The 137,925-nt window shown below is 47.2% G+C and overlaps 1 protein-coding gene across 2 annotated transcripts; it reads right to left on the reverse strand.

The window, feature by feature from the left end:
• Positions 1-24,173: 24,173 nt before the first annotated feature.
• Positions 24,174-102,064, reverse strand: LOC146835334 (uncharacterized). 2 transcript variants are annotated; one of them, XM_085602916.1, is made up of 3 exons: positions 101,907-102,053; positions 56,121-56,193; positions 24,174-41,433 (listed from the first exon to the last, which is right to left on the reverse strand). In XM_085602916.1, the coding sequence occupies exon 3, from the start codon at positions 40,766-40,768 to the stop codon at positions 39,287-39,289; it is 1,482 nt and encodes a 493-aa protein (XP_085459042.1). In that variant the 5' UTR covers positions 40,769-41,433; positions 56,121-56,193; positions 101,907-102,053; the 3' UTR covers positions 24,174-39,286. The 2 variants fall into 2 exon arrangements, with proteins under 2 accessions (XP_085459042.1, XP_085459043.1); XM_085602917.1 differs by lacking the exon at positions 56,121-56,193 and having other exon boundaries at positions 101,907-102,064.
• Positions 102,065-137,925: the final 35,861 nt, after the last annotated feature.

Consider the following 137,925-nt stretch of genomic DNA (forward strand, 5'->3'; position numbering starts at 1 on the left):
AAAAGCGGATCTAGTTTCTTAGGAGCAGGGCTCCTACATTGATACAGCAAATCTTTTGTTCTCCCAGGCCAGGGGGGCCCTTGCCTAGTTCAGTCCGGTTTCTGAGCACTTTGTTTGCGCGATGCAGGCTTCTTCTTTCAGAGTGCAGGGCAGAGTCCTCAGACGCTCCACAGGGGGCGGAGCCGGCATTGAGGTGGCAGAGCACTGTCCTATTCAGAGCCTAGGAGTACTCCTCCCACCCATCTACCTGTCGATCGTCCTATTCACCACCAGGCTACCTAGCCCTGCCCATCTGGGTTCCCCCAGCCCTGTCACTCATACCAGCCAGACATCAGATACACATCACGCAGAGGCGGGCTGAAATGTTTAGGCAAGCAAAGGCCAGCTTTCTAAAAGCGGCATTTGCAAACCCGGAATATTAAAATAAACCTTACAAAAAGATGTACCTTATTATTCCGAGTTCAGGCATACTAAACTCGATCTTCTACCATGTTCCCTGGGTCGGTTAGGATCATAGGGTGTAATAATCCAGGCCGCCCATACTGGCCTATGAGAACAGGGTAGCCTTGCAGTAGTGAACAACAAGATGGCGGTAATTCACTACTAGGACATGCCACGCATCTAGGCTTGTCCTACCTTATGCTCACAACGCACCCTGCCCGTGGGCCTACCAGAGGGGTGACTAACATGTAGCTAAGGGAAGGTTTCAGGGACCGGCAAGTGTGGGCACTTGCCAGTCAGCATGTCAGTACCAGACTGCACGCAGGTTCTGCGATGGCAGACCTTAGACGTATTTTACCAGCCGCTTCTGTGGGTGGCACAACCCGTGCTGCAAGCCCACCAGCGGTCTTTGCATTTACATGCCCTGGCGCTCCTGGCGCACTTTACTGGGGTCTGATAGTAAACCAAACAATCCAATCATGGAATCCAACCAACATATACAATTTACAAAGGGAGCACTCGCACCGCGACACTGGTTGGCAGTGGCACAGCGCGCTGAGCGGCCAACACCATAAAATCACATGAGGCACAGCGACAAAAAGAGGAAGGGAGACTCACGCCAAGGTGCCAGGTCTAACACGTGTACCCTCCAGCTGAAAAGTGGGGGGAACTACCCTACCCCAGGGAGTTCCTCATCACTAAGGCGGAAAAATCTGGACAGACCGTCAGCATTGGCGTGATCTGTACCAGGGCGATGTTCCACCGTGAAATCCATACCCTGTAGGGCAATGGACCACCTCAACAGCTTTGGATTCTCACCCCTCATATGCATCAACCATCTGAGGGGCCTGTGGTCCGTCTGAACCCGGAAGTGAGACCCAAACAAGTAGGGTCTTAGCTTCTTCAGCGCCCAGACCACAGCAAATGCCTCACGCTCAATAGCACTCCACCTTTGTTCCCGTGGAAGTAACCTCCTGCTAAGAAAGGCTACAGGTTGATCTAGGCCCTCCTCATTAATCTGTGAAAGAACAGCCCCCACACTATGCTCTGAAGCGTCTGTCTGAACGATAAACTCTTTGGAGAAGTTGGGAGCCAAGAGCACGGGCGCCGTGCACATAGCAGTTTTCAAGGCCTCAAAAGCTTTCTGACAGGTGTCAGTCCAAATCACTTTCCTGGGCTGCTTCTTCGAAGTCAGCGCTGTCAAGGGGGCAACCATGTTGCCATACCCCTTGACAAACCTCCTGTAGTACCCGGTGAGACCTAGGAAGGCTCTCACCTCCGTCTGGGTTTTGGGCGCCTCCCAATTCAGGATGGTTTCTATCTTGGGCTGAAGGGGTGCCACCTGGCCACTCCCAACTTGGTGCCCCAAGTACACCACGGAACCCTGCCCGATCTGGCACTTACTTACCTTGATCGTGAGGCCTGCCTTGCGCAGCGCCATCAACACTTCCCAGAGGTGTCGCAGGTGTTCCTCCCAAGTGGAGCTGAACACCGCGATGTCATCCAGGTAGGCTGCACTGAACGAATCCAGCCCAGCCAACACCTGGTTGACCAATCTCTGGAAGGTGGCAGGGGCATTCTTCATCCCAAATGGCATAACTGGTAGTGCCCATCTGGGGTGGAAAATGCTGACCTCTCTTTGGCCCCCTCGGTCAAGGCGATCTGCCAATACCCAGACGTTAAATCAAACGTGCTGAGGTAGTTGGCAGCCCCTAGCCGATCGATGAGCTCATCAGCTCTGGGGATGGGGAGTGCGTCAGTCCTAGTGACTGAATTGAGTCCTCTGTAGTCCACACAGAACCGGAGTTCGGGTGTGGCTCCCGGCGCTGCAGCGTTTGGGACCAAGACCACGGGGCTGGCCCAAGGACTGCTAGAAGACTCAATTACCCCGAGTGCAAACATCTTGGAGACCTCCTCCTTGATGCATGTCCTCACCCTGTCAGTCACCCTGTAGGCCTTGTGCCGCACAGGTGGACTATCCCCAGTGTCCACATCATGGACGCACCACTCAGTGACACCAGGGACCAGGGAAAACAGGTCAGAAAATTGTCCCAGCAACTGGCGACAATCATTCTGTTGCTCAGGGGTCAGGGTGGAAGAGAGGATGACACCATCTACTGACCCATCTTGCTCCTTGGCTGACAGGAGGTCAGGAAGAGGTTCTGTCTCCTCTTCCATTCCAGCATCTGTTGCCAAGAGCATGCCCACTTGGGACCTCTCCAAGTGGGGCTTGAGGCGGTTGACATGTAGGACCCTTAAGGGGTTCCTAGGAGACTTCAGGTCCACCACGTAGGTAACAGGACTCTTGCGCTCCACCACCTCAAAGGGACCGGTCCACTTATCCTGGAGCGCGCACGGCTCCACGGGGGCCAAGACCCATACTTTCTGTCCAGGCTGAAGCTCTACCAGAGTGGCATTCTGGTCATACCACCGCTTCATCTCCTCCTGGCTGGCTTCCAGATTTGCCTCAGCAAGTTGCCTGAATCGCCTAGTTGATTCCTGAAGGCCAGCATGTAACTATATACATTCTGGGGAGGTTTCCTGGGAGATTGCTCCCAGCCTTCCTTGACCAGACTTAGAGGTCCTCTGACTGGGTGACCATACAGAAGCTCAAAGGGACTGAACCCCAGAGACTTCTGTGGCACCTCACGGTAAGCGAAGAGAAGGCATGGTAAGAGGACGTCCCACTTACGCCTCATGGGTCCTTCTAGGCCCATTATCATGCCTTTGAGGGTTCGGTTGAATCTCTCAACCAACCCGTTTCCTTGGGGATGGTAAGGGGTGGTGAACTTGTAGGTTACACCACACTCTTGCCAAAGAGATTTCATGTACTTGGACATGAAATTGGTACCTCGGTCAGACACCACCTCTAGAGGGAATCCCACTCGGGAGAAAATTCCCATCAGTGCACGTCCCACCACGGGGGCCGTCACTGTCCTCAGAGGAATGGCTTCCGGGTACCGGGTGGCATGGTCCACCAGGACCAGGATGAACCTATTGCCCATCGCTGTCCTGGGGTCCAGTGGCCCTACAATGTCAATCCCCACTCGCTGGAATGGAGTACCGACCACAGGGAATGGCTGGAGTGGAGCCTTCTGCTTCCTTCCACTCTTTCCACTTGCCTGGCAAGTCTGTCATGTCCTGCAGTGAGTATCTGAACTCCTGCGCATTTGAGGCCAATAAAAGTGGGTGACAAGCCTTTCAAAGGTCTTGTCCTGCCCCAAATGCACTGCCAATGGCACATCGTGAGCCAGCCCCAGTAGGAAGGCTCTGAAGTCCTGGGGTACCACCAGCGCACGGGCTGACCCAGGCTCAGCAACCTTAGGCTCTGTATATAGGAGGTCGTTCTCCCAGTAAACGAAATGGGATCCTGACTGATCACCTGCGGCCTGGTCTGCAGCCTGCTGCCGCATACCCACGAGAGAAGGGCACTCCTTCTGTGCCTTGCAAAAGTCCTCCCTGGCGGGACCCCCTTCCTGCTGCCAATGGGTCAGCTCCGGCAGGTCTCCCAGTTCAGCTATCTGCTCCCCTGTAGGCTCCAGGGCATCCCCCTCAAGGTCTGCTTCCTCCTGGACCGTGGGAACTTCAGGGGCCGGCTTCCCGCGCCCCTTGCTCCTTCTCTCTGAGGCCGGTTCCTGGGCCTCCCTCTCAGGCTCCAGGACCTCTTGAGTACCTCTACTGGCTGCCATGGACCGTGTGGTGACACACGCCCAATCCGGCATACCCAACATCTCCAGGTGAGCACTCCGCTCCACCTTAGCCCAAGGTGAGCTCTCCAAATCGTTCCCTAACAAACAGTCTACAGGCATGGCGGGCCTCACAGCTACCTGAAGAGTACCAGAGACCCCCCCACTCAAAGGGAACCTGAGCCACCTTGCAGTGCCTCTCTGTGTTGTCAGCGGCAACAACGGGGTAGAATGCATTGGGGACCACCTGCTCTTGAGACACCAGGTGACACCTGACAGCTGTCACACTGGCTCCTGTATCTCTAAGAGCTTCCACTCTATGGCCATTGATGGTCACCCACTGCCTGTACTTCTTAGTGTTCTCAGGCAGCTGGGTTGGAGGGACCACTTCACGGTCTCCTAGCGAGACCAGGGACATCTCTGCGGGACCCCACCCACCTTGGACATCCCTCTCCTCCCCCAAGGCTACACTAGTCACCTGCCGGGGTGGAGCACCAGTGGGTGCTGGTTTACCAAACAATGGACACTTTACATCAGAGGCAAAATGCCCCAAATTGTAACATCTGACGGGCCCCTTCTGAACAGGAGGACCTGTCGGGGCCCCGGTCGGTTTCTGGGGTGGGGGAGGCTGAGAACCCTTCCCTTGGTTCCCTTGGGGACTATTTTGGGGCCCTTTTTGGAACTGCTTCTGTTTACCCCTGTCCCCCCCACTCTTCTGCTGGGGACCCTGCCCACCTTTGGCGGAATCTCCCACGGTACCCTTGTGGACCCTGGTACTGACCCAGCGGTCCGCCTCCTCAGCAAGCTTCCTCGGGTTAGTCAGCCTACTATCTATCAGGTGCTGGCGTAGCTCAGGAAAACAATTACTGGACAAGTGCTCCCATGCCATTAAATCAAGAAGCCCTTGATAATCATTTACCTTACTACCCTTTACCCAACCATCCAGCGCTCTGCAAAAGAAAGTCACATACTCCACATACGTACTATTGGGAATCTTAGTGCAACCCCTGAACCTCTGTCTATATAACTCAGGGGTCAACCCATACCTAGCCATCAATGCTTCCTTCATATGGGCATAAGAATTATGAACATCAGCAGGTAAATCTAACAGTGTGTCCCGCCCTTCACTCAGGAACCGTCCCCACAACCCCGCTCCCCAATCTTTCTCAGGGACCCGGTGGGAAGACATGGCTACCTCGTAGGCTCTGAACCACTGCCCGATGTCATCATTCTTGAAGAACTCCTTCACTACATCCTTGGGAATGTAAACTCTTGGTTCCGCCGGTACTGGCGGTGTGCTGCCACCAGAGGGATTAAGCTCCCAACTTTTTGCTTTCAGCTCCAGCTCCCTCAGCTTCATGTCATGCTCTAATTGTAGTTTCTTTTCTTCCATGGCTAATCTTTGTTTTTCCATATCCATCTGCCCATGAAGTTTTGCCATCTCCACCTCGTGTGCCCGGGTTGCTGCCCTGTCTGCCAACTCTTCTGGCGACAGGACTCTGCCAAACTCATGGACACTTTCTGGTGGAACCATTTCCACCTGATTCTCTGGTGCCTTTGACGCATACCAGGCCCTCAGCGCCTTCACGAGTTGGGCCTTGTTTTTTAATCCAGTTTGGGCAATCCTGAACTTGGAGCAAAAACCTTTCAATTCTTCATTGGTATGATTCTGAAGTGCGTCTTCTTCCCAATCTATGTCTTCAAATCCAGAGATTATAGAAACTGCCCTTCCGGCGGGAAGTGAACCAGGCATGGCTTTAACAACGGAGATTCTTGGCAAAACAAAAACAAATGCTAGTCTTGTGGCTGTGTTACTGGTCTGCTCTCACTACGTGGTGATCAGTGATTCACTATACGCAAACCAAAAATGCAAATCCGTAAATCCTCACCGCTGCCACCAATGTTAGAAATGAGGGGGCTCTGGTTGACGCAGGTGTGAACCCACAACAAGCAGGGACCCTTTACTTCTTGTCAGGGCGAAGGATGACTCCCCAGAATAACCCCTGCTCACCCTCTAGGTGCGTGGCGCGAGCAGTCTAGGCTAAGTCTCAGGCGTACACGGTTAAGCAAATGCAATTACACATACAGTAAACCCCTTGCATGCACCACAAACGGACACCAATCAGGAAGTATATAAAAATAAGCTTTTATGTAGATTCAGCAGATTCAATACAAGGCCCAGTAACGTTGAACTGATGGGGCCACAATTCTTAGGACTACGGTAAAGTTCTCTTTGTTACGGAAAGTTCTTTTGGCGGGCACAAGGTAACTGTAGGCCTCAGCGCACTTCGTGCTGAGGCGGCTCCCGGGAAGCACGCGGCAGATGACAGGGAAATCAGAACGTTGCGGACTCTGGATCCGATGCGAGCTCGCGGTCGAGTTCGTAAGCACAGTACCTTGTTTCTTGACGCAAAGGCGGGTGCGGGATTTCAGAGGCTCTTCGACAGAAGGGCGAGGCGGCGTCCGAGGCTCCCACACTTCACGATGGATGTCTGATCTTCAGGCTCACGACAAGAGCGGGGTGTTGCAGGTGGCGGGTGAACAAAGCGGGGCAGCCGGGCACGCAGATTACGTCCGGGCCGTACGAGGCTTGGAGATGCTCACAAACGCCGATTCCGGCGGGAGGGTGAAGGTGCACAGCGAGCCTCCAACGAGCGAGGTGACAGGGGCAGCCCAGCACAGCGTAGGGGGAGCGGCTCCGATCGAGCGAGGCTCTTCCCAAGACGGGGGCGGCTAAGCAGTCCTGGTCACGGCTCAGGGAGGGACTGGGGCACGAGGGTCACCGCTCCGGCGAGGGAAAGGACACCACAGTCCAGCGGTAGGCGAGTGAAGATCAGGTAGAGCCCAATGGTCCTGGGGCTCAGTTCAGGGGGCAAGCTCAGTTCCAAGCCCTTGGAGATCGTTTTGGAAAAGCACAAGTCTTGAAAGTAAAAGTAAAGTAAAGTCTTCAGCAACAGTTTCTCTTCTACCCTTTGGCAGCAAGGTCACCACTGCAGGCCAATCCCCCAGGATAGGGACAGTCTTCCTCCTACAGCTTTCCCGGTGCCTCCTCCTCAGGCAGAGATTCTTCTTGGTCAAAAGCGGATCTAGTTTCTTAGGAGCAGGGCTCCTACATTTATACAGCAAATCTTTTGTTCTCCCAGGCCAGGGGGGCCCTTGCCTAGTTCAGTCCGGTTTCTGAGCACTTTGTTTACGCGATGCAGGCTTCTTCTTTCAGAGTGCAGGGCAGAGTCCTCAGACGCTCCACAAGGGGCGGAGCCGGCATTGAGGTGGCAGAGCACTGTCCTATTCAGAGCCTAGGAGTACTCCTCCCACCCATCTACCTGTCGATCGTCCTATTCAACACCAGGCTACCTAGCCCTGCCCATCTGGGTTCCCCCAGCCCTGCCACTCATACCAGCCAGACATCAGATACACATCACGCAGAGGCGGGCTGAAATGTTTAGGCAAGCAAAGGCCAGCTTTCTAAAAGCGGCATTTGCAAACCCGGAATATTAAAATAAACCTTACAAAAAGATGTACCTTATTATTCCGAGTTCAGGCATACTAAACTCGACCTTCTACCATGTTCCCTGGGTCGGTTAGGATCACAGGGTGTAATAATCCAGGCCGCCCATACTGGCCTATGAGAACAGGGTAGCCTTGCAGTAGTGAACAACAAGATGGCGGTAATTCACTACTAGGACATGCCACGCATCTAGGCTTGTCCTACCTTATGCTCACAACGCACCCTGCCCGTGGGCCTACCAGAGGGGTGACTAACATGTAGCTAAGGGAAGGTTTCAGGGACCGGCAAGTGTGGGCACTTGCCAGTCAGCATGTCAGTACCAGACTGCACACAGGTTCTGCGATGGCAGACCTTAGACGTATTTTACCGGCCGCTTCTGTGGGTGGCGCAACCCGTGCTGCAAGCCCACCAGCGGTGTTTGCATTTACATGCCCTGGCGCTCCTGGCGCACTTTACTGGGGTCTGATAGTAAACCAAACAATCCAATCATGGAATCCAACCAACATATACAATTTACAAAGGGAGCACTCGCACCGCGACACTGGTTGGCAGTGCGGCCAACACCATAAAATCACATGAGGCACAGCGACAAAAAGAGGAAGGGAGACTCAAGCCAAGGTGCCAGGTCTAACAGTGACGTACAGTGGAGTGGGATAAAGCTGAATGGGCTAGAGTCAGGAGGTGTAGAATGTAGTTTTGTAAAGTAGCAAAGAAGGGAGTGGCATAGATTGGAGTTACATAGAGTGGAGTGAGGTGAACTGGGGAAAAGTAAAGTGGCGTACAGAGGAATATCATAGACTGTAGTGGTGTAGAGGAGTGTAGAGTAGCATACAATGAAATTGCGTACAGTATAGAGTATTCACTAAAATAGCATACAGTGGAGAGGCCTAGAGTGAAGGGGCTTACAGTGGAGTGGTGTAAACTGGGGTGCTGTAGAGATGAGTGATGTACATTTGAATAGCATAGAGTGGAGTGGCGTAGAGTTAAGTGGGGTATAGTGGAGTAGCGTACAGTGGAGTGGCTTACAGTGGTGTGTGGTAGAGTGGTGTGGCATAGGGTTGAATAGTGTAGACTTCAGTCATGTAGACTTAGCTGCGTACAGGGGAATAGCTTGTAGTGGAATAGGGGACAGTGGAGTGGTGTACAGTGAAGTGTCATACAGTGCAGTGGTGTAGAGTGGAATAGCATAGAGTGGAGTGTTGTAGAGTGGATTGGCATTGATTTGTGTGGCATGCAGTAGAATAGCATATAGTAGAGTGGCAAACAGTGAAGCAGCAGTGTAGTGTGGTAGAGTGGAATAGTGTACAGTGGAGTAGCATAGAGTGCAATGGCGTAGAGTAGAGCAGTGTACATCGAAGTGAGGTAAACTGTAATGGCATACAGTACAATAGTACAGAGTGGAGTATTGTACAGTGGAGTGGCATAGAGTTGGATAGCACATAGTGGAGTTGCATACAGTGGAATAAAAATAATAATAATAATATTAATCCACATTTGTAAAGCGTGGACAATCACCCGTAAGAGTCTCTAGGCGCTTGGGGCCGTCGGGAAGATTAAGCAAGCTATTGCCCAGAGTCACATGGTGCTGGGCTAATCTGCCACCGGCGCCGGGGATCGAACCGTGATACCCAGATCCCGGTGTCAGTCGCCCTGGCCGCGGCGCCACACCTCTTCCTGGAGTGACATAGAGTGGAGTAGCATAGAGTCACGTAGAGTGTCGGATAGTGTAGTGACATAGAGTGGAGTATGGTACAGTGGCGTTGGTTGGGATAAAGTGTATTAGAGTGGAGTATAGTGGACAAGAGTACACTGGAGTGGGATAGCGGAGAGTGGAGTGAAGTGTCACAGTGGAGTGACGTGTTGTAGATTATAGTGGTGTGGAGTGAAGTTGTGTAGCATACAATTGAGTAAAGCCTCAAAATTTGCAGTACCATGTGGTACAGTAGAGTGTAGTGACGTCCCATACAGTATTGGAAACTGTTGTAGAAAACAGTAGAGTAAAGTGACATACAGTCTAATAGAATTTTGTGGAGTGGCGTACAGTACAGTGTTGTCTTGTAGAGTGCGGGTAGAGTGGATTGGCAGTGTTGTAGAGTACAATGGCATAGAATGGCAAAGAGTAGAGTGGCATACAGTGGAGAGTTGAAGTAGAGTGGAGTACTGTGTCTTAGAGTGGAGTAAAGTGGGTGAGGTGGCACACGAAGAGATGCGTACAGTGTCACATTGTGGACTAGAGTATCATAGAGCAGCATAAAGTGGAGTAGAGTGTTGTACAGTGACATACAGTATAGTACAGTAGAGTGTAGGGTTACAGACTAGAGTAAAGTGTCGGAGATTGGCAAACAGTGTAGTGAGCATGTTGTTGATTGGAGTTGCATAGAGTACAGTAGTGTGTCAAACCGTGAAGCTGCAAAGAGTGGATTGCTGTACAGTAGCGTAGCGTGAGGTAAAGTCTTATTCAGTAGAGTCAAGTGTAGTGGCGTAACATAGTGTGGAGTAAAGAGTGTATTGGTGTTTTGTAGAGCAGAGTGATGTGGAGTGGAATATCGTAGGTAGTAAACTTTTATAAATTGGAGTGGGGCCTCGTACAGTAGAGTGGAGTGGAGTGCTGTGTCATGGAGTATAGAAAAGGGTTGTATAGTGGAATAGAGTGTTGTACAATGGAGTATAAAGGCATAGAGTGGAGCATAGTTAGACAGGGAAGTGTATGGGGATATAGTGGAGTACAGTGTCATAAAATGTATTAGTCTTTTTAGGTCTTGTTGAGTCAGCGCGCATGCGCTGCTCGGAGAGACTTTAGTAAGGGCTTTAAAAAATGCTACTGCCGGCTACAGTTTGCAGTGCACGTGCACGGGCGCGCGCTTCAGCAGAGGCGCCATATGGCATGATTACTGCTGAGCGCGCACCACTCGCGCACATGCACTGCAAGTTGTGGCCGGCGGTAGCATTTTTAGCTTGCTTGTCGCGGCGCCGGTGCTTTACTTTTAACATTAAAAGTAGAGCGCTGGTGCCGCGATTATAGCAAAAGTAAAGAAATAGAATCAAACATCTATTTCTTTACTTTTGCTATAATCGCTGCACCCGCGCTTTACTTTTAATGTTAAAAGTAAAGCGCCGGTGCCGCGATTATAGCAAAAGTAAAGAAATAGAAACAAACATCTATTTCTTTACTTTTGCTATAATCGCGGCACCCGCGCTTTACTTTTAATGTTAAAAGTAAAGCACCGGTGCCGCGATCAGAAAGAAAACAAGCATAGTCATATCCAATAGGTCTTGCCTTTGGGACTTTATAAGTGTTTAGCCATGCAACAGTTGCATAACTAAATACTTATAAGGTCCCAAAAGCGAGACCTATTGGCTATGCCAATGCTTGTTTTATAGTGGAGCTATATAGAGTGGAGGAGTGTCGTGCAGTGGCGCAGCGTACAGTAGAGGGGCAAAGAGTGGATTAACGTGCAGTGGAGTAGCATACACTGAAACTGCATTAAGTATAGTAGCATTGGGGGGAGGAGCCAAGATGGCGACCGGGATGGCAGCGTAGGCTCCCGGCTCCGTGAACCTCCGCACCCCGCACAGCTATCCTGCACGAGATCCTTAGCCTGCGCTATCTGCCCGTGTTTGTGAACGCGAGCGGCAATCGATCGTGTGACCCTGAAGTTTCTGGCAGCGGTACCGCCGGAGAAATGTCCGTCTGAAGTTTGCGGCCTGTGCAGCCCTGGAGCCGGGACCTCGGGTGGACGCCGTGGCCGGGCGGCAGTGCAACAACAGCGGCCTTCGGTGACTGGGTGGAGTCGGACTGCCGGAGTGGTGCGAATGTCGGCCTGCGTTTTGCCGTGGTCGTTCCTGCCACTAAGCGTGGCGGAGCGGGTGCGTGCCCGGGGTGGCGGCTCCGGGACTCTCCGGTGATTGCATCAGCCTTCGCCGGTGAGCTGCCCGGACGCCGCCCGTAACACGCCCCGAATCTCGCGGGCTGCTCCCGGATTTTCGTGGGCGCTGGTCCGTGGTGGGGACGACTGTGGCCCGTGACCACACACCGGACATATAATTTGCCCGCCCCCGGAACCCTGTTTCCAGCGACATGGAACCCGAGGCGCTTGTGCCTGAGTCCCGGTCCCGATCTGGGTTGGATCTACCCAGCGGCCATTTTGGTAGGACAGTGTCCACCATCCGGTACACTGGGTTGCAGCAGGATTGGGAGTGTGCGCCTCTGAGGAGCGTAGCGGAGCGAGCGCCGGGAGCTGTACTGGGGTACGGTGACCTTCTCGAGGCTCTCGGTGCCCTTCATTCCACCTTGGTTCACGGCGCCTGGGTGTTGGGGAGCAAGCTCGATGGAGTGACATCAGCGTTGGAACAGTTGCCGCCTGCCTATCCCCAGGTACACTGGGACTTCTTACACCGCGCACGGGGGGACAGTGTCGTGGCCGCCCCTGTGAATAGTGCACGCCTGGACTCTCCGGACAGTATATTAACGTGCGATCAGCTGGCTGTGGATCTGGTCTGTTCCGGAGGTTTCGGACCTGAGTGGGGGGTGGTGGCCTTGTCCCGTGCGCGGCCTCCGACGACTCAGGCAACATCCAAGCAACGGTCGCCTGCTCTGCCTGATTCCGCCTTCCTGGGCCTGGTGTGCAGTGTAAATCCTGGCTCAGCACTGGGAAAGACGACCCTCCATAGAGCTGATTGTGTCGATCTTCAGAGCCCTCTACCCTGCCTGTGTGTGTCGCTTCCTGATCTTTATTGGACGCTTCTCTTCCTGGTAACATTGGACATGGCACTGGGACGAGGGGTTTGCATGGGTGGGTTTGCAAAGAGTGGCCAAGGATGAGGCTGACCCTTCAGAGGTGGTCATCTACTAGGCGGGCGGGCTCGGGCGTTGTGTGCTCTCACGGCATAATTGTTAGTGTACCAAGTGCGTAATGCTCCTTACTTCACCTTGACAGGGTCGATTTTGTGTTCTGTATTGTATGCTTTGCGGGAAAACGTATGGTGCGGGAGGGAGAAGCCGGGGGCGTGTTTCACAGGCCCTCCTCCAGTTTATTAATACTCTCTCTACCCCCCCCCGTCTGGTGGGGGCTCTTTCCCTACTCTTTTTCTCTGTTTCTTCTATATTTCGGGTCTGGTTCAGGGGCGACAGGCACACTGCTGGGGGGGGGGCCGTACTCATCTGCAGAGGTGCAGGGTGGGGGGTTAGGGGGGGGGAATTCTTTAGTCTTTAACCCTTTTTTTCTATGGCCTCCTTTTCTTCTCTTATTCTTCTCTGTTTTTTCTGGGATCAGCACGGTAGAACTCCTTTGTTGTTACTCACTGCTGTTTCCGGAGTGCCATAATTTCCGTGGAGTTTCCTGGGTCTTGGGGCAGGGGGGTTGCAGGCGCAAACGGCCGTGTCATTCCTTCACATCCTGAACTTCCTGTTTCAGCGCCATTGCCTCGATAGACTGCTGTTTATTGTTTACGTTCATTATTCTGCCTGCCATTTTTCGCTGCTGGGAAACTGTTTGGCGCCTGATCCTTCCATCTTCTTCTATTATAAAATGTAAACCTTTATTATCCTGGTCTCCTATTTGGGCTGTTCAGAGACTGAGAGTATGCCAACGTCGAGATTTTGCACCCCGAGGTGCGGACTGTGATGGACTTGCTTTCTGATATTCTGACTGTTTAGCGGCCGGCCCCGGGGGTTGTAGGCCCATACGTGTAATTGATTGAAGTTTCAATAAAGGTTTTCAAAAAAAAAAAAAAAGTATAGTAGCATTCACTGAAATAGTGTAGTGGTGTAGCCTAGAGAGGAGGGGCATACACTGGAGTGCTCTAGAGTTCAGTGGCGTAAATTGGACTAGCGTAGAGTGGAGTAGCGTATACTGGAGTAGCATAGGGTTCATTAGCACAGAGTTCAGTGGTGTAGAGTGTAGTTGCATACAGGGGAATAGCGTATAGTGGAATAGCGCAGAGTGGAATTTAGTACAGTGGTATGGTGTACAGTGGAGTAACATACAGTGGAGTGGTGTAGATTGGTATAGCATAGAGTGGGGTGCTGTAGAGTGGATTGGCGTACAGTAGAATAGCATACAGTAGAATGGCGAAGAGTGGAGTGCCGTAGAGTGTAGTGTGGTAGAGTGGAATAGCGTACAGTGAAGTTGCGTAGGGTGCAGTGGCGTAGTGTGTAGCAATGGACAGTGGAGTGAGGTACATTATAGCGGCATACAGTACAATAGTGTACATTGCAGTGGCGTAAAGTGGAATAGCATAGAGTGGACTGGTGTACAGTGGAGTGAAGTAGAGTGCAGTGGCAAGGAGTGGGTACAGTGGAGTAACACACTTTGGAATACCGTACAGTGGAGTGTAGGAGGGTGGAGTGGCATAGAGTAGAGTGGAGTAAGGTATAGTGAATTCGCGTAAATTGACATGGCATATCACAGAGTCGAGAAAATTGGAGTGGCGTCTCATACACTAGAGTGGAGTGCTGTGTTGTACAGTGTTGGAAACTGTAGTAGAGTTTTGTACAATAGAGTGTATAGGCATAGAGTTGAGTACTAATTTGGGCAGTGGAGTGTACAAGAATAGAGTATTGTAGAATGGCATAGAGTGTAGTAGAGTTTTGTAGAGCAGAGTTACATAGAGTGGAGGAGAGTACACTGGAGTGGTGTAGAGTGGAGTGGCATTCAGTGGAATAGCATACACTAGAATGTTGTAGAGAGGAATAATATATAGTAGAGTAGGGTCTAGTGGAGTAGCGTAGAAGAGAGGGGCATATAGTGGAGTAGTATAGACTGGAGTGGCGTAAAGTAGAGTAGAGTGTAATAGTGCAGAGGGTTGTAGAGTACAGTGGAGTAGTGGAGACTGAATTTGCATACAGCTGAGTGGGATAGCGGGTATTGCACACAGTTTAGTGGCATACAATGGAAAGGCGTCTAATGGAATAGTGTAGAACAGAGTGGTGTAGAGTGGAGTGGGGTAGAGTGGAATTTCATACAGTGCAGTGGCATCCAATGGACTAGCGTAGAATGCAGTGGCATAGAGAGGAGTGGTGCGAGGTTGAGTAGCATATAGTGGAATGCCATATGGTGGAATAACGTAGAGTGAAGTGGCATAGAGTGGCACAGTGCATACTGTGATCATCAGAGATTCCATGAAGCGCTCCAACAGTAGTTCTTTGTTCTGCTCCAATTTCTTTCAACTCAGAGAATCATGGCCCATACCTTTGGCACATACCTGTGTCTGGTCATCCGACCGTGCCTGACCCTTGCTCCTGTGTGCTGTAAGGCTCCCTGCCTGTTCTCCTGCTGCTTCTCTCCACTGTCGCTCTCTCACCTCTCTCTTGCTCCACACACTCCATTTTCTGATGCATGTTTCTAGCTGCTGTTTAATTGTTAGTATCTTGCTTCTGATTTTTCTTTGACTCTTTTCTGTCTGCCTGTTTTTGCGCTTTTACCTTGCGATTTGTTATTCTCGCTGCTTTGTCTTTATCTTTTGTGCTTGGTTTACAGCCCACCTGTGCACTTTTTGCTCTTTCTCTCGTTTTACTGTGCCTTGCGCTCTTTTTCAGAATCTTATCTTCACATCTCGCTCATTTTGAACTTCTTATTTTCTCCATTTACGCTCTTTTCACTCTTTCTCCTCTCTTTCTCTTGCCCTTTAGATATCTTTCCCCCTCTTTCAGCCTCCAACGTGATCTTTACCTTTTTCCCACCTTCAAGCTGGTGCGCTATCCTGCCTGCACACTCTCGCAGCTCCACCTCCTGCTGTCCTCCCCCCTCCTGGACCTACTCAATGGCTCCCGCTGTGCCTGGACTCATGGTCCTCCACTCTCCCCCACTTGCCCATTGCAACCCAACATGTGCTCAACACTCAGTGCTGCTCGCTGCACTGCAGCTGTGCAGCAGATCAAAGAGGCATTCTCCTGTTTCACCTGCTAGTTCTCCTGTACTCTCCCCACCCACCTCACCACCTCCGCAATGAAAGCACCCAGCCCGACTCACTCACAAGCACACACATCAGTCACCTAGCACACAGCACTCCACTCCATCATGCATATTCCTCCACACCCGCTCTCTCACCAAACGCACAACTAAAATCTGTGACCTGCTTCACGACCACTCATCAGACCTGCTCTTCCTCATGGAAACCTGCATACCCCAGACATTGCTTGGACTATTCTCCCTGGCTACATGATTGCCAGACAGAAGAAACAACACATGCCCAGAGGCAAACTGCTATCATCTTCAATGATTCCATCCCCTGCACCACGACCTCAGATGCGACCTTTAGCAACATGGAACAACTGACCTTCTAGCTCCACATCACAGACAACTGAGCGACACCCTCATCTACTCTCCACCAGAACAATGCACCAACTTTGCCAGCACAAAAGCAGACTTCATCACACCCTTCATCCTAAGTTACTGGGTACTCTCATCAAACAAGAGTCTGCAATGCATCCATGCTTTAAAACCATGGTAACACAGTGAAAAACTTTAAAACCTTACTTCCCGTGAGCTAAGAAATTCCATCTGCTTTCCAAGTGACCATGGTCGTCCAAGGATGTTTTCTTGCAGATAAACCAGTGGCCTCATCAGTTGCAAAACTCACAGCCATTAGCCATTGCAAAACGCCCTGTAATCCTCTCACACATTAATAATTAACAAAACAAAAAAAAAATGACATTTGAAAGATGACTCATGCCTTCCCTTTTAAAATGAGTGCAAAGCGCTGTCTCGCAGAGCGCTAAATCAGTGAATCGAACTTTGGAGTACTTGTCCTGTACTGAATTGTTACACCACTGGGTTTCAGAGTTTTAGGCTACATTTTCATATATTGCCTTTTTTTATTTTTTTACTAAAATTATTTATATTGTTCATCTAAATGACAAAACATGTACATGACAATGTAAGCAAGGACAACTGGAGACAAGAGGCGGTCCTGACAGGACATAAGAGCGGCGATGTAAGCATCCACAATCAGAGTTCTACAATAACATAGGTATGGCTAATACTTATGAATCTAATTGCCCGACAACCTCTCATGGTGTGGGACACAGATTCAAAGAAAAACAGTTGTTTGGTAACGTAGGGAATACAAACAAACATAACAAGTACAGGTCTTAATCTGTTGAACAGCGGGTCTGGGTAGGGGTGGTAACATCTCTTAGCAGGAAAGAGTGTAGGGGTCCCGTTGACCTAACAGGTTTCCCTACATTAATGGAGGGCATTGAAGGCAGCTTCATTCAAAGAACTGAAGTGTCTGGAGTTTCGTGGGGCTAAAACAGGTGAACTCTATACGCATGAGGTAGTGGATCGGGGCTTCCAGAATTTGGTCTCTATGCTAGATTATGGGCTATCCATTCCATTGCCAGAAGATGCCACACGTGGGTGAACCATTGGGCGATGGAGGGTGATGCTACTTATTTTCAAATGATTGTTTTGTGTCGTCGCACTGCTAAAAGTAAGTAGCTGATGTGTGTCCAGTCCGCAGGGTCATTGCGGCCAGAGTGGGGGGCTGAATGCCTAGGACAATCGTAGGATAGGAGAAGGGAGGTGGATAACCTACAATGTCTTTTATATGGCCCAGCATCTCCTTCCAGTAGGTGGTAATCACTATACAGGGCCACCAGATATGGCAAAACTCCCCCTCAACCTCCCCACAATGCCAGCAAAGAGGGGAAACATCAGAATAAATGGTGGGTGGAAAGATGGGCCGGTGTATAGTACCATTGGAACATTAATCTATATGCGGTCTCTCGACGGGAGAGACTGTGGTAGGTTCTGGGTATATCCCGCCACTGTGTCTCCCATTGTTTAGGTGTTATTTCTTCCTGGATGGTGTTATGCCATGTGGAGTGATATGCATGAGTACACGCTGGTATATAGGGTTGCAGCACATGATATGTGTTGGATATGAATCCATGTGAATTGTCATAGGCCCGCACTAGCTTTTCAAATAGGGTATGGGGACAGCTAATCACCGGTTACACCGAGGGATGCAGTGCCCAATGTCGTAGCTGATAGTGATGGAGTCGTGTGTTGTCTGGGAGTTGCAATTCCACCCTACATTTGTCAAAAGTCTTCATGGCAGCCCCCGTAAAGATATCTTGAGGCATCTGAGAGTCTCCCTCGCTCCTAAAGTAGAGGGCAAGGGGCGCAAGCCCCGGGAGAAAGTCCGGGTTGCGATAGGTGTGTGGGGAGAGGGACAGTAGTTAGTCCTCTCTTAATGGCCACCTTGTCTGAGTTCTCTAACACCGTCCTTGTAGGGGTGGCAAAATATGCACTGCACAGTCAAGCATGCTTGGGCAGCCAGGCAAGGTCCCACAGAGGCCTACACACCACAGCACGATCCATATGGAACCAGTGCTTCTTGCTTTCCCAAACCACCCACTCAGAAACATACTGCAGCTGAGCCGTCCAATAGTACTCCAAGAGATTAAGACATGCTAAGTCGCCCCTATCTTGCAGCAACATCAGCAAGGAATGGGCTGCTAGGGGTTGTCACACATTTCATATAAAGGTTCAAATGTTACGTTGCAGATGCAGCATATCCTCCTGCAGGATCAACGTAGGCAGCACCTGAAACAGGTAGAGGACCCTCAGGAGTACATTGAGTTTTATGATGTTTACAAGCCCCACTAGGAGATATGGAGGGGCTCCCACCTCTGAAAATCAGCCAAGATGAAGTGACAGAGAGGAGGCCAGTGGACCTGCAACCAGGAAGTAAGCTTGTGGGTGATATTGAGGCCCAAGTATTTGATGGCATACGTGGACTATTGAAAAGGAACTAGGCGCTGCAAGGGTGGTATGTCATGGGCAGGGCAGCTTAGCTTAGATTAAGCACAGTTGACTTAGCCATATTGACCTTAAAGCCAGAGACAGCCCTGTAGGCCTGCAAGCATGCCACAACGCTTGGCATAGACACTTCAGGTTGAGAGAGTGTGAGGAGGAGATCATCCTCTAATTGGCTTATCTTGGGTTTCTGGCCACCAAAGGGTATGCCTGTCACCGTATCTGTACCGCAGATTGTGAAAGTGAGGCGTTCAACAGCCAGGGCAAAAGGTAATGGCGATAGCGGGCAACCCTGACATGTGCCCCGACGGATAGATACAGTCCTCGTGCTTTGTCCATTCACACAGACATTAGCCACGGGTGCCACATACAGGGCCCGTCCCCAGCCCTATTTTAATTAGCACTGCATGGAGGTAAGACCAATTCACCCTATCAAAGGCCTTCTCTGCATCGAGCGAGAGGCAGCACGCCGGAATGTCAAAACTATGTGACTCTTCCACCAAGTGTGCTATGCTGCAGACATTGTCCGCACCCTGCCTATGGCGGACGAAGTCCACCTGATCCGGGCTGATGAGGCCCGGGAGTTATGGTTCCAGTCAAGTGGCTAATATTTTTTTGAAAAACTAAGCATCCATATTGAGTAGGGCTATGGGGCGATTGGAGGAGCACAAGCGTGGTCTTTACCCGCTTTGAGTATGAGAGAGATCTCGGCAGCCGCCATCGTGGGCGTAAGGGCCATTTCCTGCGTGAAGGAATTAGAAAGTCACAATAAGTGGTCCTGAAAAAGGGGTAAAAAGAGCCAATAGAAGAGAACCAGGAGTTCATCTGGCCCGGGCACCTTGACCAGAGAAAGGGCGGATACTATGGTACTCAGTTCTTCAGCGGTGATCGGCTCATCCAGAAGAGCAGCGTGGCGCGGGTGCAGTGGTTCCCATTCACAATCAGCTAAGTAGAAGTGAAGCAGCATGGAGGGTGGATCATCTTGGGAATACAACATTTGGTAGTGAGCATGATAAGCCTCAAGTTTGTCCCTTTCCACTGTCACTCATCCCGCGTTGCCCGACTGTATCTTAACAATGTGTGTCTTGGCATGTGCATGATGCAACCTGTGAGCCAGGAGCCTGCCCACCTTGTCTCCCCCCTCGTAGTATCGCTGTTGCGGAGCCAGGAGCCCCCGTTCTGCCTTACCCGTCTGGTGGGTTTGCAGCTGGCAACGTAGCACGCCCAGCTGCCACTTGGTTGGGAGAGAGGAGGCGTTTTTTTCCAAGTTCTTTAACTGCTTAATTTCCGCCGACAAGTTGGATTCCACCAATCTCGCCTCCCGTCCCCGCACAATGGCTCTGGACGTAATCGTGCCCCTAATGGTGGCCTTAAACCCATCCCAGAGAGTGTAGAGGGGGGTTTCAGGGAGTTTCAGGGAGTGCGTTGAATATAAAGTAGTCTGTAATCTCTCCACGTATTTTAGCAACATCTACTGGGTCGCGAAGGAGGTGTGTGGGCAGGCCGGCCACCCATGACAACTCCAGATGTGCGTGGTCTGAAATAGAAATGTCAGAGAGCTCCACAGTGTCTAAGTAACGGAGGAGGGAAGGGGTGATGAAAGCATAGTATGTGGGAGTAGGAGGTATGTACTTGTGAGTAAAAAAAATAGTCCAGTGTTTCCGAATGTCTATACCGCCAAACGACATTGAGGCCCAGTCCTCTATATCCTGCTTTAAACGTGAGGACATGGCCCTCGTATTCTGGAAAGTAGCCCGCTTCGGTCTAGAGTGGGGTCCCATACCAGAATAAAATCCCCGCACACTATAATGTCGCCGTCTACCCCCTCTAATTGTTCCCGCAGGATACGTCTGATATAAACGTCTTCTGAAGTATTCCGAGCATAGAGGTTGAGTATCGTGAGTTTGCACTGCCCCCGAAGAAAGTGTAACACCAAAAACCGACCCTCTTTGTTTTGGACCTCGCTAGTAACGGATGTGCAGAAACTCACCTTGCAAAGGATACCCACCTCAAGCGCTTTGAGATTCGTGTATGCCCAGTGATGCCACGAGTATTTCGGATGTGCCATATGGTAGCGACCAGACCCCATCAGGTGGGTCTCCTGTAGCAGGATGATATCCGGGTCGTGTTGTAGTACATAACGCCACGTTTACGTTTGTTTGGGGAGTGCAGACCCCACACATTCAGAAAAATCAACTTAAAGTCTCCCAGAACAGATATGGGGCCAGGGAGTGTGCGTACAGTGTCCTATAGATGAGGAGGCAGAGTTACATGAGGGCGCATAGTGCAAACTAGGGAGGGATTTATCTCCACATAGACTCTCCCCTGATGAGGCAACAATAGGAAAAAGCTAATGTGAGCCCCTTACGCTGATAGCCCAGTAGTGGGGCTGTGAAGGGAATGTGAAGGGAATGGCTATCAGGCAGACTCCAGCACCCCACGGGCCACGGGCCACCCCCTAGGACCAGGGTCAGCAGCTGTAACAACCATCCAATCCGTTGTCAAAGGAATGCGACCTGTAAGAGAAAACATGTCATAACAATTGGTAATAACAGACCAACAGGGTCCAACAGTGACTTAATCATCTTGCGAAGGTTGGCACCAAAATGCTCCAAACCTGCTAGAAGAGTCACCCTCCAGAAGAGAAAGCATACAGGGGGGGCCATCAGATGAGGCAACAAGGCGTAGACGTTCAGGAGACAGTGGGGCACTCCTAGGCCCAGAGGCCCAGCACCACTGGCAGTAGGAAGAGGAAAGGGCCAAGCAAAGTCAACTCACACATGATGATGCAGGATAGTGCAGGGCGGCACCGGCTCCTCTCAAAGGGAGCCTGTGGTCGAGTGAGCAGTGGAGACACACCCGCCTATGCTGCAGAGATGACGGATAATATCACGCTTAGCCTCACAGAGGTCCATTTGGGCTTGAGCTTCCACCCAGGGGGATCCCAGGTTGGGGAGACATCATCTTTCTGAGAGTCATCCGTGAGTCCCAGCAAATTCTTTGCCTCCGTTAGGGATCTTAGTGAATAAAGTTCGCCTTCACATTGGAACAGAAGGGCAAAGGGGTGGCCCCATTGATCGGGGATCCCCAGGGCACATTGCTTGTCAGTGACGAGCTTGAAATCATGACGCTTTCTCAAGGTTATGGCGGAGAGATCCTGGTAAAGTTGTACAACATATCCTTGAAACGTGAGTTCAGTTTTTTCTCTAGTTGCTCGCAATATTGCTTCTTTCTCTGTGAAGAAATGTACTCTGGTCAGGATATCAGGAACTACATCTGTGTGTCCATTGGCAGCGGTCACCCAGTGGGACCGATCAAGAGCTGGCGGAGAAGCGTCATCACCCCCACGGATCGCCTGCAGAAGTTCTGCCGTGAGGCCCCTGATACCACGGCACCACTAGGCACCCACCAGATGCGGATATTGTTGCTGCAGCTTCTATTTTCTAAATCTTCCTGCTTGGTTTGTAGGTCGATATTCTGCCACTCCAGGGCTGTTACTAGCTGCCACACCATCTACAGATCCTCAGATCTAGCTCAAGCTCATCCACTTGCTCACGAATTTCAGAGACATCTCTCCGAATGTCACGGAGGCAGGATTTGAACTTGTCTTTGAGTGAGCTGATGTCGGTGTGGATTTCTTGCAAGAAGCAGTCCATATAGAGTAATGGGTGCTGAGGATGCAGCTTATGTCACTGGTGCCAGTGGGGGAGGGGAGTGAGGCAGCGCTTCAGAGTCCGCCAGTGAAGTCTTACTCCTTTGTAGTTTTAGATCATGGCATAATGGGGGGGAGGAGCATCGGGTCCAGTCGAGTCTAGTGGGGCTATGAAGTTCACCTCGCTCCACTTCAGACTCTGGCTGTTTGAACCGTAACTGTCAGTGTCCCTGAGATGGGAAGTGCTGTGCGATACACAGGGCTCCACAGGCAGATATGAGAGGACCAGACCACTATCGGCCCCCAATGCGGTTCTCACCGCCACTAAGCCATTGGGTTACAAGGAAAAGAGCCCCCATCCCACATGCTGCTCAGAGAGGCCAGGATTCTGCGCAGACCTCACCCACGTGACTCCTGTGGGTGAGGCCAGTTGAGTCCTCCAAGGGCTCGGGTTTGCTCCAGCCCAAGACGTCTCTCTGGCTTTCAAACAGGCTCCCACTGAGGCAGTAAAGGTGGAGTCAGGAGAGCCTGCACCCCACACAGTGTAACAAAATTCCCATGCAATGTTCAAGGTTTGCGTAAGATATAGCCATGGGTAGAATCAGTTGGGCCCCCTCACAAGGCCCAGGCCCCATAAAACTGCCCCATATCTAGGGAGCCCACCCCTATCGTGTGGCCCTGACAGGGCACAAATTTGTTGTGTAAAATTTACTTTGTCATACGTATGGTTACCAGATGGTCCTCATCACAGAGACACCACTTTCCCATTCCTGCACTTTGCTTTTACTTATCATTGTTATCAGGTATGTTGGTTCATTTGGTAAGACTACAGATCACAGCTTAAGTTTGGGTGACTTCCTAGGGTCAGCTCGAACTGCAGCAGTTTAGGGTATGTTATCCTTCCCCCTTCAAGAGTTTGACACCAGCCACTGTACTAGTGATGTGTACTATCAATAAATTATTTTAAAAGCATTACCCTCAGTCATAAGCACTCAACGCCCATGCTCCTCTAGAACAAGGGCTGCCTGTCCTCTGTGAACACTCAGCATATCTGCTGGAGATGGTGTAGAATAGGTTGGCTTTGTGAGAGAGTGTTCGGTGTTCACCACCAGCCGCCTAGAGGTGCTGCTGGAGAGAGTTTAAAATAGGTTGGGTTTGTGATGGGTCTACTGTTTACCACCAGTCACCTACAGGTGCTGCTGGAGAGTCTAGAATTGGTTGGGTTTGTGAGAAAGTGTTCAGTGTTCATTTCCCAGCTATCTACAGGTTCTGCTGGAGAAGAAGTACAATAGGTTTGGTTTGTGATGGGTCTATTGTTCACCACCACTTTCCAAGTGTAAAATAGGTTGGGTTTATTATGGGTCTACTGTTCACCATCAGCCTTCTACAGGTACTCCAGGAGAGGGTGTAGAATAGGTTGGGTTTGTGAGAGAGTGTTTAGTGTTCACTCACCAGCTGTCTACAGGTGCTGCTGGATAGAGGGTAAAACAGGTTGGGTCTGTGAGAGTGTTCAGTATTCACTCATTAGCCGTCTATAGGTCCTGCTGGAGATGGTGTAGAATAGGATGGGTTTGTAAAACAGTGTTTAGTGTTCACTTGCCAGCTGTCTACAGGTGCTGCTAGAGAGAGTGTAAAATAGGTTGGGTTTAACAGGGAGAGAATCAAGCCATGGCTGACCTTTTTCACAAAAGGGCGTTGTCTGCAGATAAATGTACACACTATTGCTAGCAGTACTAACAGTGTCACAGAGGGCTTGGCATCGTCCCCACCATTCCTTTGTAATGCTTACATGTTTCCATTACTTTCATGTTTTACATCACAATACCTTGATTTACAAACCTGTGTTGAACATACCCAGCTAGCAGACATCTGGACATTGTAGGAGGGGGCCTGATCCAGTCACGTATTGCGATCAGTGACAATGATTAAGTGTTGATAAACAAGTTCGACACTGAAATCCTCTGGCTTTGAGTCTTTGTGCCCTGCCCTTTAAGCTTTGACTAACCGATAGTGTTGCATCGGGCCCCTCGCACATCCCTGATGAAGAAGACCCTAGACATACATTTCAAGCATTCTCTCTTCATAAATAAAAAAGAATCACAGAAGAGCTGACAAAAAGTGAGTGAAAGTATCAATCATGATTTATTTAGGAATTAATGAAAATTTCACAAAATGTATACAGTATTAGTACAGTAGAATAAGTCAATGACAAAAATGCATTTTAACATTAACTAATCAATTCATGAACACTGCTAGGAAACAAGGAACTGGTACATAAAAAGTATTCAATGAAAAAAAACGTTATTTCAATCACTGTAGATCAAAAAGTACTACACAGAACAAATTACTTACAAACACAAATGATACAACATAAAACTTTTGAATACTCTTTTGTTGGTCCAGCAGCAGAGAAAGCAATTTTTCATTTTAAAAGACCACAGAGATTCAACATAAATACTTTTGTTTTAAAAACAAGGTGTAAAATACAAAAACATATCCTCTATATATGTAAAAAAACATAAGTCAGCTAGAGTTTGTCCAAATGGCACAATACAGTATGAAGGGGCCCTTGCGAGTGTGGCAACTTAGGGACTACCAAGAGAACACTTGGCATGTCTGATCCACATTGCCATTAGGAACTTGGCCATGCAGAATACAATAATACGAGATGTGTCTGACTGCAGTATTCTGAACACCTCCTGGGGCTTCCTGACTCCCAGGTTTCTGCAAAGTGGAACTATCCAGTCAGGTTGAGACGGACTATATAGAGAGCAAAAGATAAAACATGCTTAAGTGTCTCAGGTCCTCCTTGGCAACAAATACAGTTCTCAACCATCATGTCCATTTCTTTGTGCCACTTTCTTTTAAAAGTTAGACATCCATACCTGAACTGTAAATATAGCTTCCTTGCTAGTGGAGGAAAAGTTTCACCAATAGCGCTCCTCAACATTGGGGTCGGTTTACAATCAATAAGCCAACAGAGAGTGATCCTTTACAATTTTGTATATTGTCCATTACAACACTACCCCAATAAACTGCTTTAAGACTGGACTTTTGGATTTGGCACAAAGACTTCGGAAAGTCCCAATATGTGTCAAGGCTTAATCTCTATAAAAGAGCCTTAACAGTGCGGACCCATGAGATCTTGCTTGCATATTTTGATGACATTAGGTCACGAAGGCCCACCCTATAAGACTCTTGTGCTGTAGTAGACCATAGTCGATGTCAGAACATAAGCACTCTGAGCTCAATTTTATAGGTAATTTCTTTTGGGCTAAATCTAAATAAAGTGGAGTTAATGTGGAGTTAATGGGGCCCCATATCACCGCACCATATAAAACCGCTCCTAGAGCTTTAACATTGTAGATCTCTAGCCCGGAAGCCACTCTTCTGGATATGGGTTTCCTATGCATTTTTGCAATGTTTACCATTTGTTGTACCAAGGACAACTGTGCCCTTTACACCTGTGGAGTCCAGCATAAGTTTCTTCTAAGTTTCATACCAAGATAGTCAAACTCAGCAACTACTTATAGAGGGGTATATTCTACATCTAAAAATGATTATACGTTTCATCAACATTCAAAGATGCACAGACTGACTAGTTCTTAGGTTAATGAAGTCACTTTTTGACAAAAACTCTCTAGTTTCAGTTTGTTTCATACTTTTGGCTAATTACTACAGAACATACGGATCATGTGAGGTTAGGAGGAAAGTTAGATTCTCAGACTAGCTTTCTTATAAAAAAAAAGTATTTTCATTTTAAGGGCCTTAGTACAATGAAAATGTAGCTCAGCACATAACTGTTGGCAAATTGCCGCCCGGTTATCATTTTATCTGTTGCCTTGGTGTCAGCAACTAGACGTCACAGAAATTGATGACCTCCCTATTATGTACATTGCAGTGAAAGATAGGACTGTTGCCTTGTTGCTCAACCAAACTACCTTTAAATTAGTTGGAACATCCCCAGTGCCCTCAGCTTAGGTTGAGAAGTCAGTTGTTGGTGAATATCCACCATGTCATATAGGGCAGGTAGCTAAGTCGATAGGAAGCTGTCTTTCTTTACTTGAATGTCTTTGGTTCACAAAACCTCCACAGCAAACGTACCAAGGTGAACCGAACTCTGGCTCCACAGATGTGCTACGTTCTTTCTAGCATTTAACAGCAACTAAAGGTGTAATTGCCAAGTTCTGAAAGCGATCTCGTCCAAGCCTACCAAACGTAGACCTATTGTACTAGCCTTTATCTCACACCTGCTTTATCAACATTTTGACTAGCGTCTGTTTTAAAGAGATCCAGGGGCATAAAAAGGTTTAACCATTCAAAAACCAAATACAATCATTATTATAGCTCATTCCTTTGTGTCAAATGTGTTGGTTCTCTAAAATTACCAAATGAGTCAGCCTCACGCTAGTAATTGTATCCCACTGTATTAATTAGGTCTTGGCTCTAGACAGCGAGCATGCACTGCCTCAAAGAGAGACATGCTGTATCTACTTTACGGAATGCTGGACAATGCAAACATTCACCCCCAGTCACAAGGATCTGGGTTAAATCCATCATTCTTTTGCTCAGCACACCACCCCAGTTTGGACCCAGCCATATGCAAATCAGTCTTGACCCTGTTACTTGTGGGAACAGTACAGACCGAACTTCCAAGCCAGGTCCTCCCAGGACCGGAAACAAGCATCCGGGGACCAGTTTCAGGGCATCACCCTTAATCAGCCAGGCTAGCTTGAATCCAGTGGTGTAGTGAGCACGGGACCCACGCCTGTGCATACCCTTCCTACTTAGGGCGACATATGCAAAAGAAACAATTGATTGACAGAATGCTGGACAATGCAAACATTTACCCCCAGTCATAAGGATCTGGCTTAAATCCATCAGTCTTTTGCTCACCACACCACCCCAGTTTGGGCCCAGCCATATGCAAATCAGTCTTGACCCCGTTCCTTGTGGGTACAGTCCAGCCCGAACTGCCAAGCCAGGTCCTACCAGGATTGGAAACAAGCATCCAGTGACCGGTTTCAGGACATCACCCTTCATCAGCCAGGCTAGCTTTAATCCAGTGGTGTTATGAGTTTGGGACCCACGTCTGGGCATACGCTTCTCACTTAGGGCGACATATGCCCAAAAAACAATTGATGGAAAGAATGCTGGACAAAGCAAACATTCACCCCCAGTCACAAGGATCCGGGTTAAATCCATCATTCTTTTGCTCACCACACCACCCCAATTTGGACCCAACCACATGCAAATCAGTCTGGACCCTGTTCCTTGCGGGAACCGGACCCTTGTTTCCCTGAACCGGAAACAAGCATCCTGGGACCAGTATGCCCAAACGACAGTCCCGTGCTCTCCATGCCACTGGAGTCACGCTATCCTGGCTGACGAGGGGTGAGACCCCAAAACCGGTCCTAGGATGCTTGTTTCAGTCCAGGGAGGACCTGGCCTGGCAGTTCGGGCTGGACTGTTACCACTGGACGCAGGGTCAAGACTGATTTATATATGGCTGGGTTCAAACTGGAATGGAATAGGGAGCAAATAAACAATGGATTTAGGCCCAGATCGCTGCTCTGGGTTGAATGTATGACATTGTTCTGCATTCTGTCCATCAATTGTTCTTTTTGCATGTATCTAATTTGTGGGCTTACAGCTCGCCCATAAGCTTCCCATTTCCTGGCTCTATCGTCGCTCCATTATTTGTTCTCCCCAGTTGTCCATGACGTGCATGAGTCATGCCTCTTCCAGTATTAAGCCTTCCCCGAAAGCAGCGACCAACTGCTTCTAAACATATGTAGCTGCTATCTTAATCCATTGTTTTGGGACTTCTTTCTTATTTTTTAAAATGGGTGACCGGTCCTTCCACATGGTAAACCATTAGAGTGCACGTCAGGAGAAGATGAACTGCTGGGAGCCTGGCAGGAGGTGCCGCTTCCCCTGCCAGTTTGAGATGTTTGTGGCCACTTGCTCCGGGGCACACAGAGGATGCCGTGGCTGCCTTGGCCAGCCCTTGCATGTCCGGCACAGCCCTGCACCCTACACAGCGCTTCTTGAAACAGAAGAGAAGTTCACCCTGCTGTCCCAGCAAAACTTGACCAAAGGCTGGGCGATCCTACCACGAATGGGTAACCCTCGCTCATTTGGCATAGGACAGATGTTTTCTGTTTACAAGCCAAAAGCCACCGTTTGTTTAGTTTTTTTGTATAGAACTTCCCATGTAGGTTTTTCAGCAGGCACACTGTATTGCAATTGAAACATAATGCATGTTTCCATGAGTAATATGTGAGGTTTTTTGTTGCGTGTTACACTAAGCAGTGTATATTTTTCTCCTGCTTAGCCATGCAGTCACTTATGTTACAGCTGCCGCAAGCAGCCGGGTCTTCAGCAAGACACAGTAGGCGGAACCCAGTAATTAAAGTATGCTAAAGCACCGCATGGAAAAGGGGTGTGTTCCAAAGCAACTAAACACCAATGGCAACAACATAGAAAGAGCAGTGATGGCAGGCAGAATGAAGCCAGACATTGCCCCGGGTCCATGGAGGCCACAGGTGGAATAGAGAGTGCCAACCCTGTAAACTGCGTGGTCTGTTTCCGTTGCCAGTTCCTATGACTTGTGATAAAATTGTTTGAGCTCTCAGATACATGCTTTCGTTACCTCGAGCACATCAGATCTTAATGGCTGTGGTCTCAGCCTGGATGTCGGTTATGTGGAGCCAGGGAAGCAGCTGTTACCTATGGTTTTATCTTTAGTACCACTGACACTGCCCTTGCAACCCCTAGTTTCAGGTATTCAGAAGGCAACACAGCCCTAGAATCCGTTTAATTTTGTACTTTCCACTACATTTCATCCCCTTCGCACTTCTGCTGCAAATAGGTAAAGGTGTGACCATGGTTCACATGCTACACGGACTGGAGTATGTGACGTCACCTCAGCTGCTTCTGAATTTTGTTGATTTAATATCGGTTTGGAGTGGATTCTAGCTGACTGGTCTGTGACAACATTCACTTTGGTTTAGTCTAACATCAACGAATTGCTAAGTTATTTGACAAAACATTGACTTCCAGATTAACTTCCTCAAATCTCACTCCTGTGGATTTTTCGACCGTGGTTTCTGGGTTTAATGCTACAGTCTGTGGTTTCTGAGTTTTGCTGCTCCTTTTATTGCTGTTACTGCTTCTAAGAGGTCTGATGCCTCCCTTCAATTAGATCTTTTTTCGCCCCCCTTCTGCACGGTTGCCTTTCTCTCTCTCCCCGTCTGTTTCATACACCAGCCCCTTCCCCATGTCACCTTTCTTTCTGTCCCCTCTTCGTCCTTCTGCTCAGTCTTGCCATCTCCCTCGGCCTACCTCTGTCTCCTCCTGATCCCTTTCAAACCTTATATTTTCTATCTTTCCGATTCCTAGTCTTCCACATAGCCCTGATGTTTCCCCTCTTGAATCAGCTCTCTTTCCACAGCCTCCTTCCTACATCAACCCCATCCCTGTCCCCACCACTTTTATTTTTCAGTTTCTTGTTTCCTTCATTCCCCTTCTGTCTACTCCTGCTCTTCCCTCTTTTGCTTTCCTATATGCTTATCTTTTCCTTCTTTCAGTCACTTTACCTCCCACCTCGACGGCTGCGATACATGCTCCCAGTTCCATCTGTCCCTGCTACGTCACCACTTTCCTCGATGGAGCAGGTGATGCCACCCCTCCCCCTTATGCTCACAGACGGCTAAACAACATTAACATTGACAAAGCGCATCGCTCTCGTACATTGCCAGCAAGGACCGTGCGATGGGGGCATGGGTATGTCCAACCTCTATCTTTACTATCTCTATGCACATCAGCTCGTCATCCATGACTTGTTCACAAGGGTGTGGTCAGACCCTGTGTACAGAGTGGAGCTCACACAGCTGGACTTCTCCCAGATTCAGAGCATGCTCTATGGAGCTCCGAACCCCCTCTCATTGCCTACAGTGACCCGGGTGGTATTTCTTGCATGGAGATCGGCCATGCGACACGAGCGATGGGGGAATACGCTTACGCAGCAAACTCCACTGTGGCTTGGCACCTGGTTAAGGGAAACAGCGTCCTTTAGTGGCTTTCGCCCCTGGGACTGTATTGGTATCACAAGGTTGGGGGATGTCTAGTCAGGGACTCACATAAAGTCCTTTCACGAACTGCAGCAGACATAAAACCTCTCAAACTCTCAGTTTTACAAATATCGCCAGCCCAGACACACCCTTATCGCCAACTCTCTTCCACCGACCCCCTGTCACAGTTCAGTCCACTGGAAGCCAAATGGCTGATGGGACACATGGGTAGAAGGGGATCTCACACATCTACCGCACACTCATTATTAATTCACCCCGGAACCTGGACCACCTCAGGAACCGGTGGGAGGAACGGGTGGGACCTATGGAGGACGGAGACTGGAGGGACGCATTAATGGACGCACGGGAACTTACAACCTTGGCCAGGCTGCACCTAATTCAAACTATCTCTACTCTGTTTATCTCTCCCCGCACTGCCTGCATAGGGCCAGCCTACAACCCACCCCCACCTCCCTACAATGTGACATAGGACTGGCAGATTTTTACAACATGGTCTGGGCCTGTGATGTCATACTTACCTACTGGACAGAGGCGCTTGGGGAGCTGTCCGGGGTTCTCGGCTACGGGATTCCCATATCACCCACACTGATTTTACTAGGGGTATTTGAGGGGACAGGGGGAACAACGGCTGAGAGGTCCTTCTTGGGAACGGCCCTCTTGGTGGCTAAGCGGGACATTGCCTCACAATGGTTGGCTTCTAGACCACCTACCCCGGCCAAATGGAGGGCTGTTTTGGACTGGTGCGTACAGCAGGAGCGGGCAGTCTACGAAGCCTGTGGGTGTCCCTGGAAACACGCCAAGGTATGGGGAAATGGCTTGGGCAGACTGTCTAACCTGATGCTCCATCTCATTAGTACGATCCACACCATTCATGTAATGTTCACCGTGTGCCAAATAAATTGCCCTACACTGACTTTTTATATTTTACATGTCTTATTCAACTGTTTTAACACTGCTGTTGGTGTTACAATCTGAAAAATTCAATAAAAACTTGTTTATCAAAAAAACATTGACAAAGACAATAGCTCTCACGGTGCAGAGAACTACTGGCTATGCCAATGCTTGCTTTTAGATATGGTGCCCTGACTGTAGACGTATTGTAATGAATATGCACCCAAAATGAGGGCATTTTAACACAATTACATACACCTATTTGAGCAGAATAAACTGAGAGATCATCACGATCCTTGTGCCAATCATTTATGCTCAATGACAACAAGGATTTTCAAAATAATTCAGCGAACATTATTCTCAGAATCTCAGCAGTTTGTCATGTACCAAACACATACATCAGCACAGACCACTTACTTACTCATATCTTGACCTAGTACAGGAGTCCTTTAAGTTGCACTACAGTCAATTATACATTTAAAGTTAAGCTCCCATAGCACTATAGAATTATTATTCCCCAAAAGAACCCACGGAATTCTCTTTTACAGCTCAATACTGTCCTACTCCGTACACCAGTGGAGTGGCTCCATAGACTGCATTTGCTTGAATTTTAGCGCTGTATGTTCTTACAGGGGCTTTTTAGGAACAGCCTTCGATACTATGAAATTCTGGAAATGATCGTTGCATAAACACTTTGACAAAAATCCAGCCCTTAAATAACCTTAGCTTTATAACTGCTCACCCTTACATGTTACTCGTAGCTTTCAGAGAAACTCATTGTACTTGTCTCCTTCATTCCACATCCATCAGAGACACAGTTGTGCTAGATGAAACACGATCTAACACCCAGTAAATAAAGTAGCAATAAATATGTACCTTAAGCAAGAATTGGCAAACCCAGTAGGTCTCACCTGTACAGGAGCTATTGGTTTTGCCAAAATGTTTCAGCAATGTTGTACACTAGAGTAGCTGCTTTTTAGCATGGCTAAAAGTCACTAGGGTAAAGGAGAGTGGCGTGGAGTGTCATAAAGAGGCGTATAGTGGAGTGTAATGGAGCGGTGTGAAGTGGGGTACAGTAGAGTACCTTTGCTCTTTATGTTTATGTTTCAAAATGGGCATCTTTGATCAGATCTTTTGGGTTTTTCCCCTACTTCTTATGCAGATGACACCCAGATAGTGGTGTTGGCCGCTAACAACACTGAAGTAACCATCTCTCAATTTCACAACTGCAAGAGAGCAGTTAGTGGCTGGATGGGAAAGCATTGTCTCAAATTAAATGCAGAAAGAACTGAGGTGATACTCTTTGGTAATAATCTTTATCCTGGAGCACGGCATGCTGGCCAGCAGAGATGGAAACCCTCCCTACCCCTGCTCAAAAAGTAAAAAACTTAGGTATAATGATAGACGACAAGCTGAGCTTTAATAAACACATTAGCTCAGTTGTCTCTGCCAGTTTTAACACTCTGACAATCATTAGAAAGATCCTTCCTTTTATCCCGTTGACCACCAGAAAAACTGTTGTTTCTGTATTAATCCTAGAAAAACTGGATTACTGTAATGGTCTTTTCACCAAGCTTCAAAAACAACATATGAAGAAACTTCAGAATGTACAGAATGCGGCAGCCAGGATCGTCTTCGACCTGCCTAAATTCTATTCAGATTCATCCTCCATTAAGGAACTGCATTAAATTCAAGGCATCATGCCATACCTATAAAGCCTTGCATGGTCTAGGTCTCAGCAACCTTAAAAAATCCTCTCGTGGTACGTACCAAATAGAGTTCTTCAATCTAAAAACACCCTGACAGTGTCCTGTCCCAGCTTTAAGAGACTTAAATGGGGAGGCAGTTGTTTTACCACTGCAGCCCCGGCCCTATGGAATAGTCTATCAATGAGCATTAAAGCAGCTACGACACTGCTGAGTTTCAGGAAGCTAACAAAAACCTGGCTTTTTAACCTCTAGGTACCCAGTACCCTTACCTCACTGTCAATCAACCAGCGCCAAGACACCCATGGGTATTCGAGAGCTTTATAAACTTTTTAACATAACATAACATAACTTAGAGTCGAGTGGCATGGAGAGAAGTAAAGAGGAGTGCCATGGAGTAGTGTACAGTATTGTGGGTGCCGTAGGGTGTCAGAGTGGAAGGCTGTAGAGGTGAGCGCGTAGAGTGGAGCACAGTGTCAGAGTAGAATAGAGTGTCGTAGAGTGGAGTGGCATAGAGTATTGTGAAGTGGTGCACAGTGGAGAGACATAGAAGGTGTTGTGTAGAGTGGAGAAGTGCCTTCAGAGCTCTCCCTAGTCGGGAGTACTAGGGCTGCGAGCAAACTTGCGTGTATCATCCAATTCCTGTTGTTTTATTGATCAGAAAGTAGCGTTTTTAAGCAAAAACATTTTTTATGTGCCAAATAATTTGGGGGACTTTTAAAATACAGTGATTAATTGGGAATTGAGAGCAGGCACACTGACACCTACTCACGCTGCACTATCATTCTCTTGCCTCGCCTTACCGCTTTTGTTTTGGGGAAGGCGGCGGCGGGCGCCATCTTGGGTGTGGGCTGGGGCTGCGCTCTAGTCGCGCTGGCCTCCCGCCCTCCCCAGACTATTTAGCTGTGATTTTATCGCCGCTCGCTGCCTTCAGAGCTCTCCCTAGTCGGGAGTACTAGGGCTGCGAGCAAACTTGCGTGTATCATCCAATTCCTGTTGTTTTATTGATCAGAAAGTAGCGTTTTTAAGCAAAAACATTTTTTATGTGCTAAATAATTTGGGGGACTTTTAAAATACAGTGATTAATTGGGAATTGAGAGCAGGCACACTGACACCTACTCACGCTGCACTATCATTCTCTTGCCTCGCCTTACCGCTTTTGTTTTGGGGAAGGCGGCGGCGGGCGCCATCTTGGGTGTGGGCTGGGGCTGCGCTCTAGTCGCGCTGGCCTCCCGCCCTCCCCAGACTATTTAGCTGTGATTTTATCGCCGCTCGCTGCCTTCAGAGCTCTCCCTAGTCGGGAGTACTAGGGCTGCGAGCAAACTTGCGTGTATCATCCAATTCCTGTTGTTTTATTGATCAGAAAGTAGCGTTTTTAAGCAAAAACATTTTTTATGTGCTAAATAATTTGGGGGACTTTTAAAATACAGTGATTAATTGGGAATTGAGAGCAGGCACACTGACACCTACTCACGCTGCACTATCATTCTCTTGCCTCGCCTTACCGCTTTTGTTTTGGGGAAGGCGGCGGCGGGCGCCATCTTGGGTGTGGGCTGGGGCTGCGCTCTAGTCGCGCTGGCCTCCCGCCCTCCCCAGACTATTTAGCTGTGATTTTATCGCCGCTCGCTGCCTTCAGAGCTCTCCCTAGTCGGGAGTACTAGGGCTGCGAGCAAACTTGTGTGTATCATCCAATTCCTGTTGTTTTATTGATCATAAAGTAGCGTTTTTAAGCAAAAACATTTTTTATGTGCTAAATAATTTGGGGGACTTTTAAAATACAGTGATTAATTGGGAATTGAGAGCAGGCACACTGACACCTACTCACGCTGCACTATCATTCTCTTGCCTCGCCTTACCGCTTTTGTTTTGGGGAAGGCGGCGGCGGGCGCCATCTTGGGTGTGGGCTGGGGCTGCGCTCTAGTCGCGCTGGCCTCCCACCCTCCTCACGTTCTATATAATGAGTACCATGTTCAGACGGCGCAGCGGGCTGGCGCAGCGGGCGCGCGCCGAAGCCGAGCCCGTCTGCGCCCGTCCGCGGCCGGACACGGCCCAGGGCCATAACCCCTGCCCCCCGACTGATGTACTCTTCCCGGCACTTAAAAGAGTTGCATGTTGGTAAGATCTGTCCGACCTGTACTACGGCCCCCTTGAAAGATGCGATGGCCACTCGATTATTTGTGTGTCCAGGCTGTGGATATCTTCTCCCCCAATCCAGCATTCTTGCCTATTCTGGCCTACAGGATGGCAGGTCCTATGTTGTAGTGAACAGAGCTTTGCATGGATGTCGAGCTGCGCTCATCAATACGCGCTCACTTCCATGTCATAGCTTTTATATCAATGAATTTATCGTCACTCATGATCTGGATCTACTGTTTGCTACTGAGACCTGGGCAGATGCCGGGTCTGGTCCGGATTTCTGTAATGCTACTCCGGTTGGGTACAGTGTTGTCAGACATGATAGGCCTGTAGGAAGAGGTGGCGGCCTTGCTATTATCTTTAAGGATAAATATCGTACCACACTTGATCCTATAAACTCGGCTAACTGCGAATCAGCCGCTTTTGCCATTAGCATTACCCCCAAGCAGGCACTAAAGGGTGTCATACTTTATCGTCCCCCTGACCCCCGTAATTCTTTTCTTTCCTCCCTTTCTGACCTAAGTGACAATATTATATGTTCTGATACATACACTATATTGGGAGATTTTAATTTTCACTTGGAAGAGCAGGACAACTCCGATACTGCCCAACTCACAGCTGATTTTTCCAACTTAGGGTTGCACCAACTAGTCAAGGGCATTACGCATCAAGCCGGACATTCCCTTGATGGTCTATTCACGAATGACCCTGGTATATCTGTATTAGATATCATCCCAATTACTTGGTCTGACCACAGGGCCATTATCTTTCAAATAGACATACGACCTGTTGCCCCTTTAGTCTCCAGGCCGGGAACCAGAATGGGCACTCGTGCCTGGAAAACTGCAGATATGCCTCAGATGCTACATTCCCTGGCTTCCTCCCGTCCTCAGGGTGGAAATACTCCGGCACTATCGGCCTCGGCTTTTCAGGACTGGATCCGAAGCGCCGCTGACCTAGTGGCCCCAGAGAAAATTACGAAGCCCAACAGAGTATCCCCCTCGGCCCCCTGGTACAATGAAGATCTTCGACTACATCGCCAACACTGCAGAAATCTAGAAAGGCGCTGGAGGAAGGTCTATTGCCCCATAGCCAGACAAACTTATAAAGATGCCCTTCAGATTTACAAAAAGGCAATCTTGGCCCGAAAAACCGAATTTTTCTCGGCACAAATTAAGACCGCTGCTAACTCGGCCAGAGAACTCTTCTCTGTTGTCACCAGCTTGTCTACCCCCCCTGTCGGGCCTGAAGTGGAGCCCTCACAGGCTTTCTGTAACGAATTAGCAGCCTTCTTTATCACAAAGGTTGCAGATATATATGCTTCCTTTGAAGATAACTCTAGAACTGAATGTAGAGGTGGTAGCGGGAAAGAAGCATTGTCTTACTACAACCATGACCATTTTCCATGCTTTCTACCCGCCTCACATGAGGATGTGATTAAAATCGTCTCTACCATCAAATCGGGCTCCCCACTGGATCCTTGTCCCCCATCCGTGATGTCAAAACTCACAGAAGTGATTTCCCGCCCTCTCATGGAGATCTGCAATACTGCTTTTTCGACAGGCCAATTTCCAAGTATATGGAAGAACGCTGTCATAAAACCCCTCCTGAAAAAACCTTCCTTAGATCCCACAGCTGTTGTAAGCTACAGACCGATCGCGTGCCTGCCCTTTCCTGCCAAAGTATGCGAATACCTGATGAATAGACAGCTCTCAGAGTTCGTCGAGACTCACCAGCTTCTCGACGATACGCAGTTTGGGTTTAGGAAAGGGCATGGAACAGAGACTGCCTTGATAAAGGCCTCTGACGAGATCAGGGTGATCATGGACCAGGGAGGGGCGGCTGTTCTTATCCTTCTGGATCTGTCAGCAGCTTTCGACACGGTCGACCATGCCACCTTGGTCGACCGTGTCACTGCTTTGGGGATTAACGGTTGCGCCAGGGATCTTATCTCATCGTTCCTGGCAAACCGTACCCAGACAGTAAAGTTGGGAGATTTCTATTCCCCTATCTCTGCACTCCCTTGTGGAGTCCCACAAGGCTCCTCGCTAAGTCCCATGCTTTTTAATATCTATGTAGCGGACTTGGCGAGGATAATAAAGGCCTATGGGATACAGCTTACATCGTATGCAGACGATACCCAGCTGGTGCTGGGCATCCATAAGGATGGTCTCACGGTAGCAGCCAACTTTCAGAAAGCTATGCTTGAGGTTAGTAGCTGGATGGCTTTGAACTGCCTTCGCCTCAATTCGGATAAGACCGAGATCATGACCTTTGGAAGACTCTCCCCTGAATGGTCCTTTGGTTGGTGGCCAGAAAAGCTTGGCCCTCCACCTGTCCCAGTAGAAAAAACCAGAAACCTGGGAGTGATCTTTGATAATAAGTTGGTTTTCGACCTCCACACCAACAAGGTTGTGTCGTCGTCTTTTTTCATCTTGAAAAAAATCAAGAAGCTGCTGCCTTATCTCCCGCCGTCAGCTGGGAAGACCCTGGTCTCTACCCTAGTCTTCTCCAGGATAGATTATGGGAATGCACTTCTCCTTCACACCCAGAAGCGTGTCACAACGAAGCTGCAATCTATTCAGAATGCGGCTGCTAGGATTCTTCTCAACATCCCTCGTCGCAAATCTACCACTCCTGGTATTCGTCAGCTTCATTGGCTGAGAGTGGAGAGCCGCGTCAAGTTTAAGGCCCTCTGTATTGCTTATAAGGCTGTACATGGCATTGGACCTAGGTTCCTGGTTGAAGCTTTCCAGCTGTACACTCCTAGGAGGCAATTAAGATCGGCCAATAACAGTCTCCTCCCGGTGCCACGCACAAGATCGGTCACCTGGGGAGACAGGCGCTTTCTTGTGGCCACTCCAAAACTTTGGAACCTCTTGCCACTAGCCATCAAAACTGCCCCGAATCTGATGAGCTTCCGCAGGCTCTTGAAAACATGGCTGTTTAATCAGTAAGAGGATGACTTGATGATAGATTCCAGTTGCTCTACAGCGCCGAGACACCTTTGGGTATTTGTCGCGCTATAAAAGTTGCGTAAATAAAATAAAATAAATAAATAATGATGTAGAGTAGAGTGGTGTACAGCAGTGGTACCAATAACATGGTTGGCTCAAGGTCTTTTTTGAAGTACAAATGACCAGTTTCCAATTCGGTCATTGATTACCGAATCGCAAATTGGGTTTGCGAATCGGTATTAGAAAGGGGCGTGTTTAGGACTCTTAAAAAATGAAAAGAAAACTGTTCATTTTACACTTTGAAGGATATCCCGTTTTATTTTAAGGAAAACGTGCTGCATTTAAGAAAAATTACTTTATTTAGCAGACTACTCTTTCTGTGATTTCTGCCATTCACACTGGGATGCAACCCGAAACCTACCTCATTAATACTATTAAGGTTCGTCTATTCCCGACCCTCTGGGAATTGCTAAATGTGTTGAACTCACATTTGTACATCACTATCTGCAATTACCCAATAGCGAATCGCTTGATTTCGCTATTGGGTCATTGCAAACCCTAGAATATGTACATATTGCGCTAGATAATTCAACTCCTGTGCCTCCTAGGATTTGATTGAATGATGATAGCAATGAGCATTATTTCTTCCACATCAAGGCTCCAGAGGTAAATGTCATGCATGTACTGCAAGGATTAACCCAGAGTGCTATAGCCCACATTTACTTCTCTAGCTTTTTTACATTCACTTCTGGCTGCTGTCACAGAATCATCAGGCTTGCATAAAATGACCAAACACCACAACCAGCTATGAATATTCTCCAATGAGAGCTTGTTAAATCGGTTTGAATCTGTTGCTTTATCACTAATCTCACAAATTAGCTGAAAATTCCCATGTTAGTCCAAGCATTGTTAATAGTGTTGCTTTTCCAGGTAGCATGAGCAGGTGTCCTTGGATTTTCTTCATTAGAACTTTCTCTTAGAATAAAAATCATTGTGCTATTCTCCCACAAGTTTCCTGGTATTTCATATTTTTTCCTAGATGTAGAGAAACAATCACAGCAGGGGATAGACACTTGTATAATTCCCTCCTTTAGTGCAGTCTTTTACCATCTGCTTTCTAACAGCTGGTATTTGAATGTCCCACATAATTGCGATTTTATCATTTTTTTATAAGTCCTACGTCCAACAATAACTGCACTTTTTGCTTGGGTGTATGTCCACAGATGGGTCAGTATTATTGTTGATGTACTTAAATTCTTACCAAATTGACTGCATCTCTATGTTTATTTCTATGTGTGTTCAGTGATGGTGTGTGTTTGATAATATCTTTGTAGGGGGTAAAAATTGACAAAAGGTCTTAAAACATTCACTGCAATGATATGGCTTTTCCCCGGTGTGTGTTCGTTGATGTGTTTGTAGGTTTGATAATCGACTAAAGCTCTTCACACATTCACTGCAGTGATATGGCTTCCCCCCCTGTATGTGTTTTCTGATGGTTTTTTAGGTGTAATAATCGACTAAACCCCTTCACACATTCACTGCAATGATATGGCTTTTCGCCTGTGTGTGTTCGCTGATGCCTGTATAGGTCTGATGATTGACTAAAGCTCTTCATACATTCACTGCAATGATAAGGCTTTTCCCCTGTGTGTGTGCGCTGATGTTTTTGTAGGTCTGTTGATTGACTAAAGCTCTTCACACATTCACTGCAATGATATGGTGTTTCCCCGGTGTGCGTTCTCTGATGGTGTTTTAGGCTTGATAAATGTATGAAGATCTTCTCACATTCATTGCACTTGAATGGTTTTTCCCCTCTGCGTGTTCTCCTATGCAGTTTTCGGTCTGATAATTGACTAAACCTCTTAACACATTCACTATAATTATATAGTTTTCCCCTGTGTGTTCGCTGATGTCTTTGTAGGTTTGAAAATTGACTAAATCTCTTCATGCCCTCACTGCAGTGATCTAGGTTTTCTCTTGTGTGTGTTTGCTGATGTGTTTGTAGGTCTGTTGATTGACTAAAGTGCTTCACACATTCACTGCAGTGGTATATGTTTTCTCCTGAGTGTGTTTGCTGATGTGTTCGTAGGTTTGATAATTGACTAAAGGTCTTCATACATTCACAGCAGTGATATGGCTTTTCCCCTGTGTGTGTTCGCTGATGCTGTTTTAGGCTGGATAATTGACTAAACTTCTTCACACATTCACTGCAGTGATATGGCTTTTCCCCTGTATGTGTTCGCTGATGTCTTTGTAGATCTGATAATCGACGAAAGCTCTTCACACATTCACTGCAGTGATGTGGCTTTTCCCCTGTGTGTGTACTTTGATGGTCTTTTAGGTGTGATAAATGACTAAACCTCTTCACACATTCACTGCAATGATATGGCCTTTCCCCTGTGTGTGTTCGCTGATGTCTTTGTAGGTCTGATGCTCGACTAAAGCTCTTCACACATTCACTGCAATTATATAGGTTTTCCCCGGTATGTGTTTGCTGATGTCTTTGTAGGTCTGATGATCGACTAAAGCTCTTCACACATTCACTGCAATTATATGGTTTTTCCCCAGTATGTGTTCTCTGATGGTGTTTTATGTCTGATAACTGACTAAAGATCTTCACAGGTTCACTGCATTTGAATGGCTTTTCCCCTGTGTGTTTTCGCATATGCTCTTTAAGGAGTGCAGATTGACTAAAGCTCTTTTCACATTCAGTGCATTTGAACAGTTTTTCTCCTCTGTGTATTTGCTGATGGCGTTTTAATATTGATGACACAATAAAGGTCTCGCTGCATGTGTCTGATACTTCTTTCTTGATTGGTGTCTCTGAGTCGGATATGTATCTGTCTACATCCAATGACTGTGCTTCTTGAGGAGTCAAAATTACAGATAAAGCACTTGTATTATTCTCACATTCTCTGTAGGTGTGTGGCATTTCGCAAGTTTGCGTTCCGATTTAACAATAAATTCAAAAGGTCACTAAATACTTGCCACACTCAGAATGTGTGTAAGGCTTCTTTGTGGATGAATAGGTCTTTAAACTGGATAAAGGTACGGCACGCTTGCAGGTAAAGATCCATCCTCCTTCTGGTCGGTGCAAATTGGGACAGTACTCTGTATTTTAGATAGCAGAATGCCTCTTTCCTTTACCCTTCAGTTGTTTGGCTTCACTCCATTGTGCTTTACTCTGGTTGCTGTGGAATGGCCCGAAAGAGTTTACAATATACCGCTAGCACGGAATGGTGGTCTGACATCACTTTTGAAAGGAAAGCATTGCTGTAATCACATCATACCAATCGTGCGATTAAAGCTGGTATTGGACATGTTTACCCAGGAAGTGGATTATCAGTGTTGTTGTCATGTTTTAAAGGTCATTTCTTAATTTTGTGGCGCGGAGATGCAGAGCTCAGACTCGTAGAATCATTGAATTGCCCTTGATGCTCCTTACAGGATCGGTCAGTTTATGTTCTGGTTTGTCTGTCTCTGACTGCGCTTATGTTTTCCTGAATACTGGAGCTCAATACTTCGGACTGTGTTTTTGCAGAATCACAGGATTATCTTCATTATTCTTAAACATTTTGTACATTCAAGGATTGTTTTCTGTCGGATGTAAAGAGATTTATAATTACTTGCATGGAAACATTATGGAATGTGCATACACAATTGTTTTCAAATTAAAAATAATTTTTATTTAATTTTAATATACAACAAAACAGAATCAAACTGAGTTGGCGGAGGAAATAAATGGATGGAAAGGAACTAATATGGTATAAAGATCATGGCTAATTCACAACATCACTTAATGTAATCATCACAGCTGTCATTGATAATTTCATAACATTATACACTTACATCTTACATGTTGATAATGTCATAGCCTTAAATGCATAATGTATCACATTTAAGTGTTACAAATAACATATGACAACGGTAATATCGTAAGTGTCATTGATACACAACATCAGCCTGCATCATTTGTCTAGATTGATGGGTATATATTGAAGTAGCAAACAAAAATGTATAGAAATATGGTCTTCAGTTTATTGGGGTTTGTTAGTGGTGAAGTAGTTATCAAAAGATTCCCATATAGCTCTGTGTTGTGGTTTCCATGGGGAGTGTCGCAAAGCAATGCTATCAGCTCCCAAGATATGTGATACCCAACTAAGCCTGGCTTGAAAGGAAGTCTTGTGTGTAGTCTTCCAGTTAGAGGTGATCGTCTTAACTTCCAATGTCAGTAGAAGGTGGTCGGCAGGGCATCTGATGTTCGGGTCGAGGAAGCCTTTAATGAGATATGAATTTTCTCTCTTAGCAGCTATAATAAATAGGTTTGAGATAATGGAAAAAACCTTATCCCAAAAGGGGCCAACTGATTTGCAGCTGAAAATGAGGTGAGCAAGATTTCTGTTTTCTTCATTGCAGTTCCAACAGACAGGGTTCTCTAAAAAGTTTAGTGTGTGCAGGGGAGAAAGTGTCCCAAAAACTTTGTGAATAAGCCAGAATTTCGTTTGAGATAGTACTGATGAGATCTTATGTGAGGTGACAGATTTCCATATGTTGTCTAGTTGGTCTCAGATGTGGTTGTAGAAGAATGAGTATCCCAGTATTTTGTTCTCATATTCATTCTCAACTCCATGGGTTGTATTAAGTGATATAATTTGGACACCTGATGGCCTAGTATGTTAAATTTAGTAAGGAGTGTTGGCAGGGACGGTTCTCTATAATGATGTTTAGATTTGGTAATAACTGTCTTTAGTTTAAAAAAAATTATAGAATTCTTGATCTATCTGGTATTGGGTTTGTTAGTTCGAGAAGGTTAGAGAAGAGTTTCTGGATCCTAGTTGTTGAGGAAAGAAGATGCCTCTGGTGATCCATGATTCCAAGTGTAGAGTCCGGCCATCGTATGTGATGTTCAGGTTGTGCCAGAGAGAGGCTAAAGAGGAGAATTTCATCTGGGAAGGTAGTTTTTTATCAAAGGTTAATAGGGCATTACTAGTATTTTTTAGAATGTATTTAGAAGTGGTGATATGCTTGCAGTTGGTTGTAAGTAGAGTAACAGGGTGTAGTTTATACACTAGGTTTCTTTCAACCTCTAGCCACGTGGGGGTGTAGCTATCAGGTACTTGGAACCAGGTAGTACCTTGTTTAACAGCTGTCTGGCAATCTCTAAAATTGGCTAAATTGACGTCACCTAGAATTTAGGGCAGAGTTTTTTCAGGGATATTCTAGCTTTTTTACCTTGCCAAATAAATTGTGTTATTAATTTCTCTAATTTATGATGGAAATAATCTGAGAGTAGTAGAGGAAGCATGTTGATTAAATAATTAATTATTGGTGTGATTATCATTTTTATTGTTTCAATCTGGCCCAACCCGGTGATGAATTTAGGTGACCAACTATCAAGTAAGTCTTTTGTTTTCTTTTCTGATGAGTGAGTTTTTCATTATGTTTTATAATGTTTCACAACTTTCCTCTGGAAGTTGATTAGTGTTATATCCAGGTTGCCTTGTACGTCAAGAAGGTGAGGTTCAAGCGCCAACAGGAATAAAGAAGGGACAACTGGACTGCCTTGTCTGGTACCTTTTTCTAATTTAAGTGGGTACGACAGGGAACCGTTAGCACCGATACAGGGACTTGGGTTGCTATATAAAGTCATAATCATTGTTATAAATCCTTCTCCTAAGTTGAAGGCTTTTAGGGATTTCCTCGAGAAAGATTCATGATACTCTATCAAATGTTTTTTCAGCATCAAGTGCAATGGCTATAGAGGGCGATGTGGATGATTTTGCCTTGTCCAGAACATGGCATAGAAGGGGGGTGTTATCGTTGGACATATACATTTTTAAAAAAATCCTACTTTGGTATTACTTATGAACTGTAGTAGATAAAGGTTTAGGCGCTTGGCTACTATTTTTGCATATATTTTGCAATCCAGGTTAATCAGGGAAACGGGTCTGTAATTTTCGGGAAGTAAGTGTGAGGGCCTTAACTTTTTTGGGTATCACTATTATGTTGGCTTCCGCTGTGGTATCGGTGACAGTGCCAGAGTTTGCAAAGTGGTTAAATAGATGTAACATAGTTGTTTGAAGTGACTGGGTGAATATCTTGTAAAATGTGGTTGTAAAGCCGTCCAGGCAAGGAGCCTTGCTTTCCCTGAGTATACCAATTACTTTAGCGATTTCAGTCAGAGAGATTGGTTTTGATAGCGTCATTTTATTTTATTCAGATAAACGAAGTATATATATTGTTTAGGTATTTCCTACATTGCTCCTGTGTCGTTACTTGTTCCTTAGAATATAACTTCTCATTAAGTTTTTTTAAGGTGTCTAGGATTTTCTTCAGATCTCATTTTTGCTATCTTTGATTACCATGATCTTTCTATGGTTCTGTTTGTGTTTACTGTATGAGGCCAACATTTTGCCTGCTTTATTGGCTTCGCCAAGTTTGAGGCCTTTAAATGTATTAATCCACAGCATTTTCACTATGAGCTTTGTTGCAATTGTATTTTTCTTGTGTGAGTAGGGAGAGAGTAGTTTTATTTGGATTTTTAATGTTTGTTAACCCTTTCAGTGCCACGCCCTTTCCCCCTCCTGTGCCGGGCGTTGCACTAGTGGGTGGGGTTCATGACGAGATAGTCTCGTCATGGGCACAGCGCAACCGTGCTCCATGACAAGACTATCTCGTCATGGGCACTGAATTCAAACTGCTTAATTTCTTGTGCGGTGTTCTTTGCTTTGTTGATTTTTGCTTTACTATCAATGAGGGGGGGTTCTTAGTGTAGCTTTGAGAGCATGCAATAAAGTTTGTTTGTTTATAACCTTTGAGGTGTTATCAACAATGAAATTTGATACAGTTTCTTCAAATTTCTTAATGTTGTCTGGATTTGCTATATTATCGTTATTGAAATGCTATATCCTAGTAGGGGTTTTAGGGTTCGTTACGGCTAAAAGTGTATGAATGCAAGAATGGTCAGAGATTAGTCTTGACAATATATTTGTTTGGTTTATTAGATGGGTGTGCGACCCAGAAATGCAGATGTATTTGATTCTAGTTTAAGAGTTGTGCAGAGCAGAAAAGAATGTGTAATATCTGGAGTCAGGATGTTGTAACCACCAGGTGTCTTTCAAGATCATATTTAGAGCATATTTAGTTTATGATTTTGTGGGATTTAGGTGGATGGTAATTACAGGTGGATTGGCGATCAAGGGTCGTGTCTAGTGGGAGACTGAAATCGCCACCTACAATTTAATTGGAGGGTACATGACTAATCTTGTCTGTTATTTTATTCCTGAAGGAGGTATCATATTTGTGCGGGATATATATATATTTTTTTTTTTATCCAGCAAACACTGAAGCTTCTCAAGATGCACTCGATAGTGCATCTGCCATTCCGCATCACGGTTCAGCCGGACCCAGCCAGTCATGTTCGTTATATTGCCTGACGCGTTTCTGTGGCCAACGTACCACTTCATCAGAGGCATTTCTCCTGTTCGCATTGGAGCGCTCTTTATACTGCATGCTGATTGGTTGAAAAACCCCTCATGGGTTCAACTACGTACTTGATTTCTTCATACAGCATGCTGGGATGTGTAGTCACATCGATCTTTCATTAAACACCTATAGTAGGTTCCAATGCGTGAAGATTTCAGACAGTCAGTTTAAATCCTTGGTAGGATCTGGATGTGATTGGAGTCTTGTACGTAGTTGAACCCAAGAGGGTTTTTTTAACCAATCAGCATGCAGTATAAAGAGCGCTCCAATGCGTACAGGAGAAATGCCTCTGATGAAGTGGTACGTTGGCCACAGAAACGCGTCCGGCAAGACAACAAACTTGGATGGCTGGGGCAGGCTGAACCATGATGCTTAATGGCAGACACACTGTTAAGTGCATCTTGAGAAGCTTCGGCGTTTGTTGGATAAAATTATGACACGGGTGCCCTCGTAGAAATGAGAGGCTGAGGGAAAGGAACCGTCCTGCACCGGTTTCCAGCACAGTGCGTCGATGAAATGTGCCTGCTCCAATCACATCCAGATCCTACCAAGAATTTTAAATGATTATTTGAAATCTGTATGCATTGGAACCTACTATACGTGTTTAATGAAAGCTCGATGTGACTACACATTCCAGCATGCTGTATGAATAAATCTAGTACCTAGTTGAACCCATGAGGGTTTTTTTAACCAAACAGCATGCAGTATAAAGAGCGCTCCAATGCTTACAGGAGAAATGCCTCTGATGAAGTGGTACGTTGGCCACAGAAACGCGTCAGGCAAGACAACTAACTTGGATGGCTGGGGCGGGCTGAACCATGATGCCGAATGGTAGACGCACTGTCGAGTGCAGCTTGAGAAGCTTCGGCGTTCGTTGTATAAAAATAAATAAATGTATATATATATATATATATCCACAAAGAGGTTGCCCTGCTATGAGAACTCGCCAAGTAACAGGACATCAATAGATAACGCCATGTTGCTTCTGTCCAGAGTTGATTTATTCACTACATCCCAACGCGTTTCAAGGCCTTCCGGCCCCTTCGTCAGAGGAGAGAAGCGCCAACAAACAGAAAGAATACTACTCCGGTACTTATACACGCATGCGCCAATTCTTCACAAGTGTGTGTCATTAATTAGCATGCTGGTACCTGTAGTCCTGATAAACAGTACAGTATTACCTCCGTGGGCTCTGTTGTTTGGCTGCCATATCTTAGTCAATTAAAATACCCCAGTGGGCCTCCTGGCTGAAGAACAGGCAATTTACATGTATGCCTCATTGTGCCTTTAATATCCGACGTGAAAATACAATCCTTCGTCGTAGGCCCCGCAAGCACTCTCACGGTGGCCAGTTCTCTGCGGCCAGGCTGCCGCAATTAAATCCACAAAGAGGTTGTCCTGCTATGAGAACTCGCCAAGTAACAGGACATCAATAGATAACGCCATGTTGATTCAGTCCAGAGTTGATTTATTCACTACATCCCAACGCGTTTCAAGGCCTTGCAGCCCCTTCGTCAGAGGAGAGAAGCGCCAACAAACAGAAAGAATACTACTCCGGTACTTATACACGCATGCGCCAATTCTTCACAAGTGTGTGTCATTAATAATGCTTTGAAACGCGTCAGGAATGGTGAACTTTGACTCTGGACTGTGTAAGCAGTTGAAATAAATTCGTGGTGTAAGCCAACCTGCAGCAGGCTCGTTCTCGCCTCAGGGCAATTTTGTTTGGATTTAAATGCGGCAGCCTGGCTGCAGAGAACTTGCCACTACTTGTGTTGTGGGGCCTGTCGACTGAATGTATTTTCATGTTGGATTCAAGGCGCTGCAGGGCAGAAAGACGTAATCAGCTGCTATCCCGGCCTGGAGGCCCACTTGGGCAGTTTATTGAATTTTATGTGTCACAGATTAAATGGAACCCACGGAGGTAAAATAGTGCCTATTATCATAAAACTACAAGCGCCAGCATGCTTTTCATGAAGCCCACCTGGGAACAATTTATCAGCGCATGCGTGTAAGTGCTTGGGGCAGTGTTTCCACATATTTACCTGTGACTTTCCTCCGAAGAAGGAGCTTTTATGCTTTGAAACGCGTCAGGAATGGTGAACTTTGACTCTGGACTGTGTAAGCAGTTGAAATAAATTTGTGGTGTAAGCCAACCTGCAGCAGGCTCGTTCTCGCCTCAGGGCAATTTTGTTTAGATATATATATATATATATATATATCTCGCACCCACTAATTTAAGTGGGTGCGACAGGTAACTGTTAGTGCAGATATTATATATATACATATTAATGATTCCCATCTTCGTAAGGTTGCTATGATAAATGTACCTTCTTCATCTGTAGAGTATGATTCAACTGGGGAGTTGGAGTGTTTAGGGATTAAAATAATTACCCTTTTGGATTGCGAGATAGCAGTGATTTTCGTCTCCTGAGGGAGAATAATATCTCCTTTGGTTTTATACAGATAGTCTATTATTTTGCATCTTTTAACAGGATGGTTTAGTCCCTAGTCGTATTATTAAGTCGTAATATGAAATGAGAAGAGTGATTCCTAAACATTGCTGTTGAAACAGTTGTCTGTGGAACTCCTGGAAGAGGTAGTGTCGATAAGAATAGTGTCTGTGATGTAAAATAGCTAAGGGTAGGAGACAAGCTAAAGGACTATGGTCTTACCATGTGAGTGAGAAGGCGTAAATGGGTTATTTAATAATGTTGTGTAAATTAGGTGTTGTAATGATAGAAATAAAGTGAAATTAAAAAAGAATAATGTGTGGATGAAAGTAATATGAAGGAAATAAAACATCAAAGCCCCCTCCCCAACCACCTGTCCCTCCCACTCACCCTCCTCCCCAAACCATTGAACGCTGAGGAGGCGACGAAGTAGAGTGCTCATCCCCCAGCGCTGTGCAAACTTTATATTGTAGATAGCAACTTGTTCAACGTTAAATTCGATAGAAAGACAATATGAAAAACATTTGATTTGCTTGACAAAACCGTTTGCAGACAGAATAAGGCTAATTGTGTAATAAGGCTAGCTAAATACATATATATCTCTAAAGTTACTAGATATGTAACTCACAAAACTCACAGAACATGGTAGTGATCGGGAACTGGTCTCACCTCTTTTGTCATGTGCAATTAAGTAAATGATAGATTCCTTAAGTACTTCTCAGGGTGCTGTTTGGTAAATTCACATCCCTCTACCCAAAATGCAATACCCACTCGAGCAACGACTCGTGTTACACACGAGACACTAGAGACCAACATACTCCTGCAAATAGTCTATAAACAGTTAGATATACAAATTTGTGATGTAGTCGTTATGAACTGAAGAAATGTTCCACACTGCAGACTCCAATATTGTTTAGACAATGTTTATATATTTTTTCACATGATACAAGCAACAGCTGACACGCGTTTCATCACAAAATTGATTTTTTCAAGGCTGCAATGTATACATGTAAACATATCAGAGAACAATTCATGATAATAAGTAATAAGTGATTGAAACCGAATAATACAAAAAAAATCATCGTATTATTCAATTTTTGGGAACAGTGCGCAGAACGGCAAGGAAAAACCTGCGCTAGGTGTAATAATTAACAAACCGTTTTAAGAAGGGCTGGATTCAAAATAATGCCCCTTGTGTACATAGTGATCAAGTCCAAAGATGAAGCAAGTGTCATCCTATGTGTTGCCATCCCAAAGGTATGTGCAAACCATTAGCCAGGTGATCCAAGAGCGTGAACAAATAAAACAGAAAGAAGAGCCAATGTCCCTCATTAGACTAACCATAAAGTGCACTGGAAAAAGGAAAGTAAAGGCACCGCACCTTCCATGTCTGCAAGGTTGTGGATAGTGAGACATAGAAAAGATGAAAAAGTCATGTGCCACTGACCTAGAGCATCAAAGAAAAGGTTGGTGGTCTAAAGGCGATCCAGAGGATAAGTCCCAAAACAAACAGGAGCTGCTGATATGTAATACAAAGTAATAATGATGATAATTACAGGGATCATCTACAAAAAAGAGATTTTGTGATAACGGTAACCACAAATACAAAGGAAAACTAACATGTAATGTTAGAAATTGAGAAGTTCCAACGGTGGACCTTGTCTGTCAAAGAGTCAGGTTTTGAGGTTGCTCCTGAAGATGGGGAGTGATGTTGTCTGCCTGAGGTGGAGCGGTAGGGTGTTCCAAGCACTGGCCGCGAGGAAGGAGAAGGCGCGGCCTCCTGATCTGGTCTTTCTGGCGTGGGGAGCCACGCGTAGGAGAGCTGGGCAGATCATAGGATTCTTTGGGGTGCGTGGAAGTTGATTCAGCTGTTGAGGTATGTTGGTCCATTGTTGTGGAGGGCTTTGTGTGTGTGGGTGAGGATCTTGAAGGTAATTCTTGCCTCGATGGGGAGCCAGTGGAGTGTGCGCATGTGTTGGGAGGTATGGCAGTGTCGTGGTAAGTTGAGGACCAGTCTTGCTGCGGCGTTCTGGATTTTTTGTAGCTTGCGGGTGAGGTTTAGGTTTATTCCGGCGTGGAGTGCGTTGCTGTAGTCGAGTCTGCTGGTGACGAGGCTGTGGGTTACAGTTTCTCTGTGCTTGAGGGGGATCCATTTGAAGGTCTTACGTAGGAGGTGGAGGATGTGGAAGCAGGAGGATGTGATGGAGTTGATCTGGCGGTCCATTTTGAGCTCGCAGTCTAGGATGATTCCAAGGTTGCGTGCGTGGTCAGCAGGGGCGGGTGGGCTGCTGAGGGCGGTAGGCAACCAGGTGTCGTTCCAGGTGTCGGGGTGTGGGCCCATTATGAGAACTTCTGTTTTGCAGGGGTTGAGTTGTAAACAGCTGCTTTTCATCCATCTGGTGACGGCTTCCATGCCTTCTTGGAAGTTGTGTTTGGCTGCGTTGGCTTCGTTGGACAGGGAGAGGATGAGTTGGGTGTCATCTGCGTATGAAACAATGTTGAGTCCGTAGGTTCTGACGATGGGGGCGAGGGGAGCCATGTAGACGTTGAAGAGAGTTGGACTGCGGGAGGACCCCTGGGGGACTCTGCAGGTGGTTGGTGTATGGTCCGAGAGGAAAGGGGGGAGTCTGACCCGCTGCATTCTGCCGGAGAGGAAGGAGTAGATCCAGTCGAGGGCCTTGTCACGGATACCTGCATCGTGGAGTCTGCGCGTTAGGGTGTGGTGGGATACCGTGTCAAAGGCGCTGAGAGGTCGAGGAGGATGAGGGCTACTGTTTCTCTTTTGTCCAGTAGGGAGCGGATGTCGTCTGTTGCGGCGAGGAGGGTGGTTTCTGTGCTGTGGTTTTTTCTGAAGCCAGATTGTGACGGGTCGAGGATGTTGTGTTCTGCGAAGAAGGTGGCGAGTTGGCTGTTGATGGCTTTCTCGATGACTTTAGCTGAGAACAGGTGCAGGGAGATGGGTCTGCAGTTTTTGAGGTCAGTGGGGTCTGCTGAGGGCTTCTTTAGGAGGGGATTGATCTCGGCATGTTTCCAGTCATCGGGGAAGGAGGTGTTCGCCAGGGAGCGGTTGATGATGTGGTAAAGCATGGGTGCGATGGTGTCAGCAGCTCTGTTGAAGATGGGGTGAGGCAGGGGTCCGTGGGGGTCCCACAGTGGACTGACTTCATCGTCTTCAGTGTGTCTTCCGTGTTGAGGGTTGTCCAGCTGTCATTCGTAGGCTTCAAGGCATCGGGGTGGTTGCTGGGGGTTCCGTCTGTTGGTTGTCTTCGAAGTTGTCGTAGATGTTTTTGATTTTGCGGTGGAAGAAGGTGCCGAGTTTGTTGCAGAGGTCTTGTGAGGGGGAATGTCAGTCGACTCGCTGGCGGGTTGGGCGAATTCCTTGATGATGTTGAAGAGTTCCTTGCTGTTGAGTTGTTGTGTGGAGATTCTGTCTTCAATTGCAGCTTTCCTCGTGTTTCTGATGAGCAGGGGGTGAGCGGTGGTGACTGGTTTGAAGTTGCTGTGGGCTTCTTTGGATTTGAAGTTCCTCCAGGTCTTCTCGAGGCGGCGGCAAGTGCGCTTGGACTCTCAGAGTTCGGGGGTGAACCATCTGGCCTTCTTGACGTGTGCGTTGTTCTTCTTCTTGAGCTGGGCTATGGTGTTGATGCTGTTGGTGACCATCTGTGTAGAGTTCGGGCGGCGGTGTTGGGGGCGTCATCTTCCGTGGTGGTGGAGGTGGAGTTGCTGAGTGAGGAGGTGAGCTGGTCGTCAGTGATTTTGGTCCAGTTTCTTCTTGGGAGCCGGTGCTGGTGTCTGTGGAGGGTGGGTGTTCTGAAGGTGAAGTGGATGCATCGATGGTCTGTCCACTGGAGTTCGTGGTGTGGCTGAAAGTGATGGAGTTTCCTGTTACGAAGAGACAGTCGAGGGGGTGTCCCGCGGAGTGCATGGGTTCAGTCATGATCTGGCAAAGTCCAATGTTGTGAAGGTTGTCTAGGAGGGATGCGGTTTTGGGGTTTAGTTGGTTGTCGAGGTGGAAGTTGAGGTCTCCAAGCAGGGTGTAGTTAGTGGATGCGATGGCATGCGGGGAGATAATGTCCGTGATGGAGTCGGTGATAGGTCCGTAGGGTTCAGGGGGTCGGTAGATGAGGGTTCCCCGGAGGAGTGGTGGTAGGGCTGGCTTGTATCTTGAAGTGCAGGTGTTCCATCAGGTCTGTGGGCTCATCGTGGAGTGTGCTCAGGCGGAGGGTGTAGTTGTGGACGACGTCGATTCCTCCTCCTGGGCGGGTGGGCCGGTCTTTCCTGGAGATTTTGTATCCTTAGGGAATGGTGATGGTGATGTCTGGTCCTGAGGTGGTGTTGGTCAAGGTTTCTGTGAGGAATGCTATGTATGGGGTGGTGATGTCGAGGTTGTCCCAGATTTTGGTGGCGTGTTTGTAGAGTGATCTGACGTGGAGGAGGATGCATTGCAGGGTCTTCGGTTCGGGTGTGTTCTTACGGTCGGGTTGTGCTGGGTCCGTGTTCCTGGCAGTGCTGTAGGTGTGCCGGCAGTGGTGACAGCTGAAGGGTCCGTGGGTGTTGGCTGGTGATGCTAGCTTGCAGTTGTTGTTGCGCCCTGGGTTGAGTGTGTGGAGTGCTGCTGGGTCGTAGCGTTAGTGGGGCAGAGGCCCAGGGTTCCTGGCGCTGGTTGTGGCCGGGTCGAGGACAGGAGCCGACAAGTTTGCCTTCGGCGCGCCGGCGGGGAGGGCTGGACAGCTGGATTGGGTCAGTCGCGCTGGTCGTGCTGGGGAGAGGGGCCGCGGGGGCCGCAGGGTAAACGGGAGGGAAGGAGGAATAAGGAGGAAGAAAAGGAAGTAGCAGAAAAGTAGAAAAGCGCAGAACAGTAGAGGAGTGCAGAAAAGAGATTAAAGTGAGGGTAAAAACGGGAAGCGGAGCGAGAGAAAGGAGACAGAGGTCCACTTGACCACCAGGGATGAGGCGATCGTACGGGGTCTTTTTAAGTCCGTTTTCACCAATATACCAGTATAATTAGAGACAGACAATGAGCCGACAAACGTATAATCTAAGTATCTCTTGAATTATTCTGACTATACCTATTATTTTCTCTAGCTGGATATTCTCCAGTTGATTAAACGCTAGTTTTGGGTTCAGGCACAAGTAGCCATCCATACTAACTCCATCATAGCACCGATTGGGTTACTAACGCACAAATCAAGGCTGCCAAAGTTCAGGGCATTTATGACCACATGAATTGGAACACTCATTATATGACTGAGTACCAGGCTAACTACATGTGAATTGTCATGTCTTGTGTCTGTTTCTATATAAATTCTTCTCTCCTTACAGATTGCTAACACGTTCAGAAGTCCTGAAGGCGAGAAGTGGTGAACCATGAGTAATTCGGTTGCCTTTGAGACCATAGGTTAGGGTGCAACTTAGTGTGTGCATACCACCATGGTCTCTGGTCCTGAAGAAAGCCTTGAGAGTAGCATTTAAAGGCTGAAACATGTAGACTTTATTTTTTATATATTTAGGATGTAACTGATTAATGTACTCAGGCACAACATCCACTGCACATTTTTAATCTAGTCTTACTATTCAACTATTAAATTCATTAGGAGTAGTAAAGACTATTTGACTCCCACTTTTTGCACTTGCACACATCACAAAATAAAAAATCCCGCTCCGCTGTAATCAGGCGTTGTAGAACACCAGAGAGGTACTAAGCCTCTCTGGTGGGAGCCCAATGATGAAGCATGTCACCAACTAGGTTGGTGAGTGAGGGCCGTTCATAAAAAACATGAGTGATGTCTTAAAATAGCCCTTCACTTTTTGGCTTCACTCTTCTGTTGGAAGCATTAATTTCCCTCTCTCTCTTTTTGTTTATACACATAACAATCACACCATGGTCTCTAACCAACAAAAGAGTGTACATTTTGAAGAAATTACTTTTGAGGACTGGAGTCATGAACATTCTGAGGTAGAACTACCCCGTGGAAAAATGATGGAGAGCGCGCGCTGCTCTGGTTCTGTACGAGTTCTGAAGAGCGCGTGAGTGCATGCTGAAAAGCAGGCGACTGGCTATTTCCTTTGGGAGTGACATGCTGTCAGTCCGAAATTCTGACTTTCCATGAAACAAGCTTTCTGATTTACCTTTGCATTTCATCGGCTGGTGAAGCTGCATATGCTAATACCCTACAGCTGGGGGAGTAGCCAATCTCCTGACTATTGCGCGCTGTGCTTTAGTTCACTGAAATCTAGGTTCGTATGAAAACTTGATTTACATATTGGTATTTTAATGTGTATCTTTCTTTCTCTATCACTTTCCCCTCACTACAACCAGTTATTGATTAAGATATATTACTGCCTTGATTTGTGTCTTGTATTGTGATTTACCTGTACTAGAAGAAATACGTTTGAAGGTTCTAATGTATTTTGTTTTTGTCCATTGATCATTCATATGAAGTTTAGATAAAAGTGCCTATATAAATATACAGAGTTCGTTTTTCTTTATATGAAGGAATTATTGACATGACATTTGTTTGACATTTGTTGTTAGACAGACATTTCTTTCATTATAGGTCCTCGTGGGGGAAATGTTTTCTGTCCCTATTAGCTCAACAGAAAGCTCTATCAGAGGGCCTCATGGAAATCTGAGAGGTTATAGAGTTTAATATGGCTCAAACGCTTGGTTTTAGTAAATGATTTCATATGTGTTATATTGATAACCACATTTTTGCACCTCTCCTGCTGGATCACAAAAGAAGCGCTATGAAAGGTGATGCATCACTGGTTTCCCCAGCGATGCCCCTCTATACATACCACTCATATACTAGTTACAGCTTTAGGTAGATGCATATGGTCAAGATTTTGTTTAAACAACAATTGATCTTGGTGAAAGAGATGAATCATGACTTAAGACAACAGGGTGCACATTAGAATGTTGTGCCATACATTAAATATTATTATTCACTGAGAAACCCGGCTTCATTGACTAGTCCCACAATATTCTGCAGAGCAGAGGTTTATTGATTATACCTTCTTTGTTGTTTGACTTTTCTCAAATATGTTTTAGCTATTTTTAGTTTGACAGTATTATCCACCAGGATGGGAGCTCCCCGGCTTGATCAAGAGTCTGAGTTGGGTTACTCTAACTATAGTGCTTGTTGAGGTAGCACACTAGCCTTGTGGCCTAATAGTTGAAAGCTCTGGTGCATCTGATTAGCCAGTGCACCAATGGTGCACTAAAGCCAAGTCTGTTAGCACCCTTTCACTCCTGAACCATGCTCAGCACCTGAAACACTCTCTTAAAAACATCTCTTAAGTCAAAAGGCTCTGTCCATATTTCCTACACCTTGACTGCTCTTCACGCTTTCATTCCATGAAGGTAGGACCGGTTCTTCTATTAATTCACCTGCACCTCACTTGAAATGTCCTGCAGTCAACATCCCTTTTCCAGCCCAAGCCTGTGAGCAAGATTTCCCAAACACGTAATACCCAAGCCTTTCATAGGACTCTCCTCCTACTCAAGCTTTGCAATATCACCTGTACAAACCACTGTGGGCACATTTAAAGGAAACATACAGAGGTGTGCTCATTCTTTCCACAAGATAGAAAATGCACCAGAGCAGAGCACCCTGCACATAACACAAAGATAAAGTGCCTTCTTCGACTCTCAAACGTTAGGCAAGTACACAGTCCCTACACAGCTTTTGAATAAACAAAGGCCCACATGCTTAGCACTGCTTTTCAAATACACAAAAAAAATCCATAGGCACAGCTGAACAATGTTAAATAAAAATAATTCACAGAGTCAAACGCAACGGCAAATGATCCAAAGCTTGCTGCAGGCCACCAAGGTTCTTTACTATCTCAGCTGCTTCATACAGCAACACAGTTTGCTGCCACTAAAGTGTTCTTCCTTTAAAAAGGTGCTATGCATGTGGTATTTGAATAGCACAAACCTAGCCAGAAAAACTGTGATGCTCCCTAACAGGTCAAAGGCAGGCACATAATCAACGAGCGATAGGTGAGGCAGCAGGATAAAGGTTTGTTACTGCATTGTGACTGAAGAGCCTGTAACTAACGGTATGTGTGTTAATTCCTTAGCAGCTTCTCTACTATGACCAGGTGGAGCTGCTGCAAGCCAAGATCAAGCAGGAATAATACATTTACAGCCCAGCAGTATTGTTAGATAAAGGACTGGGTAATATGAAGCTGACTTACAATAACACGCACTGAGCACCCATTTCAGCCAATCTTTACTGTTTGTCTGAAGAATAGAGGAACAGGAAGGGGTGTTAAAAGCCAACCATTAACCCTTCACCTGCCGCATTTAAATATTAATGAGATAATGAGATGCAAACATACCTCCATTTTGCATGAGACTGTTGCAAACAATCGATGGGCAATGAGACAGGTGAGCAAAACAATGAAACGTTACCTGAAAGAACAAATTCAAAAAGAGAGTTAGGAGAAGATAAATGGATATTAGTAATGGCAATGGGGACAAACAAGAGAAGGAAATAAACAAAACATTCTTTAGATAAACACCAGCCTCATGAATGTTTAGAGATTTTTTAAAAAGTCACAATTTTTTCACATTTTTTGTATCACACTCAAAGAAAAAAAAGATTTTAGAACCCATAGAAACTGAAAACAGAAAAGCGTTAGTCCGGGGTGTGGAATTTAATAAAATATCTACTTGTCCATGGGGCAGGTTGGTTTTTAAATCTACTTGTCCTGTAACAACAGCCACTTGTCTCTTTTGTGCCATATAATGCGGCAACAAATTATGGCAGCAATCTCATAATATAAGAGCTCAGAAATAGCCTCTCTGATTATGCCAGAGCTCGTTCCAGAGTAGGGTTTGTATGCTAACAATTCCCTCATTCTGCCACCTTTCCGCAGCTCTACATACTGGGGCTGAAGGTAATAGTAAGCAACAATTCCAGGGTTGGAATGCCCTTTTGAGTCTGTGCAAACCTACTAACTTGCATGGTTTAAGGGTTTTTACCAACTCTTCTCTAATATTTTCCCATACTGGGAATGGTTGGAAATGTACTCCTGACAATGACAGACATAAAACTTCTTCCTGGGTTGGAGGGAAAGCAAACTTCGAAACACTCAGAGTTTTGCATGGGCGAATCTACACCTGCATATTTGCTCATGCTAAAATGCAGTTCACAAATATTTGAAAGGAGTACTATTTCTTGGCCTGCTTCTGTGAGGTCTTGTGAATTCACGAAACCCAGATATCGGCACTTAATGGAAGGACATGGCTGCACTTTTTAGACTGTATTTAATAAGTGGGCCCCTAATTTGGTCTAGCGTTAACCATGACCTTTTGTGTTTATTACAATTCTGTCTTTCTCTGTCTATCAGTTAGCTTCACTGTGAGTAACAGCATTCTGTTCTTTCACCAGAAGCATATCGACACACAGTTGTTTTGTTTAGTGACATGAACTACTGTGGCAATGAGTGCTTTTTGAGACCGAAACACAAGGTTTGCTTTTGCCAATGTTTGTTATAATGTTGAGGGCCATGCAGCACCCATAGGTTTTACAAAAAACATGCGAAAACAAGTCATGTGTTGACAAAACAAAAAGGTTGACCAACAATTTCAGAGCTACTGGCTTCACCAATGCTTGTTTATTTTGATGTTTCCCATAATCTTATTACAACTGGTTACACTGATTTTCCACTATTAATATTTTGAGGAAATACTAGCATACGTTAACACATTTTACCAAATGATGCTGCAAAGAAATGGTACCTAAAATTTTACAGTAGTTCAAATAATTATTTTACCATTTTTTTGTGAACAGTTTATCTTGAAAGCAAAGAATCATCAATCTTGCTTTCAAGCTGCTGCAAATATTTGCATCTAATCAGCAAGCATTCTGGGAGTATTATACATAGCCTTATATTGCTAAACATTGCAAACGTGTGCACACATTTTTATACTGGAACCACTGTCAGTAGTGCAGTCTGAACTTCCAACATTTACTGACACCAATAATAACAGCTTTGCATTAATGAACCATAAATACAAGTTTGAACAGCATTAACACATGGACACAAATATTATCTTAACTGCAGGCAATGCCTTTCCCTGATCCATAATATGGCACTGCAAACTGGCAGCCAAAGGGTTTGTGCTGTAGGGGGTTGGGTCTACTTGTCCCAAGGACAAAATACACATGAAAACTTGTTGCCCTTGACCACAAACAATATATCCTGGTGGTTGGGCTATAGGAATTCCACATCCCTGCTATGTACTTTTCAATGTGCATTATCAGACAAGAGGACGTGCTGCATGCATGGAAGGATTAACTCCTTGGCTACTAGGCCTTTTCTGCCCCTGTGCTAAGCCTTTTTTGTCTATTTGGCGTAGTTCGCGCTTCAGCTCCCATAAAGTTTTCTCCACATAAGGCATCCACGCCAAATTTGCGTCCTTTTCTTCCAACATCCTGGGGATTGTAAAGGTACCCATGGTTTGTAGATTCCCCTAGAGGGTATCAATAAATTAGCCAAACTACAGCCAATTTTGGGGTTTTCGGGGAATCATGGGAAAAAAGTGCTGCCGAAGAAAGTGTAAGTTTTTTTTCCCTGCAAATGGTATCAATGAAGACGTGCAGTGCTAAAAGTCACCATCTTCCCAGATTTTTGGAACAGGCTGGCCTTTGTCAGAAAATGAACATTTTGTACACAGTTTTGGCAGTTTAGTGGGACATAACCTATTTTTCATATTTTTTTGTGCTTTAAACCTCCTTCCACTTAATGGTAGAAATGAGCGTGAAACCATTAATGGATTTCAGAAAGCTGTACATTTCTGTAAAGTAGATAACATTCTGAATTCAGCAAGAGGTGATTTGTGTGGATCCTTCAAGGTTTCCTATAGGAAGTAACAGTTCAAATAAAAAATAATTGAAATTGAGTTGAAAAAACAGCCATTTATGCGTTTCCACCTGTAACTTCTTCTAAGTACGGCAGATTTTTTAAAGCAATATACCGGTACATCTGTTGCACTCTTCTGGTTGTGGGGATAGGACTTGTAGGTTCACCAAGAACCTGAGGTACTCGGAGTCAATAACTAAGCTGCACCTGCAGTATTGATTATTACCGATTTTCCTGCAATGATCAAAGACAAAATTACTGTACCGACTGATCAAATGGACAGGGAGTTCACTAAATGGATCAAGCCACAATTATCGCTTTGGGGACAGGTCCAAACTAAGAAAATGGTGGTAACTCTACAGTTTAACTACATTTTCGGCATGCTGCCTATACTGGTCCCTGCTGGCATCAGAACTATGCCCAATAGACACAGCCATTTAAACATACTTCTGGCAAGGTGAGACACCAGGCTGGCCATGTCCACACTCCAAGCTGCTACTTCTGGCAGACTGAGACTCCTAAAGACGGAAATATATCATATGTCGCCTCAGCTCTCACAGCAAGTATATAGTTTTGCCACAGATCTGGAACGCACCAATTGGGAACTCCTGGAACAACAACTATGGGTGGGGCCACGAGGACCACAGATGAAATATCTGCATCATCCCTCACAATACTTTAAATGGAACTGAATTTGTGAGATTCACTTAACAAAAGAGGAGGGTCTAGCGCTGCAGAAGCGATGCAGGGTGAAAATCACCCCATACTCACCATTTGCTAGGGGCAAGGGGTGCTGGTTTGGATCCTTCCTGGGACCCCGTTTCTCCTACAGATAGCGATCATAGATCAAGATGGTCATTGTGATATTAGCAGGTAAACTGGATGGCAAAGTATAGCCTTTGTGAACATTTATGCCCCCAATGTGGACCAAACGATCATTCCTATCATCCCCAATGCCTCTCCTCACCGGAATACACGGTTACCCTGTGTTACTTGTAGGAGATTTTAAGTCCGTGACTGATGTGACTTTAGATAGATCACATCCCCCGTGCACATCCCCGCTACATAAAACTGCCCAAATGTTTTGATATTGGATTAACGATTGAGGATTTGTGAATACCTGGATAACTTTAACTTTGGAGGGCGGCTTCTATTCGTATTACTCAGGTATGCATAAGCCATCAGTTCGCTTACATACTTTCTTATGCTCGGCTAGCATACATGTGAGGACTAGAAACGTCAAATACCTGGAGAAAAAATACTTCGACCAAAAGCGGTCATTACCGATTCTGGACTGGACGTTGTCCAGTCTCTGCATTCCGACACGGAAGCTCAATACTTCGATGCTGTATGACACAGTGTTCAGATCTGCCCTAGGTAACACGACCAGTAATTACATTATGGAGAATACGGGTATGACCTCCTCCTCACTAGTGGAGTGGGGGGCATTCAAACTAGTGGTACACGGTCATAGTATCTGAGCAGTAGTAGGGACCTGGGCACAGCATCATCCGGAGATCAACCACTAGGAGTACCTCTTAATGAAACTGGAACTACTGACAGAGGGTGAACAGGATCCTTATGACTGACAGTAGAAAGGGAAAACCTCCTCAAACTAGTGGAGCGACTCCAGGATTACGATTATCGAGCATATATTATTAGGGCACACACAGATTGGGATAAAAGTTGCAGATTACTAGTGGGGCTGGCTAATCCTGACAGACAGAGTTTCCAAATACTGCAGATTTGCAAAAGGGGAGGGTGACCTGGTTTACCGGTAGGCCGAAATTAATACGGTGTTTGCTGTCTATTATTCTAACATCTATGGGTGCTCTGATGTGGTCCCCACCCTGCCCGTACAGAGTTATGTTCTGTCAGCAAGTATGAAGAAAACTGTCATCAGCAGTGGCTGCCTCCCTAGGAGGTGATATTACAATCCAGGAAGTGAGGGGGGGGATTAAAGCCTTGGGCAAGGTACCAGGGTCAGATGGCTTGCCCATAGAATTTCATGCATGTTATGTAGACATGCTTCACCCAATCTAGACTACATTGGATAATACAGCAAAAACAGCAGAAGAACTCCTACCGATGATGGGAGAGTACCTGCTTGTTCCCATCCACTAAAAGGGTAGAGTGATATGGTAACATCCTATAGACCCCTCTCTATATGAAATGTGGATTATAAAACGCGTAGTAAAATTTTGGTTACTGGGCCCCCATCTTGGTGATCTTATTCACACTCATCATACAGGTTCTATGCCTAAACGGAGTATGATCCCTAACATTCGCCAAATGCTCCATACCCCATCAATGGACTATCCAAAAGCACTAGCGATCGACACGGATAGAGAAAGCTTTTGACTCTGCGCTGGGACTTCTTTACGCTGCACTGGCCAGCATGGGACTAGGGAATGGCTTCCTCGCCTGATAAAGTCTGCTATATTCGGCCTGATGCCTCAGGTCCAAACCACGGTGACATATCAGCACCCCGTAGGCTAGAGACCGGCACCAGACTGGGTTGCCCGCTGTCGCTGGAGTTATTTGCCATGGCTGTTGAACCGCAGGCCCTGATGCTCTGCACCACCCATCATTATCAAGGAATAGTGATTGATGAACACCCCATCTATATCTCCTCATATGTGGACGATCTATTAGTGTACCACAAAGGGGAATGCTCAGATGTGGAGGGCGTGATTAGCCCTTTGGATGATTTTAGCCAGATGTCGGAATCCATATGAATTGGGATAAATCAAATGCATTCACGATACATGCTCCGACAATAGGCGCTATTTCGGCAGAAATGAGGCAGGATCTGTGCTGGGTACCAGTCACATGTTGCGTTTGTATTTCCCACAACTTGGCTGATCTCCTTGGAGGCAATCTTCAAGTGGAACTGGCTTCCCTGCGAACTTCGACAAATGTTCAACTAACACTACCTCTGGGAGAGAATGTGGCCTAACGGCTAGGGTGGTCGACCTCAAAGCTGGAGAAATGGGTTTGAGTCTCTGCAGGGAGACTCAACATTATGTGATTCTGGGCAAATCACTTGATCTCCCCATGCCTAACGAAAATAAATGTGTCCGTCTGTAAGGTAACTGGTGCTCATGTAAAGCGCTCTGATACCTTCGGGTCTAGGTCGTGCTATATAAAACTCCACAAAAAAAACAACCTCTATCAGTCATGGGTAGGGTCATACTGTCGAAGAGGGTTTTCCTTCCCAGTCTCTTTTATTACTGTGCAGCTCACCCAGTTTGGCTCCCAAAATCCATCTTTCGGGAGATGAAAAGCCTATTGATATACCTCACATAAGGCAATGGATGTTGTAGACTGGATTTAACCAAACTGCAGCTCCCCACTAATGGAGGTGGGTTGGTGGTGCCTGACCTGGAGCTTTATTACCTGGCTGAAAAACTGGAATGGGCAGTTTACTGGAGTCAACTGCAGAGAAGGGGGCAGGGGTGAGGGAAGGAACAGCGACTGGCGTACGGTTTATACCCGATCGTACCATGCTACTGGCTACACTGACTAGCCCGAATGCTTGAACATGCGTTAATTCTGATCTCCAACTGAATACCCTGCAATGTGTATGGGCCTAGGCCTTGCAGAAAACACACGAGGGTTCTGTATGCGAAGAACCTACCCCTGCCAGCATTATTACAACCTCAGCATGAGAGCTATTGGTCCGAGTTATGTGAAAGAAGGGGTATGAAAGTGCTAGGGAACTGATACACAGGTGGAAACCTGAGGGACTTCATGGATCTTATAAACGAATATGCTCTTTCCTCCCACCACTTTACTGTATGGGGCAGTGGCAGTAAATACGTGGACGGCATGTGGGAGGACAAATAAGAACCTCCGGAACAAAGAGGCACAGAAACCATGTGGAAATCATGCCAATCAACAAGGTGGGGTAGACTTTTGAGAAGATTTATTGATGTCCAGCAGTGCCAGTTACATCGGAGTAGAAGGGCCCAAAAGATCCTTGCAACTGTGTTACTATTTAAACCATCACATAAGAAATTCCATAACAGAACACTAACATAGCCAATGGCTGTACACTGCCTTATTACATCATATAACAATAAACAGTAAAGACATCCTATCTGCAGATGCCACACTTATTCCCCCCTTTTCTTTTTAACACCATACACACCCATACAGAACCAGAGACACTACCACACACAAACAAATGCGCACAAAACAGGACAAGAGATCAACACCTAACCAGAGAAAAACAATACTGAAAGTAAATATGAGCAAGCATTTGCAATGCAATCGGTCTCTCATTTGTAAAAGTTAGAGCTATTTGTGTTGTAAATTATATTGTTTATTACTTATGTTTTTCTCTGTAGTGGAGTGGATGTATGCGGTTTATAGTGGAATTATTTGGTTTGAATTGGAATTGTTAGTTGTGGAATTGTGTGGTGTGTAGTATATTTGTGTACTGGAAATATGTGGTATGGTGACTAGATGGGGTAAGAGCTGTATAAAATAGATAGTAAGACTGAGTCATAGGTAGTCTGTGTATGAGGTGTTGAATGAACTCTAATGGAGTAGTAGAAAGAATATATGAGAAAGAGAGAATGAAGGGAAGAGAAGTTTATAGACGCATGAAGAGGCTGCACTTGTGAACTCAGAAGACACTGAAAGAAGGGGAGGAGAGTGTGTGTTTGCGGTTTGTATTTTTAGAAAAGTTATTTTAAAGAAACTGTGCTGAAAGACCTGCAGTGAACCACTACAAAAAATGCAGGATCAGTGTGTGCGTGTGCAATGGAATTATGTGGATAGTAATTATGTGGTATTAAGTGTAGTGGACTTATACCTAGTGGTATTGTGTGTTGTGCAGTAGCATGTATTGAGTGGAATTATATGGCATGAAGTGAAATTGTGAGGTGTGGATTGGATGCATTTGGTGTGTAGTGGAATTATGTGTTGTGGAGTGGAATGTTGTGGGATGGAATGGGATTGTGTGGTGTTAAATTGTGTTGTGTGGAATTGTGTGGCATTGAGTGAAATTATGTTGAGCGGAATTATGTGTCATGGTGTGGAGTGTGTTTATGTGGAATGTTGCTATGTGGCATGGAGTAGATTTATGTGTACTGTAATTATGTGATATCAAGTGGAGTGTAATTATGTTGTGTGGTATGGAATTGTGTGCTGTTGAATTGTGTGGTGTGGCATTGTGTGAAATTGCGTGGCATGGTGTGGAATGATGTAGCGTGTAAATATGGGACATGTTGCAGAGTTCAATTTTGTTGAGTGTAATTATGTGTTTCGGAGCTGTGTGAATATATCTTATGTGGCGTGTAATTATGTGGTGTATATATGTAGTTGTATAGTTTGGAGTGTGCAGTTTTGTTGAGTGCTGTGGATTTTTGGTGGGGGAACTGCAGCTCCAAAATCACACAATAAACCTGGTGAAATTTGTTAATTCAAGTTACATAGCGAGCTGTTACACGTATCACTTACTGTTTTAACCAAGTTGCCTTTTCAGCCAGAAGAGATCCTGTGTTTTTACTTCAATCCCCCCTTCAAGGATTGACAGACAGCTACTCGGTTCTCCCCTTTACTTTAAATCCTGGGAACCATCGCATCATCACCACACAGACACGCGATCAAAAATCATGTCAAAGCCTTCATTCCACTGAGGTCTGGGCCAATCAGGTAGAATATGGGCAGTAGAATGTGTGAAAACAAAATGATTATATGTCGATATGGCACTTCAAGGGGGACTAACCTTCCACAGGTCCGTCCAGAAAGTGTCTCAACTCAAACTTAGACTTTTGTCAAGGTAATAAAAGTGAGAGTCACAGGAAGCCCGTTAGGTCACATGATAGGAAGTCATCAAAGGCAAAATACTTCACACAGACAGGAAGGCCCTTGAAAGTTTCATTCCTTCCTGGATATAAATGTGTTACATTGTGACCTCAACACCAGTACTATGTGTAGCCTATCTGCTTGAGCAGAACTTGCCACAAGACAAAGTCGGCTATTTATATAGTTCATGGTACTTGACTACGCTAAGCACATGATTTAAGTCATTTCATGTTTACATTGTTGTGAAGGGTCCCATGAATCAACACACAGTGGGAGTGCAACGTATGGGCCTCTGTTCTCCACAGTCAAGAACACTAAAGTGTCATATCCATGGGAAAGTGCACCAATATGAGCCATTTTCACAGGGTGGTTGGTGAAGTTAATACTTTTTTTTTTTTAATACAAAATAATTTTCCATTACAAGGCAAAATATATTTAAAACGGCTTGCTCTGTAAGTAGATAGATAGATAGATAGATATGAACTTTATTCGATATGTAAAAACAATATCATAAAAGTACATACAAGTAAATATAAAAACAAGAATTCATTAAAATAATACGTAAAAAATCAGCTAATTTATAACAATCACAAGATTAATTAAAAAATTCAGATACACAACAAGGCTTTAGGACATATATCAACTAAAACTGCATTGATGCCCTGAGCTTCATGGTCATTTTCAGATAAGATGAAATAGCTGCCAAGGCTAGGGGGGTTTCCAAGGTTTTTAATTTGAGGTAAGCCGCTCTGCATGAGCGTAGTCCCCAAGATATAAGGAGAGGTTTCAGGAAAGTAGCCCTTGGCAGTTGGCAAAATCTGCAAAATAAGATGCAATGGATGTTAGATTGCATTGATAAACCATCGCATGGGCATTTCTCCAAGTCATTTGACCAACAATTTGAGTTTGGAAAAGTTAAGAGTCAAAAAAAGTGTCGGTGCGAAAGCGGGTCAGGAGCATACGAATAAAAGGCGATGGTTCTAAGAGTAAATATTGCTGAATCCCATTCATAATGGTCGATTGTTGATAGTCAACAATTGTACTCTTTTGTTTTTCTGAGGACCATCTTTGGCTGCTCAGGTGGTTTAGGACAAGACGTTTTAGAGTAACTTTTGGTATGGCATTTAGTGTTGAAGGATCAGAGAAAAATTCAGGGTGCCCTAAATCAGAGGACAACTTCTTTACATAGTTCAGCCATTTGATGTTCTTGACCTCGTTCAAATTAAGACAGTCTGTAATGATTTCTCTGTTAAAAGGTGTCTCTTGGCTTGTCCAAACTTTATGCCATAGGATGAGGGGGGAGGAATTGATCGTATCCGCTATATATGTAAGACCTAATTCAGTGTGCACCAAATAGGTAGCTGTACTGGGTGGAACAGCCAGGAGGTAATGCAGAAAAGCGTTCTCGTGGCGTTGAATTTGGTCAGCGCGCTCGATCCCCCAGATCCCGGATCCATAAGTGCCGGCTGAAATGCACTTCGCCCGGTAGATCTGAAGTAAGGGGTTTATCGGGCGGCCCCCAAGTTTTTTTAGAAAAGTTGGTCAGTGCACCGATGGCTTTGGACAAAGCTAAACCCTTGGCTTGAGCTGCTGCACGCCAAGTGCCCCTCTTATTAAAAATAATGCCCAAGTATGGGAAACTATCGGTACTATCCAATTTTTTACCATTTAAAAAGGTGGAACATGGTTTTTTCCCGATCCCTGATCCACACGACATGGTGAAGGTTTTAGAGGAGTTAACGTTTAGACCTCTCCTTGACATAAAATCAGAGAATTCATTAACTGCCATCTGTAGGCCCATACGGGTCTGGGACATGATTGCTGCGTCATCCGCGTAAAGCAGAATAGGTATGGGTTTGCCGTTGATAGTAGGGTAATCATAAAAAGTTCTGTTTAGATGATGACCAACAGAGTTGATGTAAAGGGTGAAAAGTAGGGGAGCTAAAATGCAGCCCTGTATGACACCTCGCCTGATGAAAAATCTATCAGAGCATTCTCCACTTCTACCATATCTGACGCGGGCTGAAGCGTCCCTGTACAGCTCTTTGATGAATAAAAGGATAGAAGGATCTAAACCAATCTCTACGAGAGATTCCCATAACAGCTCATGATCTACGCAATCAAATGCGGAGCTAAGGTCTACAAAGGTAATGAAAAGATTCCCTTTTTTAGCCTGAGTGTATTTGGCTATAATAAGGGTCAGGTTCAGACCTTGCTCGATGGTACCTTTGCCATGTCTGAAGCCATACTGCAGATTGGAGATAATGTCTTGATCACTTAACCAGCCACGCGGCAGGGTTGTGGACCAGGGTCAATGCGGACTCGATAATTCTCGCCTCGGTACCTACTCTAACCAGGAACACACTCGGCAACTCTGGGCATTAGCTTGCCTCATCTCCACAACGGCCCCCCACATTCGCCGGGGATGCCTGGTTTCACCTTGGAGATACCCAGGAGGGACCATCTCACAGGGATAGCCAGGACGGGTTCCCCAGCGGTCTACAGCGCCACGACGCCTCAGGGCAGCAGTGCGCTTTACAAGACACATACATTTACATTCATGTATTCTATTTAAAATGATTCGCCCAGCTACCTTCATGAGGGAGTCTAATAATGAAATTGGGCGGTAGTTGGCGGGATTATCCCTTGCGCCTTTTTTAAAAATCGGGACAACGATTGCCTCGGGCCAGGTGGGAATAAAACCAGTAGTGTTCAAGGCGTTCAAGACGTTAGTAAGCAGCGGGCCCATAGGTCTGGCTGTGATTTAAAAACGTCTATAGGAACGCAGTCCGGGCCTGGGGCCTTCCCAGAGGGACTTTCTTTTAGTGCCATCAATACTTCGGTGTGGTCGAAAAGGATGTTCAAAGGAAAGAAAGTGGAGGTGTTTGAATCTGGGGGGAAATTGGGCTGGCTTGCCCGCTCGCTCAGTCGATTAGCCGAATCATGGGGGTTATATAATATACTAAAGTGTTTAACCCAGGTTTCGGCGGTTATAGCTGAGTCCAAATTTGGAAGCTGAGAGGAACGAAAAAAAGGGGTGTTAACTGCCCTCCAAAAGGCGATATTATCCCTCTTAGTGGAAGCTTCCAGGAGAGCTTGCCAGGCCTCTGCCTTCAACTGGTTTTTCCTAGCCTGACGCATAGTGCGGTAGTTTTGTCTGGCTTGCTGGACTTCCAGACAACTTCTGGGATTAGATTTTAAGGCTGCTTTCAAAAGTCGCAATGCCTTGGAGCAATTCCTATCAAACCAGCCATGGCTAGATGATGGGGATTTTCTAGGAGCAGGTGCAAGTAAACTTTTGATTTCCGACAAAATTATGGAAAAAGAGTGACTTATTACCTGCGGGTTTTCTGTGAGTGATAAACACGTTTGGATATGGTCATATGTGTTTATGACCAAAGAGTTAAGAAAAAGGGGAGGGACTACCTTGTCCCATTTTAAATTGAGCCCCATTGTTGTTCCCATCTGTAAAGGTGGAGGATAAAGGGAATTTTGCCTGGCCTGGTACTCGGCGTGCGGAGTTAATTTTAAAGACACCCCGATTGGGTAGTGGTCGCTAATTGCAGTGTCAAGGGTCTCCCAATTGAGCATAATCCCTGAGTACCTGGAGGATATGAGTATATAGTCGATTGTGGTATGACAGCCTCTCCCATTATAGGTAGGTTTAAAACACTTAGATGGGAGGCATAGTTTGTTGGCAAAGGATAGATTAAAACGGGATGTTAGACCATTTAAAAGATCTCCTAATTTAGTGTGGCAAAAGTGACAAGACGGATCATCAATATCGTTTACCATACCACAGGTGCCTTTGATGCTCTGGGGACACAGGGGGCAGTTGAAATCACCCAGCCAAATGATTAGCGTATCGGAGTCATTTTGATTCTCTATTTCGATTAAGTCAGTTTTAGCCCAGTAAGGACCTGGTCCAGATGTAAGCTTGGAATATTGTGGTAAAAGTTAACCAAGACGGTGTTCCTGTGGGAGCCACCGGTTAGACTAATGATCTGATAGTTTAAAGTCCCTGTGACGTAGACTGGTTTTAATCGGCTGTCTACAGAGATGTAGATCGAAAGTCCCCCCTTGCTTCTGCCGTGGGTGCTAGGAGAAGCTGGGGTATGGAAGGTCTGGTATCCTAAAAGGTGAAGCTCTGTAATGGTCCAAGTTTCCTGTAAGCAAATAATGCTATATCGGGAAACAATTTGGACCCATGCTGGATTAGACAGTTTATCAGAAAGGCCTGCCACATTCCAAGATAAAAGACTATCACCCAGAGGGGATTCGTCTGTATGTGACTTACTTACTAAGTGAACCTTGGTTCACTTCTGAGCTAAGGCTCCTAAAACAAGAATGTAAACGGTTAGAGAGACAGTGGAGAAAACACTTTGTGGAAGAGAAAAAAACTAAATACAAACTCTCTCTAAAAAAATATAAATCTGCTCTTAACGTGGCCAAATCCATCTTTTATGCAGAAAAAATAGAGATTTCAGCCAATGCCCCAAGAGAGATGTTCAAGATAGCTAAATCCCTGTTAAAAGCCCCCGACCCGCCATCCTCACTACTCTGCACGGAGGAGGCTGATGCTCACTGCATCAATCTGGCGAATTTCTTTGCTGAAAAAATTCAAAAGATCCTCCTGTCCCTCCCCCCTCTACCTCTTGAAGAACCTATCCTCCCTTTGCCAGATGATACAGATATTACTCTGCCTTGCCTCCCTTCCTTTTCCCCCCTCAGTACTGAATTGTTGCCCACGCTTTTCAACTCTGTAAAAAGCGGCTCCCCGCTAGATCCTGCCCCTATGAATATTCTAAAGTTAGCCTTATCCAACATCAGTACATACATTATCCATCTAGTTAACACCTCACTTGAATTAGGAAGGGTACCCCAAGACTGGAAACTGGCAATGGTTAAGGCCCTGTTAAAAAAGCCTCATCTCGACCCCCAGGACTTCTCCAATTATCGTCCCATTTCCCTGCTCCCTGGCATCAGTAAACTCGCAGAGAAATGGGTAAATAAACAACTAGCATCCTTTCTGGAGACCCATAACCTGCTCCACCCAACTCAAACTGGGTTTCGGAAAGGACAGGGCACGGAGACGGCACTGCTGAGGGTGGTAGAGGACTCCAGGAGGATTCTGGACGCAGGTGGCAGCGCGGCCATTATCCTCCTGGACCTCAGTGCCGCCTTCGACACGGTGAACCACCGTGTCCTCCTGTCTTGTCTTAAAAAACTGGGCGTCAAAGACAGGGCACTCATGTGGTTGGAGTCCTTTCTTGGTGACAGATCCTTTAAGGTCTTTACAGAAAATAGCTGCTCTCCAGCAATGCCATTACAGTGTGGGGTGCCACAGGGCTCCTCCCTCAGCCCCACACTGTTTAATGTTTATATGGCGCCCCTGGCAGAAGTAGTTGCCCCCTTTGGGATCCAACTGGTAAGCTATGCTGACGACACCCAGCTAGTTGTTTCTCTTAATCAATTGGAATCCTCCCCCTCCAGGCTCTGTCATTGCCTGGAGGCAGTAGCAAACTGGATGGACCTGTCCCATCTGAAATTGAATGGAGGTAAAACGGAGCTGATGCTTCTAGGAAAACGAGCCACATTTGACAACTCGATACATTGGCCCTCCTGTATGGGTCCAGGACCCACTCCAAAGACCGAGATAAAGAGTCTCGGCTTTTGGTTGGATGCAGAGTTGTCATTTAAGATCCAGGCAAGGAAAACAGTAGCCACTTGCTTCGGACTGCTTAAAACAATCCGGAAAATTCTTCCTCAGTTACCCGAGGCAGCAAAGGAAACCATTGTCCGGTCCCTTGTCCTATCCAGGTTGGATTATGGGAATGCGCTCTATTTTGGAGCCCCCGTGTCGGTTATACGACAACTTCAGGTTGTCCAGAATTCCGCAGCACGGCTACTCACGGGCACCAGCCATCGTACCTCAGCCAGGCCCGCACTTTGCACCTTGCATTGGCTCCCCATAAAGGAGCGAATCTATTTTAAGACCCTCTGCACGGTCCATAAAACACTCTATGGGAGTGGCCCCCCCATTCTAGATGATATGATCAGACCTTACAATCCTACCAGGAATCTTCGCTCGAACCAACAAAATCTGCTGACAGTTCCTAGGATCAGCAGATCCCGCACAGGAGGTCGCCTGTTCTCGCACAACGCGGCTGGGCTGTGGAATGCTCTTCCCCCACCTCTCCGCCAAGAGCCTAACCTCCTTGTCTTTCGAAAAAAGTTAAAAACTCTTCTGTTTCCAAAAAACTAGTTAAAATAGCTCTTCATTTCTAATCCTTCTCTGCTTGGTTAGTCTTAAGCGCTGGGATGCTCCCGAGTAGCCATGCGCTATAGAAGAGCCTTTTAATAATAAATTTAATAATAGTCAAGGGGTCTATTAAGCACTCAAAGATTTCTTGAGATTGCAAAGTGATTGGTGAGAGGGAAATGTCCCTCATGGGGTGTGTAATCAAAGAAAAATTGCTAGGTAGGCTACCAATTGGGCTTATTGGCTCAGAAGTTAAAGAGTGAAAAACAATGCCATGTATTGAGTTTTCCCCAATATTGTCAGTGAGCAAGGAGTTTTTCTTGGAGTTAGGATTATCAGGTACTGAAGTAATTAGCGGGATGTTCATATTGAAGGAATTATCAGCCATAAGAGCAGAGTTAGAAAGTCAATCCTGCTCGTCCAAACCAGAAAGAGTGGCGAATCTGTTAAAGGTGGGGAGAGCGAAATGGTGGGGCTCGGTGTTAATCCTCGAAAGTGGGTATGGAATTTGAGGATTTGACAAGAGGGAACGGGGATAGAAATAACTCAAATCATGCGTTGAGATGCCCATACCCCTGCTCGTGGTGTACCAATCCACTATGTGGGGTAGTGCCCTACGATCCCTAAAGTTGATTATAATAATATCACCCTGGATGTCCTTGGGCCTAGGACCCAACCATTTCAATCTTCTCACGTAAAGTATTTCGCCATTAATTTCAGGGGGAAGTGGTCTATTTTGACTTAACCAGTGTACTACTTTGATTTTGAGTTCCTGGTGTCTCTCCGTTTTACCCGGGGCAAGCTCTGGGACACCAGTGAGTGTCACTACGTAGGGAGCTGCTTCGGGAGGCAAGTCGATGTGGGAAATCATTTGAGGTCTGTTATTCAGAAAGGACTGCCTGTTGATGGTGTTACCCAAGGGAGCTGCGGGATAGGAGAGTTGATCTCCTCTTGGGGCCCCTTCAGCGGAAGATTTTTTCTCTGCTATGGGGGTAGGAACAGGTCTAATCTCCATACGATTTTGTGGGCTAGGCTGGATAACTGTTTGAATGGGTAGGGAGGGCGTGGTAACCGGGGTAAGATTTTTAGATAATTGAGAGTTCATGCATGTGAAGCTTCCAAAGATGTTAGTTGTTGGGCGATGGATTTAACTCTCTCCACCAGGGGTGCAAGTAGGGATTTTACCAAGTGCTCTATATCAGCCAATAAATTAGAAAAAGGTGATATGGGAAGCTGTGTTGGGGCTTTTGAGGGCCTGGTACTCATAGGATTAGATGTTAGTTGAAGCGTGAGGATGGGAGACTCGGGGTAGTGATTTTTTCCCCTTTTTTTTTGGCACAGTAGGTTTTTTTGCTGCAAGCGTAGAAGGAAAAGATCTGTTTTTTGCAGATTTTCTCTTGACTGTTTTGGCAGTTGGAATTGGGGTTAGGTCCTCAAGGGAGCTATCCGTTAATGGTTGGAAAGTGGGGGGAACGTGTGTTAGTAACCTTTGGAGTAGCCAGAAGATCAGTTGAATCGTGTGAATGCATGGGGGGGCCGACGTCGTCCGTAAAATCAGGGCCTGTGTTCCTAGTTGGGGGTGAGGGAACCTGTTGGATATGGCCCAAGGACGAGCGCTTCTGGGAGGTGGGATCCAATGATAAACGGCGCTCTGCAATAGCAATCTCTTGTTCTAAAACAGTAGCGGCCCTGGTGATAAAGTTATCTGATGTCCCCCTAACCGAGCCCCCCACCAAAGAATGCCTAGGTTTTGTAGAGCGTGTGGCCATGATACTTAATTATATTAAATGAGACACAGACAATATGTACACGATCAAGCGATGTATGTAGGCAGCTACTAACATACGAAAAAGGGAAGAGTAGAAGATATAACTAGTGGGAGAGACCAGCCCCCGTGGGTATATATGCAAGACTATGAATGACAATCACCCTGCTCCAGGAGGATTAGTGTAGACAGATCAACAAGCGACAAAGGGGGTGGCCCAGCCCGGCCTCGTTCGGCCTTGGACGGCCGTAGACGGCCCGTCCTTTGCCCGGGCTTAGCCCGGCGTGTCCCGCGCGCGTCCCAAGAAGCGGGAGGCGCGAGGTGCTTATCAATCCGCCGCCAGAGAAAGGGAGGAGCTACAGGTGATGACACTGCCCCCAAGGTCTTCTGGGCTCGGTAGTTCAGCGCGAGTTCAAACAAACAGGTCCACACTCCAGGCGCTGCGCGTCCCGCGAAGCGGGAGGCGCGAGGTGCTTATCAATCCGCCGCCGGAGAAAGGGAGGAGCTACAGGTGATGACACTGCCCCCAAGGTCTTCTGGGCTCGGTAGTTCAGCGCGAGTTCAAACAAACAGGTCCACACTCCAGGCGCTGCGCGTCCCGCGAAGCGGGAGGCGCGAGGTGCTTATCAATCCGCCGCCGGAGAAAGGGAGGAGCTACAGGTGATGACACTGCCCCCAAGGTCTTCTGGGCTCGGTAGTTCAGCGCGAGTTCAAACAAACAGGTCCACACTCCAGGCGCAGCGCGTCCCGCGAAGCGGGAGGCGCGAGGTGCTTATCAATCCGTCGCCGGAGAAAGGGAGGAGATACAGGTGATGACACTGCCCCCAAGGTCTTCTGGGCTCGGTAGTTCAGTGCGAGTTCAAACAAACAGGTCCACACTCCAGGCGCTGCGCGTCCCGCGAAGCGGGAGGCGCGAGGTGCTGATCAATCCGCCGCCGGAGAAAGGGAGGAGCTACAGGTGATGACACTGCCCCCAAGGTCTTCTGGGCTCGGTAGTTCAGCGCGAGTTCAAACAAACAGGTCCACACTCCAGGCGCTGCGCGTCCCGCGAAGCGGGAGGCGCGAGGTGCTTATCAATCCACCGCCGGAGAAAGGGAGGAGCTACTGGTGATGACACTGCCCCCAAGGTCTTCTGGGCTCGGTAGTTCAGTGCGAGTTCAAACAAACAGGTCCACACTCCAGGCGCTGCGCGTCCCGCGAAGCGGGAGGCGCGAGGTGCTTATCAATCCGCCGCCGGAGAAAGGGAGGAGCTACAGGTGATGACACTGCCCCCAAGGTCTTCTGGGCTCGGTAGTTCAGCGCGAGTTCAAACAAACAGGTCCACACTCCAGGCGCTGCGCGTCCCGCGAAGCGGGAGGCGCAAGGTGCTTATCAATCCGCCGCCGGAGAAAGGGAGGAGCTACAGGTGATAACACTGCCCCCAAGGTCTTCTGGGCTCGGTAGTTCAGCGCGAGTTCAAACAAACAGGTCCACACCCCAGGCGCTGCGCGTCCCGTGAAGCGGGAGGCGCGAGGTGCTTATCAATCCGCCGCCGGAGAAAGGGAGGAGCTACAGGTGATGACACTGCCCCCAAGGTCTTCTGGGCTCGGTAGTTCAGCGCGAGTTCAAACAAACAGGTCCACACCCCAGGCGCTGCGCGTCCCGCGAAGCGGGAGGCGCGAGGTGCTTATCAATCCGCCGCCGGAGAAAGGGAGGAGCTACAGGTGATGACACTGCCCCCAAGGTCTTCTGGGCTCGGTAGTTCAGCGCGAGTTCAAACAAACAGGTCCACACTCCAGGCGCTGCGCGTCCCGCGAAGCGGGAGGCGCGAGGTGCTTATCAATCCGCTGCCGGAGAAAGGGAGGAGCTACAGGTGATGACACTGCCCCCAAGGTCTTCTGGGCTCGGTAGTTCAGCGTGAGTTCAAACAAACAGGTCCACACTCCAGGCGCTGCGCGTCCCGCGAAGCGGGAGGCGCGAGGTGCTTATCAATCCGCCGCCGGAGAAAGGGAGGAGCTACAGGTGATGACACTGCCCCCAAGGTCTTCTGGGCTCGGTAGTTCAGCGCGAGTTCAAACAAACAGGTCCACACTCCAGGCGCTGCGCGTCCCGCGAAGCGGGAGGCGCGAGGTGCTTATCAATCCGCCGCCGGAGAAAGGGAGGAGCTACAGGTGATGACACTGCCCCCAAGGTCTTCTGGGCTCGGTAGTTCAGCGCGAGTTCAAACAAACAGGTCCACACTCCAGGCTCTGTAAGTACTTATTTCCACAACATGAGCCTTCACATGGATGGGGTGAAGAAAATCAGGCATAAATAAAGAATCGTTTTTCAAGTAATTTGAAAAATGTGTACATTTGGGATATTTGGAAATCAAGAAATCATATATAGATCTCTGCATCCCTCAGCTCGTGATTTCATTCTGCGCAAACTCGATCGATCTCTTTATTAATGCCCATCACACATCTCTCCCTTTCTAACCGGGAACGTGGTTTTTACTGTCAGCAGAGTAAATTAATTTAAGCGCCGTGGCAGAACTATCTGTGTCAAGGCACGAGCCCACTAATCTATTCTATGTGTGACCTGACTGTCACAGTAATACGGGGCAACCATAATTGTGTTAAATCAAATCAAATTTAATAAAGTGCATGGCTGTACTAGCTAGTGCGTCCCCGCGCTACGATAAGGACCCGATTAAAAAAAAAAAGGGCAGCACAGAGAGAAGTAAGACAGTGGAGTAGACAGATGGAAAAAGCCACATCTTGAGCTTTTTCTGAAAAACAGTCTCCGACAATTCCAGCCAAAGCTCTATCGGGAGCTTATTCCAATGGGTGGCTGCTAAGAAGCTAAAAGAGCGTCCGCCCATCCTGGCTCTTCTGACCCTCGGGATGATAACCTGACCCGTCCAACTAGATCTTAAGCCCCGCGTAGGAACTTACGGGGTTAGGAGATCATGCATATAGGAAGGGCCCTTCTTCTGTATAATGCGATGGCTGACACACATGGCTTTAAACAAAACACGTTCCCTCACCGGAAGCCAATGCAGGGAAACCAGGGCCTTGCTAGATGAGAATCTCCTCGGGAGCACTATTACGAGACGTGCAACCGCATTCTGGATGCGCAGGAGTCTCTGAACACATTTAATGTTGGCTTCTAAATACAGAGCATTGCCGTAGTCCAAACGAGATGTCACAAGGGCGTGGACCATCGTTTTTCTTGCTGACACTGGGAGTATATCTAAGGTCTTCCGGAGAGTGCGCAGGACCCCAACACAATTTCCTGTCACTCGCCTGGTATGAATGTCAAAAGACAGTTTGGTGTCCAACCACATCCCCAGGTTAGAGGGGGCCTTACCTACTACTAAAACCTCTGTTTTTTGCCATTCAGTTTAAGGCAATTTAAGGCCATCCAGGACGCCAACTCCTGAAGACACATTGAGAAGTTTAATGCTGCCTCCTCAGAGTCTTGAGTAAGAGTCTCCACAAGCTGAGTGTCGTCAGCATATGACACCACACTGACTCCAAACTTCCCTACAATCTCAGCCAGAGGAGTAATGTAGAGATTAAAGAGAGTTGGGCTAAGTATGGAGCCTTGTGGGACCCCTTGGTCCAACTTGACGCTTTTAGAGAGGAAAGGTTTCTGTGACACCCGAAAACTGCAGTCACGTAAGAAGGAACATAACCACTCCATTGCCCTGCCCCCCACGCCACCTTCTCTCAGGCGTTGAAGCAGCGTGTGATGGGCAACAGTGTCGAAAGCGGCACTGAGGTCTAGAGCAACCGTCTGTCCTGCATCTACCTGCCTACGGATCATTTCCGTAGATAAGAGCAGAGCCGATTCGGTAGAATAAGTGGCACGGAAGCCAGATTGTGTAGGATGGAGAAGGTTATGGTGATTAATATGCGCAGTCAGTTGGATGTTTACCACCTTCTCTGCTACTTTCGCAAAATAGGGCAGGAGGGAGATGGGACGAAGATTATCCAGCTGACTCATACAGATGTTCGGTTTCTTTTTTAAAGGAATGACAATAGCCTCTTTCCATCTTTCGGGGACAGCTCCTGATGAAAACGAAAGCTCAAGAAGATGTCTAATAGAGGGCTGATTGTGTGACTATTTAAAATTCGGTTTAAGAGTAAAGTTTTAAACCGCTCAGGATAACAGTGTAAAACTTGCTTCCATACCTTTTTGTGGAATACATTTATTTTCACGGGGTATGACATTTATTTGTACACCTAGGTATGTGTTGTGGTACTGTTTATGATGGTGAATTATTTTTCTCATCTGACGTTACCCTGGCCTCGGCTCCATTTACTGCAAGTTTATGGTTTCCATTTTTGTGTTATCATAAATAGAAAGGTACAAAACAATTTCTTTCTCGCAGTCTAAACATTGAGAAACCAGAGAGATTTTCTGCACCTCGGGGGAACGCAGAGGCGGGTTGACACGTTTTTTTGTTCTCGGAATCAAATGTGCATTTACATGACTCAGGCTGTGTCTAGTGGAAAGAGACGTCCACATGGAAGGGGCCTTCAGATGTGCCACCCCAAGCAGTGCCTGTTTATGCTGTTTTTCTTCATGTTCCTCCCGTGCCGGTAATGTATACGTTCAGGGCTGGCTTTAGCGCTGGTGGCGCCCTGTGCAGCAGGCGTTTTTGGCGCCCCCGCATCTTACATTTATTAGTAATATCAGTGGTTTCTGTCAATTTTTATGAGGACAATTTTGTATTTGACGGGATCACTGACAGAATGTCAAGGAGAAGAATATCGTGCTGCCACAATATCGAGGTAAAAATATTGAGTGACAAAATATCGACTTCCTATCTACAAACAGGTAACAATATAAATATCGAATCCTAAATATCATTGTTAGCAATATAGTTTGCTGAAATATCGACTTTTTTAAATGTATTAAAAGTAATATAAACTTAATTAAATAATAAATATAATTAAGTAAAACAAACTTTAAAATAATTTTAAAAGATTAAAATTAATAAATAATAAATGTAATGTAAAAAATAAATAAACATGCATTTTTAAATATATTTATATATATTAACAATAATATAAAACATTTTCTTATTAATTATGAAATGTTAGAAACATAATTTAAAGTATAATTACATATATATAAACAAACCTATAATATAAATATAAAAATAAATTACATATAAGTTAAGACATTAAAATAAATATTTTTTTTTAAAAATACTATTTTACACTACATTAAATATAACAATACTGAAAATGTTCCATAGCGTAGGAGATAAAATTACTATTCGAGTGGTACAGTATGGAAAGTGTTGGATAGCGGGTGGATAAAATATCTTCACAATACAGATCTATCAGAAATTTCTATACAGCCAGCCTACGCGTTTTAGTCCCCCATTGGGTATCATCATGGCTAAATTATTATCTTTTTATTATTCTTATTTGGCGTTCCAATGCTGTGATCCATCTTTATGCGACCTAAATTCTTATTCTTGAATAAACCTCAGAAGAGTTCTTTATTATTTTTACTGCCAGCCATGGATGGCAATTTTAACAATCTTTATTTTTGATCTGTTGGTGTCTTCTATTAGCATATGGAGCTCCTCTATGAAAATATAATTACATATATATAAATAAACCTATAATATAAATATAAAAATAAATTATGTATACTAAGTTAAAACATTAAAATAAATATTTAAAAAATAATAATATTTTACACTACATTAAATATACCAATACTGAAAACGTTCCATAACGTAGGGGATAAAATTACTATTCCCACTCTAGCGAGTGGTACAGTAGGGAAAGTGTTGGATAGCTTGTGGATAATAATGACTACTCCCACTCCAGCAAGTGGAACAGTAGGGAAAGTATTGGATAGCAGGTGGGTAAAAATTACTATTCACACTCCAGCGAGTGCAACCGTAGGGAAAGTGTTGGATAGCGGGAGGGTAAAATTACTATTCCCACTCCAGCGAGTGCAACCGTAGGGAAAGTGTTGGATAGCAGGTGGGTAAAAATTACTATTCCCACTCCAGCGAGTGCAACCGTAGGGAAAGTGTTGGATAGCGGGAGGGTAAAATTACTATTCCCACTCCAGCGAGTGCAACCGTAGGGAAAGTGTTGGATAGCGGGAGGGTCAAAATTACTATTCCCACTCCAGTGAGTGCAACAGTAGGGAAAGTATTGGATAGCAAGTGGGTAAAAATTACTATTCCCACTCCAGTGAGTGCAACAGTAGGGAAAGTGTTGGATAACGGGAGGGTAAAAATGACTATCCAACTCCAGCGAGTGCAACAGTAGGGAAAGTATTGGATAGCAAGTGGGTAAAAATTACTATTCCCACTCCCGTGAGTGCAACAGTAGAGAAAGTGTTGGATAGCGGGAGGGTAAAAATTTGTATTCCCACTCCAGTGAATGCAACAGTAGGGAAATTGTTGGATAGCGGGAGGGAATAATGTAATATTATAACAACTAAATTATAACAAGTTTTGTTAATGACACCACGATTTGGGTGTCGTCAGCGTATGAAGCAAGGCAGAAACCAGAATTATTGTTGAGTGTTGCCAGCGGTGTCATATACAGATTGAAGAGCGTAGGGCTCAGGGCCAAGCCCTGAGGGACTCTGCATGGCAAGGAGAAAGGCCTTGATGAGATGTTGCCCAACACCACCTTTTGTTGTCTGTTAGTGAGAAAGAACTGAAGGAGAGCAGTATCCCTGATCCTTAGGTTCTACATGCGGGCAACCAAAGTCTCATGGTTGACTGTATTGAAAGCCTTGCAGAGGTCAAGCAAAATAAATTAAAGATAGCAAAGAAAGTGAAAGAAGATAGAGAAACCCTCTTGTCATTCCCCAACAGTGTGTTATTATATCAGCCAACTAGAAAAGAAGGTGCATCGAGAAGTATAACACCTACACAGTACATAACAGTATCACCAAACAGTCACTACATTACAGCATAATTAATACATGTGCACACATAAATTGGGTTACATATTTGAAACATATAGTGAAGCAAATACTACTGGTGGGTGACCTGTTGTCTATGTTTGAGCGCTGACACAGATCTAAATTGGATCAGAGGTACTTTCAGTATGGGATTATGTGGGTTTTGTCATGCCGAAATAGCTATGCAGGGACTCCAAGACGTTGTTAATCTGTGGTTTCCAGGGAGAGGTCTGGAGAGAGATATTATCTGCTCCTCTTAGAAAAATAATCCAGTTCAGCCAAGCACGAAAGTAGGTAGCAGGCGTGTTCTTCCAGTTGGCCAATATCGATTTACATGCCGAGGTCAGTAGTATGTCTACAAGAAGTCCATCGTTCTGTCTGTGGATCTGGGGGTCTAGAAAACCCTGAATTAGGGAGAGAAAGTATTTAAGTCTTAGCCCACATAGAGAGTGAATAAAGTCAAAAGCGCTGTCCTGGAAAAGGGAGATTGTCCAGCAGAGAAAGAGTAGATGGCTAAGGTCATGGATAGCTGCATGACAATCCCAACAAGTTGGATCATCTCTAAGAGCCCTTTTATGGAGCCGAGCCGGTGTCCAAAATGTCCTATGGAGGAGCCAGTACTTTATTTGGGTGAGGGAGGGAGAGATCTCATGGGATATGACGGACTTCCAAATGAACTCCCAATTGTCAGTTGGGATGGACCCATGGCTATCCCAGGTTTTTTAAGACTGCTCCCGTGATGGATGTGTTCTTTAATTTTAGGATGTGATAGACTTTGGAGTACTGGTGGCCTGACCTATTGAGGGAGAGCATTGTTTTAATGATGGAGGGATCTTTGTCAGGGCAAGTTATCTTAGACAAACTGACTTTGAGCTTGAGAAAGTCATTAAAATCTATCTCTATTGTATTGTTGTTGGAGTACTCTGAAAGAAATATGTGCTTCTGGGGTGCCCAGTTGCTTTAAGAAGTGGATGCCTTTTGACACCCATGATTCCTAGAAAATTCTTTTCCCCTGGATTTTGATCTTTGAATTGTGCCAGATCGATATCATGTTCGAGTGATCAAGAGGAGTATCTAAGGTTTTATCGAATCTTCTCAGTGCTCTGTTAGTGTTGTTAAAAATGATTTTATCAGAGGATTTGGGTATTCTGTTACATGTTAAATGTGCGATAGGGTGAAGTACACCTACGATTTCTTTTTCAATTAATACCCAGGAGTGAGTGTAATCAAGTGGTTTAGAAAACTACAAGCAGACTTGTCTAGCCAGGGAGGCAGATTGATATTATTTGAAGTCAACCAGGTTCACACCACCTAGGTGAATGGATAAGTGTAGTTTTTTGAGAGAGATCCTAGTGCGTTTATTTTACCAAATGAATTTTGATAATAGCTTATGCAGTTTTTGATGAAAATCCTCCGATGGTACAAGGGGTAGCATACTGATCAGATAATTAACTATCAGGGTGACTATCATTTTGATGGTCTCAATACGGACCCACCATGTGAGAAATTTAGGGTTCCAGCCCTCCAGCCGTGTTGCGACCTTTTTCAGTGTTACTTTTTCATTATGGCGAAGCGATTCTAATAAATCTGCGTTGAATTCTAGGCCCAGGTATTTAATGAAGTGGGGTTGCCAGGTTAAACCTGTAGATTTGAAAAGGTCCCTCAAACAAAGATTGTTCAATCCCATGATTTCAGACTTGTCTTTATTGAGTTTGTAGCCGGACACCCTAGCATAGCTTTCGATTGTCTCTAGTAGAAAGAGAATTAAGCGTGCCACATCTTCAGATATAATCAAAATATTATCAGCGTATGCAGCTACCTTTATTGTCTTTTGGTTGAAATTAACTCCAGAAACAAAGGGGTTTGAACAGATCCTGCAGAGGAGAGGCTCCAATGTCAGGATAGAGACAGGGGGCAGCCCTGGTGGGTGCCACTTTCCAAATTGAAGGATTAGGATAAAAGACCGTCTGAAAGTACTCTAGCGGAGGGGGCACTCTACAGGGCCATGATCATACTTGTGAAGGCCTCATCCAGATTATACTTCAACAGGGTCTCTTGGAGAAAGGATCAACAAACCCTGTCAAATGCTTTCTCAGCATCGAGGGTGACAGCTATAGTGTTGCAATTGGAAAGTTTGGCTTTCTCAATGATGTGGCATAGGAGAGGAGTGTTGTCACTGGATAGTCTATTTTTCATGAATTCCTCCTGGGACTGGTCAATTAAGGATGGGACCAACGGTTCTAGTCTTTTACAGAGGATTTTGGCATAGATTGTTGCATCTAGATTAATTACAGAAATTGGCCAATAGTTTTTTACTAGCAAGGGATCTTTACCCTCTTTTGGAATAACTACTATAGTGGCTTCGCTGTTTGTGCTGTATATCTCAGTCTGCGTGTTACGGTATAACATATCCCTGGACCATTGTGTCAGAGTTGGAGGAGAGCCACGCGCCCAGTGCATAGCTACCACACGCTTTGCTACTAATAACCCCATGTCCACCAAGCGCCTTATATCTTTACGTAACCCTTTGAATAAGCCCAAAAGTGCCAACAGGGGGTCAGGAGTCAGAGGCTCTCCAATTATGTCTCTAAGTTTTTGGAATATTGCATCCCAGAATTTCGCTATTGAGGGGCACAACCATACTAAATACAGAAATCCCGTCTGTTCCTCACACCGTTAGTGCTCACTACGCCACTGGAGTCAAGCTATCCTGGCTGAAGAGGGGTGAAACCCCGAAACCGGACCTAGGATGCTTGATTCCGGTCCAGGGAAGACATGGCTTGGCAGTTTGGGCTGGACTGTTCCCATGAGGAACAGGGTCAAGACTGATTTGCATATGGCCATGTCTGAACTGGGGTGGCGTGGTGAGCAAAATAACGATGGATTAAACCCAGATCTGTGACTGGGGGCGAATGTTTTGCCAATGTGCAACATTCCGTCCATCATCTTTTGTGTTTTGCTGTTCGCCCTATGTGGGAAGGGTATGCCCAGACGTGGGTCCCGTGCTCACTACGCCACTGGAGTCAAGCTATCCTGGCTGAATAGGGGTGAAACCCCAAAACCGGTCCTAGGATGCTTGATTCCGGTCCAGGGAAGACATGGCTTGGCAGTTCGGGCTGGACTGTTCCCATGAGGCACAGGGTCAAGACTGATTTGCATATGGCCATGTCTGAACTGGGGTGGCGTGGTGAGCAAAATAACGATGGATTAAACCCAGATCTGTGACTGGGGGCGAATGTTTTGCCAATGTGCAACATTCCGTCCATCATCTTTTGTGTTTTGCTGTTCGCCCTATGTGGTAAGGGTATGCCCAGACGTGGGTCCCGTGCTCACTACGCCACTGGAGTCAAGCTATCCTGGCTGAAGAGGGGTGAAACCCCGAAACCGGTCCTAGGAGGCTTGATTCCGGTCCAGGGAAGACATGGCTTGGCAGTTCGAGCTGGACTGTTCCCATGAGGCACAGGGTCAAGACTGATTTGCATATGACCATGTCTGAACTGGGGTGGCGTGGTGAGCAAAATAACGATGAATTAAACCCAGATCTGTGACTGGGGGTGAATGTTTTGCCAATGTGCAACATTCCGTCCATCATCTTTTGTGTTTTGCTCCTCACCGCACCGTTCACATATAGCTGTGTCTCGTAAACCGTACCTATGCAACCGAATTGGGGTGTAGTAAACCCTATTGAGGTATTTATACTGAATAAGTTGGTGTCTACCATTTAGGGATATGCGTTGTATGGATTTGCAGCAGTACCACCATGTGTCATCATCCAGGGTGACCTCAAGATCTGTCTGCCACTCTAACCTGGCTTTGGTGTAATGGTTCTTCCGATAGTCTTGCACCATGTTGTATATGCTTGAGACAATCCCACCCTGAGACTCTGATCGTAACAACAGAGAGAGAGGGGGAACCTCCGGTGGTTCCGGTAATTCTTCTCCTAGCATCTCTTCAAGTGCATGCCGAGCTCTGAAAAAATGAAATAGCGTGAGTGGGGAAACGTCCTGCTTTTCGGAGGAAAGATCCTCCCAATCTCTCCCAGTCCAGTCACTTAATAAGTCGCCCATTACTGAGATATCTAGGCTATTTCAAGCACGTACCACCTCTGGTTCCGTAAGCGTCGGGAGTCAGTCACACCATTCGATTGGTGTTAGCGAGGAATACAATTTAGAGGCTCTTTGCCTTTTTATTAAGTTCTGCCAAGAATGCGTGGTGGTGTTAATCGAATCCGACGTGCCTGTGCACCGCACCGGGGGTGGAATAAAGATGTGGCCAAGTGAGAGGGCGCCACTTCCACCCTTTCTATATGGTGGTGAGGGGCAGAGGATTCCTAATGTAGCCAATAGAAGGTGTGCAAACATTGACCACCCAATAGTAGAGCTCCAGGTCCGGAGCGCCAAGCCCACCCATGGAGTATGGAAGCGTAAGAACATCCCATCATGTGCGAGGCTGTTTCCCGGCCCAAGCTAACCTGACCTGCAGAGACTTAAGATGTTTAAAAAAGTGGATGGGGAGAACCATAGGTATATTTAAAAACAAAAAGAGAAATCTTGGTAGTACCACCATCTTCATCAAGGATATACGTCCCAGGAGCGATAGGGTCAGCTGGACCCATCTGTTTATACCTTCTTCTAATTTAATAATCGTCCTGCCGTAATTCTCTGTGAATACCATCTCTGAGCTGATATGCACTTGAATACCCAAGTATCGCACAGGGTCTATGGACCAGGTCAGAGGGAACTCCAACTCAACCGGTTCCATACTTGGAGTTAGGGAAAAAATAGTAGATTTAGACCAATTGATTTTAAGTCCTGAAAACTCACCAAACCTTACGACCTCACATAACACTGGAGAGAGATTGGTGGACGGATCTCTAATATACAGCAAAGTATCGTCCGCGTAGGTGGAAATAAATAGATTATAATTCGGGAAACTTAGCCCTCTGTGGCTGTGGTATTCTCTTAAGGTGCGAGCCAGCGGCTCCGCAACCAGCGCGTAGATTAATGGGGATAACAGGGAGCCTTGATGGGTGCCTCTAGAGATTGGATAGAAGTTACAATATTTCTCACTCTCACCCTGGCCATAGGGGAATTATAAAGGACTTCCACCTATTGAACAAAGAGGTCACCTATAGCCATTCGCCATAGCACTAGTAACATGAAGTTCCAATCAACAGAAACAAAGGCCTTTTCGGCATCTAAATAAATCACAGCTGCTTTAATTTCAGGCTTAATATGTTCTATGGCTCCAAATGCTGTACGTAAATTATGAGTTAATGTGCGCCCGGGGACAAATCCCGCCTGTTCAGGGCCCACCAAGGTTGGGAGAAGGGGAGCAAGTCGGTTCGCCAGGACTTTGGAAAATAATTTATTATCTACATTTATTAGGGATAACAGCTGGTATGAGGAGCATTCATGTGGAGGTTTGCCGGGTTTGAGAACAGTAATGAGCATAGCTTCCCGCATTGTTTGTGGCATGATCCCGCTCTCCCCCATTCCTTCGAACAGGGTAAGCAGATGAGGAGCTAGCAGCACCCTAAATTCTTTATAAAAAGACACAGTAAGTCCATCTTGTCCTGGAGCACTACTGGCTCGCATAGTTTTGAGCGTGTCACGAATTTCCCAGTCCTCCAGAGGCCTCTTGAGGTACTCCCTGTGCTCCTCTGCCAGCCAAGGTAATGACATCTATCATGCCTAGCTCAGCAATCACTTCTTCAATCGCCTTAGCCGCCAATGAGAGACACCGGGCAGGGCAGCCAGAGCGATCAATAGTAGGGTTTAGAACACAGTTAAAATCGCCACCCCATATCAGCGGAAGCAGAGGTAGCTGCCTTGCAACTGCTAAGAATGATCTATAAAAATGTGGGTGATCAAAGTTAGGGCCGTAAATTTTAATAATAATGACTTCCATACCTTTCCCACTGCATTTTGTGATCGCGTATCTACCTTCTGTGTCCGTGTGAAGGTCTTCTAAGGAAAGTCCTGCTTTTGGGTTTACCCATGTGAGCACCCCACGCGCCTGAGTAGAAAAACCAGCCGCGTGGAAAGTACCATTTAGCTTACTGCGTGTCAGCATTGGGTTGCCTAAGGGTAGATGAGTCTCCTGTATAAGTGCAATGTCAATGTTATGCCTGTTGAGGTACGCAATTACCTTCCTAGTTTTTCAGGAATCTTTCACTCCCCTAACTTTCCAGGTCAGCAATCTCAGCCTATCGCCTAGAGTATATGGACCGAGGAAGCAATTTCCTGATAGTGTCCCTCTGGAATTTTGCCAACACAGTTACACCAGCAATAACATTTACTGCAAATCTCTCATAGCATATTTATCAAGTAGCTGGGTAACACTCAGGGGCGATGTTGCCAGGGCACTGCAACCTACATTTGTCAGATATACAGAGCGCTTTACCATCAATGCTAAATAGGGCACACCTGAAACAACAACACTAACTATTTTTTCTCTTTAAAAAGAAGGGTTTCAACGGCGGAAAATAAGAGGCAACCACACCTCCAGACCACCCTGCCCAGTGACTCCCAGGGGCTAGTGTGTGCAACCGCATCTAAACAGAAACCCCTTTCGCCACCACAAAATTGTTATTGAAAGTGCTTGCAGTTGACCAGTCCACTTCTTGCCTCCTCATCGCCACAGAGATAACCAGGCAGTTATGTGTTTTGAGACCCAACAGCGAGGGTGGCCTTTTAGTAGCATGCACTCTGAGAAGTCCAGGGCATAGGAATAAACGACCGGGTCGAAGAGGGTCCGCCTCAGTCTTGGTCATCCAAGCTGCCGCCGGGCTCCCTCCAGACCGCTCTCCTACGATCTCCGCGCTTCCATCTTAGAGTATTCTTTGAGAGCCTTTGTAGAGATTTAGGATCCAAGAAAAACATAGCCTTGCCATTTAAAGTGACTCTCAGTCTGGCAGGGTACAACATTGCGTAATCCATATTTTGCTCATGCAGCCAACGCTTTCGCGGCCCAAACTGCTGTCTGGCCTCCTGGACCTTCATGGTGAAGTCAGGGTATAGGGATATCGTGGAGCCCTTGTATGTCAGTTCACCTTTTTCTATTGCCTGTCTTAAGGCTGCATTCCTATACCTGTAGGTGAGCAGTTTTGCTATGATGGGAATGGAGGAGCCCCAGGAGGGGGTCTAGGACCGAGTGAGCGATGCGCATGCTCCACAAGAAACACGTCCAAGAAGATTTTGCGGCCCAGTAGTGTGATGAGGAGCTTCTCTGTGAATTGTTCCATGTTGTCTGTTGCGGTAGATTCCGGCAGGCCTGTGATCCGCATGTTGCTCCTCCGGGACCTAGCTTCTATAAATCTTCTGCTTTGTCCTGCAAAGATAATATCTAATTCATTAAACGGATTACACCAAAGTGGCAAGCATTCATATAGATACTGCTGATCCCGTCCATATTTAATCCGACAGGTTAATGGAAACACGTACAAATTCCTGGTCAGAATCTACAGTCTAGTGAACTCTGACTGCTCTTATGCTGCCCACTCAGACTTTTCCACAGAATCTCCCCAGAGGTCTGGTTACAGGAGTGATGACTAACCCACACCCTAGACCCCATGTCACCACACTTGAGAGATACGGCCCCACCTCCTGGAGCACAAAATATCCAATAAATCTCTAAAGTAATGCTGGAAAAATGTTTAAACACAACCTGCATAAACAACATCCAGAACAACTAATGGGTGATACCTACTATAGCAGAAACAACGGCCATAAAAAGACAGACTTCATTTTCTACTCAAGCCCCCCTGCAAAATGGAAAAAAATCTTCCACCTACAAGTTACAAAAACAGTAAAAATTCCCTTGGCACTAAACTCACCACTGCTCCTTCCCAGAGTTTCAGAGGGGAGAACTACAAATCCCTCTTCAGGACAGTTAACATTTTTTTTCAAGCAACCGACCATCATCTATCTAATTTGACCAACACTTCCCGTCTCTTCTCGCCTCACTATATCAAAATTGTTTTGACCCCAGAACTCCAATGATCCACCATGCACCTCTACTGCACATCCGGCCACACTCCCTATGCAAGACAGCACCTGCATGCCCACCGGTATGCCAACACTAGGGCACAGCCACAACACAGAGCTCTTCGATGCACTAACTGGTCATGATAGCACCAATCCCAAGCCTAGGTCTCTCTCCACTGAACCCACCTTACTCACACAACCCCTACTCCCAATATGGAACCCTCCTAACCTAAACCTTCCCTCCCCAGTTCCAGCTTCAAAGACACTGCCCTCCTCTCAACTAAACTCTACCCGCCCTCTCTAGACATGAGCCTTACCGCCTGTCCTCCCCCATACCCAATTTCTCAACCAAATAGAAAAAATTATTGATTCTCTAGCTAAAAACCTCTCTCAGGTAAAAACCGATTTTGCGAACCAGGCTAAATTAATATTCAACCCCGCTCCGAAGATAGAGAAATGAACTCCCCTTAAAATATCTTCTTATGTCAGCCGTCACATCTGCATGACCTCCATGCCCCAGAACCGCCTGGATCACATACCCTACCAAACTCTCAATCCCCTATCCCCACTTTAAGTGGAATCTCTCTGCAAATCATACAACACAAACACTCAACAAGTGGACCACAAATCTCCATCCTCGATCCCAGTAATCATGAGCACAAATAGAATCCCTCGAGTTAATATACCGTCCAGACCACCTGCTCAATACAACACGATTCAGACACTACACACTACACTTAACAACCCAAACTCGCTTTCCTGCATGCTTCTTAAGTGTAGATCCACAGTTAAACATGCTACAGAAATATCTGAAACTGTTCCCGCCGATGGCACGCTTTCTTACCGGAAACCTGGCATAACGAACACTCAACCCAATGCTGGACTTGCTTACTTTTGCTGGCTATTCTATCATTAGACAAAATTAATAGGGGGTGGGCTAGCGATCAGCCACAAAATGAGATTAGACTCAACACACTTGACTCCGTGGACTACTCAACCTTTTAATATCTTGGAGTTAAACTCACGATAAAAGTCACCACCCCTATCGTACTTCAGACTATCTATCACCCCCATGTTGATCGCTTGTTCTTCACTGAAGAACTAACTGGCCTAATTACAAAGTTCTCCCTTACTGACATCAAAGATCTGCTCCTAGGTGAGTTCAATCGGCACTGGGATGACACAAAAGACAACACTGTCAGTAATCTCATAAACCTTCTTGAATGAAACACAACCTGAAACAACTCTGCAACGAACAGACCCACTATAAAGTGTCTATGCCAGATGAAACAATAACCGGATACGATCTGGTCTCCCTTCAATATATCACACCCATCGACTTGTCAAACGACCACCTAATACTGTTCTATCTCAAGGCAAACCCATGTCCATGCCGAGCATCAGCCAATAAACTTGTGCACTGGACAAGGAACTTCAAGCAAATCCCACTAATGGATCTAGAATCCAGGATCAGGGCTCATCTACACTCTCAACCTCACCATCACTCAGATGATGACCTCACCACCCTCTATAGCTCAGTGACGACTGATGTTCTTGACCCAGCAGCCCCTCACAAACTGAAGAGTTCTAGAAAAGTCTAATCCAGATACTGGTACAACTCAGACCCTAACAATGAGAAAAGCCCGAAGCGAGGAGATGCCTGTTGAACGTGTGGGAGCCAACCGATTATTCGGTACCACAGACGCGGTGGGTGACTCTGGGATATATGGTGGCCAAACGCGACATAGCTCAACTGTGGGGTTCCCAGAGGTCCCCGACTGTCTCGGCATGGAAGGACAACATGGATTGGTGCATGTTTCGGGAAAAAGTGGTGTATGTTGCGAGAGGTAAGCCTGGGACGTGGGTGAACGTATGGGGCCCCTGGAACGCCTACCGCGGGGGAATCTGTACCCCGCCGTTATTGCCCGATCCGTCAACGGCCCCATCCCCTTAGCCAGTCTATCTCCCCGGTCCCGGGCACTGAGTCCACCTAATCCCAGTCTTGCCCTTTTTCCCCCCTTGCTACTCCTATGGATTGGTAGGGTCCCCCCCGCTAGGGGAGCACATGCTGCTGTTTCCGATTGTGGGTTGCCTTGTGGTTTTGTTTTTGTGTTGTTATTTATATTAAAATGAAACCGTTATGTGTGCTCGGATGGTGTGGCTACCACCGCTTTTACCTCCTGTGCATTTCCCTTCGCTGCAGCATGGGCGCTATTGTTTGTATCCAATGCTTCTCTTGCTTGCTAGCGGCCGGCCTGAAGGTTGTAGGCCCATCTCTGTATATTTTTTGAATTTTGTAATAAACGGTTTCAAAAAAAAAAAAAAAAACAATGAGAAAAGACACCCAAGACTGACCGATAGATTATAGAGACAGAACCGCTCACTGGCACACCTCGCACTCCTCAGGTCTGAACGTCTCTCCCACAAAAAACACATCTTTAAGGAAAAAGCCACTTTCTTTTGCAACCAACATGACTGTGCGAAGAACAAACCAAGGGAGCTCTTCAATATAATTAAACAACAAATCACCCTTATCCCCCAACAAGAAACAAGATCCAATAACAAACAATGTGTAGAAATAGCCATCTTCATCTCTGACAAAGTTGCAAAAATCAAACGATTACTTATCCCAGACTCAAGACTGTCACCCATTCTACATCGATCTCCAATTAAAAAACAATGCTAAAAGGACAGATTTCAAACTGATGACAGAAGATCAACATAATCGCAAACTGGAAGCCCATATCCCACTCTACAGACCCTCTTCCCTCCACCTTAGTACAGAACCTCAACAATATAATATCTCCTTTCTTGACCAAAATCATCAATGCCTTTCTTCTGGCAGCGTTCCCGATTCCCTCCAATAGGACAAGTCACACCCATCCTTAAAAAACACAGGTTCTGACCCTAATGAATTCAATAACCATAGTCCGATCACCAACCTTCCCTTTCTACCAAAAACGACATAAATGTGTCCTGATACAACTTAACCAGCATATAGATGAATTCAACCTTCATGACACATTCCAATCGTGCTTCAGGAGAGGCTGCAGCACTGAAACTGCTATGCTCCATATTTCTGATGACATTCACAAATCCTTAGATGAAGGTGACTCATGCCTCCTTATCCTACTCGACCGATCAGCATCTTTTGATACGGTAAACCATCCAGCTTTACTCGAGACCCTCAAGAGTTGCACTGGTATCAACGGCACAGTGTTGAAATGGTTCAAATCCTACCTGCAATATTGTTCCCAACAAATAAAAATCAACAGTGGTCACTCGAAGCCTGTTCTAGCACCACAAGGGGTTCCTCAAAGGTCAAACCTTTTTCCTGCTCTATTTAATCTCTCACAATTCTTCTGAAACAAGCAGAGGTCAAATATCACCTATATGCTGATGACATACAACTCTACCTTGCACCCCTGAAATCCACTCTCAATGAGGCGGCCAGACTCCTCAGAGGAATAAAGCGGTTTGATCATATCTCACCTGCCCTTAAGAGTCTCAACTAGCTTCCCTTTGAAGGAAGATGCATGTTCAAGGCCGCCTGCATCACCCACAAAGCTCTTCAACCAAAGAAACCAAACTTTCCAGAGCAGGTAGACGACAGGCACTGAGAAGTTCCAACTCACTTCTTCTCATACCCCCTAAGCTGAAAAAGAAATCCACCCAGGTGCATGCCCCCAGGATATGGAACTCAGTCCCCAAAGATCTCTTATGCAACCCTTCTTTTCTTGCTTTAAATAAGACCTTAAATCTTTGCTACTTAACAACTGCTTCAACTTGCATACAAGTAATCTGCATTTCTCAAAGACCTTGCCCAACTCTATAGACTCTCTCTTTGTAGTCTCCTGACCCAGTCAGTCCCTACTTTGGTATTAAAATCATTACCTTTTTGTTGTATTGTTTATCATTACCTTTTTGCTGTATTGTTATGTACTTGTGGGCTCTCACTATTTTAACAATGTTTTGTATATACCACCCTTTGACTGCATTTGACCTACACGTAACCTCAAATGTATCTCGAATTATCCTATGCGCACTACTTGTAAAGTGCTATGTTACCTTCGGGTCTAGTTAGCGCTATATAAAACTCTAAAAAATAAATAAACAAATTGCATTGTGCAAAATTTTCCTTTAATCCTTCTACCTCTACATCCACTCCAGGCCACCAAAAATAATTTCTTGGGGGCGTGGCTAGCGGCCGACGAGCATGGCCGCCACGTGAGCGAGCTCCCGTATCCCCGTCGACAAACCTGCATAATCCTGTGACATCCAGACTAGCAAACCCACTATAGATCTGCTGCGGGCCCCTTCGAGCAGACCGAGAGTGTTCCAGCGACGGCGGGGTCTCCGTAGATTTGGCTCCACGACCCTGTACGACTGTGAGGAGATCTCCTTGGTGGCGGAGCCTGGGTGCCCGGGGCTGAGGGACGAGGCCCCGTGAGAGTGGCTGTGTAGTCTCCCCTCCGGGAAGAACAGTGGCGCAGGGCGTATGCCCGAAGTCGAGGCGGACTCGGTCAGACCGCGACTGGACTGCCGTGGCAGATTGACGGCGGCTGGTGGAGAGGAGGCGAGCGCCCAGCAACGGCTCCATTAAATCGAGGCCCCGGCTTTGAGGGCCTGTTGGGCCTGGGCTGAGGTCGGACAGGCCCCACCCCCCCGAAGTGAGAGCGGAGGCGGAGAGGTGGTCTGCAGCTGTTCGCGGATGCTGATGTCATCCGGCGGTCGCTGAGGGGACACCCGGAGGGAACTGCCCGCCTTCCGCTACTACTTTGGAACCGGTGCCCTGTTGCGAGGGCCTTGAGGTGAGGTGCCGGGGGTCCCGAGACGGCTCACGTAATTCAGTCACCTGCCGCTGGAGGCATGCCGGGCCCGGGTCAGGACATGGCCCTTTGATATCTCGGAACTGGTGAGCAGAGCGGAGGGGCGGCTCGGGGCTGCCCGCGAGCATTGGCGTCAGCCCGGGGTCGCGGGGGTGACCTCCGAAGGAGGCGGCCTGCTTAAAAACAGCGCATTGACTTGGAGGTGGAGCGGTGGGTGCTTCAAGGCGGGTCCCATACATCCGAGTCCTTGGCTTTGAGAGCACGCTGGGCCCGGAGTGCACCTTGGTCTGGACGCTTCACTGAGGAGAAGAGGCGCGGGAGGAGTTGATGCCACCGGGGGACATTAGTGACTGTCGGCACGAGCATAGGTGGATCTTTAGTGAAATTGTCGGGCTTCCCTCCCCCCCCCCCGCTTGCCCTTGTGCCCCGGTAGCCCCTCCTCTATTGGGGTGGACAGTCTGGGAGACCGGGACACAACGCCCGGACTAGAGGCCCGCGAGGGAGGTGCTGAAGACTGCGGCAGTGATAGACAGCGTGGTTGGTGGGGGTGGGGAGGTCCGGCGGGCTCTCTCGGCTGCTGGGGGGCAAAACACCGGTACTGAGGCTCCGTATACCGGTCGTATTGACTATCCCTCCTCTGCTCAGGAGCCGGCTGGCAGTCGGGCAGCAATGGCCACGGGTGATAGGGGTTCCAAATCGACGGCCCAAAAACAGCTGGCGAAATTTGCGTGGTCTAAAACGCAGGGGACTCGCCGCAGCCGGGTGGAGAAGCGGCGCCGGAGGTTGCCGCTTCTGGTAAAACCCCGGAGCCTACACTTCACGATGTCATGGCGGCGATAAATGGGGTGCGGACCTCGGTGGAATCGGTCACGGTGGAGGTCTCTTTGGTCCAAGCCGATCTCAAGAAAATGGACGACAAGGTCAAGGAACTAAAGGTGGTCACTGGGGCCCTGCAATCAGACACGGCGGAACTCCAAGTGCAGATGCTTGAGATGCAGAAGCGGCAAGACAGAATGGCGCAGCAGCTCGACGATTATGAAGGGAGGGTTCGTCGCAACAACATCCGAATCCTTGGGATACCGGAGAGAACTGAATGCCCGGCGGCGGACCTCTATGTGGAGGACCTCATTACGAAGCATCTAAAGCCTAAATCGCTGTCCAGTTACTTGTCTATTGAAAGAGCCCATAGGGTTCTGGGGGGGAAACCGAAGTCGGGGGCCCCCCCGAGGCCCATTATCGCTCGAGTGTTTAACTACCGGGACAGAGATGCCATCTTACCGGCGGCGAGGTCCAACCCCCCCCTCCGCATAGATAACTATGAGGTGGCCTTCTTTCCGGACTTCACGGCCAAGGTCCAGGCCCAGCGGCGCAGTTTCCAAACAATTAAAAAGGAACTCAGGGATCGAGAAGTAAAGTACGCGATGCTCTTTCCTGCACATTTGAGAGTAGAATCGCTGGGCAAATCCTGGTTTTTTGACTCTCCAGAGGCCGTATGGGACTGGATGGAAGGTTGGAGCTCGGTGGGCGCCTGCAAAAGGGTTTGACCGAACCGACCCGTCGCTATACAGAAACTGGCAAAGATGGCGGAAGAAATGGCTTGACGGAGGAAGGCGCCAGCTTAAGGGCAGAGACTGAGCAGCATGAGGGATGAGGGCTCGGGGTGCAATTCCAAGGATGAGTGCAGGTGGGGGGGTGGGGTTCCACTGAAGCGGGACCACGGTTCTGATGGGGTCTGTTAGACTGAAACTGAGTGTTATGTTCCATTAACGTGACCTGATTTATGGATGTTAGGATAGTCATGGGTGGCTTATAAAGTAGGATACAACCGACCTGCTTAGGCGGGGGGGGGGGGGCTAAAACACTCCGTGTACATCTCAAACTGTTGGGGGGGGAGAGAGGCACTCTGCCGAGTTTGGGAGTGGGTAGTTGGAAATCCACAGGCAGGAGGGCAGGGAGGGGGGGGAGGATGGGGCGGGGGGTGTACTGGGTAGTTGGGAGTTTTGTTGGTTAACTAGGAAGAGAAACTGTTTCACGCTAGGCTGGAGGTACATATGTGTCTTTCTGATCGGATGCACTCATGGACTAATTGCTCACGTTGAGATATGGGATGGAGGGGGGTAAGGACAGGACGCTTTCAGTGTTGACATGGAATGTGAATGGCATGGGGGATAAGATTAAGAGGGGGATAGTACAGCAATTTCTGAAGAGGCACTCTCCAGACGTGGTCCTACTACAGGAGACACACTTGGTGGGACAGAAGACTAAGGTTCTCACTAGATGGAGATACAGGCTCCTGGTTCATGCTGATTATACGTCGGGGTCCAGAGGGACGGCAATTTTGGTGAAGAAGTCTGTACCCCTACTGGTCCGGGAGGTGTGGGCAGATCAGGCGGGAAGATTGCCGGAGTGGTGGCCAGCTGGGAGGGTAGGGACTTCAACATAATCTCGGGAGATCTTGGGGGTAGACTGGCGAGGCCCCACGAAGGCACATTAATCATGGGGGGGGGGGGGGGGACTACAACATGACACCGGATGACACAGTTGATAGTCATCCGCCACGGCCGCGGGCAAAGCTCACCACCCTAATGCCCGACTTTATGGCGGCAATGGGATTGGCGGACGTGGGCCGAGCGCTCCACCCGACGGACAAGTTATTCACCTTCCTTTCCAGCCAGCACCGCAGCTTATCACGCATCGACTATTTCCTTACACATGGCTGGTCGGTGGGGAACTTCGTCACGTCCCGCATTTTGCCACGAGGCATCTCGGATCATTCCCCGGTTTGGGTGGAATACACACACTGGGAGAGACAGGCACGCACCACTATCGTCATAAAACATTGGCTCCTACAAATACCTGACATCAGAGATGAACTCAACACGCAAACGGAAAACTATTTTACTGAAAACAAGGGCTCGGTCGCGTCGGCCTCGACGTTGTGGGAAAAAATTTTTTTTGTTCTGACTAATACTATTGCATACCCAACTCGAAATTAATAATTCTTTTTGAGGTGCGCTCTCATATGCATTACTACCTCCGATCCTTGTTGTGGGAAGCGTATAAGGTGGTCCTGAAGGGGCACGCATTATCGCTGAAGCTGGGATACATTGCTAAGAAACGTGAACTCCTGGCTAAGGTGGAAAAAGACCTCATAGATCGAGAACGCGCACATGCGCAGGTACCGTCCCCCGAAACCGCCCATCTGCTTCTATTGAAGCAAGATGAGTACCGCATAAAAACCAGGGAACATATGTTGGCAAGTATACACATACCCAGCACAGAATCTATGAAATGGGGGATAGGACGGGCAGAACCCTGGCATGGCTGGAGAGGAGAGAACAAGGCTCCAGATGGGTACATAAGTTGACCACCTCGGAGGGCGACACTAAGACCCACCCTAGGGATATAGCTGAGGAATTTGCTGCACACCTGCAAAAGATATACTCCCCATCAACCTCTTACGAGGCGGAGGAGTCACGACAACTTCTCCGAGACAGCAATGTCCGAATCCTCTCCGATGCGGAGCGGAAAATCCTTGACGAGGATCTTTCAGTCGAGAAAATTGGCAAAGCCATAGGCCTGCTTAGGTCGGGAAAGGCGATGGGGCCCAACGGCATCCCGGTCGAATTCTTAAAAGTTACGGCTCTGCGGACGACGTTGCATCTTAAGGCCATGTATGAGGAGAGTTTAGAGGTAGGTCGGCTGCCAGAAGATCAACGACTAGCAACTATAGTCGTGATCCATAAGTCGGGTAAACCAAAGGACGCTTGCGGCTCCTACAGGCCAATCTCGCTAATTAACACCGAAGCGAAGATATTGGCGAAGGTCCTTGCCGAGAGGCTGGTGTCGGTAATCGCATCACTGGTGCACCCGGACCAGTCCGGGTTTGTGCCTGGAAGGAATACCTCCCTTAACCTCAGGCGTCTGCACAATGTAATGGCCCGAAGGGACTGTATTGAAGAAGACGTTGCACTCCTGTCACTTGACGCCTCGATGGCCTTTGACTCAATAGAATGGCCATACATGTTCGCAGTATTGGAAAAGATGGGTTTTGGCCCAAGATTTATGGCATGAGAACGGCTGTTATATGCAGATGTCTTGGGGCAGGTGAGGGTGAACGGGTATACATCCCGGATATTCAGGCTGCAAAGAGGCACGCGGCAGGGATGCCCTTTGTCCCCGCTGATATTCTCGCTCCTCCTGGCACCCCTGGCGGCGTGGATACGTCGGGATGGAATGGTCCGAGGACTAAGATGGGCAGAGGGAGTAGAAGACCGAATATCTCTCTATGCAGATGATATTCTGCTGTACCTGGCGTCCCCATACACCTCCATTAGAGTGGTGCTGGATATATTTAGGAATTTCGGGAAATACTCGGGGTACTCAATTAATTGGCATAAGTCAGTGTTGTACATGTTGAAAGGTCAGGTCCCCCAGCTTCCGGTGAGTTGCTCGATTGAGGTGGCGGCAACGGGATTTCGTTATTTGGGGGTCTTTGTTACGCCAGATGCAGATCTTTTTTATGAGTCCAATCTGGCCCCCCCACTGGCTAAACTATGTGCAGACGTGAAACATTGGAGATCCCTGCCGCTGTTATTGCTGGGGCGGGTGGCGCTTTTTAAGATGCTGGCTCTGCCCCGCTTCCTATATGTCCTGCAAAACTGTCCGTGTAAGGTCCCTGATTCATATTTCAGAGCGATTGACGGAGAGGTCCGTACGCTGTTGTGGGACGGGAAGGCCCCGAGGGTGGCACTAAAGAAAATGACTAGAAGTTGGTATGACGGCGGCATTGCATTGCCGGACCTGCAACTTTAATGGTTGCTAACTGCGCCGCCCAATAGTAATCAGTGGATTTATCAACCTCCTGATGACCCGGCATACGCTCTGGACCGCTATCAAATGGATAGGTCTGGATACTTGGGGCATTGTATGCCAGCGGCAGGAGAAACAGAGGCCGACTTTTTGGACCAACACTACACACCCTTCAGATTTGGCATAAGGTCGAAAGCATTGCCCATATTATGTTTGAATGCCCAGCGTACAGTAATCCAAGAAGGAAATGGCTAGGCCCTGCCTGTCGCCTCCTGGGCATTACAAACTATCGTGTTGCTTTACGCATTCTACAATCTGATACAAGATTGATGCTAGTTTGTGCCGTGGCCAAATGTCTGGGCTGGTCCTGGATCATCAGAAGCAAATTCACTAGCCCTAGTAGATGATTTCTGTCTATAGCACTTTCATCCCCTTTTTTAATTTTTTTAATCGATTTTAACATTTTTTTCTTTTTTAATGAATTTATATAACTAGTCATTAAGCTACCAAGATTGAGAGCATTCTCATAAATATTGTGACTTCTTGTAAATATTGCTCCCTTGATTAATTGTTTGTTTGTTTTTATATGTCTGTATGTACACGCTTTTATGATAATTCTTTTATCGAAATAAAGCTTTTTGACTTGACTTGATTTGGCATAAAGTACACTGTCGCTTGGGTTGGGCGGAGATCCTCACGAGGGCAACCCCCCTATGGCAGATGCAGAAACTGGGCACACTATGCTATCAGCCTGGTTTCGACAAATGGGACCTTATTGGCCTATCAGCGGTCAAAGACTTGATCAAGCAGGGGGCTATAATTGAATTTGAGGAACTACAGAAGCAATATCACCTGGCGAGTGGGGAAACCTTTCACTACATGCAAATTCGGCATGCTCTCAGGGCGGCTTTTCCGTCCCTTGTGGATATACCGGAATCCACGCCCCTGGAGGATAGGCTCTTAGACGGCCTCTTGCCTCGAAGCGAATATCTCTCACGTATAAGAAACTGTGTAATAACCTCCCCGATAATTTTGCGAGGCTCAGGGAGAAATGGCAGGAAGACCTGGGGTTGTTGGATAACGAGGACTGGCAAGAGGCACTTATGTCCCCGCGAGAGGCAGCCATCACGCAAAAATTTAGACTGATTCAATTCAGGATACTTCATCGCTCGTATATGACTGGACAGACGCTAGCAAAAATAGGTTCCAGATCAGATGATCTCTGCTTGAGGGGATGTGGCCAGAAGGCTACTTTTTATCACACCCTCTGGAGATGCCCGGGGGTTCGCCCCATATGGGAAGAGGCCTCGAGGCACATGCAGACAGCCCTCCTCAAGGAGCTTGTTCTGACGCCGAAATTGGGCCTATTAAACATTTGGGAGGACACTGACCTAACGGAGGCGTAGAAACAATTCACGACGTTAGGATGCACGCTAGTTAAACGGGAGAATGCTAGGGGATGGGGGAGGGGGGTAGCGCCACGGCCCGGTGGTTGGATGACAGAGCTTGATAGATATATGCTGGCGGAAACGGAGGTTTATGTAGATAGAGGATGTCCAAAAAAAATGGGATAGGAAGTGGGAAAGGTGGAACAATTACTGAGGGAAGCCTGTAAAATCCCCCTCGGCAGAACTTGAAATGCGTCAACAGGCAGAAGGAACAGGTTGAGTGGAATGTATATTTTGTTTAACGACTTGGTACACAAGAAAGTGAGGTCAGAAGGAACTTATCCTCAGTCTATGTTGTATAATGATATTTTTAAACCAATAAACAAATTTAAACAAAAAAAATAATTTCTTATCCTATGCTTAGTAACACTTATACACAGATGGCCTACATGAGCTGTCTCCAAAATCCTTTGGGGGAAACTTCTTTGTGGAATCAATTTATAGCCTCTTACCAACAACCCTCCTTCCAAAGATAACTCATCCGCCACTTTCCAATAAGATTGCAAAGATGTATCCAAAGCTTTTTCCATAGGCCACCCAAATTTCACAAAATTCATGACCTTGGTCAATTTAGTACCTTCCCTCAACCAATCACACAATCCCATCATATCGGAGCAAATGACCACATTTGCAACTTTGGCAATGATACATTCCTCAATTTCTTCCTGTATATCCACTTCACACAAATCTCTATCAACTGGTAACGGAGACAGAAAGTCTGTTCTAACGTCCTTCCTTCCTGCAACGTGTATCACACTTAAACATAACTCCAATAATTTGATAGGTAATCTGGCCACGGCGTTCTTAATTTTGTTCTAGACGAAGTGGTCTGTGATCGGTCCTTAAACAAAATGTTCTTCCCAGCCATATTTAAACTTGTCAACACCCCAAACATGTCAACATTTCTTTTTCTATTACAGAATATCTTCTTTCAAATTCTTTTGCCTTTCTGGCAGCAAACCCTAGAGTAACTTTCTTGTCATCCTTCATTTGTGGCAAATTGGGGCCCCATGCCATATGCACTAACATCCACAGTCACAACATTTTTGCATCCTTCCCCACACAACTGTAGTGCAGGACCAGAGATAATACTTTGTTTGATGCGATCAATACTTTGTTGACATATTGCAGACAATTACATTTCTACATTTGTTTTTAACTGTGCCTTAAAACATTCAGTCAGGTCGCCAATTTGTTTTTATAAACTATGCACAGAATTCACAAAGATTTTTTAAAAAGACCAGAGTTGTTCCTTTTCAGTCAGATATGGTGCATTTACAATGGCATCAAGAAAGCTCAGTTTAGGTTTAACCCCATCAGATGTCAACACATTGCCTAGGTACTCAACTTCATTTACTCCAAAGATACATTTGTCTTCTCCGCTAGTAACCCCACTGGATTCCAAGGTGGACAGCATTTTTTCAACATATTTGTCATGCACGTCTTTCGTATCAGCAAATATCAACATGTAATCCTGAAATATCGCTACATTTGAGATGTTCTTGAACATTTTCGGCATGACCATCAAAAACACAGATGCAGCTGAGGCCAGCCCAAACTGGAGTGACGAGGTAACCTGGTGACACGCCGCTCTAAGATTCATTTGGACTGACCTACACTACATACTTCCTCTTTTGCAATATACACATATAAAATGAGTATAAAGAAGTGCATGGTGTACAGATTACCTTTTCTGTAAACATCTCTCATAGTGTAGTACAAATGAATGCAGCATGCACACATTTCTATTTTGAACGTCATCCCTTATTGAATTATAAAAATCAGTGCACTGTAAATACCCTCATGGTACAGGTAAAAGCAGTCAGCATGCACAGATGTCTAAGAGTGCAGTGTAAAGCAGTGCAATGTGCACAGATTCATCATAATATGGTAAAAAGCAGTGCAGTCAACAAGTTTACTTCGTATATGTCCCTTGTAGTGTATTAAAAAGCAGTGCAGTGTGCACAGATTTCTTAGTGAGGTTAAAAGGAGTGCAGTGTATACAGATTTCCTGGTTAAGCTGTAAATACCTCTCAGTGCAGGAAGAAGCAATGCAGTGCACATATTTCTCATGTTACAGTGAAAAGTACAGTGTGTGCCGATTTCTCGTAGTACAGTAAAAAGCAGTGCAGGGCGCTAATAGTGTTCTAACTGTAGCAGAAAGGCAATGAGGTTTGCGTACATTTCTTATTGTGCAGAAACAAAACACAGTAGTGTTAAAAGATTTCTCAAAGTGTATTAACAGTAATTCAGAATGCACAATCAATCGTGCACATATTTCTCATACTAAACAGCAGCGTAGTGTGTATAGATTCCTCAGAGTGCAGTAAACAGCACTGAAGTGTACACTGATTTCTCCTAGTGTAGTAAAATGCAGTGCAGCGTGCCCTTATTTCTCAATCTGTAGTAAACAGTAGAGCACTATGCACATACTTATCATAGTGCAGCCCATATATTGCCATCACACAGAAACAAAGCATAGCGTGAACGGATTTCCCAGTGTAATAAGATGCAGTGTGTACAGAGTTTTCATAGTGTCGTATAAAACAGTGCAGAGTGTACAGATTTCTCGGTATAGTAAGATTCAGTGCAGTGTGCACAGGTCCCTCATATTGTAATATGATGCAGTGCAGCATGCACAGATGTCTTACAGTGTAATGAACAGCAGTGCAGTGTGCTCAGATTCCTCATAGTGCAGTACAAAGCAGTGCAAAGACCCCTCATATTGGAGTAAGAAGCAGTGCAGTGTGCACAGATTCCTCATAACTCAGTAAAAATCAGTGCAGCGTGCACAGATTCTTCACAGTGCAGTAATATGCAGAGCAGCATGCACAGATTCCTCATAGTGCTGTATAAAGCAGTGCAGGTTGCACAGAACCCTCATATTTTAATATGATGCAGTGCAGCATGCACTGATTTCTTACGGTGTAGTAAACAGCAGTGTAGTGTCCACAGATTCCTCATACTGCAGTAAAAAGCAGTGCAGAGACTCCTCATATTGTAGTATGATGCAGTGCAGTGTGCACAGATTGCTCATAGTGCAGTACGATGCAGAGCAGTGTGAGTGAAATCAGTGAAGAGTGCACAGATTCTTTACAGTGCAGTAATATGTAGAGCAGCATGCACAGATTGCTCACAGTGCTGTATAAAGCAGTGCTGTGTGCACAGATCAGCGAGGGTGAAGTAAGATGCAGTGCCATGTGCACATATTTCTCACAGCACAAAAAGATGCATTGCAGTGTGCGGAGATCCCCTCTTTAACACAAATGATGAACACAAACAACCCCCAGGGCTGGTTGGAAAGCCCCCCAGAGGTCTCCGGATAGAAGAGCCCAGCTCAGCCGGCTCCTGGCAGAGATTTCCTCCAGGATTATTCAGTCTATTTCTGCAAACGTAGCAGAAGGTGCTGACAATCTCCTACCTGTGCGGAGATTCCCAGGCTCTTTCCTTCTCCTGGGGCTGGCGTGGCGCAGGTAAAGGTTTGGAGCCTCAGGGGCGCCTGTGAGGATCTGAAATTGAAGATACCCGCACAGACAGGCAGGGGGTTCTTCCTTTGTAGGCTGAAGAGAGGCCGGAAATGATGTCCCCATCAACATCACTGGTGCTGTCTCTGCCGCTACTGACCAGGAAGAGGAAGCCCTTCTCCATTTGATACCATGTGCTCATTAGAAAGTGAGGAGCGCCCACTGCTGGCCACTAACAGAACATCTGCCGCGAGTCTCCAGGAGTGAATACATTTCACACAAACAAGCATTTTGTGTGCAGGAAAGGCCTGGGCGTTTAAGATGCGACAGACAGGGTTGTGTTGTAGATCATAGTAAAAGGAACATTCCACAAGCACAGAGAATGCTCAACAAGCTGAACATGTACTACAGGTTGCCGTCTAAAACCATCTGAGATGGCAACAGAACACTAGTCCCAGACTTGTGGTCTTAAAACGCACATTACAACAAGCATTTGCGTAGTCAATAGGTATCGCTTTTGAGACCTTATAATTGTTTAGCCATGCAGCACATTATCCATTACATTAGCCATTAACGACATCAAATTTTGTGGTAAATCAATGCGAGCATCACAGACCTCTACATAGCATGTTACAAGCAATCACAGGCATTGAAAACAGGGTGGACGGAAGGGAGGGTGAGTGTTAGTTAACAGGACCTTTAAAATCAAGGCCCGGCTTCAGCTCAAAGCCTTGTGATTCTGGGCAAATCACGTAATGTACCTAAGCTAGTTTGCGCTAAATAAAAATGGCACAAAAGTTCATCGAGGTATAAAAGTGGTGTGCCCTCTGTGCTGTGCTCTACAGCTCGTTACTCTTAATACTCCAAACATGCGGCCCGAGTAATTCATGGTGGGAGGGAAGTAAGGGTTGACTGGGTGGCCGACTGCGTAGGTTACTGCAGGAGTTAATAGGTGCTAAACATGGTGCCTGTAGCATATTAAAATGAAAAAAAAGAGAAAAGCAGTTAATGAAGAATAACTGGAGCCCAGTCAGAAGAAGACTGCTGCATGCACACCCTTCATGCAGACAGATCACTGGGCCCCTCTAAAGGTTGGCGCCCTGGGCCCGTCCCCAGCTTGCCCATAAAAAAGCCCGCCCTGATTGTAATTATCTGTTGGTGCCTGAGCAGTGTCGCTGGGCAGACGTACTTTTTCGCCGGACCGAGAAAGAATGTTTCTAATGAAGCGCTACTGGTGTGTAGCAACATGGTGCTCCTCATTCAGATTTATGTTTTGAGCTCACGATATTAATAGCTGCCGAATCCAGTTCCATAACAGTGTAGCAGACACAAATATCAGAAATATCCTTGTGAATACCTATAAAACTTGTGGCTTTTTAGCCCGTTTGGAAAGTGTGCACCACTTGGCCATGCTTCTTCCAACATGTTCTGGGGGTGGGGGAGGGGGGGGGGGGGGAGGTGCTATCTTGCAGGGTAAACCTTTATCGGGTCTGATTGCAGTTCCTCCTTTGGCTTTGGCATTTGCATGTGCTACATTCAGACTGGTTTTTGGACAACCCCCATATTTCATGTACTAAGTTGGCTATGGTGATGATTTGTGCCTTAACGTAAATAGGGTAAATAAACAAAAGTGAAGTGCTTGGTGCATGACTACAGACAGCATTGAGTCAAACAGCTTTCTCTACGCTTTAAATCCAGAGGTGGTGAGATGGTAACAAAGGGAGGTGAGGGAAGTGTGAGAAAGAACTGCAGTACACAGGTGTGTAGTTAAAAGGCGCGCGGCCTCCAATTTAAAATAGTGAGACCCACAATTGTGAAAATGAAAGCGGGTATGTAGTTAAAAGTTGGCAGCTTCCAAATTAAAATAATGAAACCTGTGATTGTGAAAATGAAAGCGGGCATGTAGTTAAAAGTTGGCAGCTTCCATATTAAAATAATGAAACCCGTGATTGTGTAAATGAAAGCGGGCATGTATTTAAAAGGCAACAACCTCCAAATTAAAGTAACTCTAGATTGCCGGTAAACAGTTTGTAGTTGGAAGAGAGAACCATTTTGCAGCGATTTTTCTTGTAACTTCATCTTTTCGGCTTTACTCTTACGGTTTATGAACAAAAGGCTCCATCTTTTTGTTTGAGTTACACTGAGTGGCAGAAAATCAACATAGATCATTTTATTTCCACCCACATCCGTACATGTGCGACATCATTTTCTTCCAGCTGCAGGGAGGGTGACAGAAATATCCACAAAGTTCCTTTCATTTCTTCCCAAGTCTGTGCCTTTGTGTCATTGGGCACTGCTAAAGAGCTAAAATCTACTGTAAGTTAATAAAAATGTTGAGAAATTCCATTTGAATTGCTGACGACTGTAGTGTTGCCTGTAATGGACTGGCCCACTCGGCCACTGTTTAGGGGGGTGTTTATATTGTGGACCCTGATTACGTTATTGCAGTAGGCTCGTAAGGTAACTAATAAATAGCCCAGGGAGCTGGGCGTGGTTCAGTCAGTGGCTAACCACCAGTTACGCCTACACGTGTGTCCTGCTTAACTCTGTTCTAGGCCCATGCCCTAAAACGCTACACTGGCGACGAGGTGGTCGACCCACCCCGCCGGTCACTGTCGCAGCTGCTGTGCCCGCTACTGGCACCGTCGCAGCGAGGGCCCTCCTGCCGTGACCCTCGCCCGGCCATCACCTCAAGCAGCGCGCTCGATCCCGCACCTGCAGCTGCCCCCACGAGATCCGACCGCGGCCTACCTGATGAGCCCGCAACCCCAGAGTCTGCCCGCCATTGACGCCCGTGGCCGCCTCGCACCCTCCTGCTCCGTGTGACTGCCTGGGGCTGACGCGGCAGTCCTGCTGATTGCCACGCAAGCGCGCATGCGCTACGGCCTCTGGTGCCGACTTCAGCCAGCATCTCCTGCGCCGCGGACCTCAGGGTAAGAGCGTGGTGGGCCCGGTTGCATCCTGATTCGTTTGGACCATCTTCCAAGCCGAATATTACCGGCATTGTCGCCCACAAAGCCCAGCGCCCTGCTGCCTGCTGTCCTACGTCCTTCTACACGTGGTCTCTCGCCTGTGCCCAGCATCAGTACGTGGCAGCAAGCCAGTGTTGCCTGATCACCCACGGCGCCCTCCGCAGTAACACGCCCCTTTCAACCTGGCACCATCCCTGCAACGCACCGCCGCCTCCTAATCACCGCTGCTCAGCCCACCATCCAACACTGCCTCCATCCACGTGCTGTGCCTTTCACCACGCCGACGCTACAGCCCAGTTATCCTGGCAATGCATAACTTCGTGCCACCATGCCGACAATACCCCCTCTTGAGCCGTTCACCGTCACTGTCCCTCCACCGTTCCAAGCGGCGTGCTGGAAAGAGTGGGTAGAGCGCCTTGAGAACTTTTTCGATGCTGCTGATATCCCGGCTCCGTGGAGGAGGCCCATGCTCATGCACCTGGGTGGCACCGATATCCATAAAATCTCCAAAAGAATTAGGGAGGCTGGTCCCCCCAGAAACTACGCTTCACTGCGGGACTCCATTACAGCATACTTTGAGCCCTTCGCCAACTCCGATTACGAACGGTTCTTGCTCCGCCAACTCCGCCAACTTCCAGAAGAATCGGTGGATGTATTCTATGCCAGGCTGAAGGAGCTGGCAAGCACATGCACCCTTCCAGATGAGGACGATGAAGTCCGGGCCCAGTTCATTCAAGGCTGCACATCAACCAAACTACGCGAACGAGTCCTACAGGAACACAACATGTCGATGAGGGACATCTTAACGCTCGGCCGCTCCAAGGAACTGTCAAAGGCCAGGGCAGCGCACATGGACCCCAAACCAAGCGTACCTGTCAAGGAAGAACCTGTGTGCGCCCTTCACACCGATGCCCACGAGCCAAGACCAAAGGCCACCCGGCCGAAAAACGCAGTAGCCCAATAGGGTGCCCACAGTCGCACGTGTGGATGGTGCGGAGGCCCCTCGCCCCATGATGGCATCTGCCCAGCTCATGGCAAAACCTGCAGTGCCTATGGGAAAATTAAGCACTTCTCCAAAGTATGTAGCTCCACACCGAGAAGAAGACAAGGTGACCTGCCTCGAGTAGTACGCGCGATCGAACACACCACTGAGGGCCCCGCCAGCAGCGACATGGATGACGATGAAGCTGATGCCGCCATAGTCCACTTGGTCAGAATGCTGAACACCCTATCAGCCGCACAACCTGCCACATCCATGGTCAACATCAAATTACAAGGCCAGGCAGTCGCAGCACTCATTGACACCGGTGCCACCATTAACCTCATGGCAGTCAGCGTCTACCGGAACCTGCCAAATCCCCCAGTGCTCCGCCCCACCAGGGTACAGGTCTACGCCTACGGCACCAAGTCTCCACTCAGGCTATGCGGAGTATTCCAAGCTGATCTCTCTCACGGAACCACTCACTAGCAGGCCAAAGTGTATGTATCCCAAGAAGGTTCGGGGTTTCTGCTAGGCTGCCAGACTGCACAAGACCTCAACCGGATCCACTTTGCATTCCCCGTCCACGCCAACGACCTGGACCACCTGCTGCGTGGATTCGAGACGCTGTTCGAGGGGATCGGATGGCTGAAAGGCCCTGCCATCCACCTACACATCGACAAGTCTGTCGCACCTTTCGCCCTCCGTCACCGGAGGGTTGCCTTCCATCTACGTCCCAACGTGGAAACGGAGCTGCGTCTTCTGGAGAAAGCCGGAATCATCGAACAGGTGCGAGGCCCAACCCCATGGGTGTCTCCCATCGTCGTCGCGAAGAAACCAAAACAACCAGATGCGGTCCGCATCTGTGTGGACATGCGGGTCCCGAATCTCTCCATAAAGCGCGAGCGCCACCTACGACAGTAGACGATATCAATGGGGAATTGTCCGGCTCCAGATGGTTCTCAAAAATGGACCTCCGGTCGGGATACCACCAGATCCCACTCCACGCAGACTCTCGCCCAATCACAACGTTCTCCACCCACGCAGGGCTCTGGCGGTACACTCACCTCAATTTTGGGATTTCCAGCGCTGCAGACGTTTTTCAGAACATAATCAACTGTCCTCCAAGGGCTAGAAGGCGTCCTAAATTTTAGCGATGACATCTTAGTACACGCGCGCACTCTGGAAGAGCACATCCAATGCCTCCAAGCGGTGTTCACCCAGATCCAGCGGACTCACCCTTCACCGGGAAAAGTGTGAGTTCCTCAGGAGAAACATCAGTTTTTTTTGGCTACCGCTTCTCTGACAAAGGCATCGGCCCTGATCCAGACAAAGTGAAGGACATTCAGAACGCTCCAGCCCCGACATCCGTGTCCGGAGTCCGCAGCTTATTGGGCATGGTCACGTATTGTGGACGTTTTATCAAAATCCTGTCGGATCTGACGGGCCCCCTACGTGACCTCACCAAGAACGCCAACCACTGGGAATGGGAGACTGAGCAAGAAGAGTCGTTCCAGAGGACTAAAGCTGCCCTTTCTGCCGACACGACTCTGGTGTACTTCGACCCCCGGCACGAGTCTCAGCTGGTGGTGGATGCCAGCCCCACAGGTCTTGGGACAGCGCTAGCCCAGCAGCAAGCTTGCGGAGAGTGGGCCCCTGTCGCCTACGCCAGCCGGACCCTTACGTCCACGGAGCAACGCTACTCGCAAATCGAAAAATAAGCAATTGCAATTTTGTGGGGTTGTCGCCATTTCCACTTATATCTCTACGGACACCCATTCACAGTGGTGACTGACCATAAACCCCTCATTGCGCTCTTTCAAGGATCATCGTCACGTCCTCCGCCGAGGATTGAAAAGTGGATCCTACAACTTCAAGAGTTTCAGTTCACTGTGGAATACCGACCAGGCACCCACAATCCAGCTGACTTCTTATCCAGGCACGACAGACCGGTCACAGAGCCACAAGCGACAAAAGCATCTGCCAACGAGGAGTATGTGAGGATGATCATCGAACGGTCCAGGCCTCTCGCTGGAAGAAGTGATACAGGCAACAAAAGAAGATGACTGCCTCCGGATTGCCATCCAGGGACTGGAAGCCGTTCCAAAACCCAACACCATGTCGCACCAGAGAAGCACAGACCACTCTGAAAGCTCTATACCTAGTTCGCCACGAACTGTCAGTGTCCACCGATGGCTGCCTGCTGAGAGGCCCTTGCCTTGTCCTACCAGGATGCCTGACCCACCAGGCCGCTCTCCTAGCTCACGGAGCGCACCAGGGTATCGTGAAGACGAAGAACCGCCTCAGAAGTAAGGTCTGGTTCCCTGGCCTAGACCAGCAGGTCAAGTCGATCATCCAACGCTGCCCTGTGTGCCTCGCAACCAGTCTCCCCAGCAGGCCAGCACCAGTCGTCACGGAAGCGGGCCCCAATGCCCCATGGGAAGAGGCTAGTGCGGACTTCGGCAGCCTTCCCGAAGGAAAGTACATGCTGGTTGTCATCGATGACTTCTCCTGATACCCAGAGGTTGAAATCATCTCCTCCACTGGTGCCAGTGATGTTATTCCCAAACTCGAAAAAATAATGGCAACCCACGGTCTAATTGGAGAGCTCAAGACGGACAATGGCCCACCCTTCACCAGCACAGAACTAGCAGAAAACCTCTCGTCCCATCGGATCAAACATTGCCTGGTGACTCCCAGGTAGCCCCAAGCGAACAGAGAGGTTGAGCGACTAATGCGAACACTGAATAAGACAATCCAAATAGCCCTGGCTGACGGCCATGTTCTAGAACAAGCCCTGTATCAATTCCTTCGGGAATACAGCCTCACGCCTCACTGTACCACCGGATTTGCTCCAAGCCGCATGTGTTTTGGTAGAACGGTGACGGATACCATCCCGCACCATCCCATGTGGGCTGAATCCCCGATCCCTCCAAATCAGTCACTAGCACGGCGGACGAAAACCAACCAGGATGCATCCCGGAGGAGACACGCAGTTGAAAGCCCAATCACAGTTGGCGACCGAGTGCTTGTGCGAGACCGCCACCCTGGCGAGATGGATCCACGGACTGTGACAGAAGTCAAAGGCACGATGGTGACCGCTGCGCGAGGAAGGGAAAAAGTAACCAACAACGTCTCATTCTTCAAGAGGGTTCCAGCCGATGACACAGAGGAGTTCCCCATGGCCGACGGACCTGGAACTGTGAGACTGGACAGTCCCCCCGGGCAGGGAGAAAGCGAGGATCGGCCCACGACCGTCAGCGAAGAAGGTGGCCAGACCACTTCGGCTCCTGAAATAACCAAAGATCTGGACCCTCGAAGGGGTTAGCCAGCAGGAGAGACTGACTGCCGAGCCAAGGTGTCGCTGACTCCTTCTGCCAGGGACAGTCAGAGCCGGTACAATCTTAGGCCCTGCCCTAAGCCGTCTCAGAAGTACCAGGACTTTGTGGCTTGCTGTCAAACCCCCCGGGGAACGAAGCCTGGCGAATCCCTACTGACCAAGTAAGACTGTTCAGTTGATACTTTGTTTTTACAGCTTAAGGTTTACTGTTGTTGGTAACCGTTTATGATGACCTGATGTTTTGATTTTTGGGTAAAGGAGGAATGTAGTGTTGCCTGTAATGAACTGGCCCACTCGACCACTGTTTAGGGGGGTGTTTACATTATGGACTCCGATTACATTATTGCAGTAGGCTGGCCCAGCATGTGCTCGGCCAGCACGTTAGGTAACTAATAAATAGCCCAGGGAGCTGGGCATGGTTCAGTCAGTGGCTAACCACAAGTTACACCTACACGTGTGTCCTGCTTAACTCTGTTCTAGGCCCATGCCCTAGAACGCTACAACGACCACGAAAGCCAGCAGCAGGTGCATGTGATGAAAGTCCGCCAAGCTCGCATCCCTCTACATGCTGGATTATTCTGGTATCTGGAGAACTGTGACCAGCTCCGTGTTCAAACTGCTGCTTGTCCATCCATCCGGCAGTCCAGCCTTTCCTGGTTGCAGCCCAAAGAACAGTCCCCAAAGACAGCTCCTGGATTCCCCAACAGCCTAGAATATTTGCAGCTCTGCGGTGAGGTTCCTCTTCATGTTGTGAAATTCCTTTTTGAGGCCAGCAAAAAGGGACTCCAGGATGCCGTGTGTGACCGGTCCCTCCATATCTTTCGACCGACATCCGGCTGCAGTGTCGCTCTGCGGTGGCGCTGTCTCGGCACCTCCGGCCCTGGCCTCGATAAGAAGGCCCCTGACTGACCTGTCCTTTTGGGATTTATTAGTGGCCATCTGGGATGATTTGTGGTTCCCGGCTAATGGGGAAGGGGGGGGCGCCGTACGTGCGGTGATCGCGCTGTCCAAACAAGGATTCTGCTGCCATTGGCGTTCCTATGGCAGGGTCAGCTCCGAAATGAGCTCTCAAACTGCTGCCTGCGCCGCTTACCAGTGAAGCGTCACTGCCAGACAAGTCAGGCTTGGCACCGGCCATTTACCACAGGTCCGGATAGTACGTGGTCTGTGTGTGGGAAGGCAGGTATCCGCACCTCCCCCTCTTGTCTCCGCTTGATGGCCACTGAATTTGGAGCGAGCTGGCCTCTCTGAATGTGCCGTGCCACTGCCGCAACACCCAGCCGGAGAAGGGCTGGGGCCCACCTGGCGGGAGACCGTGGGCCGAGGGGCAGGTGTGTATGTGAAGTACCCCGTCGCAGGCTTCACAGATAGCTCTTGGGCTAGATGTGTGGGGGGAGAACCTTGATGTGTACAGTTGCCCTAGAGGGGTGAGAGATCCATAGGTCAGCACGCTCAGCAGCCGTCGCCCCCCACGTTGGAGCCTGCCTCGCGTGCGTGTGGGGCCTGGAATCGCATCGCAGCTGCAGTGCTAAGTCAGGCACATATAGTCACTGGGACCACTGAAGGTTCCTTAGTCCTGAGGTCACGTGTAATAGGTGGACCAGCCCCGGGGATCAGTTCAAGGCCTCCGCTCTTTCCATGCCAGGATACCAGGTACGCCGCAATGCCCCGCTCCACCTCAGCACCGGTCGCCTGATAGGCCGCAAACCACTTACTGCTCAGGTAGGGGGTCGGCCATGGACGTAAGTGTCGTTTTTTGAGAGAGATCCTAGCGCGTTTATTTTACCAAATGAATTTTGATAATAGCTTATCCAGTTTTTGATGAAAATCCTCCGATGGTACAAGGGGTTGCATACTGATAAGATAATTAACAATCAGGGTGACCATCATTTTGATGGTCTCAATGCGGACCCACCATGTGAGAAATTTAGGGTTCCAGCTCTCCAGCAGTGTTTTGACCTTTTTCAGTGTTACTTTTTCATTATGGCGAAGCGATTCTAATAAATCTGTGTTGAATTCTAGGCCCAGATATTTAATAAAGTGGGGTTGCCAGGTTAAACCTGTAGATTTAAAAAGGTCCCTCGAACAAAGATTGTTCAATACCATGATTTCAGACTTGTCTTTATAGAGTTTGTAGCCGGACACCCCCTAGCATAGCTTTCGATTGTCTCTAGTAGAAAGAGAAGTGGGCGTGCCACATCTTCTGACATAATCAAAATATTATCAGTGTATGCAACTAACTTTATTGTCTTTTGGTTGAATGCAACTCCAGAAATGGAGGGTTTGAATGGATCATGCAGGGGAGAGTCTCCAATGTCAGGATGAAGAGGGATGGAGACAGGGGGAAGCCCTTGTGGGTGCCATTCTCCAAATTGAAGGATGAGGATAAAAGACTGTCTGAAAGTACTCTAGGAGAGGGGGCGCGCCACAGGGCCATGATCATACTTGTGAAGGTCTCATCCTGATTGTACTTCAACAGGGTCTCTTGGAGGAAGGACCAAGAGACCCTGTCAAATGCTTTCTCAGCATCGAGGGTGGCAGCTTCAGTGTCGGAATTGGAAAGTTTGGCTTTCTCAATGATGTGACATAGGAGACGAGTGTTGTCACTGGATAGTCTATTTTTCATGAATTCCTCCTGGGACTGGTCAATTAAGGATGGGACCAACAGTTCTGGTCTTTTACAGAGGATTTTGGCATAGATTTTTGCATCTAGATAAATTAGATAAATTGGCCTATAGTTTTTTACTAGCAAGGGATCTTTACCCTCTTTTGGAATAACCACTATAGTGGCTTCGCTGTTTGTGCCTGTGATGGAACCTGAGTTTGAGAAGTGTTGGAATAAGTCCAGTAGAGTGGATTAAGTACTGAGGCAAATGTTTTATAAAATTTCGCCGTGAGGCCGTCAGGGCCCTGAGCCTTGTTAGATTTGAAGGAGTGGACTGCTTTGGACACTTCAAGTGTTATTGGTTTACTACGCCGCATTTTATCCTAGTCCATGATCAATGGGAGTATCGTCTCCTGGAGGTAATGCTTACACTCCTCTAATGGGGGTCTGAATCTTCCTCATATAGGGATACGTAGAAGTCTTTAAGGATCTCTGTGATTCTATCTGGATTCAAATGGGGGACATTGAAAATTGTCATTGAGCGAGTTAATGTCCCTACGGTTTTGTTTTTGTTTTAAGTATGAGGCCAGAATGTTCCCTGCCTTGTCAGCTTCACAAAGCTTTAGGGATTTGTATTTATTAATCCGGATACCCGCTCTATTCCTCAGAATTCTTTTGTATTCATATTTTATACTGGAGAGAGTGGAGAGGGTTTGTATATCCGGATGGTAGATGTATGTTGTTTCTAGTATTTTGATCTCTTTCTCCAAGGAATCAAGATCCCTGTTATGGGCTTTGTTTAATTTCGATTGAATTTCAAAAGTGGCCTTGAGAGCATCCCAGTGGTTAGTCTGGGAAGTATCAGATACCATATTTTCTTTCTGGTAGTTCTTAATGGTAGATTCAATTTTGGGTCTAGATCCGGCGTCTTTGACTGACTCCTCATTGAATCTCCAGATCTTTTTAGTGGGTCTAGTGTTGGTGCCCGTGAGCGACAGGGTAATCGCCAAGTGATCTGAAATCAGCCAGGGTAAGATGTCTGTCTGGTCTATTGGGTGTGTGTGGGACTTGGAAATCTGAAGATAGTCAATCCTAGAGTAAGAGTTATGTGGATTGGAGTAGAAAATGTAGCCCCTTGTATCTGGGTGCTGCAGTCTCCAAGGAGGCTGAATCTGGTGCAAAGTTTGAGAAGTGACTTATGTGACCTGGTGCAGTGAAGTGCTGATTTGGATTGACGGTCTATGGTTAGGTCAATGGGGAGATTAAGGTCACCACCAAAGATAATAAGATTGTCAGCGGGGATCTGAATCAACGCAGTGGCTAACAAGTCCCAAAAATCGGAGTCCTCACCGTACACATTGAGGACGTGAAGGCATTTGGTTTTTTTGGATAGTTTTGCAAGGATCCGTCTACTGTTATCATCTGTGGCATGAGAATCTTCAGTGAGGCTGGAGTTTAAAAAAATTAACATGAGTTTTAACATTTTTATTTTATTTTATTGATTTTATGAAAATAAGCTCATACAATATGAACATCAAAGGAAAAGCAAAACAATAAAAAGAAAAAACAGTCGCAGCGTTCGTATATAAACAATCAAAAGCATTACTGGTGGAACAATGTGATACATACATATAAATTACCCAGAGGGAACCTTATATTCATTAGATGACCATTCTTCACATGAAGACTCTCATGTGGCAAGCAAACAGTACAAGCATTGGAATCTGTCCAGCTGAGGCAGTGTCATACATAATATGGAAAATAAATATTATACTAGAGTGAGACCTGGGGCGGCAATCTCAACATAGAATGTACAAAACCTGTTCAAGCTGCCTGTCGTAGCATCAATTAAGATCAGGCTGCTTGTTACCTCAATTCTTGCTTTCCAAAAAGCTCTGATATAAGCTTCAGAAGGTCTTGGGCCGACTCTGGGAGGGGAGTAATACGCGGTATATCTCAGTCTGCGTGTTACAGTATATCCCTGGACCATTGTGTCAGAGTTGGAGGAGGGCCACGCGCCCAGTGTGTAGCTACCACACGCTTTGCTACTAACCCCATGCCCACCAAGCGCCTTAGATCTTTACGTAACCTTTTGGAGAAGCCCAAAAATGCCGACAGGGGGTCAAGAGTCAGAGGCTCTCCAATTATGTAGCTAAGTTTTTGAAATAAGGCATCCCAGAATTTCGCTATTGAGGGGTACAACCATACTAAATGCAGAAATCCCACTTGTTCCGCACCATTCACATTTAGCTGTACCTAGAAAACCATACCTATGCAACCGAATTGGGGTGTAGTAAACCCTATTGAGGTATTTAAACTGGTGTCTACCATGTAGGGATATGTGTTGTGTGGATTCGCAGCAGTACCGCCACGTGTCATCATCCAGGGTGACCTCAAGATCTGTCTGCCACTCTAACCTGGCTTTGGTGTAATGGTTCTTCCGATAGTTTGCACTATGTTGTATATGCTTGAGACGATCCCACCCTGAGACTCTGATCGTAACAACAAAGAGAGAGGGGGAACCTACGGTGGTTCCATTAATTCTTCTCCTAGCATCTCTCTAGGTGCATGCCAAGCTCTGAAAAATTTAAACACCATGAGTGGGGAAACGTCCTGTTTTTTAGAGGAAAGATCCTCCCAATATCACCCAGTCCCGTCACTGAATAAGTCACCTATTACTGAGATATCTAGGCTATTTAAAGCACGTACCACCTCTGGTTCCGTAAGCGTCAGGAGCCAGTCACACCATTCGATTGGTGTTAGCAAGGAATACAATATAGAGACAGCTTGCCTTTTTATTAAGGTTTGCCAAGCATGCATGGTGGCGTTAATTGAATCCAACGTGCCAGTGCACCGCACCGGTGGTGGAATAAAGATGTGGCCAAGTGAGATGGCGCCACTGGGGGCGTGGCCGAGCCGAGCGCAAGATGGCCGCTCGCTTGTGTGGCTCTGCTGGCCGAGCTAGGCATCCGACAAATATCCGGGACCCACCTGCTTATCCGGGGCTAAAAAGCAGTCTATGAGATGCGGAAATAACGACTTACCAGGCAGTGCGAAATTCGACAACGGGGAACCAAGTGGTGAGCAGAAAACTGTGGTAGAATTGAAACATGTGCCCCGGGCCGAAAAGCTCAAAATGGCACAGGCACAGTGAGGAAGAAACAGAACTATACTCACAGCAACTGACGGGGCGGCTGCCCGGCGCTGCCCACAGGGGTAATCGATTAGTTTGTGTTGACCAGCGAAGACCGCTGCTGTTTGCAGTCCATACAGGCCAAGATCTGGTGAGTGAGCGGCTGCCGCGCGGCCCAGCCTGGACCCCTGGCGTTCAATGGGGCGGCCGGGACGGCCCGAAGTGTGGAGTGGACACTGGCGCCAAGCAGCGATAGCGCAGATGAACCCCCCCCTTGCCCGTTTGTTGGCCGGGGACCTATGAGGCGGGGATGCCCCCCATGAGACGCACGCGGAGGTGAGACAGACCGACTCCGCGATCAAAGCAGTGCTCTGAAACCATGACGGAGGCCCGAGCGGAATACCAGCAGCTGCACTCCGAACGAGAGTAAATCGAACTGTAAACAGCTACCACAGCAGAACGAAGTGAGGGTTAGGGCCTTGGTCAAGCCAGCGCGCGGACGCAACTACTGGTTGGACAACAACTATAACACAGCGTAAACACACTTGCCGCCAAGGCGCTCCACACCACATGGGCACCACAATGCCCACCTAACCACATGGGCACCACAACGCCCACCTACACATACCGCACTAGAAACAGGTGGGGGGCTGACTAGATGGTGGTGGTGGCCAGCTGGGACAACAATTGCAACTGATGCTGCTTGTGAAGCTACAAAAGCGGGGGTGAAGGACTAACTACTAGGCCTGGGCAATAAACTCCACTTCTCCACGTAAGGGAGTCAGCTACTAAACCGCACCCACAAATGCTTTGATAAAGCAACTTTACATGCTAATAAGCATATAACCAATTCACAAAAGTGATCTTTGAAAAATATATCAGGCAATGAGAGAGGTGATGATTTTGGGGTCCCCCCTAACCTAGGGGGAGGACCAAGCGGATGCCTTGAACACAAAGAGCATATCATGTTGAACGATTTAGTGGTGGTCCCATCCTCTTAGGACCACCCCAAGCACAGTTATGGGCAAAAATACAATCTCAACCAAAGGCCCTGCAAAGCATTATGGGATGAGATTAGCAGTGGGCAGTGAATATTATAGTATCCAATATCAAAATAATTCTACAAAGAGCTGCAGTTCAACTAGTTGTTACTAGGTGTCCCTCACAAGTCAAATGCAAAAGCATTGAAATTATTACATCAAGCTGCAGTTCAACTAGTCTTGGCTTGAACTGCAGCTCTTTGTAGAATTATTTTGATATTTGATACTATAATATTCACTGCCCACTGCTAATCTCATCCCATAATGTTTCCACAAGCAGATTACAAACTACTTTGAACATAATGTGGGTTCCGGGGGTTCTGCAGGAGTGCTATGGGAGGCATTTAAAGTGGTCATCAGGGGGCACAGCATAGCGGGACAGACCAGGGTATTCCGAGACATACGCTGCAGTTTGGGCAGAATTGACTTGGAGTTGATGCCCTGGAGGCACAATATTTCACAACACCATCAGCTACAACGCTGGGGAACATTCGTAGTAAACTAACTGAATATCAGGAAGAAGCGGACAGAGATCACATTTTTACACAAATATGCAACCGTGCGTAGATATGGGGATGGAGACAGGCCAGGAAAGACACTTGCAAATCTCCTGCACCCACCTAGGGGATCCACGTTTACCACAGTACTAAATACCCCGGCAAACGACATGGTGCACACTCCACCGGAAATTATTGCCACTATGCGGGATTTCTATGCACAACTATATACATCTCAAATAACCCCCTCAGATTCGGTCCTAGAGGACTACTTTGATTCCATAGAGCTTTTGTGATTTAGTAGAGCACATCGAGAGTACCTTGACATTCAATTCACCATGGAGGACGTACGAAGGGCCATCGGCAGTATGCGGGCAGATAAGGCTCTGGGTGCAAACGGCCTCACCGCTAAATTTTACAAAGAATACTCTGAGTTGCTTGCCCCTCATCTACTGGCGGTATATCAGGAGGCCTTGCAGGAGGGGATCCTTCCTGGATAGATGCGCAAGGCTATTATAATTACCCTTTTAAAACCGGATAAGGACCCCCAACGATGTGATTCATACTGCCCACTCTCACTAATCAATTTAGATGCCAAGATTTTCGCAAAACTATTATCCAAAAGGCTTTTCGTTACCATTAATAGTCAGGCCGGACCAATCCGGTTATGTGCCGGGTTGCTCGACCTATCACAATCTGAGAACATTATTTGGGCTGTTGCACTACCTCGCCCCACATGTCTCCGCGATCGCAGAAACTCCTAGATGCCACTAAGGCTTTTGATTCGCTGGAGTGGGGATTTTTGTTCACGCTTTTTAGGAGACTAGGCACAAGTCTGCTATTTATTCAGCAAGTCCAGCTTCTCTATACGAGACCCACTGCGAGGTTACGGGTCAATGGATTGATCTCGGAGCCAACAGCTATCACACGTGGAACCAGGCAAGGCTGTTCACTGACTCGGTTATTGTTCGCAATTGCGACAGAACCCCTGGCGGCTCGCCTGCGACAGCACCACACCAACAGAGGGATTGGTTTCACCACCAGGGCCCTAACCGTGTCGATGTACGCGGATTATATAACTCTGTATATGGTGAACCCCGAGGAAAATTTGTCACCTGACCGGGAGGTTGTGCGATATGGGGGACTCTCAGGAGTAAACATAAATTGGAGCAAATCCATGATTCTCCCACTCACACCTGGAACTAAGGCTTCCGTAACGGACTACCCATTGGTCTGGGCGTCTGACCTGGTTAGATATCTGGGCATTAGGTTTAGTATCGACCTGCAGGAATTGTGGCTGGCCAATTATGGTAAAGCTGAGGCCTGGATTGAAGACCGAGTAAAAAGATGGAAGACTCTTCCCCTCTCCCTGGCTGGCTGCATTGCGGTGGCCAAGGTGATCATTCTGCCTAAGCTACTGTGTCACTTTGTCAACATCCCTTTGCCGCTCACTGTGCATTTTATTAACCGCCTCAGGTCGCTCATGATAAAGCTGGTGTGGGCGGGGGGACAGCCTAGGATATCTTGGGAAGTTTTGACACTACTACAAGCACAAGGTGGAATGGCAACCCTGGACTTTGTCCTCCAATCCTACAGTGCACAGGCACAATTCTTACATTTCTGGGTACATCCCACACCTTTTCAGCCACATGTTGCTATTGAAATAGATAGGGCAGCACCACTACCATTGTCAACAGCGCTCTTTCACCCATATAAGCGTCCCCGCAATGAAATTTACATGGTACAAGTCATCAGGTGGGTGTGGGAGGGCCTTTGTAAAAGGGCACATTTGGATGTACTATACGCCCCGTCCATGCCACTTTTAAACAATCCCTTGATCCCCCCGTCATGAAACCCAAGACACGAGAGCGCATATCCACGCATAACAAGCAGACAGGTGGTGATCTCTACCCGCAGGACACCTTCCTTACACTGCAGCAAATGTGTGAGTCCACACCGCCCTCAGCGCTCGACATGCTACTATACTATCAGCTCCCTGCATCCTGCAAGAGCAAATTCCCCACATTTCTGGACCGGTCTCCAATGCTGCCAGCACTTGAAAATCTATTGGCGGTGGAATCGGGGCGTAAACTCATTTCACGTATTTACAACATAACTCAAAAGGAATTTCCTATAAATGTCCCCATCTGTCACGGGGCTTGGAAGGGGGAAGCTATCACAGATAAGCAATGGGACCTCAGCTGTAGTCAGTTAGAGAGGCTGTCGCCAAATTATCATCTGGTGATGTACAGTGTTGTTCTTGAAATGCGTATAGATGTACAGTACTCATTGATATAGTGGAATTGGAAATTTGTTTTCTTTCCTTTCTTTTTTCCTTCTCTTTTTGATCCAAATGATGTGGCGGCGTGCTTGGATTGTGGGCAAATTAATGTATTTTGAACGGAACAGTGGACTCAATAATAAGTATTACACTGCAATTAATTTAATTGTTGTACAAGTTATGAGAAAAGCAAATAAAAATAATTTTTAAAAAGTGAGAGGGCGCCACTGCCACCCTTTCTATATGGAGGTGACGGGGAGGGGATTCCAGATGTAGCCAGCAGAAAGCGTGTGAACATTGACCACCCAATAGTAGAGCTCCCGGTCCGGAGCGCCCAGCCCACCCATGGAGTATGGAAGAGTAAGAACATCTCACCATGCGCGAGGCTGTTACCCAGCCCAAGCTAACTTGACCTGCAGAGACTTAAGATGTTTAAAAAAGTGGACGGGGAGAACCATAGGTATATATATATATTTTATTTTGATTTTTCAAAAACCTTTATTGGAAAAATTGCGCAGCACAGATACAGAATTCCACGATAGCAAGGGATTAAGCACAGCAATACAAAGCAGCACAGCATAGGCAATCGCAAACTTGTGACACTTGGGGACGATGTCAAGGAGAGTTGTCATATAACCACTTGAAAGGTGAAACCATACAACAGGGAGAGGCACCATGAGTAAATGGGAGAGGCAGGGGGTGGAGGGGAGCGTGAGCAGAGGGGAAGCAGCTCATGGACCTACACCGGCAGCCGCTGCGGGCAGGGTGCCGGCGGGGAGCACGGGAGAAGTTATAGGGCGGTGGGAATCATGGCTTGCAAGGTAGGTGACAAGTAGGCCCCAAATGTGGGCGGGATATGGCTGAAGGTCCCAGAACTCAGACAGCAGGGTTTGGCAGCGGGAAGAATCCTCGAGCCAGAGGGCAACCTTGGGCGCAGGCCTGCGGCCCCAGCACATGGAGACCCTGCGCCACGTGAGGACCAGCAGCATGGCAGACAAACGACAGGAAGCGTCCGGGCAAAATTTAACAAAGCCTAAGAGGCAGAGTACGGGGTCAGGTTGAAGCGGTGACAAAGTGATTTCCGAGATAATGGCGCAGACCTCACGCCAGTATGCCCAGACCCGGGGGCACAGCGAAGCGAGATGAGAAAAATCAGCTGCGGGTGCAGAACAGCGCAGGCATCTGTCATGAACTTATGAAGTTGTGCGGGAGTTCGATACAGCCTATGTATGAACTTGAAATGTATAAGGGGCAGACGATAGTTTGGGGAGAGACGTTTGATCTGACTGCAGCAATACAGCCAATCCGCTTGGGAAATTTAATCTCCTAGGTCTTCGCCCCAAGCAACGCGTGCCCGGTCTGTCGAGGTGGAAGATGCCGCTAGCGTGTAGGCATAGATTTTAGTGACCAATTTCTTAGGAGAGGAGGAGGTGTAAAGAAGATCTAAAGTGGCCATCGAGGGAGGAGGCTGGGGGAAGGTGGAGTGGAGCTTACTGCAAACAGCCCGGAGTTGATAATATAAGAGGGTATCCATGGGGGCAGAATCGGTGGCAAGCAAGAAGAAAGTGTCCCCTAGGTACAGGTCCGATACTGTGGAGAGGCCGCATACGGGTAGCGTGTTTAACCATCCCAGAAGACTGGAGAGGAGCAAAGGCGGGGTGATGAGCGATTGGCATCTTGTTACTGGAGAGCATATCAGAGCCAGAAATTTTGCGAAGCCCATCCCAAGCCCAGCGTAAGGTTTCAACCGTGTCGATTTCAGAGCATAGTTTCGCCGGGGCGAATAAAGCAGTTGTGAGCGGCCACGGGGCAGCGAGGTCAGCTTCCACCGCGACGTGAGGTTGGAATGGAGTGGGGTGGAGCCAGAAGTGAAGAAAACTGGCCTGAGTGCAGAGAGCTTGAAGTCCAGGGCGCCAAGCCCTCCACGTGACATTGGGAGAGTGAGGATGTTATATGCGATCCTGGGTTGCCATCCGGCCCAAATCAGGGTGATGAGCAGAGAGCGAATCTTACGGAACAAATGAGCGGTGAGAGGGATGGGTATATTAATGAATAGATATAAGAACTTCTGAAGTGCCACCATTTTGGCGATGGCTATGCACTCGGCTAAAGAGAGAGGCAGCCCGTTCCAAAGTGGGATCTTGGACTCAAACCAGTCCACAGCGCGGCCAAAGTAAACCTTCCAAAGTTCATCCACGTCCCTGCTCAACCAAATGCCCAAATATCTAGTGGGCTCCGAAGCCCACACAAAGGGATAATCGTGGACGAAAGGGATCGTTGCGTCCGTAAGAGGGAATAATACCAACTTATTCAAATTGACCTGAATGCCGGAGTAGCCACCAAATCGTATCACCTCACGGACCAGTGGACTGAGATTCTCCTGGGGATGGCAGACGTAAAGAGTGATATCGTACGCGTACATGGAGACTAACAGAGCACAAGCCGCGAAACCAATGCCTTTCTGGGTATGATGTTGTCGAAGACGAGCTGCAAGAGGTTCCATTGCGACAGCGAAAAGCATAGGGCACAGCGGGCAGCCCTGCCAAGAGCCTCGCCCGATGGGAATAGTCTCAGAGAACTGTCCATTGATACGGAGCCGAGTGGTAGGGAGAGTATACAATAGTAGCACCTTGCATATGAAGACCTGATTGAAGCCCAAAAGGGGAAGGAGATAAAACAAGAAGGGCCACTCCAAGGTATCAAAGGCCTTGGTGGCATCGAGCAGAGCCGCCACAGCCAGAAGCGACGGGTTAATTTGATGGAGGATGGAGAAGATGGTCCGGAGGTTGTGGGAGGTCACCCGACTGGGGATAAAACCGGACTGGTCTGGGTGAGCGATGAAGAGGAAGGAGATGGGAAGCAAGCAAACTTAGCGAAAATGGAGTGTAGGACACCCGACTGCTTGGAGATACATTCCCCCCGGATAACGGTTTTAAACCCCTCCCGAAACGTGGATGGGGAGTCCACTGAACCCTCGTTGAGCTCAAAATAGTTCACGATTGCGTTTGTATCTCGTCGCAGAAGACCGGGTCGTGAAGTGAATTAGGGGGAAGCCGCCAAGAGAAAGCTCAACAGGAAGAGTGCGGGAGACGGAGGGATAGGCGAACGGGAGCATGGACCGAGAGAGTGGGCGCCATATGATCCACCGAGGTGAGCCATACCAAAATGTCCGGAGTGGTGATCCATAAGTCTAGTCGAGACCAGCAGCCGCGGGAGCCAGTGACACATGTGCCCTCACACACAGCTGGGTGGGCATGACGCCACACGTCGTACAGGGAATTGTCCAGGAGAATAGAGCTAAGGAGTAAAGCCGCGCGCGGGTGGGAAACATGGGAGCCAGATCAGTCCAAGGTAGCAGACAGTGTCACGTTGAAATCACCCCCCAAAGGAGAGCAGCGGGCCAAAGGAAGTGATGCGCTGCCAGACTTGAGCAAAAAAATACGGGTCGTCGCAGTTGGGGGCCGTACATCGCAGCAAGCGTCAGAGGTTGGGCCTGTAAGGTGCAGTGAAGGATTACGAAGCGCCCCCTGAGAGGTCTGCCATGGGAGCCCTCTGCGCAGCAGTATGGACACCCCGCACGAGTAATTGGAGTAAAAGGAAGAGTGGATTTTACCCCAATGTCGGAAAAGGAGTCTGGAGGCGATAGCCGGTAGGAGATGGGTCTCTTGTACAAAACAGATGTCCACTTTGTGCCGGGACAGGTGAGCATGAACCAAACATAACTTACGGTGGTCATTGAGCCCACGGATATTCCAGGTCCAGAGTGTGGTGTCAGTAATAGCGCTGTGGCAGAGGGAGGAGTGTCCAGAAGGAGTGAAAAAAGGGACAGGAGCTGCGTGCGACTGTAGTGAGCAGTGCAATGAGTAATAAGGAGGGAAGGCAGTGCAATAATCGTGGAATCACATTGACAGAACACAATCAAAAATACAACGTGGTCCCCAAGAGAAGGCAGCAATTCAATCAATACCATCCCCTCAGTAAGAATCTGGGTAGTAGGAAAAAGGAACCTGGTTTCGTAAAGGCCCGATACATGAGCCTGTGCTAGAAAGAGCAACAAGGCCTCATAAGGAGGCCACGAACCCCAAACCGCCAACATCCAACCGCCCGAGCCCACCCCCAAAACAAAACGTCCCAAGATGTCCAGCCATCCCACACCCACACCAACCCCCAATCAGGCTGAGATTCCATCCACACCCACCCCGGGGACCCAAAACTAGGAAGGGGAAAGTGCATGTCCGAGAGGGGAATTATCCGGTGGGGGCATGATGACGCCCAGCATACGCCCCTGCCAGAAAGACAGGGTGGCCGAGCCTGTTTAAATGACAGCAGACAACAGAATATGGGCATCGAGAAGTGTAGAGCACAACACCAAAGGTGAGAAGATGAACAGAGATGGCCTAAGAGGCATCGTGAATCCAGGGGCTCAATACACATTACAAGCCTGAGTGGCAAACATTACACATAGCATAACATCATAGCTTAATGACAATCGAAGGGCGCCAGAGGGAGAGGGGCATCTAGCCCGAGGCGCACCCGTGGGAAACAGGAGCCCTGTGTGGAAGAGAAATGCTACGTAGGCCAATCACAATCAGGAGCATGTACAGCATGAGAGAGAGGCAGCAGATAGAGTGATGGTGCACTTTGTATCAGTCATTGTCGCTTAGGTTGCGTTCTACATTATCGTGTGGGTTTGCAGGAGAGGATTGATTCGACTTGTCCAGTTTCTTTGCAAAGACCAAAGCGTCCTTGGGATCCGGGAAGACGAGCATTTTCGAAACCCTGCCTGACGCGTAGCTTAGCAAGATACACCAGGGAATATGAGACTTCATGCTTTTGGAGAAGCCGTTTTGCCGAAAGAAACTCACGGCGAGCAGCCTGCACCGCCAGGGTATAGTCATGGTAGAAGGACAAGGAGTTACCCTAATGCCGGATCTCGCCCTTCTCCCTGGCCGCTCGGAGAACAGCATCACGGTCCCTTTAATTAAGGATGTTGGCAATGATTGTGCTAGGCGGCAGGCCCAGGCCAGGAAGGGGGCAGAGGGAGTGTTGGGCACGTTCAACAATAAAAACAGGGGAAAGGACGTTTCCAAAAAGTTTGCAGATGAGTTGTCCTCCATACGTGAGATATTGCTGGATTCAGGCACGCCCGTGATGCGGAGGTTGCTCCTACGGAAACGCGCCTCCAAGTCCTCGTTTTTGTTTCGAATTAGTTCCAGAACCTTGTCCATTTGATGATCCTGAGTGGCGGCATCCTCAACATCAGAGAGCCTTATTTCTACGTGCAGCAGGCGAGCGTCATGGGAATCAACACAGGTGTGGGCACCGCAGGGGGTGGTGTAGCTGCAGGGGTAGTGGCAACGGGGAAGCGCGGGGGACATGCGGCCTGCAGCACGGGGCCAGGGCAGCGGGATCAGCGGGAGCGGTCACAGATCCGGTGATCCGGAGATCTTGCTGGAGAGTAGGCCCCGTGGTGTGGCACACAATGAACCCAACCCCACCGCACAGCCCCCACAGCAGCAAAGCACACCCAGGGTGAGGCTAGGTACCCCAATGGCCGCCGAGGGCCCAGACAGCTCCCTGAGGATCACAAGGCTCACCAGGTCGGCCACAGCCAGCACAGGAGTCAGCAGGATAGCCGCGTGAACGTCAGTATCGGGCACCAGGCCGAGAAGTGGTGGATGGGGCCCGCTGCGATGAGGAGGCGGTAGTAAGGCAGCTGGGAGGCTGGGCCGCAGAGAGGGCCGGGACACCTACGCTGGAGAGCATGAGGATCCGTGGGGAGCCGGGAGGCCGTGCAGGAGGGGGGCAGCAGGCAGCAGGGAATCGTGGAGGGCGAGCTGCCCATCTGGCCAAGCCCGGAGGAGGTGAGCCGCAGCGGCGGGCGCCCGTAACAGGAAGACGGCGCCTGCAGAGGAAAGGCCTGGGCCGGGCGGTACAGCGCGCACGCCCTCAATCCCACCGTGAACCGACCCTAAAAGCGGCGGGCACTCACCGGCATCGGCAGACAGGAGGTGGCGGCGGTCCACAGTCCAGGGACGAGGACGTAGAAGGCCGCGGTGCAGGAAGATCCAGCGGGCCAGGCCGCACCAGCCGATGCACCCGGCCCCGGGGCTTAGGCCCGGCGACGGATCTCGGCATAGCAGTGGCATGGGAGGCCCGAAGTTGGAGTCAGCGATGCCCCAGAGCAAGGCGGATAAGGATGGCGTGGAACCAGGTGCATGTAATAAGACAGTCTGCAGGATGTCTTGCCGATTGTAAGCTCGGCCGGCAGAGCCCACTTAAAGTGCGGCCATCTTGCAACCGGCTAAGCCACGCCCCCCTCGAACCATAGGTATATTTAAAAACAAAAAAAGAAATCTTGGTAGTACCACCATCTTCATCAAGGATATACGTCCCAGGAGCGATAGGGTCAGCCGCACCCATCTGCTTATATCTTCTTCTAATTTAATATTCACCCTGACGTAATTCTCTGTGAATACCGTCTCTGAGCTGATGCACTTGAATACCCACGTATTGCACAGGATCTATGGACCAGGCCAGAGGGAACTCCAGCTCAACCGGTTCCATACTTGGAGTTAGGGGAAAAATATTAGATTTAGACCAATTGATTTAAGCCCTGAAAATGTAAAAAACCTTACAACCTCACGTAACACTGGGGAGAGATTGGTGGCCGGATCTCTAATATACAGCAAAGTATCATCTGCGTAGGTGGAAATTATTAGATTATAGTTGGGGAAACGTAGCACTGTGTGGCTGCGGTATTCTCTTAAGGTGCAAGCCAGCGGCTCCGCAACCAGCGAGTAATGGGGATAACGGGCAGCCTTGACGGGTGGCTCTAGAGATTGTGATAGGAGAAGTTATAATATTTCCCACTCTCACCCTGGCCATAGGGGAGTTATAGAGGACTTCCATCTATTGAACAAAGAGGTCACATATACCCATTCGCCTTAGCACTAGTAACATGAAGTTCCATTCAACAGAAGCAAATGCCTTTCCGGCATCTAAATAAATCGCTGCTGCTTTAATTTCAGGCTTAACATGTTGTATGGCTCCAAATGCTGTACGTAAATTATGAGTTAATGTGCGCCCGGGGACAAATCCTGCCTGTTCAGGGCTCACCAAGGTTGGGAGAGGGGGAGTAAATTGGTTCGCCAGGACTTTGTCAAATAATGTAGTATCCACATTTATTAGGGATAACAGCCGGTATGAGGAGCATTCATGAGGAGGTTTGCCGGGTTTGACAAGAGTAATGAGCATAGCTTCCCACATTGATGGTGGCATGATCCCGCTCTCCCCCATTCCTTCGAACAGGGTAAGCAGATGAGGAGCTAGCAGCTCCCTAAAGTTTTTATAAAAAGACACAGTAAGTCCGTCTTGTTCCAGAGCACTACTGGCTCGCATAGTTTTGAGCGCGTCAAGAATTTCCCAGTCCTCCAGAGGCCTCATGAGGTACTCCCTGTGCTCGTCTGCCAGCCAAGGTAATTTAATGTGAGCTAGATAATGTAGCATGGCAGTCTCCATATTATGTAATTTAGTTGGATATAAGTCAGAGTAGTAGTTTTTAAAACGGTCAGAAACAGAGTTAGGGTCAATTGATCCGTCGTCTGTCTCTGAACGGATCTCCATAGGACATGTTGTCTCGCACCTGCCTTTCATTATGGCCGCCAGGGTAGCACCATGGCGCTCACCCTCTCCATACGATCTAGCTTAAGCATATGTTCCCAGAAGTTTAACCTCTCTATCAGCTTCTTCGTGGTACTCCTCTAGTGTGGCCTTGAGTTCGTCTAGGACCCGATCTTTGCCACCCTCAAAGGCTTCCCTCTCCAAGTTGGCAAGTTTCCTTTCAAGTGCTTCTAATCATCCTCTGATGGAGCGTAAGACCCCCGAGTGTTTGGCTATTGCTATCTATCACTGGAATATAAACCTTAAAAGTTTCCCACACCAAGGCAAAATTAATTACTGATTGTTGCAAAGTCATCCTGCTAAAATCCAAACTACGTTGGATTGGACAGCTCCTTTTACCCAGACTCAGGTCAGAGCATTCCTTGGACTGACAGGGTACTATAGAAGGTTTGTTGAAAATTATGGGACCATTGTGGGGCCCCTAACAGAACTCACTTCTAAAAAGATGCCCAAGAAGGTGGATTGGACCCCAGAGTGTCAGAAGGCTTTAGACACTCTGAAAGCTGCTATGTGTTCAACACCAGTGCTGCTGGCCCCTGACTACACAAAATAATTTGTGGTTCAGACAGATGCTTCAGAGCAAGGGATTGGGGCAGTGTTGACACAGCTAAATGAAGAGGGCCTTGATCAGCCAGTTGCCTTTATTAGCAGGAGACTTCTTCCCAGAGAGCAGAGGTGGAGTGCCATTGAGAGAGAGGCTTTTGCTGTGGTTTGGTCTCTGAAAAAGTTGACGCCATATTTGTTTGGGACTCACTTTCGTGTTCAAACTGACCATGGGCCTCTCAGATGGTTCAAGCAGATGAGAGGGGAGAATCCCAAGCTGTTAAGGTGGTCCATTTCCCTACAGGGAATGGACTTTACAGTGGAACACAGACCTGGGGTTACACATGCAAATGCGGATGGACTTTCCAGGTTTTTCCACTTAGCTGATGAGGACTACCAGGATGTAAGTTAGTAACCCATCACCTTTCGTTTTGGGGGGGTAGTATGTTACAAAGTCATCCTGTGCCCTGGGTACCCCCTAACTTTTTGCTGAATAGTACTGGTGATAACTGACTCTGACTGACCCTGGGCTCTGCCTAACCAGGGCCAGGGCAAGTGCTATGCGGAAAGACACACATTTAGAAGACAGTGAAAACACCTACATACACTAGGGTACACTGTGGTATGGGGTACCCCTGTGATTGGCATGACCTACCTTCTAGGATCCTAGTGCATATTAGGGCAGGGGGATTGAAACTACCTTTCAGCCCCTAGTATAAATAGGGCATGGCAGTTTATAGCCCAGTAGCTCTTTTGCAATTGCATGTGTGCACTGCTGAAGCCTGAGGTCAGTTTTAAAATTAGCCCTGGGTGGCAGGACTGCTTTTAAAAAGTACATTAATGCTCAAACTCGACTTTGGGGAACTTAAACATGGATAACCTCCAGTATTTCGACATATTAGATACCCCAGGCCCCCCTGGTCTTCAAAGAGAAGAGGAGGCCTTAGTGTAATTTACAACTCACCTCAGCCAGAGCTAGGATTATGGAAGGAATGCACAGATGCAAGGGGGAGAGTTTATGAAAAGCAGCCATCCTAGGGGTGTGTTTAGCCAGCTCTTACCTCCCTGCTGAAAAATCTGCCATTATGAATTTGGAGGATTTGGTGCATTCTGGGACAAAATATTGCCACACTCTACAGGATGTGGTCATATTCTTGGGGAGTTGTCCTGCTCCCATTGGTCAGCAGTTACCTCCTGCTTGACCCAGAGAACTGGGAATAAGTATCTGAGAGGGGCAAAGCCTCTCAGATCTGCTGCTTGAAACTTAAGAAAGCAAGACAGTGTCATGATGAGGAGTTGGGGTGCAAACTTCTAAGGCCTGTCCTCTGAAGACTGCACCAGCTGAAACTACAGCCCTGTGGATTACCTTGCTGCAAAAGAACTAAAGAGTGGACACCATGCAAGCTACAGGTTAACAGAGCTCCCCTGGACCATCACCACCAAGGATTCTCAACCTGGAGAACACCAGTGGATTTGTAAGGGTTTTATCCTGTAGTAAGGATTCCCTTAATACGTCCAAGCATTGTTAAGTTAGCATAACCGCGTTAGATGTTAGAAAGCCATCTTGTTGCTTTTGCGCACGACACTGCACGTTTACATGTTATTGATTAAACAAACTGCTGACTCGAGCTTTGCCTCCCATGAGAGCAATCTGTTGTTACCATCCCGAGCTCTGCGCAGCGACCTTGGTCTGTACATGGTGTGACAAAACAGTCTGGGTTGTTAGACAATGCATGTTTTCTACTCTAGGTTGATCGACCCACTATTTAGCCATAACACACAGGCAGCTGCGAATACCTGAAAGCTGGTGCTTTTAATATTGCAGACATCATGTTTAATATTCAGACCGAAGACGAGCCTTCCTGCGAGAAGACTCCTGATGCTCCTGTGATGTGAATTCACTAAGCTGATCTTTGAGGTATGGGGTCCCCTATTCAAGCCTAAGAGACCTTCTATTAGCATAATAGTAATATTAGCTTCTTAATAAAAGGAAGGTGGTAGTATCCACTGTCATTTATAACATGATAACTTCTTTTCTATTCTATGGTATTGTAACGATGCTGATGGTTTTAATTATAATCATTTGTCTGCTTGTATTAGCCAAAGTACTGCATATGAGGACACGTGGTCTATAAAAATAAACTCTTTTTATTTTCACCGTGTCTCTGTTTTATTCTTGTTGTGGACTGATGTAAGGATAATATACGAACAGGTATTTCCGATTCCCACCATTCCTGAGAGTACACTGAGTCGCGTGTTCTGGGTTGTCTTTTCATTGGGATCGCCGAGCCAAATCTCGGATAACGAATGGGACACTTATGCTAGCCGGATACTGGGTTCTGGGTTCTGAGGTGAGTTTCTGGTACACCACAATTCACTGAGGTCCTGGGGTTCTACGCATAGTTCTGTGTATAAGCAGAATCCCTGCAACATGGCGCACCTAACGTTTGGTCTATGAGTTGAAAAGCCTTAGTAGTGCTTATATTAGTCCACATCACCCTCATTCTTGTTTCCGGATAACAAGTCTGACGGATTTAAACCTACCTATTTCTGTTGATATAGGTTTCTTCAAGCTTGATCATTAAAAAGGTTATTGAACCCTTGTGCTACTGATTACTACTAGTGTAGCTTGTCCTTATGGCGGTGGAAATAGCGGCGCATAGCCGTGCAGCTCTGAAACGTCATTTGACGCAGTATGGGGTGCTGAATTACGTTTTTCCACCGTCGAGAAAGTTCTGACGGCAGTACAGATGGCGAGCCATAAGGAACGCGCACTGTCGCATGGAAAACAGATCTTGGTTGTAACACCGTATCCTGCCCTAGAGGCAGTGACTAAAGCAAGTGTACCAAATTCTAAAGCTTTGCATCCACGGTGGATACAATGGGCCACGACTCTGACATCACCAGATGTCACTTATATTTTTGACGCCTCTTTACAGACTCAGGAGTACTTGCAGTATGAATTCGTTCATCCGGCTCCTCTGTCTTTGCGCCCGCTCGAAGAATACCATTGAGTCATATACACTGACGGCTCGGCGCAGCCCGCGATTGGATCAAAGCACGCCTATTCTGCGGCTTGCGCAATTGTCGTAGGTACATTCGTGAATGGTGAATTCCAATCTGATGCAGTGCATACGCAGTCATTGGGTGATTGTACCGCGCAATTGGCGGAGCTCCGGGCTCTGGTGCTTGCACTGGAGTTTGCTGATCCCCGAGTCACGACTCTTATAGTAAGTGACTCCTTTTATTGTGTCCAGTCCTACAATGACAACTTACACTTCTGGTCTCAAAACGATTACCGAGACACCAAAGGTAGCACAATTAAGCATAAATTGCTTTGGGTTCGAGTGGCAGACTTTAAAGAACGTCTCCCTCTTGTGAATGTTATTCACACTCTTGGTCACCAACGACTTGGTGTCCATGCTGTCGGTAACAGCTTGGCTGACGAGGCAGCTAAAACCGCAGTGGCTACATACTTAGTGGCAGCAGTTACAAGATCCAAAAGTAAGATTGATGATGACATCTTGGCAGCTATTGCTGCTACAGAGAAGGGAAGTGATTACCCGAAGGGTTTTCCTTCTCGTTATTTTTATCACTTAAGTCCTGATAACGTCCCGTTAGTGAGGATTAACGACGTTGGTGACAGAATTATTCCCAACGCGGACTGCAGACCAGCTTTGATATTAGCAGCGCACGAGGGGTTGGCGTCAGCCCACGCCGGCGTGTCCGCTACTATATCTCTGTTGCAACAACGTTACTGGTGGTTTGGTTTATATAAACAAGCGCGCGCTTATGTACTAGATTGTGACATTTGCCAACAGATTAAACCTTCCACTGTTGCGCGCCCACCACAAACACAGTTGTACATATCTAATAAACCATTTGGTTGTGTTTATCTAGATCACTGCGGTCCTTTTTCTTCTGATACTGCGTACAAGTATATCTTGGTTGCAGTGGATTTGTGCACACGTTTTCTGTGGGTATGGCCACAAAGGAGTGCTGACTCGCGGACTGTCATCAGGGATTTGCGTGTCTTTGTGGGAAATTTTGCGTGTGGTACCTTCCATTCTGATCAGGGCCCTGCGTTCGCCTCTAAGGCTTACAAGGAGGCTATGAGAAATATGGGGGTCCAAGTCAAATTTTCGTCCCCCTACCGACCTGAGGGTAATAGTGTGGTGGAGCGAATGAACCGTGACTTAAAGCAATCTTTGACAGCACGTGTTTTAGGCACAGGCCGGAACTGGCTAGCCCATTTGTATAACGTCCAACGTGCACTTAATAATCTCCCTAGAAGGTCTCTGGGTGGGCGGACCCCGTACATGATGCTCTTCGGAATCAGAATGTTTGTCCCAGACCTTGATGGTCTAGACATGGCGGCGTCGACCGCACCCTTTGACGTAGATGATCACTGTGCTGTTTTGCAGACTTTACAAGAAGCCAGAGACACTCTTTCGAAGGAACACTTGACCTCCACGTCTGATGCTGAGCTTCAGATTCCGGTAGTCGGCTGGCTACCCCGAGTTGGAGACCTGGTCCGTGAGAAGGTGGAGAACAAGAAGGAGTTCGGCCCCTCTTATCGTGCACCGGTTCCAGTGCTTGGAGTGCAGGGTACAAGAACAGTCATTTTACCTCCACTTCCTGGTCGAAAAGAAAGCAGGTACATCTCAATTGACAATGTCAAACTTCAGCGAGTGGCCGATACTTCTTAGTCTGACTCCAGCAGTTTCATGCCAGACGATGCAAAGAAATTCAATGTTGGTTCCTGCTTCTAACACCTTGTCTGATGTTGCCATCGAGATGCAGTCAGTTACTGATCCCTTGTTACTACCACCGGCTGGTGTTCTGCCCGAAGAGACTGAGTATGCTTATCCTACAAATGGTCACTCGCCTGTTATACAATCTAAGGCAGTTGACCAGTCCCGTTTCTCCTTTGACACTAACTCATTGCCCTCCACCCCCCATTCGAACATTGCTGTTTTTGCTAGATGGTTTAAAAGACATTTTTTGGTAACCCCTTGGGCATACATCTGGCTGTTTCTTTTCAGTATTTTTTTGTTTATGTCCATTGGATTTGTAATAGTGTTTTTCCGCCTGGTGGATGGACACTATCTCAAAGAGAGATCAACGATTAGACTCATCAATGGAACTTTGGCCCCCCACTCATCGTCCCACATCATGAAAAGGGACCAGACTTTTGTGAATATTACTGCCTGGCCCGTTTTGGATGGAATTGCGTGGGATGCTGTTAAATTCCAAATTCATGGTCCTACAGAGGTCATCAATGTGCCTAATGTATTTCGTGTTTCTATGGGTGATGTGGTTAAGCAGAACATTCGTTCTGATGATTGGGATGTTCATGCCATTGAAGCACTGTTTTCTGATTTGAAATATTATGCCGCTTTTGATGCAGAAGATTTATATGAAAATGCGGCTAACTATGCGGAACAGTATTGTTTTCAACATTATGGCAATCACTTCCTGCATAAGGCAAACACTTTTCGTAATTTTGTAAATTTTACCCAATGGGAACACTGTCCCACCCCCTCTTTCGGTAGTTCACCTACATTAGTTGATAAGTATACCTACTTTACTGATTTCAGTGTTTCCGACCCTGTATCATTTTATTTTAAAGTTATGCCTGAGTCTGCCTCGAAGGTTAGACTGACACACACCAAATTACTCTATTCTAAGTCCTTTATGGATGAGTTGTCAATCAAAGGTTATGATCTGTGGAAGGCTAGTATAGATCTCAAATCGGTTTGGGGTTCCAAACCATGGCAGGTTCAAGGAACTGAAGCTTTACATCGTGCCTGTCTTATACCAAATCATATGTTGTTTTTGAATTCGACAATCTTCCAGACCACCTGTCTCGGATTGGCTACTACTAAACAACTACATTTCCCCTCTGTGCCGGATCTGGGCGCTTACCCTAATTGGGATAACCACACAGATCTGTCCCTTCCTGCTTTGCAGTTATTGGTTTCTAATACATCTTTCAATATTTCGAAATTTAGTAATGAAGGGTGGTTAATTTGGCAAAGCAGTTCCGATGCCTGTCAACGTCGTTTTATGGGTCTCAAACCGGGGTATACTCAACAACGCGTAGACCCTCGGTTTGAGTCCTCTCATACAGTAACTACCAACTCTGTAGGGAAATTATGTCAATCCTGGCTGCGACATTCCACCTTGGCATCTGTCAAAGTTCATTTATCAAAATTACATGACAAAATAGATTTGAATGATTTTGTTAAAGGTCCTGTGGGTGGCAGATCAAAGAGGTGGGCGTATGCTATTTACAACGAAGTATGGAAATTGTCGCAAATTGAAGCGGCTTCTAGATTAAGGGCTATTGACCAAGCAAATATGGAAAAGGTTTTAGCCGTTATAGATAACAGCATTAACACTCTTTCTTCAAGAATTTATACGTTAGATAATATTGTTTCTTCAGTTGTTGATATTGTGCATGATGATGTGTCTGTATTGTATCATGGTCAAAACCAGTTGCGTTCTGTGATGCAGTTTGCATGGACATTACAAACGTTAAAGGCAGGGAGGGTCCCTTGGGACTATCTGAATACAACATCTTTATTTCTTCCCTTTAACCTTACTGAGAAACAACGGTTCATGTCCATGAAGGATGCTACATATTCATTGTTACATATTGAAAAATTGGAGCCGTTACCTTTCTCTGTGGCGGAACTGAATTCGGCCACGTGGTTAATACATGGGTTGATCACTCTACCTTTTGCGCTTTTCAAGTTTACGTCCTGTATGAAACATTATGCTCTGGGTAGATATGAACAGCTGGGTACCGCTTTCATGCATGAGGTTTGGTCCCTCCCCTTTACGTATAGGTGTACTAGAGACGGGACTGAGGTTTACCTGAAAGGTGAGGAATGTACCATGACACCGGATCATTCTTTAGTATGTAGGCACATTCAGTTGCACGGTGCTTGTAATGTACACGCCCCGAATTTGGCCTGCGTCCTCAAAGGTATCCCAGTACCAGTGATTACACCATCTTTCACGCTGCTTGCAAACGGTAGTTATTTGATTTTGAATAATGAAGCTTGCTGCGGGATGTTAGTGGGAATCCCATATATAGTAACTGTTTCGCAGAGAGTAGTCTGCTGCAATAATGTTCTATTTCCTCCCCCGCAGGGGCGGCTGGATGTTTCTATCTGGCCTTCGATTCCGACCTTGAAAGCAGAGTTCAACAAGATGAGCAGAATAAGAGCTCTATTGTCCCAAAAGGAGGTGCCTTTGACTTCCTCCCGAGAAACATTTGTCCTTCACGTAGCGAATACACGCACTGAGGTACAGGCGCTTTTAAATACTGACCTCCCCCTGCATTTTGGAGCTTTGATCCAAACAATTTTCAATGCCTCGTCCACGACCGGCCTGGCTCATTTTTTTAAACTTGTGGGCTCCGGCCTCGTGACCTCCTTCCAAACTATTTTTGGTGTAATTCCGGCATTTTTTCATTCTATATTCTCGAGCGTCTTTGGAGGTGTCCCACTGATTCTGGCGCTGGTGGCAGGGGTGCTACTTTTGCTTTTCATACTACGAAATGGCTGCTCTTCCTGTGCCACACGACAACCTGTCCCGTCTGCATCTTCTTCGTGACAGGATGCTTGACTATTATGGTACGCTGCCATTGGTGACTTTGAGCCTGGCGTATGGATTATCCTTCCGGTATTCATACTTCACTTGCGTGCAACCTGTCTTTCACTGCCTAGATTGTCCCTTTGAATGGCCTCTGGATTTGTGCTTAACCAATACGGTGTCTCCGGTGCCGGATTATGATCGACTGATGAGGCCCTTAGTGTCTCACGAGTTTGCCTGTTCTGGTGTTCGGATTATGGCCTGTGGTGCGGCGCATGGCATCCTGGGTAATTGGGACATCGCAAGGGCTGCTTATGACTTCTTGAATATGAGCTATCTGGAGGAACACGTCGGTTGCCCTCTGATCGTGCTAGAGGCTCCGCTTATTGAAGAACATGTATGTTCCTTTTCTTTGATTAACTGGATGGCTGAAACTTTTAGTGGCAGTGCCAACGATTTTCTGTTGGAAGCTGTTGCTACGTATGCTGCATACACGTTCATGGATTGAGTGAACTGTCTTCTGCTATGCCTTTTCCGTAATGTAATGAACCTTACGTTACCTGTGGCTTTTGAGTGCTGGATTAAGCGGCATCTGTTTTGATTTTTTTTTCCCCTTTTTTGAGGTTTTATATGTTTTTTGCTTGATTTCAATTTGAATTCGCCTTGTCCTGCTTTGTCGAAATTGAACTCTGCGTTCTCTCATTTCTTCCCTACTGGTTAGTGATTCGATCAAGGGGGCATGTAGTAAGGATTCCCTTAATACGTCCAAGCATTGTTAAGTTAGCATAACTGCGTTAGATGTTAGAAAGCCATCTTGCTGCTTTTGCGCACGACACTGCACGTTTACATGTTATTGATTAAACAAACTGCTGACTCGAGCTTTGCCTCCCATGAGAGCAATCTGTTGTTACCATCCCGAGCTCTGCGCAGCGACCTTGGTCTGTACATGGTGTGACAAAACAGTCTGGGTTGTTAGACAATGCATGTTTTCTACTCTAGGTTGATCGACCCACTATTTAGCCATAACACACAGGCAGCTGCGAATACCTGAAAGCTGGTGCTTTTAATATTGCAGACATCATGTTTAATATTCAGACCGAAGACGAGCCTTCCTGCGAGAAGACTCCTGATGCATCCTGTGATGTGAATTCACTAAGCTGATCTTTGAGGTATGGGGTCCCCTATTCAAGCCTAAGAGACCTTCTATTAGCATAATAGTAATATTAGCTTCTTAATAAAAGGAAGGTGGTAGTATCCACTGTCATTTATAACATGATAACTCCTTTTCTATTCTATGGTATTGTAACGATGCTGATGGTTTTAATTATAATCATTTGTCTGCTTGTATTAGCCAAAGTACTGCATATGAGGACACGTGGTCTATAAAAATAAACTCTTTTTATTTTCACCGTGTCTCTGTTTTATTCTTGTTGTGGACTGATGTAAGGATAATATACGAACAGGTATTTCCGATTCCCACCATTACTGAGAGTACACTGAGTCGCGTGTTCTGGGTTGTCTTTTCATTGGGATCGCCGAGCCAAATCTCGGATAACGAAGGGGACACTTATGCTAGCCGGATACTGGGTTCTGGGTTCTGAGGTGAGTTTCTGGTACACCACAATTCACTGAGGTCCTGGGGTTCTACGCATAGTTCTGTGTATAAGCAGAATCCCTGCAACAGTCCAAATGGAATGAGGGAACTGAAGTCCTCAACTTTCAAGGACCATCTTGGAGCTTCCAGACCCTTGGAGTGAGTTTGAGACACTTTGAGACCCCTTGAGGAACTTCAGGAAGAAATTCACGAAGTTTGGAGAACTTTGGGGCAACTTTGAAAAAAAATCTCCACAGAGGGACAGACTCAACCTGGCCGGCCAAGCCGCCTGCCTTCAACCGCGAGCCGGCCAAGTCATCCAGGTTCATCTCACTAAAAGCTCTGTAGGTCCCACTTCCAGAGTTTGACCGGGAGTAGAATAAATTCAAGGTCGGCGAACCCTCATCGAATCCGGCCTGGTGAAGAGCATCGAGGGACACTGCGAGAAAAAGCTCTGTAAAAGTTTTAAAGTCCGAACAAAGAAAAGGTGACTGGAAGCAACCGCAAAAGCCAAGCCGCCTGCCTTCAACCGCGTGTCGGCCTGGATACTGGGTTTGCCCCGCTGAAACGCTCCGGAGGTCGGATTTCCATAGGTTTGACCGGGAGCTCATCGCAAGGTAATCCGGCGAACTCTCACTGAATCTGGACTGGCTGAGAGCTTCAAGGGACCACTGGAACAAGCTCCAGAAAAGTTTCTAAGTCCAAAGGTAAAAACTGTGACCGGGACCTACCGGGAGTGGTAGCCGCACAGGGCTCCATCGCAATCGGCTTGAAACTTTGACTTTGAGCCGGTCTATCGCGACCAGATATCCCAATAAGGTGCTATGTGTTTCTAAGAGCTATATAATGCTAAATCTTTGAAGATTCATATCTCTGGTTCCCTACATTTTATTTGTGTCGTTTTGGTGTCATTTTAAAGATACAAATATTTCCTATTTTTATAAATTGGTGTTGGATTTTTATTATGTGTTGTGTCTTCATTTACTGAATTGGTGTTTTTAAATGCTTTACATACCTGTCTTTGAACTTAAGCTTGCCTGCTCGCAGCCCAGCTACCAAGGATTGAGTATAGAAATAATTTTCTAAGACCTATGCTGAGTCCTATCATGTGTTACTGGCTTTCAAACAGGCTCCCACTGAGGCAGTAAAGGTGGAGTGAGGAGAGTCTGCACCCCACATAGTGTAACAAAAGTCCCATGAAATGTTCAAGGTTTGCGTAAGATATAGCCATGGGTAGAAACAGTTGGGCCCCCTCTCGAGGCCCGGGCCCGGCCCCCATAAAACTACCCCTTATCTAGTTTGGGTGACTTCCTAGGGTCAGCTCGAACTGCAGCAGTTTAGGGTATGTTATCCTGCCCCTTCCATAGTTTGACACCGGCCACTGTACTAGTGATGTGTACTATCAATAAATGATTCTAAAAGGGCTAAGTAATCCTCAGTCATAAGCACTTAACCCATGCTCCTCCAGAACATGGTCTGCCTGTCCTCTGTGAACACTCAGCATATCTGCTGGAGATGGTGTAGAATAGGATGGCTTTGTGAGAGAGTGTTCGCTGTTCACCAACAGCCGCCTAGAGGTGCTCCTGGAGAGAGTTTAAAATAGGTTGGGTTTGTGAGAGAGTGTTCACTCGCCAGCCGTCTACAGGTGCTGCCGGAGAGAGGGTAAAATAGGTTGGGTTTGTGATGGGTCAACTGTTCACCACC

Source organism: Triturus cristatus, chromosome 4_2, assembly GCF_964204655.1.
Source record: "Triturus cristatus chromosome 4_2, aTriCri1.1, whole genome shotgun sequence".
Lineage (NCBI taxonomy): Eukaryota > Metazoa > Chordata > Amphibia > Caudata > Salamandridae > Triturus > Triturus cristatus.

What these genes read in the sequence shown, in the direction of transcription:
- LOC146835334 (XM_085602917.1), bottom strand. Translation starts at nt 40,768, where the DNA reads ATGCCACACACCTACAGAGAATGTGAGAATAATACAAGTGCTTTATCT.